The following is a 125,598-nucleotide window of genomic DNA, read 5'->3' as shown; positions in this document are numbered from 1 at the left end:
TAAACACAGCCATAAAACTATGCTCACGAGATAAAATTAACGATGAATTAGACAAAATAAAACAATACTTCATCAACATCAATAAGTTTCCTCCACAAACAGTAGAAAACATTATACGTACACATCTAGACAGAAAGCAAAATCAACCAACAAAAGTAAATATACCCCACGATTAAAAAAAATCACGAAACCATATACGGCTGCATACCATATATTCCCGACATCAGCAGAAAAATAACCAACATTTGGCAAAAACTACTAACAAAATATGACATTCCAGTTGATACCAAATTTATTCAAAAACCAGGCACAAAACTAAGATCTATACTGTGTGACAACTATACTGAGAAACACCACACCAACATTATTTATAAAATACAATGTGATAACTGTCACGATTTTAAATTGGAGAAACAAGTAGAAAAAATGGAACCAAATTCAAAGAACATAAAAAGTCACCTTCACACGTTTTCGAACACTGCAAGTCAAATAAACACAACATAACCATAGAAAACACTCAAATACTAAATAAGGAAACAAACATAAACAAACACAAAATTTACGAAGCCTTACTTATACAACAACTCAAGCCCAATATAAACCAATGCAAAGGAACACCTTTAAACCTATATTAATAAATATATCCAACATCTAAGCACGCCCTCTACATTCCTACACTCAATCACACAACCGCCTTCAAACATGTGGTTAGCTATCGGTCAGTAACCTCTTTCTTTCTTTGTGAACTTAACGATGACCGAAGACGGTCGAAACGTTGTTCGCTCCTCTACATAGTGTTTTCTCTATCCATACCAACCGTTTTTACATATAGAATTGTTCCAATATCGATACTCCATTTGCACATAGCCATTAGTGTTGTTTGAATGTCGAAACTCCATTTGCACACAACTATTAGTATTGTTCCAATGTCAAGATTCCATCTGTCCATCTGCACATAACCATTAGTGTTGTTCCAATGTCAAGACTCCTTTTGCATATCTGCACATAATCATTAAAGTTGTTCCAATATCGAGACTCTATTTGTTTATCTTCACATGAAAATTAGTGTTGTTCCAATATCGAGACTCTATTTGTTTATCTTCACATGAAAATTAGTGTTGTTCCAATGTCGAGACTCCATTTGTCCATCTTCGCATGACAATTAGTGTTGTTTCAACGTCTAGAAATATTTTGCAGCTTCGAAGTTGTATGTTCTTTAGTGGACATGTCTGTCATGTGATATAACGTAACATGTTAAAATAATGGGACAAAATGAATTAAAGTACCACGTTTGTTTATAATGTACCAATCTAAAAATAATACGAAGAATAACAGATTGTTTTAACAGGTTAAGATGACCAATAATACCAGACGAGTGCGCTGTTTATGGAAAGATATACAAATATTGGAGATTCGTTAATTTTTGTGCTATATCTATATTTTTAAAAAGGCTAACTTTACTATTTCCTATAAGTAAGAGACGAATTGCTTGTACGCTGATGAAAAGTCTGAAAATAAACACAACTTTCTGTTGTACATCAAAAGTGTTATTTTAAATAGTAATGTAGAGTTTATCATATTTTTATTTATTTTTCGGAAGAAAAGAAGAAGAAAACAAACGGGTAAGTGAAGAAAGAAAAGTTAAAAACACGATACTTACGCACTTTTCTGGATAAATGCCAAAACATTTTGACTTTTCCGTAACTGACGTATGGTGTCTTCATTTTCTTAGCTTTTACCACTATTTGAAAATTTTCAATTCATCTTAATTTCGAACTAGAATTACGAGCAACGACATTATCTTGTCATATTACGCTAATCTTATTGTCACAGTGTAGTTTTAATTTTGATTTCTCCCTCTAAAGGCAATCATAAAATACTATTATACTTAATTTGCCAAAAAAAAATGTTATTATACTTTTATCTTCTTATTAACCCTTCCTAGACAATTATAGATTTCTGTAATTTCTTGAGATGGCGTCTTAAAATAAACCACTACTCTGCAACTGTAATAAAAGTTTACCATCCGCGGTATAACTTCTCATAGAATAGCTCTGAAGTTCAAACTTTTAACTAGTAGCTCCATCTCTTGACCGACTTAAGATTTAATTACAGCCGCAGCTACTGAGGATTCCTTTTATTTTTTACTTGTACTTTCAACATTTAATTTAAAATGATCAACAGAAAACAAATGACAATTTTACTAATAACCAAATGACATCTTAAATCACTTTTTCCCATGTACAGCATACAAAAGCATTTGTTCAAAAGGTACAGCAGTTATTGAGTCGAGCATAGCCTTATGGGTAGCCCTAAGTACCGTGAATCTGTTAAGCTTTTCCTGTTTTATGCTCTACTGTCAAAAAAGCACACATTACACTTTGAGGACGTTATTGGAGTGGCAGTCAAGTCCAGATATATAATTACAGTAGCCCAAAAGTTGGCGATAGCTTCTACTACTCACGAGCTGCTTTTCCTAATCTATCAGTTCAAAATTAATGACCGTTAACACAGATAAATGCCTGGCATGGACAGGTGGTTAAGGCACTCGACTCGTAATTCGAGGGTCGCATTGTGTTAGCAGTGTAAGACTAGAGGGAAGGCAGCTTGTCACCACCATCCACCGCCAACTCTTGGACTACTCTTTTACCAATGAATAGAGGGATTGACCGTCATATTATAACACCCCCACAGCTGAAAGGGCGAGCATGTTTGTTGTGACGGGAATTTTTATTAGTCTTAAAATTAAAAAAAAACAACAACAAAATGAAAATCCAAATTAAATACTAATAGATATTTTATTAGTCTCAAAGTAAAAAACAAAATAAAAATTCAAGTTAAATGTTAATAAATATCTTAATGTCTCAAAGTAAAAAAGACCATTAAAAACCAAGTTAATTATTAATAAATATTTTATTAGTCTCAAAATGAAAAACAAAACAAAAAATGAAAATCCAAATTAAATATTAATAGGTATTTTAATAGTCTCAAAGTAAAAAAAAATATGAAAATCCAACTTTTAAATTCATAGAAAAAAGATTAACATGGCCATGTAAACAAGTCAAACTGCAGAAATATATAATGTGAAATTGTTGATTTGGTAGCAACAACTAATGGAGAAAAAAAGTACTTATGTACATATATTCAAGGTGAGAAAGAATTAATTAATTAATTACCCTACATTTCTCCAATAGAAAGTCCACCCTATGTCAGTGTTTGAAATCGAGAGGAACAAAATAATCTAGAATAAGTAAATATTGGCTGCCATCTTCTGACGTCACAGCATATACTTGACCTTCAAATTCCAGTCTAGAGTTACGCGTGCAGCTATTAATGAACACGAGATTTCAGACATCCATATCCAACGTAACTATAACCTTTTATGGCTGTGTGTGTTTATTAATTCTCTGGACTGGCATGGCATAGCGCGTTAAGGCGTGCGACTCGTAATCTGAGGGTCCATGGTTCGCATCCCCGTCGCGCCAAACATGCTTACCCTTTCAGCCGTGGGGGCGTTATAATGTGACGGTTAGTCCCACTATTCGTTGGTAAAAGAGTAGCCCAAGAGTTGGCGGTGGGTGATGACGACTAGCTGCTTTCCCTCTCGTCTTACACTGCTAAATTAGGGACGGCTAGCACACATAGCCCTCGAGTAGCTTTGTGCGAAATTCAAAAACAAACAAACAATTAATTCTCTAACAGGATTCACTATTTATCTGAATAATAATTAATTCACCTTAAATAAGATTTATAAAAACTTTGCAAGATATATTTATCAATTATAGGTTATACGCGCATATATATATATATAACAAAACATTGGAAAACCAGACGATTCTATTTTTTCACTCGCTTTGTAATTTAGTCAATCTTTATGGCCAGGTGGGTTAAGGCGTTCGATTCGTAATCTGAAAGTCGCGGATTCGAATCCCCGTAACGCAAAACATGATTGCTCTTTCAGCTGTGGGGGCGTTATGACGGTCAATCCCACTATTCGTTGGTAAAAGAGTAGCCCAAGAGTTGGCGGTGGGTGGTGATAACTAGCTGTCTTCTCTCTAGTCTTACATTGCTAAATTACAGACGGCTAGTGCAAATAGCCCTCGTGTAGCTTTGCGCGAAATTCAAAACAAACCAAACCCACCGGAGCTATATCAGCTCTTGGTATTTAAAGTATAGAATGGTTTAAATTACATGTCCTAAAAGGCAGAAGCTTAAATTATATATCCCAATTACGTTGGACAGTCAGTTACCAGGTCACTCACTGCTCTTGAAACTTAGCTTCTGTTAACTTCACGTTTCTTCTTGCTTCATTTCTTGTTGACTTTACTGAAAACATAATTTCGCTTGAAAGCTATTACTATTGGAGGGAGGAGATATTTTGCAATAAAATGTGTGAGATAAGAACTTGGATTGTCTTAATCAGATTTACAAATACTCCCTTAAGTAGCACAGCGGTATATCTATGGGTTCGCACTACTAGAAACCGGGTTTCGATACCTGTGGTTGGCAGAGTACAGATAGCCCATTGTGTAGCTTTGTGCTTAACTTCAAACAAACAATATTTAAATACCACAAGTATGCAGGTAGTAGAAATTACAATGGTTTCTCTAACTGTGCAAGAAAAAACAAACACCAAAAAAACCCTGGCAGGTGTTTTAGTTTTAAAGGAACTTGGACTTCACAACTGGGGTGTTCAGGGATATAGATATTCCCCTTCGTCCCGCTTGCAATAGAATATTGATGTACACGTTGATAAATTGGATTACATTTTTGGTCAGGCTGGTTTTTGTTTTATTTCGAATGATACTGAAGATTGAAACAGTGAAACGGTGCTGTACTTCTATAAAATTAGAACTACGAACTGCCTGAGAATTACAGTTAAATTATGTATTTATTACAGTTAAATTACGTATTTATGTATTTATTACAGTTAAATTAAGTAGTTATATATTTATTACAGTTAAATTATATATTTATGACTAATTCAAAGCACGATTTAAGTGACTGGCTGGAAGATACTTATTAGATTATTTGTCAGTCACTGAAAAATGCAAATCAAAGTTTATTTATTAATTGAGAGAAATGGTTGAAAATGTTTCACGCCTGAAAACAACAACAACAAATGTTTTTGAAGCTTTAATAAGTGAATGAAATTGTAGTTTTAAGTTTCGGTGTATAAATGAAAAAAAGAGACTGTTTAAGGCTTTTTAAGGACTGAGAAACATTAACATTCCAGTAAATGAGACAAGGATCAAAGCTTACTAGATTACTAAGACCCTCAGTTTCAAGTTTGAGTGAGTATTTGTTTGTTTGTTTTTGAATTTCGCACAAAGCTACTCGAGGGCTATCTGTGCTAGCCGTCCCTAATTTAGCAGTGTAAGACTATAGGGAAGGCAGCTTGCCATCACCACCCACCGCCAACTCTTGGGCTACTTTTTTACCAACGAATAGTGGGATTGACCGTAACATTATGACGCCCCCACGGCTGAAAGGACGAGCATGTTTGGCGCAACGGGGATGTTGAGTGAGTAAATGAACGATTTACTTTCACTTTGAGTAGTAGTAAAAGAAGTAATTTCAAATTATAATTGATGAGTGAACGACTCAGTTTCATTTTGAGTGGGTGACGAAAGATTCAAATTAGAATTGGTAAATGAACGATTTAATGTCACTTTGAGTGAGTAGTGAAATATTAAGCGAACGATTGGCTGAGAGATTCGATTAATCTTTATTACTAATATTACTACATTACTACAAAACATGTTTAACATATTAACCAAAATACCAATATTAAATTTATTAAATACAACTTACGGTCTCTCGAAAACAAAAAAATTCATATGTCCGATACCAAAAATCAAATGTTATGTAAATAAAATTGTTAGTTTTAAAGTTATATTAACATTATATTTTAATTTATTGTTAGACCAATTAAAATCTTCGTCTGCTAGTTTTCTAACGTCACATGAACAACCTCATATGGTTCATCAGGTGGGTGATTACTACGACTCCGGGAAGCTTCATAGAAAATAACTTACACATGATAACAGTTTCTCCTTAATGTATAACATTCCAAACTATTGTTTTTGGTGTTACTCTAGCACCTGCATTTACTTGAGAATAAGGAAATGGTCTCACAGCTGCTTGTAATATGCACGTGTGTCTGACCCAGACACTGTCAGACTGCTTGGCGCCACCTGAATAAAGACACCTGAACTTTCAACATTGGGAATAGTTGTAGGTTAAGTCCCAAGATGTGTCGTTACAAAACTCAGTCACTGCATCTCATAATAGTAATAATATATTTTATACTTTTAAGGAAGGAATATTAAACTCGTAATGACACAACTTTGGGCTTGTTTTTTCTATGAGAAATCACATAGTTCATTTTGTTGGTTGCATTCCAAGGTTTTATAAAACACCCTTCCAAAGATAACCTCAGTAGCAATATATGCTCGTGCTCCAAATAATAGTGCATAGTGAAAAAGTATCAATAACTTCATGATAATGCAGGTAAAAAAATATCAATAATTTACTAATAGTACGAGTGAGAAAATATCAATAATTTAATAATAGTACAGGTCAAAAAATATTAATAATGTATTAACAGTACAAAGTAGAAAAATATCGATAATTTAATAATAATACAGGTAAGAAAATATCAATAATTTAATAATAGTACAGGTCAAAAAATATTAATAATGTATTAATGGTACAAGGTAGAAAAATATTGATAATTGAATAATAATACAGGTAAGAAAATATCAATAATTTAATAATAGTACAGGTCAGAAAATATTAGTAATGTATTAATAGTACAAAGTAGAAAAACATCGATAATTTAATAATAGTACAAGGTAGATAAATATCGATAATTTAATAATAATAGAGGTAAAAAAATATCAATAATTTAATAATAGTACAGGTCAAAAAATATTAATAATGTATTAATAGTACAAGGTAGAAAAATATTGATAACTTAATAATAATACAGGTAAGAAAATATCAATAATTTAATAATAGTACAGGTCAAAAAATATTAATAATGTATTAATAATACAAGGTACAAAAATATCGATAATTGAATAATAATACAGGTAAGAAAATATCAATAATTTAATAATAGTACAGGTCAGAAAATATTAATAATGTATTAATAATACAAGGTACAAAAATATCGATAATTTAATAATAATACAGGTAAGAAAATATCAATAATTTAATAATAGTACAGGTCAGAAAATATTAATAATGTATTAATAGTACAAAGTAGAAAAACATCGATAATTTAATAATAGTACAAGGTAGATAAATATCGATAATTTAATAATAATAGAGGTAAGAAAATATCAATAATTTAATAATAGTACAGGTCAAAATATATTAATAATGTATTAATAGTACAAGGTAGAAAAATATTGATAATTTAATAATAATACAGGTAAGAAAATATCAATAATTTAATAATAGTACAGGTCAAAAAATATTAATAATGTATTAATAGTACAAGGTAGAAAAATATTGATAATTTAATAATAATACAGCTAAGAAAATATCAATAATTTAATAATAGTACAGGTCAGAAAATATTAATAATGTATTAATAGTACAAGGCAGAAAAATATCGATAATTTAATAATAATACAGGTAAGAAAATATCAATAATTTAATAATAGTACAGGTCAGAAAATATTAATAATGTATTAATAGTACAAAGTAGAAAAACATCGATAATTTAATAATAGTACAAGGTAGATAAATATCGATAATTTAATAATAATAGAGGTGAGAAAATATCAAGAAGTTAATAAAAGTAGAGATTGAAATCAGAGTATGAACTGAATTTTGTGTTTTTTTTCTTTCGTTAAAAATTTGACGATAAAAAAAATGTGCGGACTAAAATTAGCATCGTAGAAAAAAAAATTAAAAATTAATAATCGCTCAAATACGATTATCTGAAACTTGAGAATGAACTCTACTGGTTTATCTATAATAACCAAACAATATCTTCCTTCAGTCGCACATTTTAGGTTAAATTCGAGTTAATATAATCTAGAATACTATTGTATTTCTTACTAGAAACAACTTATTTCGCTGGCTGAAACTAGAATTTTAACAGAGATTGGCACATTTAAATGTTTGAAATTGCCCGTAAGAAGTTTGAATATTATAAATAAGGCATTTCTAGTAATTATAAATTTCTAAGTAACTTTTAATTTCTTCATAACTTTTATCATAACACCAGTCTGATGAGGGATAATACTACTCCTCTCTTACAGAAAATACGTTTTGTTTGGTTTTGAATTTCGCCCAAAGCTACATGAGGGCTATCAGCTATATACCTAATTGGGTAGTGTAAGACTAGAGGGAAGGCAGCTTAGTTATCACCACTCACCGCCAACTTTTGTTACCAACGAATAGTGGAATTGACGGTAACTTTATAACGCTCCTGTGGCTGAAAGGGCAAGCGTGTTTCGATTCGAGCCCGCGACAATCAGATTACACGAGTCAAGCGCCCTAACCACCTGGCTACATATCTGAGGGTCGCGGGTTCGAATCCCCGTCGCACCAAACATGCTCGCCCCTTCAGCAGTGGGGGCGTTATAATGTTACGGTCAATCCAACTATTCGTTGGTAAAAGGGTAACCCCAAGCGTTGGCGGTGGGTGGTGATGACTAGCTACCCTCTCTCTAGTTTTACACTGCTAAATTAGGGACGGCTAGTGCAGTTAGCCCTTGAGTAGCTTTGCGCGAAATCAAAACAAACCAAACCGATATGAAACAATAGTAAACGTTACCAAACATCCAATATCTTGGTGTCGTCCCAAAATATGTCCGGAAATACGCAAACAGGTCCTTTCCTTCAGGTAGAATACAGAAATAACTGATAGACATTTTAAGTGTACTGGATAGAAAATCAACGCAATGGTGGTGAATTTGTGTATTTCCTACTAATAAAAAATTCTAAAGAAATAAATTCTGTGTATCAAAGATAGACGAATGCATTTCTTAGAAACCTGAAATAAAGTAAGTCTTGAATGGCTGAGAAAAGTTTAATCTTCTAGTTTTGATACGGACAGTCAAGTTTGTTTCAAAATTTTTTTATTTTTTTTGTAAAACTATTCAGTACTTTGTTCGAATTAATAAAAGGGTACAAATATGCACACAGATCACTAAAAGACATACAAAAACAATCACGGCATTAATTTATTTCAATTAATATAAACAAATGAAATAACTGATGTCCGTTGATCAGTTGTATAGGACATACTCTACGAGTCGGTCATGGAGGTATTCACATATATCCCATATCAACTACCAACTATTCTTAACAGTTGTGGCAGAACAGTGATAAGTATACTGACAGAAGGTGCCTCAATACAAATTCTAACTTCTATAATATACAGTGATTAGCGTTAGATGTCATAAAGCAATCCAATATTATGTGTCGACTGTTTTTAAAAACCATGACAGAACCCAATTCCTTTTCGGTGGCTTCTTTTTGATGCTTCCTGAATAGTTTTAAATGTTTATTTATAACACCTTTATGTTGACCAGTGGCTAATTTTCAACGTGCTAAGAAATTCTGTGTCTAACAGCTAGTTTTAACTCTGCTGAGAAAGGTTTTATATTGGCCAGTGGCTAATTTTCAATGTCTTAAGAAGCTTTGTTTCCAATGTCTAGTTTTTACTACGTTGCGAGCATTTTTATACTGACTATTTAATAATTTCCAAATTAAGAAACCTTTGTGTCCCATGGCTAGTTTTGAAAGCATTCAGTGTACCTTCTTATTGTCTTCAAGCTATTTTACATAATGTCGTTTCAGTTACACTTGCTATCCGTCTTGTATATCACAGTCGTTACAGTTCACATTAATACATCATAGAGTAATAAATCATATATATATTTAACTTAAAGGTAACATTGAAAGTCGTTGACCATTTTTCTTAATAGTAAATTAACTGATATCAATTTCTCAAGACACGAATATATATCTGTGACATACAAATATATACCTGCAATAAGTACTTAACGAAATTTAAAGTATAACTGAAAAATTAGGTTAGATTTTCATATATGACAATTAACATAAAGCTATTAAAATTCGATATCTTTGTCGAGTGAATTGGAAGTGTTTGCAGGTGTAGTGCTATATAGTCACCATATGTGACTGAAGTAGATCGAAATTCGGCCATAAATCGTGCTTTGCGCAGGTGTGGGTGGGACACCTAATCCAGGACATTGTTCTATCCATACGACACTCCGGGAATCTTTATTGTGGCACTAATCCGTGTTGCTGGCTGGCTGATAATTCTTACACATGTTAGAGCACTGGCTCCTGACTTCTGTTTACTTCATCCCAGCACCCGCAAATCAATTGAATACCATTACACGTCCCCACAATAAGAAGGACCAGTTATACCCTGTGGAAATTTGCCATCTTCACACGTGGCTGATTCTTTCTATCAGCACGCTCCACCTGCTGCTGCTCATCATCTGACGTAGCGCATGAGCTAATGTAAGGCAGGATAAAAATGCGAGAACGTTCGAGTATCTGGTATTCCAATTCAAGGAAATATAATTTGTAGCACGACAAATTTAAGGGTTTTCTTAAAGAGCGGCAGCGTGAGGCCTAACCTATCAGAAGTCGATTGAAGAGTCATGTCGGCTGCAAGACCCATAACCATCGTCTGCTTTTTAATCTTGCTGGTGATAACCGCTGCTCACCCGACTGGTCGCAGACATTTCAGACACCACAAAAGGCCACAGGTAAAGACATATTTTAATGACTTAGATAATCAGCCCATGAGTTTTAGTGAATATCCACTTTTTGACTGACGGTTAAAAGTTTAGAGGAAATCGTAATAAGCTTTACTTGGAGAAGAAGTATAACTTGTATTTTTTTCAATGTTTCTTGTACTAAGACAGTAAACTCAGGTCTGATTTTGAATCCATTTTACAGAGTAAACTGTATTCTAAGAAAATGTTACTCACTAATATAGTTTCCTTTTTACAAGTCTTCTGCTCTCTTGCTAAAGCCTTCTTCTTGCCCTTTGACCTTTAGAGAATCCGGCGAGAAAGCAGAAGACTTGCAGATCTGGATAAAAACTACACTCGTGGAAAAATGTTATAGAGTTTCTTAATAAATGAAAATCTCAACTTGAAATAACACCATCCTTCGATATTTCAATTTAAAACTAGTTTTTACATTGAGGATTCATTATAATAAACTCAAGTCGGAACAATAATATCTTTCGATATTTGAATTTGAAACTAGTTTTTACATTGAGGGTTCATTTGATAAACTCAAGTCGGAACAAAATAATATCTTTCGAAATTTAAATTTAGAAATAGTTTTCACATTGAAGATTCGTTACAAAGTATTGCATTTCGAAACAGCAAAACCGACTAATTTCTTATTTCACGTCAACGACCACTGTGCACTTTCTGATCTATTTCTCTTTTTTTATCGACCATTGTTATAAAATCTCTCTCAAAATTCTTTGCTTTTCACTTAAAAATTTATAACAAGCTTAAAATATGTAAATCGTTTCTATTTATAACCACAAACAACGTATGGATCTAGCTGTCAGCCTTCTTTCTATTTCTAAATAAGCGCCCAATCTGAAAGTTTGTCTGTTTTATAATTTAGCGCAAAGCTACACGAGGGCTATCTATAGTAGTCGTCCCTAATTTTGCAGCGTAAGAGTCATTACCACCAACCGCCAACTCTTGGGCTACTCTTTTACCAACGAACAGTTGGATTGACGGTAACATTATAACGCCTCCACAGCTGAAAGGGCGAGCATGTTTGGTGCGACGGGGATTCGAACTTGCGACTCTCGGATTACGAGTCGAGTGCTTTAACCACCTGGCCATGCCGAGCCCAATCTGAAAGTAAGTCGAACAAATCTTTGTGGTGATCACAAAGTAGAAATGGAATAGATATGAATATAGAGGCCGCTACTTACGTCAACGAGAATAAACCAGCAGCAATGTCGATCAGTGATAAAGGTTATTAAATAACACTTAAAAAATAACTGTTTCTAGAAGACAATATCGGAATAATGTATGTGAGATTCAAAACTGAACATATAGTTGTTTGTTTGCTAAAAATAATGTTATTTTTTATGTTATAACTGAGTAATAAAACTAAGAAAGAAAATTTAACACTATTATACAAACCGGTAGTACTAAATTAACACTATTATACAAATCTGAAACCAGTAGTACTAAATTAACACAATTATACAAACCTGACACCGATAGTACTAAATTAACAGAACACGATTTACAAACATTTACAAACAAGCTGGCAAACTAACAAGTTACTTTTCTTAACCTCAAGTCATCGTTTGTTACTTAAGGTGAAATCCTCAGATTTTCTCTTACGACGTTAAAAGCAACAACAAACGTTCTCTTAATAAGAAATTATTAACTGATGCAAAGTTTTATTAATTGGAACAATTTTTAAACATATATTCTTACAAGAAATGATAGATAGAACCAAATGTTTTAAATATCAGTGTGTTTTTTTATTGTATTGCTTTAGTTGAGTTTAATGAAAGACAAAGGTTACGAAGCTGTGCAGGAAAGACCCGTTGCAACGAATTACAGTAATGTAACGTATATTTCGTCTTAAGCTAATTACTACCATTCACTGCAACGTGGCTTCTCTGTCCAGTTTCAACGTAGACTTCTCGATCACTCCTTAAAGAAGTAATTGATTTATCCAAGTTAAATCAAACTTGAAATAAATATATACTTTTTTTTATAAGATTATAATCAAACAAGAAAAAGCTTATGTACTGTGTGACGTAGACAGAAAATTAGGCCTAATTTTGCAGTCTTTCTCTATTAAATATTTTACCAAAAATAAACTGAACTTTCTGAATATTTCAGTGAAAATTACAAAACAATAAACTGTGATCTTACTTTATCCCACTGACCAGTTAAAATACATATTTCATTGTTGTGGTTTTTCATTCATATGTAATTAAAACCTTATCGGACTTGTGCTATTGACAAGTTACCATACATATTGTCTTAACATACATTCGGCACATAAAAATATGTTTTTTATGCTTTTTCCACATTGTAGACTTTTTTTTTGTCTTACTTTGTTGGTCTTTTCAAGGTACCTCAGACTGATACACACATTGTTTAGGCCCAGCATGGCCAGATGGTTAAGACACTCGACTCGTAATCCGAGGGTCGCGGGTTCAAATTCCCGTCACACCAAACATGTTCGCCCTTTCAGCCGTGGAGGCGTTATAAAGTTACGGTCAATCTCATTGTTCGTTGGTAAAATAGTAACCCATGAGTTGGCAGTGGTTGGTGATGACTAGCTGTCTTCCCTCTAGCCTTACTCTAGCACAGATAGCCCTCGTGTAGTTTTACGCAAAATTCAAAAACAAAAAAACAAACAAAGACTGGAGGCTTAAAAAGTTAAAGATCAGGTTTAGTTCAAATACTTTGTCGTAGCTCAGTGGTAAGTCTGCCGGCTTTCGACGCTAAAAATTGGATTTCGATATCCATGGTGGACATAGCACAGATAGCTCATTGTGCAGCTTTGCGCTTAACAAGAACAGCCAAACGAAAAACCGTTTAACAAACTTGACCTACAGTCGGAATGTGACAGTTACAGTTCGAAATTCCAAAGTACAGATGGCAACTTGCACAAACAATCTTAAGAGTTTGTTATTCTTGTTTTATTTCACTTTCAAAGTAAAATGTGAAACATCAATAGAGTAATACGTATATGGTGTTTATTTTTTTTTAGCTTAAGAACCTTCGTTCATCCGAAGTGGAAGATAAAATTGAAACGAAAGATGAAGTAACGAGAATGCCACCTTACGACGAGATATACAGCCAATGGTCCGGATGGTCACGTTGTTCTAGAAAATGTAAGCAGGAACGCATGCGCACGTGCATCTCTCCTCTCCACTGTGGTGCGAGGATTTTGAAAGAAGTAAAGTCTTGCAGAGGACGAAGATGCAAGAAAAATCCCATCGTAGTTCCCGAAACAGAGGAAGTTCGGCAGACCGAAGATGGGCCCTCCCAGTTCCGAGTTCTCTATCACCTTCAGAGTTACGTGTACTCGGATTGGTCGGAATGGTCACCTTGCACACGGTCTTGTAAAACTCGACGCTACCGTGCCTGTGAGCTGTCGCTAGTGTGTGGAACCAGTGTGATTCAAGAAGATGCTTTGTGCTATGTAGAAGGAACACTCTGTGAGAAGTTATATCGAAAGACAGAAAGGGGTGACAAGGAGGAACCGATAGAAGCTGAAGAGTTAGGTAAGTTTTGTTGATTTTCACGTTTTTTACTCTGTACAGCACGAGATAACGATGTTTTATTCAACTGCAACACGTGATTTTATTATTTTTTTTTGCCGGCATTCAATGCAATATAAGAAACAAAGAATTTAAATTGTACAGGAAGGGCAAATAGTATGGGCAACCCCCATCCTCAGATAAAGATAGGATGCATGAAAGAAAGAATTTAAGAATCTCATATTAGCACAGACTAACAAAAGGTTTGGCTAATAATCCAAAATAGCTATTTCTTGGCCTTCCTTTCCATGACAGCCCAGCATGGCCAAGTGGTTAAACGCTCGACTCGTAATCCAAGAGTCGCGAGTTCGAATCCCCGTCATACCAAAGATACTTGCCCTTTCAACCGTGGGGGTGTTATAATGTGTGGTCAATTCCACCATTCGTTGGTAAAAGAGTAGTCCATGAGTTGGCGGTGGTTAATGATGACTGGCTGCCTTCCCTCTGGTCTTACACTGCTAAATTATGGACAGCTAGCGCAGATAGCCCTCGTGTAGCTTCACAAGAAATTTGAAACAAACCAAACCAAAATCATTTTCCCGATATAGGATGATACGAATGCACGTGCGATGCTGCAGCCTCCTGAACATTTTTGTGGTAATCTTCGTGAAATTTTCAACAATTATTTTTATTTCAAAGACTTAGTTCTTTCGTATAGTTCCGTTGCCACAATCGTTATCATAAATAAAATTTTTGCTCCAACCTGGAATATTTATATGTTATATTTCCCCACACCTAGAACAGATCCATTCTGTTTTTGTTTGTTTGTTTTTTCATGGCTGATCGAACGTGCGCCATTTTTCTGTGGTTAGGTAATGATACGAACGTCTGTGATATATGTCTGGAGAAATTAATGGCCAAAGTATACCTAAGAAACATTTTGAATTAGACATGAAGGACGGTAAACATTTGTTTAATAAAACCTAATCCTGTTTTTACTTTTGTGTTCTCAGAATTTCAAAGCGGAGAAGAGAATTCCACATTAGACATCGGGAAATGTGGAGTGTCAGAAAGAAGAACCCCAGACTTGCGCATCATTGGAGGTCACGAGACTCAGAAAGGTCGCTGGCCATGGCAGGTAAGTTAAACTTAAAATGGCATCAATGAGATAAATAGTGTAATACTCTTAGCAATAAGGAGTTTTAAATCATGGTTTATTATAACGAAAAATAAGTTATTTTGCTTTCATGTACGCGTACAACTAAATCAAAAGACTCTTTATCGGTATTTATCGGTTTGTTCTAACAGTGAAAATGGATACAAGTTTAATACAATAGCATTGATCGTTCTGTTAAAAAAAAATCCTATAACTCTCCTCCCCTCAGACTCAGTGTTTGTAAAATATTTAATGTTCTCTTAAAAAGATCCTGTAACTCTCCTCCCCTCAGACTCAGTGTTTGCAAAATATTTAATGTTCTGTTAAAAAATCCTGTAACTCTCCTCCCCTCAGACTCAGTGTTTGCAAAATATTTAATGTTCTGTTAAATTATCCTGTAACTCTCCTCCCCTCAGACTCAGTGTTTGCAAAATATTTAATGTTCTGTTAAAAAATCCTGTAACTCTCCTCCCTCAGACTCAGTGTTTGCAAAATATTTAATGTTCTGTTAAAAAATCCTGTAACTCTCCTCCCCTCAGACTCAGTGTTTGCAAAATATTTAATGTTCTGTTAAAAAATCCTGTAACTCTCCTCCCTCAGACTCAGTGTTTGCAAAATATTTAATGTTCTGTTAAAAAATCCTGTAACTCTCCTCCCTCAGACTCAGCAGTGTTTGCAAAATATTTAATGTTCTGTTAAATTATCCTGTAACTCTCCTCCCCTCAGACTCAGTGTTTGCAAAATATTTAATGTTCTGTTAAAAAATCCTGTAACTCTCCTCCCTCAGACTCAGTGTTTGCAAAATATTTAATGTTCTGTTAAAAAAATCCTGTAACTCTCCTCCCCTCAGACTCAGTGTTTGCAAAATATTTAATGTTCTGTTAAAAAATCCTGTAACTCTCCTCCCTCAGACTCAGTGTTTGCAAAATATTTAATGTTCTGTTAAATTATCCTGTAACTCTCCTCTCCTCAGACTCAGTGTTTGCAAAATATTTAATGTTCTGTTAAAAAATCCTGTAACTCTCCTCCCTCAGACTCAGTGTTTGCAAAATATTTAATGTTCTGTTAAAAATCCTGTAACTCTCCTCCCTCAGACTCAGTGTTTGCAAAATATTTAATGTTCTGTTAAATTATCCTGTAACTCTCCTCCCCTCAGACTCAGTGTTTGCAAAATATTTAATGTTCTGTTAAAAAATCCTGTAACTCTCCTCCCTCAGACTCAGTGTTTGCAAAATATTTAATGTTCTGTTAAATTATCCTGTAACTCTCCTCCCTCAGACTCAGTGTTTGCAAAATATTTAATGTTCTGTTAAATTATCCTGTAACTCTCCTCCCCTCAGACTCAGTGTTTGCAAAATATTTAATGTTCTGTTAAAAATCCTGTAACTCTCCTCCCTCAGACTCAGTGTTTGCAAAATATTTAATGTTCTGTTAAATTATCCTGTAACTCTCCTCTCCTCAGACTCAGTGTTTGCAAAATATTTAATGTTCTGTTAAAAAAATCCTGTAACTCTCCTCCCTCAGACTCAGTGTTTGCAAAATATTTAATGTTCTGTTAAAAAATCCTGTAACTCTCCTCCCTCAGACTCAGTGTTTGCAAAATATTTAATGTTCTGTTAAAAAATCCTGTAACTCTCCTCCCCTCAGACTCAGTGTTTGCAAAATATTTAATGTTCTGTTAAAAAATCCTGTAACTCTCCTCCCTCAGACTCAGTGTTTGCAAAATATTTAATGTTCTGTTAAATTATCCTGTAACTCTCCTCTCCTCAGACTCAGTGTTTGCAAAATATTTAATGTTCTGTTAAAAAATCCTGTAACTCTCCTCCCTCAGACTCAGTGTTTGCAAAATATTTAATGTTCTGTTAAATTATCCTGTAACTTTTTTTTTCTGGAGATTTAGTGTTTACAAAATATTTCATGCCCAAGTACGATAAGTAATGTTAGTTATATTTATTTTGGACATCAGGTGGCAGTGCTGAACAAATACTTAGAACCCTTCTGTGGAGGAACATTGCTCACGCCACAATGGGTGTTAACTGCAGCACACTGTGTTAGGAGGCGTTTGTACGTTCGTGCAGGAGAACATGACTTGGTAGACGCGGAGGAATCTGAACAAGAAGTTCGGGTTGCGGACTCTTTCGTGCACCCTAACTACGACATCGAAACGGTAAACAACGACGTGGCTTTGCTGAGGCTTCGTCATCCTCTGAGGATGAACTCCTATGTCCAGCCCGCCTGTCTGCCCAGTTCTGAAAGTGAACTTCACATAGATACGATGGCTACTATTTTAGGCTGGGGCAAAAGAAGAAAGGCTGCCATGTTTGGGACAGATGTACTGCACGAGGCACAGATTCCGATAGTTGACATAGAAGATTGCCGAAAGGTATACGAGGACTACTACATCAGTGACAACATGCTCTGCGCAGGATACGAACGAGGGAGGGTGGACTCGTGCGCAGGCGACAGTGGCGGCCCCTTATTGTATGAAGTAGATGGTAAATGGGAAATATATGGAATCACTAGTTTCGGCGAGGGGTGTGGCAGGAAGGGAAAGTATGGCATTTACACCAACGTAGTGAAGTTTGTGAAATGGATAAAAAAAACAATAATTCTTAACACCTGATACTGGAAGACTCGAAACCAATTTGTTCATATAGTTTGTATATACAATAAATTATGATGGCTGTAAATTGTGTTTTAAAGAAAAAAGTACTTTCCGGTTAATGATACGAAACTACCTCAGTCAATAAGCAATAACTATTCAACTAAGAGCTCGTGTGAAAGACAGTTTCCTTGCAATACGCAAACTGGTTTCCATCTGCTCAGGAGCATCGTTTATTGATTCATGTTGAGTCTGTTATATGTCATTTTGAGTTTATTTTATTAGATGCAATGTATAAAATTATTTATGAAATAAAATGCATTGTGTACAAAACACTGTATAAGTTTACACGATCTATAAATTATTATTTCTTAATACGTATCGTAAACTATAGATCAGTTAAAGACCAGTCAGGTCAATATGTAACTTAATAATAAACAGCCATGTCAAATAGAAAACATACGAAACAAAAGAAATATGGCGTAACTTATTTGTTTTTTAGTTAAGTGTAAAGTACACAATGAAATATCTTAGCTCTGCCTCACCGTGGGTATCGAAACTCGATTTTTTGTGTTAAAAGCCTCAAAGACCTGCTGTTGAGCCAGCGAAATTGGGGCTGAGAGGGGTCTCTCGGCATGTTTAAAATGATGTTAAGATGTTTGAAACTGACGAATGTATAGCTTTTATCAAACAATTTCTATATATAATAGGTTACTTCAAAGTCTGTGAAAGATATCTACTGACTTCACTCAGTATAGCTGTCATATCCACACAAAGTTATCCATTATCCCTTAATTGAATTTTTTTATCTCGATATGAGGTCTTCTGTAAGGAACTCTCCCGGCATGAGGGAAAAGAGCTTGTCTGTCTGATAGGGAACAATATGCTTGTTTTTCAGACGTCTTCCATAATGTCTTAACAACTTTAGCTTGGCAAAATCCAGTAATCTGGATTACTCTGGTTTTATTTCGCTTATGCCCCTCTGGATCTAATTATTTGAGCTTCCTCACCACCGTTATCTAGTTGTGACTCAGTCTTAGGTCCGAGATCCTATAACGCCAAAAATCTGGTTTCGAAACTAGTAACGGGCACAACTTTGTGTAACTATGCGCTTAACAACAATCAGACTGTGTAAGTATAATTCAGTTAAATATCACAAGAGGACCCAGAAGGTCTGTCATCATAATTAGTTTTGTTTTATTAATAAATACAAAGAAGTGTAATGACGTATCTACGCTGTACCCACCACAGGGAACGATTCATGAAAATGTGGCTTTATGGGAAGTCCTCAAGTTTATTGTTGAACTACAGGGAGCGTCATAATAATTCAAAAGTTCTTTTTCCTGAAGCAACGTAAACTAAACTGAAATCATAATTAGAACAGAGAACAGTTGCGTACTGATTCCTGAAGCTGAAAGACGAGAATAACGAAATTTTACAGCATAAAAGCGTAATGTAAAGCCATGCCAGTCTGATTCTGTTTTTAAACAATACGGACATAAGGATGTTTTGGTTTTGTTTTTTACATTTGGTTCTGTGTATTTTGATATAAAGAATATATTAATACAACCACAAATAATCCATTTTTTTCTTTCAAGCCATCCCAAATTTAAAAAAAATTAAAATCAGGATGGCAATGGCGTCTTTCAAAAAATCCATTTTACAAAGATTGAAATTCGTATGGTTATATAAAATGGATTATCCCAGAAGATTAAGTTTTCCCTTTGCCAAAATGGCACATCGAATCCAATGCTGCAGTCGGGTTTAATGAGATTCCGTTTCATTGAACATTAACCATCATCAAACAGCTAGTAACCATCACAGAGTGAAAAACGGACGAGAATGAAGATACGACCCCGATGAATGGGATTCCGTTTCGTTGCACATTAACCATCAGCAAACAGCGAGTAACTATCACAGAGTGAAAAACGGATGAGAATGAAGATACGACCCCGATGAATGGGATTCCGTTTCGTTACACATTAACCATCAGCAAACAGCTAGTAACCATCACAGAGTGAAAAACGGATGAGAATAAAGATACGACCCCGATGAATGGGATTCCGTTTCGTTGCACATTAACCATCAGCAAACAGCTGGTACCCGTCACAGATTGACGTCCTCCTCAGAAAAAAAATCGCCAGGTGTGTATGAGAAAAATTATATCTAACGTGAAACAGAGTCTTCCAAACAAAATTATATCTAACGTGAAACAGAGTCTTCCAAACAAAATTATATCTAACCTGAAATAGAGTCTTCCAAACAAAATTATATCTAACGTGAAACAGAGTCTTCCAAACAAAATTATATCGATACGCAAAATAAAACTTTGATGTCGTGTTTGAGGAGATGAAACCTTGGCACAAAATAAATAGATAGACTCGTTTGTTTGTTTGTTTTTTTAATTTAGCGCAAAGTTATACGAGGACTATTTGCGTTAACCGTCCCTAATTTAGCAGTGTAAGACTAGAAAGAAGGCGGCTAGTAATCACCACCCACCGCCAACTCTTGGGCTATCTCTTACTAACAAATAGTGTAATTGACCGTTATACATTTAGAAATACAAGGTTTTGCCATGAACAAGGACACGAGTTGACCCTCTAGAAGAGCTCTGGATTTTCGAGCTGGGTTCGAATTTGTGAAATACCAAGACATTCCTCTCACTTCTTTAAATACAGGTACATTAGTTTTTTACAGTAAATGGTAGAGCGTTGCTGATTAGGAGTCATCCGCCTGGCCATAATTCAAAATTAGGAACGGCACCATTTTCTTTTTTTAATTTTAAGGACGGTTTGTTTGTTTGTTTTGAATTTCTTGTAAAGTTACAGAAAAGCTACCTGCGTTAACCATCCCTAATTTAGCAGTGTAAGACTAGAAGGAAGGCAACTTGCCATCACCACCCATCGCTAACTCTTGGGCTACTCTTTTACCAACGAATAGTAGGATTGACCGTCACATTATACCGTTCCACAGCTGAAAGATCAAGCATGTTTGATGTGACGAGGAATTCGAACCTGCGACGCTCGGATTACGAGTCGAGTGCTTTAACCACCTGGCCAACTATTTGGTAATCAACATTTTTAATTTGAACAACAACTTGTGCTGAAAGGCTGGGTTAAAAACCCAAAAGATTCAGACGTAGCAGTGTGTAATTTAGCACTGTTGACTAATCAGAGCCGGGCAACAACATTTGGTGCGTACAGTTACTAGGTGTAACAACGTCAGAACATGTTCATTGATAACACTGGGGAACACTTTTTCAGTAACTTTGAGTTGCATTGGATATTTTAACTGATTCTGAAGGAGTTTTAGGCACTGATTTCAAATTTGAAATTAGTTTTTCTCTACAAGCTCTAGTTTGTATGCAATTTGAGGTTAATGAAATTGTACAAATGTGAACTTGCGTAAACCATGTATAAGCATTTTCACGTCCATATATATAGATAGCTTCTAATATTTTGATCATTCTTCTTTTGTTTCAGATCAAACATGGCTTCCAAAAATAGATATCATTGCAGAAACAAGCCTGATGCCTTCTGCTACATATGTGGATGCTACACACTCAATCGTCAGAGACGTAACATATCCTCGTTCGTCAAGCGTGCCTACAAGGCATATTTTGAAGTTCATTTTGGTGATCAAGACAAGCAATGGGCTCCTCATGTTGTGTGCCACAATTGTGAGGAAATGCTTCGAGACTGGACCAAAGGAAAACGCAATGGTCTGCCTTTTGGTGTTCCAATGATTTGGCGCAAACCCACCAACCATGTAACTGACTGTTATTTCTGCATGGTAAACACAACGGGTGTTGGGAAGAAAAACCGACATAAGATTACGTATCCGAACATTCCCTCAGCTAATTGGCCTGCTCCACACTCTGAAGAAGTTCCTGTTCCAGTTTTCAAAGGCTTGCCTTCATTGGACGATAAAGACATTGGACATGATACAAGCGAACAAGACAGTTGTAACAGTGAATTGTCAGAAAAGTGTACACAATCGGAGAACTGTTCTTCAGACACTGAACCTTCCCCGTGCCCAAGCCTCTTCCCCAGGCTAAACTGAATGATTTAGTGCGGGATTTAGGTCTTTCAAAGAAAGCAGCAGAGCTTTTGGCATCAAGATTACAAGGCAGAAATCTTGTTGATCACTCTGTTAAAGTATCATATTTCAGAAAGCGTGACCAGCTTTTTGTGACCTTCTTTTCAGAAGACAGACAGTTTGTTTACTGCCATGACATCCAAGGGCTTCTCAAAGAACTGGGTGTACCTTACTATAGTCCTGCTGAATGGAGACTCTTTTTAGACAGTTCAAAACGCAGTCTAAAGTGTGTTCTTTTACATAATGGGAATGTTTATGGAGCAATACCTGTCGGTCACTCAGTGCATTTGCGGGAAGACTATGATGATATGAGAATAGTCATAGACTTATTAAAATATCATGAGCACAATTGGATCATTTGTGTAGACTTAAAGATGGTCAACTTTCTTCTTGGACAACAGAAAGGTTTCACCAAGTTTCCATGTTTCCTCTGTATGTGGGACAGCCGAGCACGAGACAGACATTGGGTCCAGAAGGACTGGCCTATTTGTGACACCCTTGAAGCAGGCATGCCAAATATCATACAAGACCCAACTGTAAGCAGAGATAAGATCATCTTTCCTCCTCTTCACATCAAATTAGGTTTGATGAAGCAATTTGTCAAGGCACTGGAAACCGAAGGTGAATGTTTCCAACACATCATCACAGCTTTACCAGGGTTATCATTTGAGAAGATCAAAGTAGGCGTGTTTGATGGCCCACAGATTCAAACCCTAATTCATGATGATCAGTTTGTTGCTAAGATGACCGCTTTAGAAAAGGCAGCATGGTTATCCTTTGTAGCAGTCGTTCAGAACTTCCTTGGAAACAATAAGGCGGAGAACTACAGTGAACTTGTGAACAGAATGCTCCTCGCTTTTCGTGATCTCGGGTGCAACATGAGCATCAAGCTTCATTTTTTGAACAGCCACCTTGATAAGTTCCCTGACAACCTGGGGGGCTGTGAGTGACGAACAAGGAGAACGATTCCACCAAGACCTAAAGGTCATGGAAAAACGCTACCAAGGGCGCTGGGACAAAAGTATGATGGCTGACTACTGCTGGAGCATTAAACGAGATTGTCCAGATGAAGTGTACAAACGCAAAAGTTACAAACGCAAATTCCTACCTGAATAAAATACACAAACAAATTGATAAGCTATTCCTATAATTTCCTATAATGACGAAAAATTAAAAAATAAATAAAAATGTCAAATTGCATAAAATCTGTAGCTTGCAGACAAAAACCGACTTCAGATTTGAAATCAACACACTCAAATTGACTATAGAAAGGTCTTTTTTTAAATGCAACGAAATGAGTGTTCCCCAGTGTAACTAATTACAAAATCTTTCATAAGAGAAAAATGTTTATTAACCTCAGTGGTTTAACGTTAAAGTAAGGGTTTACGAGTATCGTGTTGTTAGATGCAGGTCTTCTCAATTCGATAAAACAACAAGTGTGGTGATATGTTGTTTGTTACAAGTCTTCTCAACTGGATAAAACGTATAATGCTGTGTTGTCAGCTGCAGGTCTTCTCAACTCGATAAAACAACATGTGTGGGGCTGTGTTGTTAGCGCCCAGGCCGTGAAAGTGGGTTTTCTCGGGGTACTCCCGTTTCCCCCCACAGCAAAATTTCCGGCATCGGACCTGTAGGTCCCAGCCTCATTCAGAATAGAGCCGTTTACCCAGTTACAGGGTATCAAATCAATCATAGTAAACTTTAAAAAATCAATTCGCCAGCGGCCAGTGTACTCCGTCCTCGAGCCAAGGTCTGGCTCACTTCACTTTCGCTGCTCTGGTCCAGTTTTCCCGTCCTTCCTCTCACTCACAAATACCCCACTCCATTTTTGAAATATTAAAAAATAAAGTAAAAATTCCACGGATATTTAAAAAATTTCTCATGTAAGGGGACGAAGAGGAACTACAACGTTCCTGAACACCCCAGTTGGAGAGAGAACTCTTCTGATTTCTCTCTCTCTGAACTAAACCCCAGCCACGTTAGTTTGCGTTTGCGTTTGTTAGCTGCAAGTCTTCTCAACTCGATAAAACAACATGTGTGGTGCTGTGTTGTTGACTGCAGGTCTTCTCAACTCGATAAAACAACATGTGTGATGCTGGGTTGTTAGCTGCAGGTCTTCTCAACTCAATAAAACAAACATTTGTGATGTTAGCTGCAGGTCTTTTCAGCATCAAAACGACCTCATAGCAGGAAGAACGAACATCTTCATCGGTGAAATTCAAGCCTGCAACCCAAAAATTGCGAGTCGAGTGCGTTAACCACAATGCCATACCACACCAGGATTTTGCGAGTAACCTTTTTTTTTTCTACCTGGTTACATGGAAAGTATTATTTTGTGCACACAGATACAGTCAAACATCGATATAAGGCGCTAGTTGGGGTCCAAAAAATTCGACCGCGTTGTATCTGATTGCGCCTTATACTGATTTGATTATATATTTTTTTACCCTCGGGGTGAGCGATAATGCAAAATTTACTCGTTTTGTAGTGAAATAAAGAAAACAAACAAAACTACTTACACCAATGATATAGCATTTTTTTATTTATTAAACTCAATTTTAAGACTGAAATTAAATTTAAAAAGCAGAATTCTAAAGAAATTTATCGAATTCATTACTTTGATGGGGGCTGATATTCTAAAAGTAGTTCCGTCAGAGCAATCATGTGATCGTTTTTACGATTAGACGCTGATTAAAATTAGTTCAATTTTAAAAGTTAATACATATAGTAATTAATTTTGATAATTTATTTACTAATTATTAAATTAGTATATAAACATATACATATACAAATGTGAACAATAATTTACTGAGATAGATCAATGTAGTTTTTTTTTAGTTTCGTAGCATTATTACCCAGTTGGTATTCATCATTTTCATTAGCCGTCAACCACAAACGCCAAGACATATAAATATGCTTTACTCGGTCTCTATTCTCGTCCACAACAAGCACTGAACACAAAGAACGTGGAAATATTGCATTATACTTAGTACAACGATCATTTAAACCCTACAGCTGTTTATGAAGGCTCGAACGAGGTGAAACGCATTGTGCAAGTCGAGAAAATGCTAACATACAGAAAGATATAGAAAATCAATCAAAACGTCTATTTTAGCATCAACCACTTTTGATTAATGATCTATTGCATATCTTTTGGATGTGTGTCCTTTTTTTTTTTTAACCAAAATAAACTATGTTTAGGTTTCAAGTCGATAGTTTCTCTCCGCCTGAAGAATATTACGTTTATTTCTACTCGATGGATTTTATGTTTTAAGACCAGCCTTGTATTCACATATAATTCATGCTTTTTTGTTTCCTTTGGCTTTTGTTAAATAATAACATGTTTACATTAAACGGAATAGATCATCCTAGCACTTACATTGGCACTGAAGAAAATAGACGTTGATTAACCAATAAAATCTATTACAAGAAAAACAAAACTGAGCAAACCTAATGATTGACAGCCTACAAGCCAGTAGTATTCATTTCCTATTTCAGGTTCCTTTTGTATCGGAAACAAAGGATATACTGCCCATGTGTGTTTCTTAGAAACACTTTTAATTCTCACTTGTTTGAAAGCAAATGCAGAAAATGTGTTTCCTCACACTCACACACCCATCTGTATTTAATGATTTTTGTTCGTGGAAAGTTACACAATGTGTTATTTACATTCTACCCATCGCGAGGGATCGAATCCTGGATCTTAGCATCGTAATTCCGTAAACTTACTGCTATCCTACGGTGGGATTTTCTTATGCAACACGAGACACAATGATGGCGAAATTATATTTTTTTATTTCTTTTTTATGAATCTCTTTCATCTGAACTAAGTTTTTGGTGGTAAATGTCTTGGTTTTCAAAAGACGAAAATTCAGCAAATGTTTTAATAATTGTTTTTTGCTGGATTTTATTTCATCAATTAACAGTAATTATAATTAACTAGTAAACAGCTGTTTAGGTTGGTTTTAAAGTTTATTTGCCGTAACGTATTTAAAAATGAATGTTATACGAAAGATTTATTCTTAAATTTCCTTTTCATACCGTGATTTTGCATTAGAAGGGTTAAAACCACAAGAACAAATACAACTTTATTTCACTGATACTACATAGTTAGTTGGATGTAGTCGTTTATCAGTTGCATTTAGCTAAATAGCACGGTTTATCAAATATGTTCAGCTCAGTCGTGTAGTTGGTTCGCAATGTATTCATTTTAACAGCATAAGTCTATCATCTGTACTTTTCAATTATACTTAGTTGAACAACACATTTTGTCAGCTATACTTAAGCAAACAGCACGGTTTATCAGCTATATTGAGTTTAACAACACAGTTTATCAGCTATGTACTCAACTATATTGAACACCTTTAGAATGAGTGATGCTTTCGTTATTATTATCCGCTACTGAACCCTGTGTACATGTATTATAAACTGTATAATACAGTCCATCTTTAAACCTATCAGCAATTCGCAATCTATGGCTTGTTGCGGGTAGCCCAATACTTTTTTTTGAGGGTCCTAATAGAATCAGTGCATTTGTTTTTGTCTTCCTTCAGTCCATCTTTCATAATTCCTTTGTTTATATCGATTATTTTAAACTTCCACAAGAGCTGTTAGATAAAATTTACCATAATTTACCAAGTACTCGAAGCAAATGTTCCAAGGCATTTAATATAAATCAGTGTAAAAACGTAACAGTGCACGTCTTTATTGTTTCACATTCTATTAAAATGTATTATATTTATATTTTCAAAGTTCACAAACTGATATTTTTCTATGAAATATGCGTTTACTTTTAACCCTTTTCCTTAACTTGTTGTACGTGTTAACACATATAGTGTTAGTGTCATTCCAAATCTGAGAAGTTAATTTTGATCGAGGTTTTAAACTTCGCTAAAAATGCATTATTACTATACTTATCAAGGAGTTTCACAAAAAAAAAAAACTTTAAATAATTGATTAATATTAAGGTAAAAACTGAGCCTAATTTATAAATATATATAATTTCTAAGTTTCCTGAATAACAGTTTAAGGCCCAGCATGGCCAGGTAGGTTAAAGCGTTCGATTCGTAATTTGAGGGTCGCGGGTTCGAATCCCGGTCGCACCAAACATGCTCGCCCTTTCAGCCGTGGGGGCGTTATAAAGTTACGGTCAATCCCACTATTCGTTGGTAAAAGAGTAGCCCAATTAGTTGGCGGTGGGTGGCAGATAGCCCTCGAGTAGCTTTCCGCGAAATTCAAAACAAACAAACAAACAAACATAATAAACTGTAACTTGTCCGTATATCATGATTTACGGTAGAGAGTCGAGCGGACAAAGAAACAAGTAAGCATGCGCACACCAAGACGAGCAGCCACTACCGAAACTCTTTAACACGACATTATTGTGTACAAAATTCGCCTATCTGAAACTCGTATTTTATAACAGCTACGCTGGATATTCCAGACTGTAAAACTATCACTAAGATATCAGTGGCTATCATATAAAAAATCAAGCGAATCCTCGGAACAATTGCCGAGATATAACCCCGACAAACCTGACCACATTTGTTCGTTTTCGCAAATGAATTTGGTTTTATGGCACGTGTGTTTAATTTTCGAAACCCCAGCCACCATCTCAGTCTTTGTCAGATTGCTTTGAAATCCCCCCCCACTACCTCCTTCCTGTACACTCTACTACAATAGCGTTTAAGGCTAGACGTAAGTCTTGTGGCTTACAAGGCTGGTTTTACCCGAAACAGAATCTAGATATTAAAGTTCCTTTAGACTTTAGAGGAATAAACTGTACCATTACTTTTAGTTTCGTACCAAAATACGCGAAATTCTGACGAGCAGTTTTATTGTAAAGCAGTGCTACCATTAACGATTTTTATGTACGATTTTTTATGACATCATCTGAAGTCATAAAAATTCATATACAAAAATCGTCAGATGGCAAGTAACTCGTGATTGTATCGTCATTAGTAAAATTTAAAAAAATGTAACCAAATCATTCCAAACTGTACCTTGTCCTAATATATATACAACAGTTGCAAACTTTGTTAACCTGAAGATGGCCTAAGAAGGTCGAAACGTTGTTCTGTATTTTATTTTAATAAAAGTGTTAATACCCACACCAGCCGTCATTTTTATTTCATGTGGATTTCTCGTTATTACCAGTTAAAGGAATTAAAGTATAAAAACAGAGAATAACGTCAGAAACCGAACACATTTCACATGAAAAAAAAAACAAATCTGGCAAGGAGATGTTATGGAAGGATTGAAATTTACCTTAGCAAGAAATATAGGTAGGTAAGATAGAACCCACCCCGCGATAAAAGTTCACTTCTCTTTCAGATTTCTCAAAGAAAGAAAAATGCTCACAGTTTAATAAATTAATAACGTCCCATACCTGAAACTACCATTCAAGTGTGCAGCTATCGTGCCATACCTGAAACTACCATTCAAGTGTGCAGCTATCGTGCCTTACCTGAAACTACTATTCAAGTATGCAGCTATCGTCCCATACCTGAAACTACCATTCAAGTGTGCAGCTATCGTGCCATACCTGAAAATACTATTCAAGTGTGCATCTATCGTGCCATACCTGAAACTACTATTCAAGTGTGCAGCTATCATCCCATACCTGAAACTACCATTCAAATGTGCAGCTATTTGTGAGAATAGAATCTGTTACACAAGTAATGAAAACAACAGTAAAAAATTCAAAAAACTACAGTTAAGTCATTAGGAATGATATGTTAAACTTATCTCCTGGTGTTTCAAGCTTACGTAATATGAACAGTAAAATAATACCAGAAATGTCTCGGATAAAAATTACCAGCACTGAAGAAACAATTTAAAAAGATGTCATAAAAGCAGTATTAAGCTAGTAAACAGAGCAATTTGAATAAAATCATCCTCTGTTTACCTAAAAACTAAGACAAAAAAATTTTAAAAATTACAAGGAGACTATATTACATCAGCACACACACACACACACCGTCCTCAGTGGCACAGCAATGTGTCAAAGCGGACTTACTCTGCTGGAAACCGCGTATCGATATCTGTGTCTGGCAGAGCACAGATAGCCCATTGTGTAGCTTTGTCCAAACAAACAAATACATTAGCAGGGAATTTTACAGAACGTTTTCAACAGCAACAAGTTTTTCAAGAGATTTAACAAATAGTTTCAATATCATTCAAGTAAATCACAATACATTTAACAGAGTAGTTTACAATATCTTTCAAGAAAAATCACAATATATTTACTGGAGTAGTTTCAATATATTTAAAAAATCACAATAAATTTAACAGAAGAGTTTTCAGTATCTTTCACGTGAAATTGTTTGATTTGTTTTTTAAATTTCTCGCAAAGCTAAACGAGGGCTATCTGAACTAGCCGTTCCTTATTTCGCAGTGTAAAACTCGAGGGAAGGCGGCTAGTCATCACCACCCACCGCAAACTCTTGGACTACTCTTTTACCAACGAATAGTGGGATTGGTCGTAACATTATAACGCCGCCACGGCTGAAAGGGCGAGCATGTTTGGTGCGACGGGTCAACGAAACGCAACTCTTTCATCGAAACAATAAATATGAGTAGTTTTCTGACTGGATTAGGAACCGACGAGTTCACTTGATAATAATTGCTGGAGGAGATAATTAATACGTCTCTTATGAGTGAAGAATGGCATACGAGGTCTCGATATTAATACAAAAAACAGAAGTATTTGTGCGGGAAAAATTTATAGAAGAAACACGTCTGATCATTATCGAGCGAGTTCTATAACCGTTATTAACACAGCCCGTCTTTACGAGCGAAGAATGGCATACGAGATCTAGACATTTTTATGAAAACCGAAAATGTGAAAATAAGTTCTTCCTTTCAAATCCTATACTACCATGTCAGTGAGTTGACGATCAGCGCATGCGTTCTTTGCATGCATCTAGCATACATCACACAGCGACCAGTCAGCCCACTTTAGACATCTCTGATCGCTGAGCAGAGCTACAACTTTTCGACTCGACGTCATCTCTTGAAAATTCCGACCAGAGTCACAAAACTAATCGTTCCAATGCATCCTGCTGCAGCCCAACCTGAAACGTTGTTGCGAAGATCCGAGTCACAGCCAGACCCGCTTTACTTAACCTTGCAACGACGACAGGAAGATTCCGCCAAATCGCAAGAAAAGACCGACCACGTCGTTGAACAAGAACCATTGGAGGGCAGTGTGCTGTCCTTACGTAAGTCCGATAATATCAGCTAAACGCATCTTAATTGTTTGATTGTTTATTTCTCGAATAAATAATAATTAAATAATTAATGCTCTTGCAATTATATCTACATGTATTGAAATTTGTACGTATGCACATACTATATGTTCGGGCAATATGTGTTACAATACTCTTTTCTTTCAAGGCAGTAAAAATCACATATTTAGATTTCATAACATTTTCTTAAGACATGCCACCTCAATGTTGTAAGTCAACCGAGAATAATCTCTAAAAGGTACGTCTTTTTGATCATTCAATTAGAATGATAAGTACTCATTCGAGTAATATTATTACACACCCGGCTTTGAAAATATAGTCTGTTGTAAAAGCAACACTTTTGCTTTAAGTTGGTTGTTTTGGAAAGTTGGACAAAACTTCACTAAAGCTAAGTATATTGGCCATCTCTAGAAAATAGACCAGAGAGAAGGCAGGCAGCTACTGAAAATCTGATAGATAAATAGGGTTTAACTGTCGCTTTTATATCGCATGTAGGCCCGGCCTGGCCAGGTGGGTTAAGGCACTCGACTCGTAATCTTAGGGTCCCGGGTTCGAATCCTCGTCACACCAAACATGTTCGCCCTTTCAGCCGTTGGGGCGTTATAATATGACGGTCAATCCCACTATTCGTTGGTAAAAGAGTAGCCCACGAGTTGGCGGTGGGTGGTGATGACTATCTGCCTTCCCTCTAGTCTTACACTGCTAAATTAGGGACGGCTAGCACAGATAGCCCTCAAGTAGCTTTGTGCGAAATTCCAAAACAAACAAACAAACAATTCTCTTCAGCCCCACAATTGTTCAGAGGTTCGGCGTAACTTGAGAGATAGGAATTAATGAAATAATTGGCATTACTGGATAGAAGTAGTAACAGTAGTTGCCCCCCGCTAGTACAGCGGTATGTCTTTGGATTTACAACGCTAAAATTAGGGATTCGATTCCCCTCGGTGGGCTCAGCAGAGAGCCCGATGTAGCTTTGCTATAAGAAAACACATAATAGTCGTTATCTTGGTTGTTATTTAATGGGCCCCATGGAACATGCCGGACCTAGCTGTCAAGAAGTCTCAACGAGCCGGACAAAGTGAGGAAGATCGGGCCTTGGTTGTAACTGTAGACATGATGATACGACATGATGTATGACCCCAAAGCTCGGAGCATGTTTTTATTGCAACGACACTCGAACCAAGAATTCTCAGATTTGGAATCCACCACCACCAGATTTGGAAGAGTTATTAAGACTGGTCAGCCCGTAGTGTTAACTGTCTGATGTAAGTTACGAAAAAAAAAAATATTTTAACGAACTTCAAAGAAACATACATCACAAAATATAATTTATTTCTCGGGTAAAACAAAACAATATGCTGAAACACTATTTTCGGAAGGCAATCTAGCAAGATACTGTGCTTTTTTTAAGTCATCACTACCTGGTATTGATTAGCGTTCAGTTAAGTCCTGCAGACATAACGTATTGTTGGAAAATCATTTTTGAGAAAACAAGGCGTAAATTAAAAATAATGAACTGGAACTCAAAACGGGCCAAGTCTCAGGTGAATCACCTTTAAGCATTCTCAAAGGTCTAAAAGGTTTTAAAAACGTTGGAAGTTTTGGAAAGTCTAACGACGTTAAAAAATTTTCTTGTTAGTTTTGTTAAGAATACAACTGATTGCAAGGAAGGTTTAACTAGCGTTGTCTCTAATAAGAAAACAACTTTTATTAAATTATGTGCAAGTTGGAACAGTAGATTCATCACTTCGTTTATTTCTATTGTTACGCGTCGTTTGTTTTCTGTTTTTTTTCCAGACACAGCTGTTATAGTTCACATGTTAGACATAAACTACTTACAAAATTGTTTAGTTCCGGTGAAATATCTGTTAAGATATACAGTTCGTTCTCTGGAAACATAATTATATGTTAAGATATCGTTGTTGTTCTAGAGTCATAACAGATAGCTGTTAAGACACTGTTCGTGTTGTGGAGTCATAATGAAATGCCTGATAAAATACTGTTTACATTGTGGAGTCATAACAAATATAGCTGTTAAGATATTATTTATATTATGGAATCATAACAGATTAAAACATTATTCATGTTTTGAAGTCATAAGGTATACTTGTTAGACTATGGTTTTTATTCTGGAGTTATAACAACTAGATGATAAGTTATATTTATTACTGTCGAATCATTAACTGTTCGTGTTCCATAGGAAAAAATGTTTTAAAATGTCCTCCCTACTCAGTATGCAAAAGTCTCAAGACGCTGCTTATATTCTAGCGACAAAGTTGTTAAAATATTTTGTGTTAAAACGTAAATGTTAATTGACACACTACATTTGTTTTGGACACATGGCAAATAAACCTCTATTTCCGAAACACAGCTATTAATACTCTGATTGTGTTATAAAAAAGCTGGCGTTAATAACTTATCCAGAGTTAGGTATGACTCCTCAGATAACGCACGTGTTTTAGAAACAAACATGTGGAAAATATATATTTTATACAATAAAGCTATAACTGTTTACAACTCTGTCCGCAATCTATTGCCACAAGTGTTAATATATTATCCATATCATTCAGACATAGCTAGGCCTGGCATGGCGTGGTTAGGGCGTTCGACTGGCAGTCGAGCCTACGTCGCGTGTTCAAATCCTCGTTACCAAACATCTTCATCCTTTAGGGCTACTGTGAAGGCGCTCCCGAGTGTAACAATTTTTAAGTAATACAAATACCTGAGCGGCTGACCTCAAACTAAATGGAATTGAGGTAAAAACAAGAAGATCCTATAAAAATAGTTGTTAATGCTCTTTAATACTGTTAATACTCTTTAATACTCTTTAATACTGTTAATACTATTTTTGAGTTCTTGGGACATAACTGTTATCAAATTATCAGTTTACAGAGTTAATATCTAATGTATTACAATACTAGCTCTGGAAAAACGTCTGTTATCGCATTCTTCGTGTCATAAGAATGTAATTATTAACTTACTCTCAGAATTATAAGCGAATAAAACTACCACAGATCAATTTATTCTCCTTGCTCTGTAGCGTATTTTTATGTTCTAAAGACAAAAGTTTTAGAAAAGAAGTAGCAGTTAGTTTCAAAGTGAAAGTTCAACGTAATCCAACATTTTCAGATGAACTGTTAATTTTTTTTTGTTTTCACTATTTCCAAACATTTTATCTCCTGTATTTTGCCTTTTTAAAACGTTTATTTGTCGTATTTTATGCCGTTTTCTAATGGTTATTTTTTTAAAAAATCAGTGAAAGAAACGTTTACCTTAATCACTAAACAGAAATAAAACCAGACTTAGATTATATTTGACAGTGCCCACGAATTCTTAGTTGGTGTTTTGAAAAATCAAAATGGAAAACCATGTTTGATATTCTATGTGAACGCAAAACGTTTCCTCACTTACGGGATCGATTCCCGAATCTTTTAAGCACCTAGTGATGCTCCTGGTCGACAAACTCCCCACCTACTGAATCAACGATTATAAGTCTGTAATTATTTAATTGATTAAAAAAAAAACACGAACAACATAGGAATTAGTTGAAACCACTAGATTGCGGCTCACTAGAACAGAAAATACAATTACAACGACATATAAATAGAATTTAGTCGTACAACCGGAACAGTTCACCACCTGGTAGACGAATACTGAACCTCGTAATGCTATCCTCACGAGCAGAACTAGAAAAGAAATCCATTTAAAGATTCACGAATGTTACATGTTTTTCTCTCTAAAATAAGACTTACAATAGGTTAGGTCGGCTAATCGCTTTTCCCTGAAACTGTTTATCCCATGCAGTTCCCTGTAACATACAGTCTTGACAAACTTTCAGTCGTATCAGTAAAAATGAGATTTTATCCTAAGTTTTCAATTAGATCACCACCGAAAGTTCAAGTTTATCAGATTATAATACTTCAAGCTCACTAAATTTTTCCTTAAGGATAAAAATTTTTACTTGTGCCCTATCACTTTTTATTTTCGTTTTTTAGAGTTTAAGACTAGCTGAGATAAATTTGCCGTCTATCTTGCACCTAAGCTACGAGTTTTTTTTGGGTTTTCTTTTTCTGTAAAAACAAGAAACTCCAATTAAAAACACCATTGTTTAATTTATTCTATAAAAAGTTGCAACGCCCGTCAAACCTGCAATAGCTAAGTAATATTATAATTTGAAACTTTGTTGAATGGACGGCAACTGCCTGTTGTGAAGACATAAGTATAGAGGACAAAAGGCGAAAGACTTTCGAAACGTTGTCCTCTACACAGGTAGTTGCCTTCAATTCTACAAAGTTTCATCATGAATACTCTGTCTAAACAATCTATCAAAGATTATTATAATTTTAGCATTTCTTACCTAACAATTAAACTATCCTTCAGGTGTCAGCACTGTAATCATATATTTATCGATACAGTTGTCAATTGCAGTTCTGGAGCTTTTAAACAAGTGTATAATAAAGAGTCTTTAGGAAAATGACATTGGTTAACACCGCAAGCCTCATGTGGTAAGGGTGGTTGCTTGTAGTACCGTTTTGTTAGCTTGAATATTTTCTTTTGTGTGATAAGTTAATTACCTTTGATGTTCAACAAATTAATTAGGTTATATGACATCATGTACTTTTAGTTTCTTCTAAATTAATAGATCCCTATTTTATATCTTAATTAACATATGTATGGATACAATTTTTTTAAAAAACAGTGGCCCAGCGATATGTCTGTAGATTTCAACTACTAAAAATCGGGTTTCTAAACCCGTGATTGGCAAAGCACAGATAACGTATGGTGTAGATTCGTGCTTAACTTAAAAAAAATACAAAAAGGCAAAGAGTTCATTGTGTATTTAACAGATACAAACGTAGTGTAAGTATTTTCTAAACCAATTATGTAGCCCCCTGTGGCACAGCGTTATGTCTGCGGACTTACACGACAGAAATGGAATTTCGATACCTGTGGTGTAGCTTTGTGCATAATTCCAATCAATAAATTAATCAATCAAAAATTCAATGATGTGAAAATATTTATAAAATAATTAAAAGTATCAATTTGGTCCATAAAGTTATTATACTCAACATTTCCGTAGGTTCTCTGTGGTATTTACAGTAAAAGCAACAATATTGTAACTAAGAATAAGGAATGTTTTAATGTTATTCCCACTGATAGGCATTACAGAAATGCAGTTACCAAGCAACAGTATTGCCACTTTTGAACAAGGCATTATGACACCTGGTTTTCGCTAATATTGTTGCTAATAAATGACGCTTTTAATGTCATTCCCACTACTAGACGTTTGACGTTATTAGAGAAATGCAAAGAGCAAACATGCATTGGTTCATTGCTACTGATGAATAAGGTATTACGACATATAAGTTTTCTTCTACCTGTTTTGGCTTCCTTGAGCTGTCATATAAAGTAAATAATTCAACTGTAAGTAAAATTCCACGAGACTTCTCTTTATAAATTAACAATAATTTGTTTTCTTCTAAAACAAATATAACCTCCGGACAAACAAGCACTAATATTGCAATTATATTTGTTCATGAGATACAAGTATCAGGTTTAAAGAATGTTTAAACTATGTTACCGTTAAAACCACGTGAGAAAGCACTTTCTCAACGTGTAAAACGTACAAAGACTTAAAACCAAAAATTGGACAGGGAACACTTTGTTTTCTTACAAAGAGTTATTTATGATAAACAGACATCCAATTAAACTAGCCATCGACATAACCCCCCCCCCTTAACAGTCACGTGATTCTTGTCTGTGCGCTCTGATCGATCGAAAAACAGTGCGTGACGTTAACTTAGCTGTCGTCAGAGCTTCGTGGTAAAAATTAGATTCACGACCCTATAAATTTAATATATAAGCAACAAAACTACTTCGTGGTACACGATGTCAAAATGAACGTCAAAAAAAAAGATATATACACATATATATCTAAATCAAACCAGATAGACGTAAGACGTAATAAATATGATTCCAGGAACAAAATGCTTAAAATCAACAGAGCCACGTTTTCATATTAGAAAAGTCGAACGAGGTAAACTTTAGAAACCTTAAGATATCTTTCTAATGTTATATACCGTTTATATACGTGCTGATTTAGAAGTTATTTAATATCAGTTATTGGTTTTTCTACCACGAGGCTTCCCTTGCAGCTATTTTTGCCATTACTGTGAAGTTTCTCAAAATATTATTATATTTTTATAGCAAAGTAAGAGGTTTATTGGAGTCTTGTACATGCTCACGTAGATAAAATAAATATGTCTAAGATACAATAAGAAGTTTAGGTTTAGCTAGATCACATACTGTCTGGCCTATACTTTATGTTGTACAGTAGATTAATGGTGAACAAGCAGCTCGTTGGAGAAAAGGAACCTAATGTGATTGAACCTTTATTTTTAGCATTGTAAATTCAGAGACTTACCTCCGTCTCACTGAGAGAGTTCTACAGTATAAGACCTTCTCAGTGTAAGTTTTATAGGTATTTCGCAACCAGTTTTTGAAAAGCTGACCTCAGAAAACCCGGCATGGCCAGGTGGGTTAAGGAGTTCGACTGGTAATCCAAGAGTCGCAGGTTCGAATCCCCGCCGCACCAAACACTCTCGTCTTTTCATCCGTGAGAGCGTTATAATGTGACGGTCAATCCCACTATTCGTTGGTGAAAAGAGTAGCCCAAGAGTTGGCGGTGGGTGGTGATGATTAGCTGCCTTCCCTCTAGTCTAACACTGCTGAATTAGGCACGGCTAGCGCAGATAACCCTCTTGTAGCTTTGCGCGAAATTCAAAAACTTCTGGCTTGTATTGTTGTATGTGTTGGTGAAAACGTTTCAGACTTCAGACCTAAAGAAGGACCAGATGGAGCCCGAAACATCATCTTCAACAAACACAAGAAGAAAAAAAAACTTTCTAAAAAATAAACTAAAGTCTTTCTTATTTTTTGTTGTTGTTTTTCTCCACTAGGTGCTCTACAGCATATCACAGTGTTTCAAAGAAAACGAAACTCTTCTACTCTTATCCAAATAATACATATAAATGTTTACTAATGTCTGCATACCTTGCTCTGCGGCAACAATTATGGTTGTTTTGCAATATTCTATTGCATTCCAAAGATTTGAGAAAATTACAGTAATACGACAACCAACTTCATGATTGTTCACCATTTAACAACAACAAAAAAAAAACAGATTTTTTTTTTGAAATGTTTAAAAGCGAAGGATATGCCCAGTAAATGTTTGTAAACGAAGCACGTTGGCTCAGATTTTAATAATGTGTTTTATTATAATCTTTAAAAAAAGAACTGGAAATTTCGTTTACAAAATAAAAAAACTGGTAATATTATTCATTTCGTGTGCACACGTGCTCGTTTTAAAATAGTATTTTGATTACTTGAGAACGTTACCCACGCAAAAGGTTTCATGTTCATCCTCAAAAGCGTTTTCTGTAAAGCGCATTTATGTGCTCGCAAACATGAACATGGCTGAAGTGTTAGTACCATTCTCGATAATAGTGAAGTATTAATATTCTAAACACTTATGGAATTTACCGAATAAACCGTTACGTTCATAAACAAAAATGTTATTTTCCCACTAAACTTAACTCTTAATTTTTAAAGATTCTAAAGAACCTCAAACTATTCAAACAGAAATATAATAATAATTTTACTAGCAATTTTACAAGTAAAATGTGCGTAAACTCTTCTGAGTATGATTTAATAGGCCTGGCATGGCCTAGCGCGTAAGGCGTGCGACTCGTAATCCGAGGGTCGCGGGTTCGAATTTCCATCGTGCCAAACATGCTTGCCCTTTCAGCCGTGGAGGCGTTATAATGTGACGGTCAATCCCACTATTCGTTGGTAAAAGAGTAACCCAAAAGTAGTCGGTGTCTGTTGATGACTAGCTGCCTCCCTCTAGTCTTACACTGCAAAATTAAGGATAGCCCTCGTGTAGCTTTGCGCGAAATTCAAAAGAAACCAAACCAAACAAAGCTTGTTTCGTTCAATTTGATACAACTTACTGCGTCTGTAAAACAGTTAGTTTGGTGGCATTTTACAGTTATGCCGTGAAACATACCCTTGTATCAATAATAACTTATGCTTATTTACACTTTGATTAAACTGTTCGTTGTTAAGCATGAAGCCTCACAATGAGCTATTTGTGCCCTATTCATTATGGGTTTCGAAGCTAGGCTTTCGACTGTATAAGTTCGTTGGCATACCGCTGTGCTAATGAGGGGGGCACATTTTATAATGATTGTTTTGGTCATCACCACCCAACGTTTCTGAGGGTCGCGGGTTCGAATCCCCGTCGCACCAAACATGCTCACCCTTTCAGCCGTGGGGGCGTTATAATGTTATAATCAATTCCATTATTCGTTGGTAAAGGAGTAGCCCAAGAGTTGGCGGTGGGTGGTGATGACTAGCTGCCTTCCCTCTAGTCTTACACTGCTAAATTAGGGACGGCTAGCACAGATAGCTCTCGTGCAACTTTGTGCGAAATTTGAAAAACAAACAAAACCAACAAGCTTTGTGACCCATTTTATCTAGAAGTGCATATTTATACATGTAGTATGTAACATACGTTTCACAACAAAGATTTACTTGAGAATAGAGTTGTATATTCACGTTGTGACAGATTTGTTTTCCACATTTAACATCCGGTAACACGTGTCTTTCGACATTGGAACGTATTGTCACCCGATGACAACCTCTGCTGTCACTACATTTTGACGTATTTGTTACCCAGTAACACATGCTTTCATTACTATATTGTGACCTATTTTCTCCAGTAACATACATTTTTATTTCTTTATTATGACGTATTTATTACGTAGTAATACCCTTTTTCATTATTAAATTGTGGCCTGTTTGTTACTCAATGAGAAACATTTTAAAAAAATTAGTGTTGTGAAGTGTCTGTTATTCATTGACACATCCGTATTTTCACTTTCTAGCTCAAGGTGTAAACATTTTTTACGGATGCTTTTCAGTGATCATTACGTTGCCCTAGCATTTGCGAAATAGATTACTAGAAACGGGATTTATAAAGTCAATCAAATGCATAGCAATTATTGTATTGCCTTTGGAAATTTCATCGATCAGCCATGCGAGTATCGTAAATCCTGAGATGGAATTGATATTATGACAATGTTCGTGAGTAAGCTAGCCGAAACAGCTGGCTTAAACGCTTCTCACAAAAAAAATAATAATTTCAAAAACAATGTCTATTACGCAATTTACTTTCTGTGTTTTCCCTGAACATTTTTTCTTACACATCTTACTGTCTACAGTACAATGACAGCATCATCCGACACCACAACTACGAAGTGCATTTCTAATAAGTCAGCCCGTCATGTCCAGGTGGTTAAGGTCGCCGGTTCGAATCCCCGTTACACTAAATATGATCACCATTTCAGCTGTGGGGGCATTATAATGGTATGGTCAATACTACTATTCGTTGGTAAAAGAGTAGTCCTAAATTAGGGGTGGCTAGCGAAGATAGCCCTCGTATAGCTTTGCGCGAAATTCAAAATAAAACAAACCAAACAATCCGACAAATCGTCTCTTACTGTCTATAGTACGACGTTGGAAACTGTCCACAGAATTAGCAGACACCGAAAAATCGAAACGTTTTCCTTACATATCGTCTATTCCTGTTTTTTGTACGATATTACAAACTGATCACGACATTAGATGCAACGGCTCGGCATGGCCATGTGTGTTCAGGCGTTCGACTCATAATCCGAGTCCGAATCCCGGTCGCACCAAACATGCTCGCCCTTTCAAACGTGGGTATGTTATAATGTGACGATCAACCCCACTATTCGTTGGTAAATGAGTAGCCCAAGAGTTAGTGGTGGGTGGTGATGACTAGCTGCCTTCCCTCTAGTCTTACACTGCTAAATTAGGGACGGCTAGCGCAGATAGCCTTCGAGTAGCTTTGCGCGAAATTCAAAACACTTGACACTCAGATGCAACAAAACATCAAAACGTTTCTCTTCTCATTCATCGTTTCTTAGTACCTAGTGTAACACTACAAACTGATTGCAGAGAACAAACTTTCGACCTTCCTAGGTCATCTTCAGGTCAAAAATGTTGTTTTCTGCGTTATTAGTAGAAGTGTTGATACCCATACCAGCCGTTCATTTTTATTTCGAGTGGGTTTCTTGTCATCAAGGAAATCTGACACCATGACACCGAATCACCTTTCTTACATATCGTCTATACGAATATTACAAGCTGATTACAGTATCAGCTGACACCATAAAACCAGACTGAAAATCCTGCTACTTCTATAATGGTCAAAGTTGTACACAACACTTACACGTTCAGAAGTATGTAATATCAAATTACCAGACCTGACGCTTCAGAAAACATTCATTATTACTGATAAAAGAAAACCAACCAAAGTACGTCACGTTCTCCATCTCTCGAAGTTCCCTTCTTTCTCGGGCTTAATATGCTAGTTTTATCGATTCATTTATTTCGTGCAAGCTCAAAACTAGCCGCCTTCTGCAATACATATTTTGTTAATTACCTGAATATTGACTACTGCGTGTTCTTTTCTTTTGCGTTTTGAATGTATGTACCACGTCTTTTATTCATGATCCACTCTTATTCTCTGTGATTTTTAATGTGGAATACCCAACAAGTTTAGTCTTTACTATTTCCTATGAAATTCGTTATTTCCTTACTGTGAACATCTATTAGTCTTTGTAGGTTACTGAGTAGCAATGTGTCCCTTTATTGTAAAGTTCTATTAGTCTTGGTGGCTTTAGTTTAATTCGATATTTTCTTCCTGTAACCAATCCTTAGCCTTTCAGTTTACTGTTGAACACGTTATTCCTTTATACGACCCGTTTTTGATCCGTGTGGTTTAGTGTACAATAAATTATTGTCTTTTAGAGACTCACTTTTAGTCTCTGTAATTTAATCTAGAATAAAGTATTATTTTAAACATTGTGATATTTTAAAATAATTTCGGAAAAGTAATAAGTATTACTGTATTACTCTTAAACTCTCAGTAGATTTATATGCATGCCGCTACTGGTTTCGGTCTTAGATTGATTTGGTTTGTTTTGAATTTCGCGCAAAGCTACACGAGAGCTATCTGCGCTAGCCGTTCCTAATGTAGCAGTGTAAGACTAGAGTGAAGGTAGCTAGTCATCACCACCCACCGCTAACTCTTGGGCTACTCTTTTACCAACGAATAGTGGGATTGACCATCACATTATAACGCCTCCACGGTTGAAAGGGCGAGCATGTTTGGTGAGACGGGGATTCGAACCCGCGACCCTCAGATTACGAGTCGAGTGCCTTAACCACTTGGCCATGCCGGGCTACTTGGTTTTAGACCTACATCAGTCTGGCACAGTTAGAGCTGACTTATTTGCTCTCAGTCGTACTAGGCCTAACAGTGTTTGTCTGAAGTAGGTAGGCCTAAGGCCAAAACTCATTGCGATATGAATATGTAATATATTTTTGAATATTTAAGGGTAATAAAACCATATTTTTTAACTTATTATGTTTATTTCAGAGCAAAATATTAAGTATCTACATATGTCCCACACTCTCTGTTGTATAATGTTGAATAAACTATTTCCGTATTGTGGTTAAATTCGTAGTTTCTTTGCTCTGGTGTTTAAGGAAACTGATGCAAAATCTGAGGGTCACAGAATCGAATCCCGAGGAAGAACATGCTGTCCAATTCAATCGAGGTGCGCTATAAGGTGACAGTCAACTCTATTATTTGTTGGTAAATAATAGCCTAAGAGTTGGCGATGAGTGCTTCCGGCCAGGTTTCTTAACCCTTGTACGCGGTTTAAAACTAGGGACAGTGGAAGATAGCCTTAGTGGCTTTGTTTTAAACAAATAATTAAACAAACTATTTGGCTTACTGGAAGATATGTTTTGTCTTATTGTAACCTAACTATAACTTACGAGCGAAAAAACAATTACAACAACCCTTCAACTAGAAATGCACTCGGAATGTTATTTTAAATACTTTTTATAGATCAACAAATTTCTTTCGTTTTAGTTTCAACATATTTTCCAGGATATCCTCTTGTACTGACATTGGTGGCAGTAGGTGTCGCTTCGGTCGTTGTGATCATAATCGGTTTTGCCATATATCGACGAAGGAAACGTGAGAGAAGCTACGAAGAACTAGGGAGAGAACCTACAAGTTATTCAAGAAAATCTACGGACGCATCAGTATATGGTTGTATAACGTAAGTAACTGCTAGTCTCAAAGTAATTACGATATTTTAAAGAAACAGTATGTTTATCCGTAACAAAATATTAAATAGTGATGACGAAACATAGGTATATTGAGTATGAGAACAGAAGCCCACCTACTATTAAAATGCTTAATTAATTAGGCTAGTTTGTGTATATATTTTTCTTTTTTACAATGAAACTAAACGCTACAACGTCTATGTTTCTATAATTTCTGTGTTTTACTTCGAAAAACTAAAGTAATATTGTCATCTCTTCAAAGAAAATTGTTTTATTTTTTCAAGTTCATTTACTACCACCACTGTTGATATGTGTGTGTGTCTTTCTTATATCAAAGTCACACTGAGCTATCTGCTGAGTCCACCGAGGGAAATCGAATTCCTGATTTCAGCGTTGTAAATCCGTAGACTTACTGATGTACCAGCAGGGGACCCCTCTGTTAATATAAGCGTAAAACGTGTATCAGAACATCTCACAAAATAAAATTATATTGTTTTATGAAGTATATATACATATATATAATTATTCTGATATCATTAATATGAAATGCTTATCTTACCATCTCACCAAAAAAAGCTATATTGTTTTATGAAGTCCATATAATGATTCTGATACCATTGATATAAAATGTTTATTTGACCATCTCACCCAAGAAAATTATCTTGGTTTACGAGGTTGGTTTAATAAAGCTGGTGCTATTAGAACAGCCCGTTTATTAGGTCACATCAATAGGTCATGGCCGTTCGTGGATAAGAGACGAAAATAACAACAAGCTAATACACACCAGTTAATACATCATTCTATACTATTTCTAGATCTAATACGACACGTGACAAACACACACGATCGGGTTCTGTGTTTTTCATCCGATTCCAAAGTCTGGCAAGCTAAATGTAATAATTAATATTTATTAAAAATCGCACACTTCTACACGTAAATATTGTGATACCATGAAACTAAAAATAATATATCAAACATGTGTCACGTGAACGATTTGAACCTCGCAGAATTCAGTAAATTGGAATGTTCTATTTCTAGACCCTAAGTAGCACAGCGATAAGTCTGTGGGCTTGCAACGCTAGAAACCGAGTTTCGCTACCCGTGGTGAGCAGAATACGGATAGCCCATTGAATAGCTTTGTGCTTGATTACAAACACACTTCTCTTTCTTTTGGTTATAAGCAATCCAATAGCAAACGTTAGAGAGAATCAATGACATTGTTTGAAAAACAGAATATACCTTATAAAAAGAGCGTGGCTTGGCACGTGAAGTTTATCTTATTATTTGTATCTCAGTAAGGCAAGAAGCTTAGAGGCTGTTAATTTATATTTGTATTAAAATCCATCTATAGTACAAATTGTAATTCATAATAAATATAGAATTTCATAAAGGGGAAAAAGAAACTTTTAAATTAACAGTTTGGCACGAATAATTGTCACGTAACAGAGACAAGATTAAAACTGAGGATTTATTTAAATATCGGTTTTGAATGTCCCCTCGCTAGTACAGCGGTATGTCTATGGATTTACAACGCTAAAATCAGGGGCTCACCAGATAGTCCATCGTGGCTTTGCTATAAGAAAAACACACGCACACGCTTTTGGAAATCAAGAAATTTAAACTCTCGTACAATATCGATAGTCGACTTGTAAACAATATTTTGATACGAAGTTTACTGACGTTAATCTATGATAATATAATGATATTGTTGTATGTCCACGTAACTACTTCACAGGTTGTGAATAAATCTTTACCAAAATTGGTACCGAAGTTTATTAGGTCCGTGTGTGCGTTTTCTTATAACAAAGCCACATCGGGCTATCTGCTGAGTCCACCTAAGGGAATTGAACCCCTGATTTTAGCGTTGTAAATCTGTAGATTTAACCGCTGTACTAGCGAGGGACTATTAGGTCCATGCGAGGGTACTTACAAATTTTCAGTTTAGTATTTTGCGGTTTTATGGGCGTTTTTATTTTACCACTACCACAACTCCTGTTGATGGACTTTCACCAAATTTAGCATGAAAGTTTGTTGGGTCCATAAGGAGATACAGTCAAGTTTGCGGTTTCAGATTTTGTGGTTTGCAGATTTCATGGGCGTTTATTTTTCTTTGCATTCGTTTCACTTACATATAAGGGAAGCAACTCTTCCGATAAATCCTTCCGTTATTCACGGATCTATATAACTTCCATTCAGGAAACGGGTAATCCATCTAATTGGTGATAAAGTTGTTCATTTAAATGGTACTTGTACAGAATTTCTCCAGTAACGTATTGAGTGTTAGTTGTTTTGAATTAAGCACAAAGCTACACAATGGGCTGTCTGTGATCTGCCCTCCACGGGTATCGAAACCCGGTTTTTAGCGATGTAAGTCCGCCGACATACCGCTGAGTTACTGGGGGGCTTGAGTGTTACAGACGCATCCATTTTTAGAAGTTTAGTTGATAATTCAAGAATATTGTAATTCTTGACCATGATGTCAACTAGAATATTTTCAAAGTCATTATACCTGTACTTGTTTAAGGATCATATAAGTAAAAAATTAGAACTAAAATACTGAGTTATCAACTACACTGCTACAAATGGATGCGTCTCTAACACTCAAAGTGTTACCGGGGAAATCCTGTACAAGTACCATTTAAGCAACTCTGTAAATGGTCGTTACACGCAGGGGCGTAGATTTTTTACACCCGATGGGGAGGATGATTTTTGCAACCACTTATGTGGACTGTTCAATTTGCAAATTGGTTATCTCTGATTACGTGAACCTGAAAGCTGTAAACATGCAGTTACAGAGTAATCTTGTTGCCACGATACTTGCATGTATACTTAGGCCTACTGACCTATACTTATGAACTATCACTTAGATCGAAAAGCTTAGAAGCACGCCTATATTAAAGATGTACATTTTGGCAACTGAAAAAGCCTACATCTTGGTCTAATTATGTAATACGATTGGTAAGAACACGAGAATCACAAGAACAAACACACAATTTGTAGGCCTGTGATGCAATAAAACAATTCAACAGACCAAACTGTAGGGGGGATGATTGTATGCACCATACCCCCCACCTAAAATGAAGGGGGATGTATACCCCATCCCCCAGGATCTACGCCCCTGGTTATACGAGTACATTTACGCCACTCCTGTATTTAACACATTAAAAATTCTCTACTTCGTTCTATTAGGCGTTTACACCACTAGAATACGATATTGTTTTTATTCGTAAAAACCTGGATTCTTTGGTATAACTGGATATTATAATTAGGAAAACGAACCCATCGCTGATTACAAAAGAGAAAGCATCACAGCACAAAATTACCGAAGTCATTACATTTAAAACACTGAACTCTTAGCAAAATGATGTTGTAATAGAAGAATCAATAGGTAACCAATGTCTTATATGTTTCACAATAATGAAAAAATGCTAGAGTCACTCAGTATGACATTTTTGTGCGATGATCATGAAGCACTGCAGTCAATAAAAGTGATGTCTCATAACCTTCATGTAATTGATGTTGAATCAATATAAACGTGGATTTTTACAGCCATGTGATGCTGAATCACCATATCATTGCTGAAATCGTCTTAGTACCTTCATGTGATGACAATAAATTATTGTTTGGCGTAAGCAGTCTCACCACCCCCAACTAACACCGATAACTCTATAGTATCAAATCAAAATGGGGTACTATTAAATGGTTTGTATGCATAATACAGCTATAACGTAAGGAGTATAACAAGTTAAATCATCTATTATGAGAAAAAAAATGTGTTGTTAAAGATAACTCGTGATCTGTGGTTTTGTCTCCGAAGCCTAAACATGGACTTGTATAAATGTTTAGAAAATATCACACATCCAGAGACAATAAGATATAATTTCTCTTTTAATGATGAAAGCGTCTAATTAATGGCAGATCTGTGCCAGAAGGAACTGTTCCAATAGAAACATATCCGCCCCGAGTTATGGTACTTTCACTGAAGCTTTTCGAAAATTCTCGCCATTTGAACTGTAACAACAATAAAAAACAAATAATTCATTAATGTTAATTTTATGTGATTAAACATAATATTTTCACTTCTTTGCAACCTTTAGGCAAGAGCGGCCAATCAATTTCGTTGTTCCCTCTATGTCCCTTCCTGTCCAGCACAGCCCTGGTGAAGCATCTTTATCGTCTGGTTCTTCCCCGGACGCCATTTTGTGGTCCAGACTCTCCTTGATCGACAGTGGAACATCTGATCCTTCTGGTTAGTTGAAAGTAATAATTTTAGTTCTTTTTGACATTTCGTATCATGCGCATTACATTAATATTCTGGACAGACTACAATATTCTATCAAGAACAGGCAATTATATGAAAACACCGTGTGTCATGAATAACATTTTCGATATACAAAAATGAACTTATTACATTGAGATCTAATGTTTTGATTTATCTGTGAACGATAAAATATTTTATTATTCTGGTGAATCACAACCTTATGATAATGAGGTGATATAGAATTGTTGTAGAATGTTTTTAAAGAGCAATTCCTCCATTGTGGACCAAGTAGCTATTATTACTTAAATCTCACTAGCGTGTTACTTTATCATGCGGTTTAATAAAACTGTAGTTTGTTTGTTATTTTATGGCGGTACATAATTCTAAATAATCACAACCCTTAGAGTCCTCTCTCTTCGGTGGATTGAACCCGGAACTATACAAAGTTTGCCACAACGACACTGGAGAGGATTTTATCTTCCCAGATGACCATAGAGGGCGTCTTTGGTTCAGTTTAGAATATGATGCTGTTAAAGAAAGACTAGTTCTCCAGCTAATCAAAGCCAAGAACTTTCCTTCTAGGACGTTGGGATCCGTCAACTGCTGTGATCCCTTTGTGAGGTAACTAGAATTCAATCTACAGAATCCGGAGAAAGGACGGATAACATTGTTTTCCGAGCCACTATTTCGTTTCGTCAGTTTTTATTTTCCTAATCTGATGTTACAAATAACAATATCCCCCATCAGAGTGATAAAATAAAACCTATCTGACCGACCTGAATATGTTCGTATTGAAAATAACTTAAATATTTTTGTTTTGTGTCATGGGAAATCGGAATCCGGCATTGGCTGAATAACGCTCTACTCAGAATGAAAGAAATGAAAATTATGTGAATGGTTATAGACCACAGCTGTTTGTATACAGTGAGAGAATATATAAACTAAAAAAAACACTCTGATAAAGCTTACAATAACGAGTCGTAATAAGAGTCACAACGACAACGACTATTATAGGTTAATTGATATCAATACGTACTGTGGTGCGTACTATCAGACTTTAGAAGGATCTCGAATCATATCCCATACCCCATACATTTTTTGAATAGTCCTAACACTCTCGTGATCACGTGAAGGAAGCATTCTGGTCTTATTGTTAGATTCTCACGTGAAATAAATCAGGTTATCTTGTAATAAAAATAGTCAAGTCTTATTGTAAAGGTGGTCAACTGAAAGATATCAGCCCATCTCATTATGAAACAGACATGTGATAGACGTCAACTTCCTTTATTAAGCAGATCAATTCGCGAATGAAATTAGTTCGCCTGGTGGTGTAGTTGTACACTTAAACGTTTGTAAATAACTACAAGTCTAATTAATTAATTGTAATATTTTGGTTACAATTATGGGTTTTTTTATACATATAGCCATTTTTGATAGTAAATTGATCTAGCATACCGAATACTCACAATACACATAAACTTATAGAATGAGATTCTTATACAGCAGTATTAACTGAATGGGTAAGTTTAAATAATACCGAATACTCACAATACACAAACTTATAGAATGAGATTCTTATACAGAAGTATTAACTGAATGGGTAAGTTTAAATAATACCGAATACTCACAAAACACATAAACTTATAGAATGAGATTCTTATACAGAAGTATTAACTGAATGGGTAAGTTTAAATAATACCGAATACTCACAATACACATAAACTTATAGAATGAGATTCTTATACAGCAGTATTAACTGAATGGGTAAGTTTAAATAATACCGAATACTCACAATACACAAACTTATAGAATGAGATTCTTATACAGAAGTATTAACTGAATGGGTAAGTTTAAATAATACCGAATACTCACAAAACACATAAACTTATAGAATGAGATTCTTATACAGAAGTATTAACTGAATGGGTAAGTTTAAATAATACCGAATACTCACAATACACATAAACTTATAGAATGAGATTCTTATACAGAAGTATTAACTGAATGGGTAAGTTTAAATAATACCGAATACTCACAATACACATAAACTTATAGAATGAGATTCTTATACAGAAGTATTAACTGAATGGGTAAGTTTATATTTTGTTTGTCGTGTTACAAATGGTGGAAAGCCACCTACCGAAAAATACTGAAATAAAATAATTAAAAGTTACGTAAGAGAGTAATACATCTCACTATTCGATATGAACCACGTGAATTCAGCTCCGAACACAGCTAGCTCGTGTTGACCCGCTTTCGCGTGTAGTATTTACACTGTACACAAATCATCAATTCACCTTGTTCGCGAATAATGAGATAGCTCTGACTTTGGAGTACTTTTGTTTTTGTTTGCCGAGTTGTTTTAATACATTTTCTTCCGATGGTTGCTGTAGCAACGAGTAAACTCGCTTGACCTACTAAATAAAACACTGTAACATCAGTAGCAAATCAGTCACTATTGGTGGTAACTTCCCATAGTAAACTTGCCTAGTACTAACAGCAACAAAAAGTTCAAATTATACGTATAGTAAAGTTAATTTTTGTTTATCTTTATTTTCGTACTTCCATTTCATAAGTCTTGTTAATTACACTGAATACAAGACGTATACATTAGTCGAAACGTTCAACAGAATCTAATAGTCGAAACGTTTAACAGAATCTAATAGTCGAAACGTTCAACAGAATCTAATAGTCGAAACGTTCAACAGAATCTAATAGTCGAAACGTTCAACAGAATCTAATAGTCGAAACGTTTAACAGAATCTAATAGTCGAAACGTTTAACAGAATCTAATAGTTGCTCAAACTTCGCTTGAAATGCAACCGATGTTTTCTATTTTCTTTCCAGAATTTTCCTACTTCCTGACGACCGTCGTTACCTTCAAACAAAAGTGAAGAAGAAAACATGTAATCCAAAGTTTGAAGAACAGTTCATTTTCCAGGTAATAGCATAGAACCTCGATCGACGGGGTGCGCTTAAAAGTTACGTTCATGATAATCACAGCATGGTACAATATCCACACTTGTTTAGTTTTGTTTACTGAATTTTCGCGCGAAATTATAACCCGTTTGTAGGGACGAAGCAAAGTCCCTTTATTTGGGGTTGGAGTTATGACTGATTTCTGCCAACAAAATAGTAACACTCTGAAGGGCATTTCACCGTCTTTTTTTGGACATCTGCCGAATTTTTCTCAGTATTTTCTTTGTTTACCAAAAAAGGCAATTGTCACAACAAAAATATTATTTGTCTTTCACCCTAGATTTTCGCAGGAATAGATGGATAAATATTTTACGATACAATGTTATAGTCATTTCTACACACAGCCAACTCTTGTGAAGCTGAATAGTGGAGATATATTAGACTATAGGAAAACTAGATGGTCATTTCTACACACAGCCAAATCTTGTGAAACTGAATAGTTGAGATATTTGACTACAGGAAAATTCAATGGGTTCATTGTGTAGCTTTGTTTAACTTCAAACAAATATACTCTTTCTCTGATCTTAATATATAAACTATTTTCTTCTTTATAGATAACATACATAAGCTTTTCTCACAAATGAATTACTTTCGTCGATTGAACTCGGTGAGGGTTTATAGCATCCAAAGTGTAATTTCACGCAACTTTATTTATATATTTTACACTGTACGTATTTATATCTACATTTGTTTTTAACATCCGCCATATTTATGGTAGTAGAGTTGCTCAAACCCGCTTTTGTTCGTAATGCTACACCATAATCAGGGCTTTACATCATTAACATTTTATAGGTGGTGTCGCGTCTGTGATGGGCTCGTAAAATAAATCGACGGATGCATTCTGAATATATCAGATTGGTTGGAATCAATACAATAACGTGGGATATTCAATAGTCCACATTTATCTGAATCACTTGTAAGAAAACTTTTCGGATATTAATAATCGTCCCTTAATTAAACAGGTACCCGTCAGAGCCATAGAAGAGCGAACACTGAAGTTTTCCGTCTTCGACAGTGACAAGGGGAAGCGACACACTCTCATAGGTCACGTGATCTATCCTCTGAAAGACACTGACTTCACCACCAATGAAAACACAATTGTTTGGAGAGATCTGGAGAAGGATCCAGATGAGGTTTGATAAATTAAACTTTTTCATTTGTTTTAAATTTTAAGTGATTGAAAGTTAGTTAAGCCCGTTATTGACATATCTGTTCACACTCGTGAATAGCATATTATTGACATGCTAAAAAACGTAGGTCCGAGAAGTCTTGATAAAGCTGAAACAGACCTTTCTTCTTCAGGATCAATCTGAGAATGCTCAGTATAACTGAGCGAATATTATATAAAGATTTAGTTTAGTAACGTCACAGAGGTCATCAGTATCAGAAAAAATAACTATTTTTCACTTACTTCTTCAGGACACATCAAAGGTGAATTCTTTTTTCTTGTTTTTAAATTGATATAAGATGTCTTTTTCAATCACTCTTCAGGTGTCATCTTTAGCACTGATAATACGTATCGAAACTCGCTACGTTAAGGCACTCGACTCGTTATCCGAGGGTCGCGGATTCCAATCCCCGTCGCACCAAATAAGCTCGCTCTTTCAGCCGTGTGGGCGTTATAATTTGATGGTCAATCCCACTATTCGTTGGTAAAAGAGTAGCCCAAGAGTTGGCGGTGGATGGTAATGACTAGCTGCCTTCACTCTAGTCTTACACTGCTAAATTAGGAACGGCTAGCACAGATAGCCCTCGAGTAGCTTTGCGCGAAATTCAAAACGAAACAAAACCATACCCAGTTTCTAGTGTAAGTCTGTGCCACTGAAGGGACTAAGTTTTAGTAATAGAGCTTAACTTTAGATTGTGTTATTGGACTTTATACTCTTAATCGCCAGGTTCATAAAATCATAAAATTTGTGTTTCAGATACCTAGCATTGTCGCTAAGCCTGAAAACAAAATGTATTCATTTCATTGTTTTCAAAATTAATATAAATTAAATATTTATCAACTTGAGCGTTAAATTTAATACCTAACTTGAAAACAGTACAATAAAATGTTGTGAAGGAATGAGAAAGATTGGTTTGGTTTGTTTTGAATTTCGCGCAAAGCTACTTGAAGGTTATCTGCGCTAGCCGTCCCTAATTTAGCAGTGTAAGACTAGAGGGAAGGCAGCTAGTCACCACTACCCACCGCCGACTTTTGAGCTACTCGTTTACCAAGAAATAGTGGGATTGATCGTGACATTACAGTGCTCCCACAGCTGAAAGGGCGAGCATGTTTGATATGATGGGGATTCGAACCCATCATAGGAGTTGAGTGCATTAACCACTTTGTCATGCCGTTAGTGATTCATGGATATAAATAAACACTAAACAAGTAATATTCAAACACATTGATTTCACTAGACAGTTTATGGAAATGTAAAAGTTGGCACATCAGGAAAAATTCCAAATGAACACGGTTTCATTTTCACTTGACCATGCAGGGCCCAAAATTCTGAGGAAAGAAATTTCCATCAATAAAAGGTTAACAGAAACTGCAAAACATATTGAACTGTTAACCGAAAACCATGAGAGAACTGTTAATTCATAAAGAACTTGTTGAAAATCGTACTCCAACTGTTGTGACGAGAAAGAAAGTAGATACTGAGACAATTAACGAGGATATAAATTTGTCGGGTCCTCTTTACCAACAGACACGAGCACGTGAGCCTTCAGAACTAAACAATAAAACAACAGAGACCAAGACGCGTGTATTTGTGTGTTTTCTTTATAGCAAATCCACATAGAGCTATCTGCTATGTATACTGAGGGGAATCAAACTTCTGATTTTAACGATGCAAATAATAGACTTACGGCTGTTCCGTCAGGGGGCGACAAAGACGCCTAGGTGAAAGACCTATGTTGGATGTCGACCGCTGGAGGTAATAAATCACCAAAAACGTTAGTGACCGATGCAGTTTCGGCTAGTATTTAGTGTAAGAAATACGGTTAGAGAAGTTAAAAAAATGTCCACCGAGGGCGGTGCCATAATCCTTGATCATTTTGCTTGTATATTTCATTCTTCGGTTTTGTTTATGCGTCAAGAAACACAATATGCTGTCTTCTCTGTACCAACTGCGGATATCGAACCATCACTTTCAGCATTATAAGCCCAGAACTTTACTTGTTCATTGAAATTACTTTCCCCACCATTTTGTCACCAAATTAAACGAAAGAGACCAAGTCTGAATCTCAGATTTACATATCAATTTTTAGAATATATCATGCTACTCCCACACACACTTACAATTATGATAAAATATCTTGTCAGATCACGTGTTTAAAAAGAACTAACTCCTCGTGGCTAACTCGTAAGTAGGCTGATACTTTGGCCAAATGATGAAGAAAAGTTTAGTGTTGTTCTATATTATAAGACTAATTCATTGGTTTCCAATCTGTATAAGTCACTTCGCTTGATTAATCCAATAAAATGGATACTCTCTTGTTTTTAACAGCAACAAACGATATTTTCCGCCATCTTGTGTCTTTATCACAAACTAAAACAAAGGAAAACACATTCCTTACACAAAGGTTTAAGTAAACATATCAAGACACAAAACCTAAGAACAAAAGGGAAAAATATATCAATAAGACTTATAAGAAAATCAATTTTTTGCTCCAAGAGGATATATATGTATATATGAGTTAGCTGCATAAGTATTCTATTTATTACTAAATGTCCAGGTGAACTGTAAATACCATAATTTGAATATTTAAAATTACACTGACTTCAAGTTAATACACCTAGTGACCTCTGAATTTCACACGACCGATTCCACGACAGAGTATTCTAAATATTAGTTCTACACTGTCAGCTTCATATGTTCTCAGAGTTAACCCTTAAATTAGTTCCACCCACCTAGTTTCATATATTTTGAAAGTTAACTTTTACAGTAGTCGTACAGTTTTAGTTTCACAGATTCTCAAAGTCAATCCTTATATTAGTCTTGCACTCTTTCATATATTCTCAGAGTTAAGTTTTATATCAGATGTACATTTTTACAAATTCTCAAACGTAATACTTATCTTAATTCTACGCTCTCAGGTTCATGCATCCTCATGGTTAACCTTTCACAGGTATATCTCACAAACTGGTGTTTTTATTTATTTATTTGTACGTCCCTAATTAAATACAAAATCATAAACTTGGAAAGACAGACAAGCATTTTCACCAACTGAATTATTCAAACTGGTATTGCCTCAAAAACCTTAAATTCATTCTTGTATAAATAATTCAATTATTTAATCCATATTTCTTTGTCTCGGTATGGTCAGGTGGTTAAGGCACTCGACTCGTAATCTGAGGGTCGCGAGTTCGAATCCCCATTGTACGAAACATACTCTCCCTTTCAGGCGTGGGGGGGCATTATAATGTGACGGTCAATCCCACTATTCATTGGTAAAAGACTAGCCTAACACCAGTTGGTGGTGGGTGGTGATGACTACTTACCTTCCACTTAGCACAGATAACCCTCGTGTAGTTTTGCGAGAATTTCAAATCACACCATATTTCTGTCGCACACCGCTGGGACAACCATAAGTTGTCGAATTTTCAATGCTAAAAATCAGAGGTTCAGTTCCCGGTGGACATCGCAGATAGCCCGATGTTGCTATAAGAAAAAAAAACATATTTCCTTTTTTTTTTATTCTAGAATTGATAATTTTAAGATGTAGAAAGGTCCAGCTTGATGTGAAACATTTTTCGAAGAGATAGTCAAGAATTTATTTTGCACATGTAAACGAGATACAGGGTTAAAAGTGGTTTAAAAGCGTGACGTTTTAACTGGAAGGTCTTTGCTAAAAATCACTTCTTTAATCTCTATTTGTTGTAGAGTGTTCAGCACCTAGGTTCGAATTAAGAAGATTCATCTGTATAGGTTTTCCACTACATATATTATTCATTGTTCTTTACACAGAACTTAGTCATTTTCTACTCATTATCCCTCCTGTTCATACCGATTCCTTAAGAGGGTAATGTTATATCACGTGGCCTCTTCACGAATCATTGTGCAGCACGCAACTTCCCCGAAGGGCGTTCTGTTCATGTACGTGCACACTCAGAGCAGACACTTGTATATTGGATGGGCCTGGAAGGAACTTTTGTGTAATAACTGGTTGATTCTTGTACTTTTAGCTGAGTTTCATCATTAAGAGTGGTACACATCCGTAAAATCGATTTATTCAAAATTATTTACTGAAATAAAATTCAGCAACATTTTCACGCACGGGGTTAAGGGGGGGGATTCGACCGAAGCCTCCATTTTTGTGATGTAATATTAATCTAATATTAAAGTTAGCACCCTACGTGCAAATGCAGAATATAGTTCCGCGGAGGATTATTTAAATAAAACAGTAACCATTCCTTCCCTTGATTACGTTATTGGTAATATTTCCTCCAGATTTGATGTACACGTAAAGCGAGTAGTTTTGATTTAGAAACCTACACCGTCAAAATTCACATAAGAGTTTTCTATCACTGACATCAGACAGGCTGTGTAACATTTCTTCAGGGGAGATTGGTCAAACACTGACAATTTTGTTTTGTTTGTTTTTGAATTTCACGCAAAGCTACACGAGGGCTATCTGCGCTAGCCGTCCCTAATTTAGCAGTGTAAGGCTAGAGGGAAGGCAGCTAGTCATCATCACCTACCGCCAACTCTTGAGCTACTCTTTTACCAATGAATAGTGGGATTCACCATCCCATTATAACGTTCTCACGGCTGAAAGGGCGAGCATGATGGTGCGACGAGGATTCGAACCTGCGACCCTCGGATTACGAGTTGAACACCTTAATCCACCTGGCCATGCTGGGCCCCTGATAATTTTGATGAACTTCATTCGTGGAAGACAAGATTGCTTTCTAGGACAGGGCACAGATACTGGTTGACTTCTTAAAATCGTGTTTCAGTGAACTGGATATTCTTATTCTACTGAAATTATTTGGCACACTGCCACTAAGTTCACGTTCATGTGAACTTTCGGTGTCTGATATTCGCCGGTTGAATTATCAGCTGAGGTGTACACATAACGAAGAAAGACTGAATACTCTAATTTTAATATATAATAATTACGATACTGCTATCAACATTGAAATTGTATGCAAGTTGTTTGTGGAAAAAGTACTCCAGAAGAATGGAGTATGCTGACATGTTATTTCAGTATACGACAGTCAACGACTGAAATAACTAACATACTATTGTTGTACAGAGTTTATAAATTGGTAATATAATTTAACAATAATAACCACTCTGTATGTAGACAATACAATATTTTGCTACAATAAAACATACACATTTTTGAAAGTTTAAGTCTTGCTAGCCATACAATGTTAGAGCACAATGATAACTTGTTGATGGATTTTATGCGAACAGCCATTCATTTCCCTCGGTGGACTCAGCAAATAGCACAATGTGACTTATTACTATAAGATAAACACACACGAACGGTTATGCAGTTGTTTGAGCTATGATTGAAACTTACTTTCAGATATAATCTCATAGCTTTTTCTCATGTATTTTTTAACAAATTTTAAGGGGGGGGGTACACCACCAGCCCCCTCGTAGCATCAGAATGCTTTAGATGTTGCTTATGTTTCGCAGATATGTGTTGGCTTTTGATCTTACAAATTACAACTTCGTCCTTTCAAGTATTCTGTTAAGCGACCTGTTTGTTTCCTTCAGTGTTATTATTATCCACAAACTAACCGAAAGACTGTTACAGAACATTCAATAAATAGAATTTGAAGTCACGCGTGACTAACAGAAACTTTTAGTTGGGAATTATCGTTATTCAAACAACTCGAATAAATTATAATTTCAACCTTTTCCTTTTCGAGTTAGGTGTAACTCGAGCATGATTAAACCAAAACAAAATTAAATATTTGTCGTTTACCACTTGAAGGATTTTCCTAATTCGAAAGAAACAAATTAGTAAAAAATTTTGAAACATTCAGGCGTTTTCAGAACCCACAATTTTGGCTGCAAATAACATAGCAATAAATTATTTTATACTCCGCATATTAAACATTTTTCATAAAGATATGACGAATTTTCGTAAATATTGCCTTAATAGTCTATTCATGAAAACGCTATACAACATACAAATGCTTGCTTCTTGTAAAAAATTATTAATCTGGCTGATTAGGCTTAAAATGTGTTAAAATAACTGTACTATTTAAAACAAATATAAGTTTTTATCTGTTGTATGTAGTAGAATCCTTGTTTATGTTCTTGTTATCACCAGATGAGATACAAAAACTGGTAGCCTCAGTTCCTGTATTTTACCTGAGGATGCTAGATAAACTTATGTAAATAAACCGATGAAAAAAACTCGTGATTAGATTTAGGATTTTTGTAATCTATTAATTTTTTTATATGATGTAGGTTCTCATCCTATAATAAACAAGGTAATTTGCAATATATATATATATTTATTTATGTAAAAGTACCTACATAAATTAATTTTTGCAAAATATTTTGTATTAAAAAATAACTGATGAATTCAAGTATAATTATTAATGAATGATGAACTTAAGTATTCGTAATTGAAGGTTTCCCCGACCTTGGTGAGTTACTGGTCAGCCTGACCTATAGTCAGAATTTGGAACGTTTAACCATTACAATATTTGAGGCCCAAGGTCTTCCAATTCCAGAAGATTCCTCAGTTGTGGGTAAGAAAAACAATTTTTCTTTAAACATTGGTGTGGTTTGTGTGTGTCAATACAAAGTTAACCTATATGTGTTACTAGTCAAAATAAAATGAACTTAAATTTAAATAAAACTTATACTGGTCACCCCTATCAAACTGACTTAAGGATTTAATATTATAGAAAGAAATCTGTATAGAGCCACTTTGCAACTTTAAAAATACTTCAGAATGAAAGCCTTAAATACGAACAGATTAAGTTTAGTTTATAGGACCACTCGTACATTCCACCATTAGATTGTTTAAAACATTGGCGCAGAAAACATGCTAATTGTCTGACGTTTAATAGGTCGTTCGCAGCGCCACATATTTTCAAATCACGTGATTCGATAATTCGCGTTAACTCATTTGAGATGTTGGGATGGCAATTAATAAGGAGTACCATCTTATTATATCTTTAAAAATAGTTATTTTAACCTTAAAATTGTAGTTACCAGTGTTTAAAAGTCTGTACTTTATGAACTGATAGCATGTGTTAAGTCTAGATCTATAAACACATAATTTCAAGTTAATACTACAGTTACCCTGGAGGTGAGTGTGTTTTTTTTTCTTAGAGCAAAGCCACATTGAGGTATCTACTGAGCCCATCGAGGGGAATCGAACCCCTTATTTTAGCGTTGTAAATCTGTAGACTTAAACCCTGAAGGTAAACTACATAAATAAATATTTGTCGAACATGAAAAGTTAAACTACCGTCCTGAAACACAGCGAAACCACCTTTCACAAATGTTAATTTTATGAGAAAGACCAGTATCAATAAGTAAACATATGTGATACACATGTGTGTGTGTGTTTTCCTTATAGCAAAGCCATATCGGACTATCTGCTGAGCCAACCGAGAGGAATCGAACCCCTGATTTTAGCGTTGTAAATTCGTAGACTTACCGCTGTACTATCGGGGGGACATATATTTGTTTATATGTATATGGAAAAAAAATATATATATATATATATGTTATTCAATGTGTACATGTGTATCTTTGGTGCATCTTGTGTATTTAGAATGTAGACATGTGTAATTCTTTAAAGTGTAAACAATAAACTTTGTTATTTTTTGGTTAACCTGCATTAAACCACGTAATTTTAATTTTTGTCAACCTTTGTCAAATTATAGTGGAATATATAAGTTTCTAATATTTCCGAAACTATGGCAAAATTAGTAGCCAGCGGGGACAGTTTAATAAAACTGATATGAACTGTCAAGAAAACTTTTCAAGTGTATGTGAGTATTATGACGTGTTAAGGTGTATTATGTAATAAGACACATGTGACTATTAAGATATAATAAGATAAATGTGATTGTTAGGATGTATAATGGATGCACGTGACTATTAATATGTAATAAGACGCACGTGATTGTTAGGATATATAATGCATGCACGTGACTATTAATATATAATAAGATGCACGTGACTGTTAGGATACATAATGGAAGCACATAATTATTAAGATACAATGGCTGCCTTTGACTTTTAGAATATAATGGATATATGTGACTTGTATTATGTAATAAGATAAGTAGATGTTACTATAATATAATAGGGCATGCGAATATTGAGATACAGTTTAAAACTTGAAAACTCGCACAAATTAACTTTCAAAATTTAAGTTTGAAAATTTATGATACCGTGTAATAAGTAATGAGCTTTTTAACATTCCAGAAAACTTTTATTCCTGTATTATTTTTTCTCTATGTTTTAGAAGTATTACTTCCCCATTGGAGTTTAAGGCAAATACGTACTTATTGCCTGTATTGTATTGAACTATTTATGTTAGCAGGTTCTTACGTCAAGCTTACGCTGATGATAGACAATAAACCAATGAAAACGAAGAAATCTTCTGTGGCTCAGAAGACACCTGAACCCAAATACAATGAATCCTTTATCTTTCGTCTGGATTCCAATTGTGTCAGCACTGCAAGTTTGATCCTTCAAGTGATTCTGGCAAATGGAAACCAGAAAGGTTTGTTAATTAGTTCTCATGAACAAGCTTTTGTGCATCATAAGATTGTCAAACGTTTTAGTTTCTTGCAAACAACATTTCCGAGGTCTGAGAGAGTCCTTAAATCGAATCTTTGATGGATTTGAAAATGAAATGGCTTCTTAGAGACTCGTATAGACCACAATCTAAAAAAACTACTTTCAGCAACCGTCAAATATCTGGACCACAATAACGTTAGAACAAAACAGCGTTATAGCTGCTGCATGCTTTAATGATGTTTTTAATGGGATTAATATTCAATTTTATCCTAATTTGTGATTTAATATTAAAAATCCCATTTTTGCTCTTCTCTTTTTACCACCTGGGTAGCATTATTGTTTGTGTATACCTCCGCCAGTTATCAAAATATTTATATTTTAATAGCATTATTTTTAATTCACCTGTTTTAATATTGGCTATTAGTTTGGTTTGTTTTGAATTTCGCGTAAAGCTACACGAGGACTATCTACACTAGTCGTCGCTAATTTAGCAGTGTAAGATTAGAGGAAAGGCAGCTAATCATCACCACCTACCGCCAACTCTTGGATTATAACCATAAAATTTTAAGTCATAAACAAAACGCAATACAATTAAACAAAATACACTGCATATTTTTAGAAAGATCCTAGGGTACAAGTTACAACGTGGGATTATAAAATATAACTTAGGTTTGTTTGGGAGGTGACTGTGGAAGTAGGACCCACATTGCGGTGGCGATACACTGTCTATTAGTCTGATACGGTTATATGTATTTTAGTAAAATTAGATAATTATATTTGAATGAAGATAAATAAGTGAACAAAATCATGAGGAAGGGCTGTGCTAAAACCAGCAAATCCCAACCTCTGATTAATTATATTATAACCATAAATCTTTAAGCCAAAACAAAACACGTTAACATTAAATAAAATTCGCTGCATTTTTAAACAAAATATCCTAAGGTACAAGCTGCAACGTGGAATTATAAAATGTATCCTAGGTTTTGGAGGTGGCTGAAAAAGAAGGACGTACATTGCTGTGGGGATACACCGTCTACCACTCTTAACATCCAGTCCGCTAGTCTCACATAAGAAGATTAGAAATTGAAAGAGCGAGATCTCGTTGCTCAAGCGCACAACGTTACATATCTATATCACCCTTTGCTGCCTGCATACAGTTGTGGGAAGGTGATTGCTTTCCGAAGCTAAAATAAAAATAAATTATAAGAATGCCCACGTCATTTTGTGTAACATTTATAAAATAAATACATTATTTTTTGTTTTTATTTTGAATTACTACGGTTTCATCTCCTTTTTTGCTGATAATATTTGTGATCGGCTTTAAACATTAGCAGAAAAAATAATTAAATCATCATCCAATCGTTCAGCGTGACCTTTGAACTACGAAAACCAAGTTCAGGAAATGTCTAGATGGTTGAAATTAGAAACAAAATTTCCTTACAGAACTAGTGATTATTCATTTGAATACTGCATAGGTCTATATGACCAAGGTCGTAACCATTTGTACTCGTTACGGTTTACATTCTTTTTTTTTTCTTATATATTAAATGAATATCACGAAAATCACATTTTGTGATGAAGTATATTTAATACTTTAACAGGTAGTTCTGAAAGGGTTAAATTATTGTAACCATATTTCAAAATATAATACTTTTATGAAGCAAGCTGGTATGCTCATGCCTAGCGAACACTCAAAATGTACGAAGTTAACGTTTCAGTGCTGCTCATAATTTCTTCACTAATCTAATTGTTTTAATCAAATCTTCCATTTGTATACATGAGTTTATTCTTTTTCTGTACCCTGGGATACATTCAAGTTGCATTAAAAGAAAAGGCAACGAATTTGTAATAAACGAAAACAAAGCTACAAAGTGAAAACAAAAATCGCTTTTGAATTTTTAAACTCATAATCATCAGTTAAAAAGGACCCCAGTGATTTTGGGAGTGCGATAGAATTTTCGTTTTGCTTACTGTTATTTTATTAATATTTCAGATAAATGTCTGGGAAGAACTGTCCTTGGTTCTTATATGTTTGCCAGAGGAAAAGCCTTAGATCACTGGAATGAGATGTTAGCAGGAAATCACCGCCAGGTGCGTTATTGGCACAAATTAACATAATAGACAGTATAAAACTAGTCATTTCTGGAGTCCGTAATCTTCTGAAATGTTTCGATTGGTTGTTTTGCACTGTGTCTATGAAGTTTATGGTAGTTGAATGAAACTACTTAAGTCTAAAAATGAATAAATATATAAAATGAAACGTACAAGCATATCACAACAAAACATAAAGTATGCTATATGTATATTATATAATATGTGTACGTTACATTGTATAACGTGTTTTTTGATGTGTAAATCCGATAAACTTAAAAGATATTGGTGACAGAATAAAAAAAAACAACAAAGAACATCATAGTAACGTTAACTTCACATCTGCCACCAACAAGTTTTCTTTAATATATCAGTTATTCCGGTTGAGACATGTAGTAAGGGAAATAAGTATTTTTATTGTAAAAAAATACAGTTAGAATAATCAAGTTTGTGTTTTACGTGAGACTTATCGAGAATGTTCGATATCGAATTATCACTAAATAATTAAAATTGACTGTGAGTTCCAATTTTGCGGCAGAAGAATACGTAATTCTTCGTTAAATTGTAATAATATGATTAGTTTGCGATAGAATTATATATATATGTGAATGTGTGTACATATATATACAAAAGTTATTGCTGGACTTGTAATCAGTACTTGAATGAATTTATTAGAAATTATGATACTTAAACATAGCCATTATCAATTTTACCAAGAAAATCAGTTCCTTATATTTTTTCCTGTGAATGAAAATAATCTTTAAAACAATTTTATTCTACGTTAGTTTATAATTGTGCATTTTAGCGTTCAAAAGACAAAAACTGAAAAAACATGTATTGGTACAATAATCGATCTATATTACAAATAAATTGTTTTTATTGGTCTTGCAATCTAGTTTCATGAATATTCAGGTTGATAACTTAAAACTTAGGCTTTGCCATCATTTAAAAATTATGCTTCTCGTAATTATTCGGTTTTCGACTATGAAAGGACGATATACTTAAACGCACGTTTTTGCAACAGTACAAATCCATTTTTAACATTTGTTAACAACACAGGTGGTAATTTAACAAAAACTAAATGCCAGTCTTTGTTCTTTTCTTTAAACACCAAAACCTATAAAGGGAAAAACAAATCTAAAATCGAAATTTTAAGCAACGTTGCTTAAAATAATCTGTCATACACACAATAATAATAGAGGAAAGGTTATGCGTTAAAGGTAAAAAAACATACGTTTATTCTTTTGTTATTCTTATGACGTCCCCCGCTGGTACAGAGGTAAACCTACGGATTTACAACGCTCAAATTCACGGTTCGATTCACCTCTGTGGTTTCAGCAGATAACCCGATGTGGCTTTTCTATAAAAAACACACACACGCCCTATTGCGACAAAATTCAATGTTATTTCAGTGAACGTTAGACTGCGATTTTTATTTTTCTTAAATGCAGCTTCTAACTGTAATCCTCAATAATTCAAAATTATGCACTTCCAGCAATACTGTGTCATATTCATAAGGTATATGATGTGTTATAAAGTGGTAAATCAAATCATTGAATGGTTCAACACAAACACGTGCGTCAACTTTTACATATAACATTAAACAATTTTTAAAAATAATCTAAAATTATGTAATTTTGATCTATGTTCTATTTTCTGCTATTTCACTTCTCGGTACTTGAAATCGGAACTAAAACAGCAACTTATTAAAACTGGTCCAGTACTAAAATAAAATATGAAAATTATAATTCAAATTATACTTTTGAACACACCATTTCAAATATTCAAAGCTTTCTAAGGTGTATTTCGAAAGTCGTATAAAAATTTTAAGAATTGTTTTCTGCTATGTGAATACTGATTCTACCTCCAAGTCCAACATGTTTTTATTAGAAATTCTATGGATTTTGATGTGTTTTTTTTTTTTGTAACATTAATGTCTAACCATGCTTTCCTGGAAACTATTACTCTCCTAGTAGGAAAAAAAATTACTCTTATTGTTTTTGATCCATTAATCGATGTAAAAATGTCCTAAAATTTAAATATAAATATTTAAAGGTGATGTCATTAGTGAACCTACACATAGTGTTACGTGATTACTGTTTGTTTGTTTTGAGTTTCGCGCAAAATTACACGTAGGTTATTTACGCCTGCCGTCCCTAATTTAACAGTGTAAGACTAGACGAAAGGCAGCTGGTTATCACCATCCACCACCAACTTTAAGACTACTCTTTTACCAACGAATAGTGGGATTAACCTTCACATTATAACGTCCCAAAGACTGAAAGGGCAAGCATATTTGATGTGACGGGGGTTCGAATCCTCAGAGTACGAGTCGAGCACCCCAACGAATGCCCCTGTAAGTAGTTCTGCCTAACATATATGACAATGTTTCCTTTCTCTTAGTAATGGCCTAATATAGTGGTTGGTATTTGGGGTGCTCGACTCTCTCTTGCAGGTTCGAATATGCTCGCTCTAAAAGAGTACTTCATAATCTGATGGTGAAATCACTATTCATTGGTAAAGGATAACTCAAGAGTTGCCAGTTATCTTTCCTGTAGTTCAGTGGTTCTCAACCTTTTTTGCACCATGCACCCTTTTCGCCATATGTCAGAATAAAATGTCATTCCCCCTTTCAAAGATTGTCTGACTCAAAAGGTGCATTCCAAATAATATGTATATATTATCGATTTTTTTTGATTTTTTACTATGCTATTACATATATATTTACTTGGATTATTTTTATAATGTAGTTTCACATTAGTAGAAAATGTTGATGGATTTTAAAACTTGAATACAAGTAGTTTTTTTCATATTCATAACTAATAACTTAACAGGCTAAAGTTACTGACGCATACTTCAATGAACAAAGAGTTCAACAGAATACCAGGGTATTGTAATTCATTTTATTCTGATGAAAATCACAGTCAATGAGAAACTTGTAACTGTTTTCTCTTTGCTAATTCTTGGATGCGTGGAGGGCACAACGTAAGTCATTTTCAACATCCAGTCTACTTCGTTGCCTAGTTTTCATTTGCAACAGAGTTTACAAGTCTAACTTACAAAGATATGTTGACACAAATGGAAGCAATGCATGGATAGCTCTTTCTGCTACTTTTGGACAGGAATCGCACATCAAGGGCCAAAATTCTGTGATCGATTTCTCATTAAACATATCTCTTGCTCCCGAATCAATCTTCAGCACCAAAAATTCATCCTGACAATCATCAGAAACTTTTTCAACTGAAAATTTAAATGGATTTCGCACTAAATCCAACTCATCATTACTGAGTTCAGGAAAATATCGGCTGAATTCATTTTCCAGTGCTGTCAAATGCTGCAAAATTTCATTTTTTTTTCCAAATTCTGGAAGCACTTTCTCTTTACCACCAGTAACAAGAATTGATGAGAGTTTCTCAAACGTTGCAACATTTTTTACCTTAACTTTTCTCTTCCAATTTTTCAGCTTCGTCATGAAATATTTTAAGGAATCCATGAATTTTATGATGTTTGTATTTCTTCCTTGCATCTGAAGATTCAAAAATATCAACCAAATAGGCAAGGCGCATGATCCATTCCTCATCATCCAGCCAAGCAAAAAATTCCATCTTACCCTAAACTTCAAAAAATAATTTGAGCTCATCTCTAAGCTCAAATACTTGCTCAGTTATATTTCCTCTTGAAAGTCATCGAACATTTGTGTGGAAAAGAAGCAGATTATGGCTTGCATCCTTGTCAGTACATAACTGCTTGAAAAGTTGTAAGTTGAGAGCTTTTCCTTTGACAAAATTCACAATTTGAATTGTTTGATCCAAATCCTTCTCTTGTGGAACTGAAAGTGTTTTTGAATGCCTCTCATTTTTCGGAACTCGCTTTTTCATACACACTTGAAATCCAGATATTGTCCATAACATAGCCGATGCTCCATCTGTACAACACCCACAGACATTATCCCACAAAATGAAGAAAAATGAAACATTTTCCAAAATATCTGAGGCCTTGATAGTCGTTTCAAGAGGAGAACGAAAAAGAAACTCCTATTTAAATGAACCTGAGTGAACATATCTTGCAAATACCAGCAACTGGGAACACAATGCAACATCATCGATTCATCAAGTTGAATTGAAAATAAGCCAAATGCTGCAGACTTGAACTCCTGCACAACTTGATCCTTGATGTCAATGGCCATGTTGCTGATTCTCCTTTGAACGGTACTGTTTGATAGTGAAACTGTTGCAAGTTTTTCTCCAATCCATTTCCAAAGACAATTTCCACCATTTTGAGAGCGCAAGGTTTGATCAAAGTTTCCCCAATTGTATGTGGGTTTTTTTTTTCTGCTTTGCTATCTCCAGTGCTACTACATAAGAAACTTCAATAACCTTTTGGTTCATTTCTTGGAATTCCCCTGTTAAATCCAGCTTCGTCTTTTTGAAAACATTCCCATGACGTTCGAAAAAGCTTTTGCCCTTGTCCTTGTGTTGAGGATGAACATTCTGCAAATGCTGCTTCAACTTTGTTGGTTTCATAAAATCAGTTGACAAAGCTTTGCAATAAATGACACATCGAGGTCTTTCTTCTCCATTGATGATGATGGATATGAATCCACATTGAATATATGAACCACCGTATCCTCTTTTTTTGACACTTATAATGAATCCAAATTCTGTGATTAAAAAACAATAAAAAGTCAAAGATAACTATAAATTGAATATTTACACAGATAAAAAGTGAAATATTTGTCTTTATATTTAATTTAATCTGTGACATTCAGTAAACGTTATTAAATGTTACAGAATAAAATAAAAACAAACAACAATTCTACAGATTGTACATAATCCACAGGACATCACACTTTATTCAATAAAGTGTAGAAAAAATCAAAATTCCAACAGTTCGAGTCTGCCAATCTGTGGTCCCAATTTTCCCCCTGAAACCCTAAAATTCCCTCGAGGGAAATTTCCCCCTGGTTGAGAACCCCTGCTTTAGTTTATCACTTCAAAATTAGGGACGGCTGACGCAGATAACTCTTGGGTAATTTTGCGCAAAATTCGACATAAATAAAAGCTATTTGAGGGAGTACAAAATCGAAATAAAATGTGGAGTATTTTTGTTATTGTTTCTTCAGTTATTGTAATTAGTGGACTTATATATGTGTTTAATCACAAAATGTAGGATGGTTGACATTACCTGTTTGATGCTCAGTATTGGAAGTAAAGTTGCAAGGAAATAGGAATGAAACGTAACGCTTTTATTGGAAAATATGTGAAGAATTATTTAAAGTACTGAAAGCATCTAAAAACGATAATATGAAACGTAAATTTAAAAGTGATAATAAATGAGATAGTGCTAGTGAGTTTATAAAAGATGAGGATTGGTTGTTTGTTTTTTTAATTTTGCGCAAAGCTACACGAGGGCTATCTACGCTAGCCGACCCTAATTTAGTGCAAGACTAGAGGGAAGGCAGCTAGTCATCACCACCCACCGCCAACTCTTAGGCTACTCTTTTACCAACGAACAGTGGAATTGACCTTCACTTTATAACGCCCCCGCGGCTGAAAAGGCGAATATGTTTGGTGTGACGAGGATTCGAACCAGGGACCCTAAGATTACGAGTCGAGTTCTTTAACCAGGGCCAAAATATGAGGAATTAGTTAACTTTGAAGCAGTGAAAAAACGTTTCAGCAATAACAAACTGAATTTTGATAATAAGTCGATCGTTTCTGATGTCTTTGGTTATTCAGCATATCACCTTGAAACTTCAATGAATTCTTGTCTTTATTTCACGCCTTCACCAAATGGAAAAAAGGCTTAAATGAATTTCGTATTTTAACTGAGTTTGTCATCAATAAATCCGTCGACGTTCAAAATTCGATACCATTTATATTTTTAGTTTTTATAGTGTGATTAAGTTCCTGTACTTTGATTTAAATTCATTTTATCATTTTATAAAACTATTTTGCCGTTTTTGTTAAAATGTTTAATTAAACCTCAGTTACAGAATGCGCAGGCCTAGTGCGACGAGTTTCTTTTTTATTAGATCCAGCATAGTGGTTTCTTTTGCATAGGCTAATGTTGTCACGAATTTCATCGTTGATAAAAAGTTGTACTTTAAAAGGATTACGGTAAAACAGAGTCCAGACCAGTTACTGAAATTTGTTTGATTTTTGTTCCATCTTTTGTCGTTCAAGTTCGCAATTATTTTATCTATAAAATCTTTAGAACCAGAATTTTGTAGACACTTTTCTGGTGGATATCAGTGTAGCTAAACCCCACACAGCAAACATTAAACAAACATGAGACTATATATAGTTTTCAAAAAAAAAAACTTTAATAACTGAAAACGAGCAAGAAACATGTCTAGGAGAGGCATAAACCATTGTTTGGAAAAATTGGCTTGCAACTAAATCTAAGCCAATCATTAGTAAGAGACTTGTTATTTAGATAAAAAGTGTCTTCCACTTCGATAAACTTCAAAACGTATTAAAGAATGATAACTGCCTCAAGTATTTTAACATGTTTATTGCTGTAATGAAAACAAACGACAAAAGGTAAGAATACAGCATACCATTATCTTTAAAAAAAATCAGGAAATTGGGTTAAAATTTTAGAAGCCTCAAAAAAAAAAATTGTGGAGCCTGAAAGATAACCTGAGGTGGTCAGAAACTTTTGTTTCTCTTCATCCAACTTAGAAAAGAATTAAATATAAATTCATGTAGCTGGTAGTTGGTAAAAGCATTCACAATATTCATTAGCTTTATAAAAAATTGAAAAGTGCTACTCCAATGTATTGGACTGTACTTTGGTTACTGTCACAAAAAGACACGTGACAATGATTGTTCAATTCGTCAAAGTAGATTATGATAAATATTAGAGAACATTTTATGCGAATCATTGGAATGAAAGATTCGACGTTGATGGCGTAACAAAGTTACGACTTCAAGAACTAGAATTATAATCTTGAAGACATGATGGACAACAATGGAGCAAACATAGACAACAAGAAGAGTGGAGTTTAGAAGTGTAGAACTAAATCCACACATTGTGCTCACTCACTCAAACTTGTTATCATGACTTGTGTTTGTACTCCCCCCCCCGAGTCTATATGAAGATGGAATGTTGTTGTATGGAATAGCAACAAATGTGATATTAACAGTCTCGCTGTTCAACTTCAGCTTTATGTGTTTCTCGTAATTTGGAATGATGTGTTTTTTTTCTAAAGGGGACTTAATGAATAAATCATCAGGAAGCGCTCAGTTAGACTTACCATTTACGATTCATTTCATAAATACACAAAACACACACACACACACACATAGAGAGAGAGAGAGTGAAATAAATCTTTTTTCTTCTAAAAACTACTCACTCTAATGAGGGTTTTATATAATCACTTATCAAAGATAGGGCCCGGCTTGGCCAGGTGCGTTAAGACATTCGAATCATAATCCGAGGGTCGCGGGTTCGAATCCACGTCGCATCAAACATGGTTGCCCTTAAAGCCGTGGGGGCGTTATAATATGACGGTCAATCCCACTATTCATTAGTAAAAGAGTAGCCCAAGAGTTAGTGGTGGGTGGTGATGACTAGCTGCCTTCCCTCTAGTCTTACACTGCTAAATTAGGGGCAGCTAACGCAGATAGCTCTCGGGTAGCTTTGCACGAAATTCAAAAATCAAACCAAATCCAAACTTCTTGTCAGAACGGATTCAATATTTAATGGAAAATGAGGTTGTTGAGTACTTTCTTACAAAGTAAAATTACCAAAAATGTGACAATAAAAAGTTTAACAAAGATCTGACATTTATTAAGTAATCAGGTATGTGAAATATACCTTTCAATACACGTACGTTTTTTGTCATTAATTTCACGTTTAATCTCTGCCTTCTGTACCCAATATTAAAATAACATTATCTTTGATATATTTGCTACACTTTAGCAACATGCTAGAAAATAAGAGTCTTAGTTATTTATATCATAACTTTGGAGTCGAAACCGAGAAAGTTTTTCTCTACATGTAACAACGTTGGAGACACATACTTTATGTTCAGCCACTGATTGACTCTTGTTTAAATATTACAAAGCAGAAGAGTAAAATTCGTTAATTGGATGTCAGTCTTGTACAGTACAATAAGTGTAGTTATAAATATAACAATAAAACATTTTCAGTGATATCAGTGAAAGAGTTTGAGAATATTTAAACAAATCACCATAATCATCAAAAACAATCAGACAATAGTTTGTTTAATTAATTCATAGATGTCTGATGTTATCGTATTTTCTCTCCTACCTTGGAACTTCACAATTTTGCATTTCAATAAAATGATTGTATCTAAATTCTGTCAGCTCTTTTCATCAGCTGTAACTGTATCTTCAAATCAGTTCCACCTTCATTTTATGACACAGAGTTGCAGTTGTTCAAACAGTATATACAACAGCCAAACTTCAAGTGTATAAATGTTTTTCTCCCCAGTATGCACTTGGCTTCAATGTGTTGCTAATTTAAAGCATATACTGTACTTATTACTTTGTTTTGCTAACCACAAACTGTTTTCTTTCTCAAGTAAGCACAAACTATTTCCAAAATCAATGCTTTAAATGCACGACATCTTTATTCACACAGCCAATTTACAAGTGCACTGAAAAGTACCACTGCAAACAGTAACACTTGTAACAGAAGATTTGAAAACTAAATTTCAAAATATATCAACAGATAGAATGCAATTCACATTTGTGAAAACGTGATAGGCCATGAAATAAAACATTAAAAGATACGAGATTCTAATCATAAGAAATATGGTTTACTAACAAATTCTTTTATGGTCTTATTTCAACATCCTCATAATGAACAGAAAATTATTACTACTTTAATTTGTGGTTAGAACATACACAACTGTATAAGGTTAAAAAGAGAGTGGTGTTAAAAGTGGTGTTGACTTTCAAAATTCAGAAATGTTCATTTTTGCTTTGAAAAATACAGAAAATAAGTTAATGGTCTTAATTTTCACAAATTATATGTTTCATTCTTCTAGAATAAAGTTTTTATGGCAAGTTTATTCACTTTCTTCAACAGTGCTCTAGGTTCTGTTAGTTAAAATCCTATGTTAACATGCAGTGTGCATTACATTAAATCTGTGATAAAACTTTATTTGTTGCTGTCTTCAACTAGCTAATGCTTTTGGTAAAAACACTTCATTACAATGGAAGGAACAACAGAAGTATAATTTTGATTTAATATTCGAATGTAATATTCAGAAAAATTCAGTACAAAGCTGAGGAGAAAAAGTTATTTTATGGTATAAGTTGAAAACTGACAAATTAAACTTTTCTTACTATAGTGTAATCTTCACAAACTTCTCAGAGATACTGCTACCATTATTAATACATTTATTAAATGGATTTTAAAATCTCGAAGAGCATATATGAAGTAATAGAACATTAAAAGAGAAGTCAACTAACAAGGAAGAGACAGCATAATTAACTTGCTTTCACGGGACTTCTTAATATTAATTGATTTTTCAAGTTTCCAGTTTTTATCTTTCTTGCTTCAAGTATAGAAAGCATGTTCATTTAGCCCAATATAACACTAAAAAACTTTATACTACAGAAAAACATTTTACAACTAGTGGATTGTAACTTAGACAAAAAAAAAAAAAACCTTTTGATAAAAAGTTCCAGGACTGAAAATTCTTGAAAAAACAGCAATAGCTCCTTGAACCAAGTACAAGTTTGCATGAAATTACATTTTACGATTGCTATTTACAATGAATGGGACATAACAGAATATCAAACGTGTTACATATAGCACATAAGATATTAGGAAACTGGAATGACATAAAGAACGTTGTGAAATAAAAAACATTTTGGCAAAATTTAGCTTGTAGATGCAACACTGAGATTTAGGTGCAAAAAATACACAAGAACTGATACTTGAAAGTTATTCTGATAGTAATATAGTAATCTAAGTTGTTTTGCATTTACAATATTTATGTGTAATGGTGTAATGTTTTACAAGAGATGTGATAAGTTAATGAATCTACAAATACCATATGGAAACACATATTCTCAAACCTTGCATTCTTGTTTAAAAGTAAGTACATAAACTTATTAAAAGGTTTCTTAAAACAGATTTTTCTGTATTTAATTCCAAACTTATAACAATATAAGATTTCTAGGACCAAAAAAAATAAAAATTGTTAAACCAAATTATACCAACGTTCATTACTTTTTAAAAGACAATAATTCAGTGCTATGAATACCTTTAGTTTTTAAAACAACATCATCAAAATAACTCTAGTACTAATGCACTTCTTCATTCTTGTATTTCAAATAAGAGATATACCCTAAAGAAGAGATGAAATTATGTAATAATACTATAATATGAACAGATGATTTTTGTTTTCTTTACTACTTAACACAAATCTGGTCCCTATACATTTCTTGGACTTTCTGATGAGAGAAACCCACTTGAAATAAAAATGCATCTCAGAACGACTGGTATACCAGCTGTTCCAAAATGCATTTCCTGGTCTTTCTCCGACTGGATATGTTACTCTCTGCCACCCCTAGCCTATTAAAAACAGAAAATGTCAATAACTAATCAGCATTACTATTGTTTCGAAATATTAATATTCTGTTTGTTTTTGTTTTTTTTATAACCCCAAACTTCAAAAAGTATTACATAAACACACATAATGCTAGTTTGCCTATTCATGCATTAGGTTCAATTATTATAAGTTATAACAATAAGAAATTAACATACACACATGAATATAGTTTACCACATTTTTAATTAATAAACATAAATAACTCACATCAACACCACAATAAACTATACAACAGGTACTACAGTGTGTGCATGTGGATAGATGGATAGAAACAGTCCTTATTTCCAGAAGTTCAAAAATGGTGAATTATGTGATGTAAGAACAATACAAGAAATTCATTGCACTGTAAAACTATGAGGAAAACATATAAACAAGCATCATACTGACATACCTCATAAAGTAAATACAACTTCAATGTACTTTTAAATGTTTGGGATCTCTTCAATACATATGTGAAAGTGATAATAATCTAGGCATATGCCAAAACTCACCCTTAAAAGGAACCAAACTTTTATCCAAACCTAACAAAATGCATACAGTTTGATTCTTGTAGTTGAAAGTTTAGTTCCTTTTGTTTCTTAGAATTAAGTACAACTGTGAGCAAAAATATTTTAATCATTAGGAAAAACTGTTTGCCTTACACAAAAGAAATCCTTTGTAAATTTATATTTATACACATTTTAATTTTGTAGTATCTATTGTGAATTCATCGATCTTACAGAAGGTTCAGGGATGTTCATGGAGGCCTCCGAATCCCAACGTTGAAGTTCTTCTCGCACAAGTTTCTCCATTTGTTGCCGTTTCGCTCTTTCATCCAGTCCTTCAGTCTGATGAATTACAAGAAATGTTTGAAAAATTACTTAATGTTCAATCACTTGATTTCATTTTTATAAATGAAAAAGAAATATAGTGATACACTTGTTAATTTAACATAATCAAAATCATATACTGGTAACGTTTCTATCAAAATCATATACTGGTAACGTTTCTATCAAAATCAAAATCATATACTGGTAACGTTTCTATCAAAATCAAAATCATATACTGGTAACGTTTCTATCAAAATCAAAATCATATACTGGTAACGTTTCTATCAAAATCAAAATCATATACTGGTAATGTTTCTATCAAAATCAAAATCATATACTGGTAATGTTTCTATCAAAATCAAAATCATATACTGGTAATGTTTCTATCAAAATCAAAATCATATACTGGTAATGTTTCTATCAAAATTTAACCCTTGTATTTCTTAAACTATTTTTTTTTATTAGAAATATAGCAGATGAAATTAATAAAAACCTTTCTCCTGCTCAAGGTTCTTAAATTACCATACAAAAGAAATGAAAAAAAAATACATTCACCACGTTTATGACAAACTTTTAAAATATGTGACAATTAACTCAAGATTCTTCAAAAATAATAAAATAACAATAATTGACATTACTAAAATAAAACAATTTATGAAAAGTAAAATAGAATATAGTAATAAGTGTTTAAAACATTTTTTTAAATAACAATCTTTTCCCATCTTAAAAAGACAATTTTGGTTTCAAATGGGAAGCTTTTTAATAACAGGGATTACAAGTTAATAAAATTACATGAAGCAATATAATTTTACTAAACAAGTTATACAGAAAGAAACACAACTGAACTTTTTTTCAATTTATTAGTTACAAGTCTTTCACTGCTTTTACCTCCGATATAGTATCCAAGATTTTGTTGACGTTTTCTCGGCGTTTTGCTTTGGCTCGCTCCATAGCATTCATTTTTACCAAAACGGCATCAATTTTGGAAACAATACTCCCAATGGAGTGTTCCATTCGATCAACCCGACGTGATAATCTACATGAAATGTGAATATTACACTTAAAGTTTCTGAAAAAAAATTACCCAAGTCATACTATGAGAAATATTACACTAAACCTTACCTATAACTTCTGAAAACAAATAAATAATGCTGTTTTTTTTTAAAGAAATTCTAGTTTGGGTTTTCTTTTTTCCACATCACTTGGCACATTTAACCAATGTTCATTTTGTTTTTCTCAAATGTGTGCATTAATCATAATATATGTAAATGAATATTTATACTGCAGAGTTAGTTTGATTTTTATTTCATTTTCATACCTCTTATAAATCATTTTCCATTGTTGAAAATGAAAATATTTAGAAAGTTAAAAACAAAAATAAGCTGAGCAATCACAATACATATATAATTAATCACTCCAGTAATTTTTAATCGATATTTCTTTCTGCATATTTCTATAGAATTATGATATTAGTTCTTCGTAGTTTAAGTATTTCAGAACAGAGGATAACATACACATTGAACTCATCTAGTGCTACTCCACCTGCCACAGTTCCATTAGACGGGCGAGTTCCTCCAGAATTCTCGGCTTCCTGTTTTTCATTCTGTATCTCCTTTTCAAGCATACTTTTCTGACCTTCCAAGTCTGACAACATCTGTTTCGTCTCAGTCTCGTCTAGTACTCGATTACCATCCAAGTCGTACTTTGAGAAAATCATTTCAATTTCAACATCTGTAAAGTTTTGTCTGCAAATAAAATTAAACAGTATCACTACTTGTTTTTGTTAGCTGATACACACAGCCCAAAAAATTGTATGTTTGTGATTAAGAATTTAAGTACACACTAAGTTTTCTCAGATATCTCAAATGTATTTAGTTTCATGTTCTTGCATAGGAGTGGCATAAACAAGTGAACAATGATTTCCAAAAAAAAGATATATATATTTCTAATATTATTGTACATTTAACATATTATAATTCAAAATAAATAAACAAAAAAAATATCACTCTTGTGCATCCTGCATTTCCGTGCTTTATATACATTAATAATTATTATATTGTCTATTTGTTTTATCTAATAAACATAACTCTGAAGAAGTCAAACAAAAATATATCTCAGGACGGCTGGTAAGAGTATTAACATTTTTACTAATAAAGCAGAGAACAACATTTCAACCTGAAAATGACATACCAGCAGTCCCAAGATACATTTTTACTTCAAGTGGGTTTCTTGTCATCACAAACAGTTACATCGATAATTTTATAAAATTACTTGCTATTTACCAATTTCAAAATTATATAAAAATCAGTACAAACTTTCTCAGGAGTCAATTTCTTTTCTACCTAGAAATAATTGGAAGATTTTGACAGCCATTTAATTTCAGTGTAGAGGTTAAAAATTATTAGTAATAATAGAACCTGTTTGTTTGTTGTTTTATGTATAAACCTATAACTTATGCAAGATTAGCAAACTGGAGGTCAAAACTGATAGACTGTGCATCCCCACAGCAATGTGGGTTCTACTTCTGCAGTCACCTCCAAAACTTAGGATACATTTTATTATCCCATGTTGTAGCTTGTATCCTAGGATCTTTAAAAAAAAAAAAAAAGCATATTTTGTTTAATTTTAATGTGTTTTGTTTTGGTTTAAAAAATATGGTTATAATATATATAGTCATTGTCTATATATTATGGAAAGAAAAAAGATACAACTCAAATACAAAAATACTATAGAACCTTGATATTCCTCATTTTTAAACAAAGAAATTCTCACAAAAAAGCAAGATTTCTATAATTTTATTACTTTTATTCTTATAAAAATATCTCAAACATACTGTTTCAAAGTTTGTCGAAGTTCATCAAAAGAAAACCTTCGAATCTGGTCTCCATTTACTTGTTTCATTGCGTTCTGAATGTCAACTATTTTATCTCGCCTTCCCAGTTTACTCATCAAGTTTTTGTAGCTCTGTAAGCACAAAGGTTTGATGAGCAACAAAATTTAAATTTTGTTAAAACATATCCAAAGAAATATCTGGTGAAGAGGAAAAAAAAAGGAACTGTGTAATGTACAATGAGTACTTAATTATGAATAACATTTTATGAATAAATGAAAAAAATAAAAGTTACTGTGAAAATAAATTATTTCAAATTAAAGTTTATAATAAATGATAAAACCAAGTTTACTACTTTTTAGGTATATGAGAGAATTCAAAGTAATAATGAGAATGAATGCCAATTATTGTTTGCTGAAGATACCCAATATCCTTACCGAGTTGGCTAACATAAGAGCAACAATTGATATTTCTAATTAACTAAAATAAAAGTAATGTTAAAACACAAAACATGATCTGCATCTCTAGTAAAAATATTTTAAATTATTTATATTTTAACGTTTTTAGAAAAGCATGTACATTGAAGGATTGAAGTACAATTAGTGTGATGTTCCACAAAAAACCAAGATGTATTTTAGACCAAAAAAAGCATAGCAATATAAAAAAAATAACTGATATTTGATCAACACAAGAATCTTATTTTTTTAACGTGTTTTTCTTTAAAAACATGAACTTGCATTTATTTATTATTTCTCAAAGTTCTATTTCTATTCACAGTATTTTCACAAACAGAGTTCATGCATAGAAGCACATCTGTATTTATGATGGGCAAGCTTATAACTGGATATTACACTGAAAATGAACTATAGAATAATTGGAATTTATTTTACAAAAAAGGCAAAACCACTATTAAAAAATAATGCTAATAACACTCCTCATGTCATATTTATGCAAATCAGGTACACAATATTCTATTATGTGATGTGAAATACAAAGCTTTGCCATGCAGTCCATATTTATAAGTGAACATTTGGTAGAAGTACACTAGCTATATATTTTTATAGTTCATAGCATTTCATTCCAACAAAAAACACAATTCCCATGAACAGCAAGAGCAGCCTGACATTGTGTGTTAAAATCAGTGGAGAACCAAAGATATTCTTAACCACTCTTTTGATGCAGATATTTATCTTTAATATCTAAGATCCTTAGAAAATATTCATTCCATATTAACCCAATGAGATTGAAGCCTAATAAGTGTGTTGAACACTCACCAGTTAACACCCTCTTATTTAAGAACAAGTATTACTATCCATTAGGTTAAAATTAGGGTCAATTATAAGAGATTTAGAAACACAAAAAGTGTAATGTGGTTCTTGTTATATGTAACACTAATGGTACTCTTCTGCTAAATGTAAAAATCAGTATGCCCAGTAATCTTTATCTCCCTACACACACCATATTTCTCTCACTGGTATATAAAAAGGAAGTTGAATCTAGTTCCAAGGTTCTTCCAAATAAATACATATATTTCCATTTGAGTGCATGTTAATGCATGATTTATCTGTAGAAAAAATAGTGATTCACATTTTCTTACTCCAATGGATATATTCTTGGCATTATTAGAGGTGTCATACTCTGCTCGTTGGACATCTAGGATACAGGAGAATGTTTCTAATCATGTGTATAATGCAGTATCTATTTTTGGGTGCAAAGATGTTATTTGATTTCAGACTAGATATCTTGTGAATGTCACAAACCAAGATTAACAGACAACAGTCTATCTTGTGTTAAAGCTGTGTTCGTCTGCCTTGTCTAGGTGTTCAAATAGTTGTAATTTTAGTTGAAGAGCAATTCTACATTCTTCTGATGACACTTTTAAACACTTGTAACCAATTCACACTATTCTTCTGCAATTGGCTGGCTTCTATTCATCCTTTGGCACTCTAAATAAGTGAAACATCTAAATATCTTTTATTTTAAAACCTAACTGTAGTTCAGGAACAAAATGAAACATTTTAAACTCTGCAATATAAAGGACAACTCAGAGAAGATTGTACAAGACTACCATATACAGCACAGGTTAAATAACATAGCCTGAAGAACCAATCATCTACATTTCAGATCACATCACTGACAAAATACTTGATTCATGTAACAATTCACTAACAGGGAAGGAAATTAACAAAATTTTCTAACTCGTGATTTTGTCTTATCATAGTAATAATATTATAAATAGCTCTTCAATTGTTTAAGATAGTGTAAATAAATAGATACAAAAATAAATATGTAAAAGTTAAAATATAAACTAAAATTAATTTCACCTTTTTGAAATACTCTCCAATTTCAAATTCATTTTTTTCACTGGCCAACTCGGTTTTGACTTCAGCATAGGTATCATTGATGATGGCCAAAAACATATTCTAGAAAGATTCAAAATGATATAAAGGAAAACACCAGTTAGTACTCTCACATTTTTTATTTTCATTTACTTCAATTGGATAAACTAAACAAGCAACAACAAGTATATAAATTTTAGAAAATAAGCAAAATAAAAACCTGATAATATTCAACATAAAATGTATTATATTTTATAGTTTATTAATGGGAAACTTGAATATAATATTAAATTTTTCAGAAAGATTAACAAACTAACAAAACATACAAGTAATTTTTTTACTAAGATCTCTTGTGTAGTTTTTATTAAACGTGTTTCCGTAATTAAGTGAAAAATATTATGCAAAAATTTTAAGAAATAATAACTGTAAGTTTACCATTAAATTTTATTTTTCTCTTTATCACGAATACAAAAAAACATTACATGTGACAGAAAGATCAGAAACTACACAGTAAACTGCACTTAACATCTCACTCAAAAAGATCAGAAACTTATTACATTTATTATCTGTGATTAGAATTTTAGATTTAAACATTTATGACAGTATAAGAGTGAATAGTGAGTCATCATAATGTTTCTTAAACTTCATGTCAACAGATATGACGTTTTCACTATTTTTTTCAAAACTACTTTATACACTTACTAAGTTTGTTTTTTTCACTAAGATGTGGTCATCCTTTTCGTTTATACAAATGAATAATTGTAAAAATCTTTATTGTTCATTTTCCAGGAATAAGAAAACAATCACTTACAAGTTTAATTAATGCTTAGGAGAATCATCACAGGTTTCAATGAAAAATATTAATTACAAAAAGTAGAAGCTTAGTTGCAAATCATAGCTTTTGAAAACAGTTGTACTTCAAATATTTGTTATGCTAGGACAATACTCACCATTAAAACAAAAAAAACAAAAAATACATAGCTGAGAAAGTACATAGGACCAAGAACTCTGTTGGCTTCTTCGATTTCGTTAAAGTTAAAATCACCTAAGATGACCCGTAGTAGAGTAAATCTATAAAGTAATTAAAAGAAGTGCTAACTAAACATTTTCTTAATTTAATGTTTTTAAATCTTAGAGTAAATTAAATAATAAATATTCTAATACTATAACTAGATGATTTATGAAGTGATTTATTTTTAAACTCACACACTTGGCTATGGTTGGATAAATTTCCATGAAATATATATAAAAAAAACAAGTTAGCAAAATTTCGTCTGACTCTAATTTCAAACATTAATTAAAAAATTTATTTCCAGTAAAGAACAGTTTTCTTGACAATCAACATTAGGCATGACTATAATTTAAAATGTGGTTTAAAACAAGTTATACAAACTTGTGTAACATAAAGATGTTCATATTAATCAGAGAAAATAAATACATTACAGAATTGAAAATATGTTTAAACTTAAGAACCCATATTTCAATAATTCTAATATTATGAAGCTAGAACTCTGATTAAGCAAGCATGTGCTTGATTAAATTATAATTTATGGTTAACAATCTATAAAACTAACTGAAATGGTTGTACAATTAAGAACTTATTCAGCAACTCTAATTCCAAAGTACTTGAAACTTACCTAAGTAACTAACCTATAATAAACAATACTGTTCTAACCCTAGGGCATATGGCTTTAACTTAGTCTTTGATTAATAACATCTACCCTAAAACCTGCACAATTAGCTAGCTTATCATGTTGACTAAGGTAACAAGGTCTTGAATATTAAATATTATACTGTTTTATATTAGTACCAGTTTTAAAAGCTTTTTCAAGAAAAAAAAATATACTCCAGTTACATTTTTCTTATCTTTAGCTATTGCAACAAAGACAAATATTTTGAAACAATGAATTTAGGTCTAAAAGCTTACATAGCATTCAGGAAAGTACTGAAGTCTTGAACTTGAGAGCCAAATAATAAATAACCAAGTTGGGAATATGCAACAAAGACAATAAAGAACATGACAGCAAATCCAGTAATATCCTTGGAACACTAAGAAAGGAGGAAACCATTACAACATTAAGACAACATCATCATTAATGTAAGTTTTAAATAAAAAATATAATTTTATTCTAAAACAAGTTAAGTGTTTAGTTGATGATTCTTCTAATCTAACTGGCTAATTCTCTTTTTCAGTGAAATAATTTATTATTAATATGAAATTTTCAGTCATAGAAAATGATAAAAAACAATTAAAATTATTTCTTCTTTGATTCTTATTTCTTTCTTTTTGTTAGCTTCGTTACTACTGTTATGCCACAGAAACAATAAATCTGATACTTTTCTTAGCCATCTTGGTTAAATGTCAGGTAGTTCTTGCAAAGTAATTTTTACCATACAAAAGGTTCAAGGAGTACCCCTTACATAGAGACATAGAAATTCTTATTCAAATGTACATTTTTTTAAAAGCTTTTAAACATACAATAACCTGTTTATAACTAGAATTTTGAATAAGTAGATATTCTGTTTTGAAGACAAAACGAGTGTGTTTTTTTTTGTGTGTGTTCTTCTTAGGAACTAAAATAGCTTGAGTTTGCCATTTTTTCTCCATAAAGATGTGGTTTTAATTTTAAAATTACTTATAATTAGAGCTTGTGAGTCAGGATTGTAACATTTGTAGTTTACATTTAGCAAATAAAAGAAAGTAGAAAAGTTGATTCATGAAAAAAAAAAACAACAACTAACTCGTGACAGAGTAGAAGAGAGTTGAGTCATGGTCTTGTTGAAGCTGATGTACTTGAAAATCTTGATCCAAGCAAAAAACACAGCCAGAGCTACAGCATTGTTAAACTGTGTTTGCCAGAATCCTAGAAACTCAAAATCAGCAAACTCATCTGGTTTATTCAGCAGACCTTCCAGCATGGAGTCCACCATTAAGGTACGGTAGATGCTAAAGGCAATACACACAAGTGACAGCTGCAACAAAAACTGGAAATTAAAACACATTCAGAGCCACACACATGTATTATTCTTAAAGGATCAGATAAAAACCAATAAAATACATTTATACTGCCTATTATAATGAAGTTTCCAACAAAAGATAAATGAAAATGCAATGTACCAATTGCCATATCACATACACTCCTGGAATACTCGCACCAAAAAAGTAAAAATGATCACAGTAAGTTGAAGGTCAATATTTCTGAGCTATTAGAAGCATAGATATGAATCAACAAAATACATTCTTAGACCATTTCCTTCTCCAATGTTAGCATCGTGAGAAACATATAATAAAAAAATACTTGAGATAATGCCTTATAATTTTTAGAATAAATGGCATAACAGACAAAACACTTTATAACTACACACTTTAGAAATTCTAAAGCAATAGTTAAGTACTATGACACCCTAAAGAGAATTGAGAATTACAATTAGCTGAAATATAAGTAAAGACATTCACCCCATCACTTATATCAATGTTTTAAATGTGTGTGCTATAAAACTCAGGAAGGATAAACTTCTATATTGCCTATGAAAGGAGTTACACAGACTAGAAACCTTAACTTTTGAGTATAAATTTTGATAGAACAAACTTGATCAATGATATAATAATTAATTGATCTACTTAGGTCTGAAGTCCAAAGCGCAGAACTCTCCACAATGATCCTTATAATACAAAATATTAAAAAACGTTTTGTAGGTAAAGCTCTTGAGACACAGACACTTTTCTCAAAGTTATTTGTTTTTCCAACAACAGAAATATTTAGTGCATTCAAAAATTTAATGATATATATATAACATAATCCTTTTCAGAAATTCTACTCACCACAATCACTACAATATCCAAGATATTCCATATTGATTTGAAATAGTTGCATTTGTTCTTCTTGATCTAAATGTTGAAAACATATACAGGATTTTCATTTTATAATGTCAATAAATACTATATTAACGATTAGAATGAGACTTGGGGTCTAAGTTTTCAAATTTTAACTCTACTTTTGAAACATATGACAATTTACATTCATGGTAACTCATTTGTTTTGCTAATAAACATTTTTTTCCTAACTTTTGTAACAGAAGAAAATGTTTTTAACATACTATATGTTGTACTTTTTCTACTGCTTTATATTGGTAGCTATTAAAATTTGTAAAAAACAAATACAAGTAAACATTATCAATAGCTTTTGAAGTGTTTTTAGTTATTAGATCTGCATGTCTCCTAACTGAGATATTTCTGCATCTCTATACTACAAATTAATGTTAGTTTATTCTTTGAAAAGTTATATTTGCACCTTTTCACAACAGGCTAACATTTGACTTGTATTCTCATATAAACAGTTAGCATTTTGATAATGTTTGATGGTTACCTTTACAGTATTTTATTATAAACAATCATATGTTTATTCAAGGGTTGTCTCTACATCCCTCTATCTATATCTAACAATTTATGCATATTAACTGAGAAGTTATCACTTTACTCACAGGTTCTCACATAACATCCCAAAATAAAACATTTGTCAATAGTGCATTAAAAACTTACCACAAGCTCAAGAAACAAATTTACCTCAATAGCTTCTTCTATTATGTAGTACAAGATAAACACAGAGAACAAGATCTCACAACCCATAATGAAGTAGTCAAAAGGGTTAACGTAACGAAGCAGCTTAACAGTTCGAAAAGACCAGGAAGGTATCATCCCTCCAGTAGCTGGAAATTCAAACACGATCCTAAAATAAATGATGTTTTAGTTGAAATACTATATTCTTTGTACAAAGTCATAAAATACTCAAGAGGACTAAAAGCAGATAGCTAAGACCAAAGTTCAGTTGTTTTTTTACTTTCTATTAGTAATTGAACAAATTTATTTTAAAATTAAGAAAAAATACACTGTTCTTATATAGTTCATTATTCATACTGTAACATACAGACATTAAAAAACAAAAAAACACTTGTTCAAACTGCATAATAATGTACCATGTTTGGAAGTTAATGGTGGTTTCTATTGTTTTGGAAAAAAATTACAAAAATTGCAAGTATGGAAGCTATTGTTTCGATTACATGTTAACAGAAATTTCAAAAATATTTTGTACTTAATGTTTGATTTAACCATCACATTATTAATATCATATGGAGAGTTTTACACTCTAAGAAGTCTTAAACTTTCCAAAGAGAAATGATAATTTTGTAAATTTCAATGTGTACCTAATAAATATATGTCATTTTATGAAAACTAGTTTGAAAAAAATTGTTACAAGTACTATTAAGTCCTACAATAACTTAAGATTTACATATCAGATAAATTAATTTTTTTTAGCTTCTAGCTTTTATAATCTTCATGTTTCACAGAAACCTTACATACGTCTTACTTTGCAATACAGAAGAGATTGATGTTTGCATTGTACACAGTGAAATCCAGAAACACTGCTCTTGTTGCTCTGCTTAACCATAAGTTCTGTCGAAGTTCATCCATGATGTGTTTAGCACCGTTCTTGGACATACCCAAATCAACATACGATCCAGCACCACTGTAAGTGGCCAATCTCCCCCAGTGACTGGATCCATTAAGTTGTTTCTCAGAAAAGTATTGCCAACTAGTTAATGAAAAAAGTCCCACATTCTAAAGACCAACACTTCAGAAAGTTGCTAGAATTTGTTTAATAGCAGTGTCTGTATCTTCAAATTTTTTTCATAGACTTATTTATATTATCTAAAAATAAACATTAAAAAAGCATAGTTATTACAACACATTTAGATGCACAGATAAAAACAAAACAATAATAAAACTACACATTAGTAAAAAACACAGAAATATTGTGGCAGACGTTTTTGTGTTAAAGGTTTTACTTCAGTTAGTTATTCCTAATCTCACTTTCTTTTATATACTTTAAATCTGGTTCAACTTGATTTTCAGAAAGCATCTGATAAGATGCTTTACAAAAAGACTTGTTACACAGATGAAATACACAGGTGTGAGAGAAATATTATTCAATTGGATAGAAAACTGGCTAGAGAGCAGAAAGCAAAGAGTAGTAATAAATGGAATTAGATCCGAATGGATCACAGTTACATGTGGTGTGCCTCAGGGATCTGTGACAGATTCTCTACTGTAGGTAATTTATATTAATAATATTAAATTTAGAATGACTAACAAATTTTTGAAGTTTGTAATGACATTAAGATATTTAAGGTGGTTAACTGTATTAAAGATGGCACAGACTTACAGAGAGATTTAAATCATTTGATACATTGGGCCAGTATGTGGCAGATAATGTTTAAATATCCAGAATATAAGGTGATGCATGTAGATTTTCACAATTCAAATTATTGTTACAATTTAAATGGGAATACATTAAATATTATGGTTTCTTTGTGTTGTGATAGAAAAAAAATAAGTCATATGAACAGTATGTTGTTGTTAGCAATAGGGCTAATAGGAGTTTGAGTAGTGTCTACAAGATCTGAATACAAGACAAGGAATGTTATTGTTTCACCATATAAATCACTTGTAAGACCTCATTTAGAGTATAGTAAATGAGGTCTTACAAGAAAAGGAATGTTATTGTTTCACCATATAAATCACTTGTAAGACCTCATTTAGAGTATAGTAAATGAGGTCTTACAAGAAAAGGAATGTTATTGTTTCACCATATAAATCACTTGTAAGACCTCATTTAGAGTATAGTAAATGAGGTCTTACAAGAAAAGGAATGTTATTGTTTCACCATATAAATCACTTGTAAGACCTCATTTAGAGTATAGTGTACAGTTTTGGTTTCTTTTCCTTAAAAAAAGAACACTGAATTGTTGGAGAAGGTTCAGAGAAGAGCCACCAGGATGATATCTTGGATGTGAGATTATCCTTTGGGGAGCGACTTAAAATCTCTAAACTCGTTTCCTCTGGAGATGAAACGAGTCAGAGGGAATTTAATTGAGGTGATAAAATAGATCCACATTTTTTCGTGCTTAGCAGTGAAAACAATAGGACAAGGAGTTGTAAGTTCAAATTTTCAAATACACTTTCTTACCTGCAGATGAAACTTAAAAGCCCCATCTATAAAAGTATCTGAAATACCCCACGTTATTCTATGCATTCTGAGTAAAGAACATATCAATTTAGCTTACGCTGTTCCATTCATCAAGCCAAATGGTTTCTTGTCTTCTATGTCAGGAGCATAATTATCATAACATACAAAAATAGTTGAAGTAAATTCATCATGGACTTTACACGAATCATTTCTCACGCGTAATTGTCTTAGTCGAGGAGAACCTAAAAGTCGATTTTCGTACAAAACGTTACGATCTTGGCTACCAACAGCGTCACTGTTATACCAATTTTCCCAATATAGACTGTCCAGCATAACGTTGTCAACAAACTAGAAAAAAATAAATAAAAGTAGGAACGATTATTGAAGAATACATAACTCACAACTGCCAAAATAAGTGAGAACCATCGTAAGTTATATACAAATTAACAATATCTTCCCCTTCTATTAAATACCAATTATACAATTTACATACAACTACTTCTAATTACTTTGTCCACATACACCATATCCCAGAAGAGAATTTAAACACTATACTTTCTTCCAGAAAGGCAGAGTAGTGCATAAGCTGTCAAATTAACAGGGAGCAGTCCTTGCGAGATCTTCTGATTGAAATTTTGTTTTTGAAATGGCCATTATGAAGATCTCTCAAAACCATTCATCTTATTAGACAGGAAAACAATACGGCTTTCAGTGTTAGTGGTGTATATGTTATCTCATTCACAACAGAAATATTCAGGTATTCTAACGGTTAGAAAAAAAAGTACATTATATCCCATTAACCATTACAAAAATACTAAATCTACGTTACGACCCAAAATACAACATCTGAACATTTCTGAACAACCATCACGTTTCACGGTTACAGAAATATCGATTCATTAGTTTCACCATGACTCAAAAATACAGAACGATAAATAATACGTGATAATTAAAATCAACAATTAATTTTTTTCTAGTATTATTTTAATTGTCTATTATAAAGCTCTAAGGACTGTTACCACCTTCACTTTGAATGAACAATAAAACTAGATATGCAACAGGAACCGAATAATAAAACAAATAATATAAGAAACACAAAACACAGTTAGATGACTTAACAAAAACGCATAATGATGAAAGAGGTTAAACGATACTGAAACATTAGCTGAACGTACATGGAAAACAGGGTGATATGCAAAAATGGATGAAACTTCGTGATAAATTTGATTAAAAATACACTTGCTTACAGTACTATAACGATTAATAAGTTCTAAATCAATAAATTAAAATAAAAATGTTATTGCAAGTATGTGAATTTTGAATCGAAGGGTGATGAATTCTTCTAGCGTTTTCATTGAATGAAGATTGTCCCCTAACATTTCAAAAGTAAGAGTACCGAGTCTTACAGAACAAATTATTGCAGAGCATATGACAACAGTCTTTGATTATAAAAAATAGATAATCACAAAATAAAAGATAGATAAGAAAAACGTACAGACAAGAGAAACATACTAACCTAAAATAAAAAAGTTTATAAAAGTAGAATCGCAAGAACGTAATAATAAAACCGATTGATCACAAAAAGAGTTAGCTAAATGGTTCTTTCTTACCCTCCAAAAGTCTATAACTTGAGTCGAACCCCTGACATTATTCAATGTATCGTTGTAAGACGAGTCAAGAAAAAGTTCACTAATAACTTTTGTGTGGTAGTACATTGTGGGACTCATCATGCCGAATGTTACTGAAAGAAAAACAACAATATTAATTTGTAAATTGGACTTAATTAATGGAGAAACTGTTATCAGTAATTCGGAATGAACAATATATTTGCAGAAAGTCAGTTTGTATTTCAGAAAACATCGGTTAACGAGTATCGTATTTAACTATTATTTTATTTATAAATTACTTTCTCATACACGCATCTTTGTGACGTATATATATGAATACGGTTAATTTTTAAATCAGAAAAGGCTCACATCTAGTACATACGTATACAGCTGGACGACAAGGTATAGAATGGGCAGATTCCAAAAATTTTGTCCACATGGCGGAGTTAGATATGAAAGTACAGACCACTCATTATGGTTCTATTTTCGCATATATTCATCTGGTACAACAAACTATGCCTTGGTTTTACTCATATATATCTTTTATATCACTGTTTTATTCTATTCAAGCTCCAGATTTTAAAATTAGCATTTTTAAGATAAGGATTTGCACGTTCTACTTTTCATAATAAAATTAATATCTTTTCTTGTTTTTAGCCACGTGGTTAGGGCACTTGAACCGTAATATGAGAGTCGTAGGTTTGAATACCCGTCACACCAAACACGCTTGCCTTTTCAGCCGTGGAAGCGTTATACAGTGACGGTCAATCCCACTATTCGTTAGTAAAAAGAGTAACCCAAGACTTGACTGTGGGTAGTGATGACTAGCTGCTTTCCCTCCAGTCTTACGCTGCTAAATTAGGAACGGCTAGTTCAGATAGCCCTCGTTTAGCTTTGCGAGAAATTTAAAACAAACAACCTAAATCGTGGTAACGTTTGCCTTAGGATAACTAGAAAATATTGGATAAATAAATCTCTCACAAAATAAAAATTTTATAATTTCACCAGAATACCTCAATATCCATTAGTTTGTCTTCAACTAGTATTCAAAATGTAACTAAAACTCTATAATTTACTCCAAATATACAAATAATGGTTTGTTTGTTTTTAATTTCGTGCAAAGCTACACGAGGGCTATCTGCGCTAGCCGTTCCTAATTTTGCACTGTAAGACGAGAGGGAAGGCAGCTAGTCATCATCACCCACCGCTAATTCTTAGGCTGTTCTTTTACCAATGAATAGTGGGATTAATCGTCACATTATAACGTCCCCACGGTGAAAGGACGAGCATGTTTGGTGTGAAGAGAATTCGAATCCTTGATCCTAGGATTACAAGTCAAGAGCCTCAACCACTTGGCCATGCCGGGCCCATCTGAATGGTATACAGTAATATAGGACACTTGGAAAAATATTAATTCTGATAAACGTATTGTACTACAAACAAGATTTACTGCTCTTTTTAAGGAGAAATGCTTATGCACTATATAAATATTTTCGTGGGGGGGGGGCTGAGGTAAACTGTGGAGGGCTTCCCAAAATGCCATCAATATGAAGCATAGATGGTAAATTATAATAATGTAAATACCAAGGTGCTATGTTGAACTGCGTTTTCAATGCAGTTTTCATTGGAAACTAATACTCTGTTAATAATTCATTATTGCAAATTAGAAATAATCTGTTTATGAAAATATACGTATATGTAAAAGAGGAAGCTCACCTAAATTCCATCCAAGGTAACACATAATAATAAAGAAAATCAAGATTAGCTTAGATTGAACATTTAATATACCATTAAGAGTAAGGCTATAAATCAAAAGAAATATAACATAAAGACATAGTCTACATAGCAGAAACGAATTATCCCATGTGAAGTTAATACACTCTGAGGAAAAGTAAAGTCAGTATCAGGCTAACTATCTTTCATCTTAATGAAGACGTTGAGTTCTACAGATCTATGTCTCTTTGATGTTAATTGTTAAGCAACAACGACGATTGTGTTTTCCATATTTTATGAATATATGTAGGTAACAATATTGGGGAGGCTGGGGGTGCTTGGATCATTTGGGGAGTTCAAACCCCTAAGCCCCCCCTTGGTGCCGCCACTGTAAATTACTTGTTTTTCCATTTGTATTTTCTGTGTTTCTGGACGTCCTATATAAAAATGTTTGTCACAAATATGAGTGTTGAAAACGGAATTTTTTAACAAAATTTGGTAATCATATGAATATATGTGTTCGTTCTTGCACTGTACAATATTCAAAGATATAGATAACGTGAAGCGAATATTAACGAGTTGTACATACTTCTTTGCATTCTCCATACACACACACACACATATAATAACTTTTCTATAAATGTCTTTAGTTCGAGCAACACGGCACCTGATTACAAAAACTACGATACCGATTGCGTGTGTTCATACATTACACGCGATACTAGTTGTTGAATAAACTAACATTAATCTCACAGCTAGGCCACATTACGAAACACCAAAGTTGATAGTTTTATTTTTTTGGAAAATGAATTAAATGTATGATTTCAGCTGATTGGTCCATCTTGCACAAGTTGTTTTGTTTCGATTCGGTTTTACAAGTTAGATTTTGTTCAGAAATTGTCATTAACGTTCGAGTACAAGATTTCTCAGTGTTGCAAGAAATAACTGTCTAAACATTGAGTGATAATAACGTATTCGAAATACAAAAGTGAGAAAGTAAATTATAATTTGTAACAAACGTTTTTAAATAAATTATGTAAACACGCTTTGATTAATTATCGGGTTTAACAGTGTAAACATAATCTGAGATAACATTATTTCGGGTCACAACATGATTAATTGTCATGAAGCTTTCGACTTTCTAAAAGTACAGACGTTATAACTGACACCACACCTTCAGCGCGTGATATGTATTTCAATTCAACTCAAACTACTGATGCTTTAGTGAAAATCGTATATTTTTTTCAGTGAAAAAACACTGATGAGAGTTCGTCCTTCGGTAGATCACGAAAGATTTCGAGATACATTTTCAACACGTTTTTGTTCCTTTTAAGTTAATGAGCTTCATTTCCTAGACTACATTTAGGCTGACGTTCGTGATACGAAACTGAAATGGTATCCAATCTCAGAAAAGCACATGCGCATTTGCGTAGGCGATGACGTAAATATATCTACAGCACAATCTTTCCGCCACAAATGGAACTGACAATAATAAAAGCAACATGCCACAAATCTTTATTCTCATGGCAATGTGAGGCTAAAGCCACATAGACAAACAAACAAAAACTGATATCATAAATAAAATGGTTTTTGCTCGTATTTTCACTTGATCGTGCCACCTAAACTGTCATTATAAAACACTTTATTGTAATTGTTTAGTTTTTAAAAAATGGCTATACAAAAGTGGAATATTGTTTCTACGCTACACCGCCAGGCTACTTGCGACCCATCAAGAGTTTTACAAGCACACCCAATGTAAAAAAAACAACAACAATAAAATAAAAACTCCAGCGGTTCAATTCCATTGCCGTTGATTCGTTAAAGTTGTCTCTTTTTTCTGTGTATTTAAACATTAAATATGGATGCAAAATAGTGATTGGTATGAGAACAAAGAGATATCGCACAGACACACATAAAGAGCTTTGATGTATACTTTTTCTTAAATCAAACTTTGACAATACGAACTTATATTTGCCACATTTCGTAGGAATGTTTGTTTGTTTTGAATTTCGCGCAAAGCTACTCGAGGGCTATCTGCTCTACCCTAGAGAAAAGGCAGCTGGTCATCACCACCCACCGCCAACTCTTGGACTACTCTTTTACCAACAAATAGTGGGATTGACCATAACATTATAACCGTCCCATGGCTGAAAGGGCGAGCATGTTTGGTGCGACAGGGATTCGAACCCGCAGCCCTAGGATTACGAGTCGAACGCCTTAACCCACCTGGCCATGGCGGACATCGTAGGAATATAACAAAAGGGTATTTCCCGTTGGATGTCCGACTGTAATATTCTTAAAATGTTAATAAGAGAAAGATTACCAGAAATTAAAATTCCGGTGAATGAAACGACATGAAAGATTTAAAAGGTTTACCGAACTATTTTTACTTTGTGCAGAGAAATATTTAGATCAGAGCTTTCAAACACTGGCAGTCTTGAGACGTTATCAGAATTAGCGTTAAAGGCTTTAACATGTATAACGATATACACTGTGTTACGAAACATACAGGAATACCTATAAACATAATTCTTCCTGCGCATATATTTTTCTGCTTCCATTAAGTGTCACCATAATTTAACTGCTATCAATTAGTTTTGAGATTTTCGTAAAAAAGCAACGCAAGACAGAATACATAGCCGTCCTTAATTTTTAACTAATAAACTAAATAGAAAGTATAGCTAGTCAACAACACCCGCCTCCAACACTTGGACAACACGAAAAAAAATTAACGGTTATCCTTTTGCAAACCCATGGCCTTTGGGCCCGGCATGGCGAGGTGGTTAAGGCACTCGACTCGTAATCCGAAGATCGCACCAAGCATGCTCGCCCTTTCAGCCGTGGGGGCGTTATAAAGTTACGGTCAATCCCACTATTCGTTGGTAAAAGAGTAGCCCAAACGTTGGTGGTGGTGACTAGCTGCTTTTCCTGTAGTCTTACACTGCTAAATTAGAGATGGATAACCCTCGTGTATATTTGCGCGAAATTAAAAAAACAACAAAACAACTAAACCATGGCCTCTGAGTGTGCAGCACGTTTTCGCAACGACGATACGCGATCCAGAAACTTTTGGTTTCACAATATGAATACACCGACTGTTAGGTCAATATCCAGCTTTAAATGGCTTTGAGTACTGCTAATGAAATTAAATAAGAGTACATTTGTCCAATACTAGTATTAACATACCCGAATATAGCATTTCAAAAAAAAAAATAATCATTGCCTAACCAACACTAGCTGATTGTTAATCAATGTAACTAGATTATTTCGATCAAATGTTGGTATGAAACCACGCTTGCTTTAACCCTTAACTTAGCACATTTGAAACACCCCGCGTTCACTAATGGCGTCGCATAGATACGTGGTGTATAGACGCTCTAATAAGGATAAATTACAAGCTATGGAAAAATGCTTCACTGCATTCAAGTTCTGTCCCAAAATTAGACAGTTTTCAGTGCCAGGAACATTCTGTAGTTAAAATCAACAACAAAGATTGAGAGGTCATTAATGACGTAATGCTATAAGATACGAAACAATATTGACCTAAACAAAACAACTCATGCACACTTTGTCTTCTTGTCCGTTTATTAGTTATTTTTCCTGAACGCTGACACCTATTAAACATCTGCTTGTTGTCAGATAATTAGAACAGAAATGTAAGCTCGCTATATTTGCCTAAAAACTTTCGTTAGCACAGCGACGTCAGAGCCTGTAAAACGTATCTACTGTGCGAAATGAAACATTAAGTAACATATGAGCGTCCCTTTATAGCAAAATCCATTACTGCTATACCAGACGCACCATACGAAATCGATTACACGATGAACAAGTGCATAACTAGTCAAAGAACACTATCCGTGATTAGGTGTGTTGGAAGTAACCATTTCCGTTTAATGTATCGAAATCAAGGAAGAAAACCAAACTTTTATTTTACGGTGTGCTTCAGTTTCGTAAGAAAAGGGGTCGCTTTTGTAGTCTTGAAACGAATTTTAATTTTTCGTTTACATTTTATATCAGACACACACACGCACATGTATATTTTTAAACTCATGCAGTGGAGGCAAAATGTCAGCCTATATGAATAAATTATGGTATTTGAAACAGTTGTTCAGTTGGCTAATTTAATAATAAAGAAATGACCCTGAAGTGGCATGCGTCATATTCTACGTAATATGCCAGAACATTTTTTTAGATTCTTTTTAATAATATACGCTTTAAAATTCAACTATTATGTAACTGGCATAGTTTTCGGTAAAATGTTTTTTTTTTCACATAAATAAAATATGCTACGACGATAGACAGATAATATTAGGGCCCGGCATGGTCAAGCGTGTTAAGGCGTTCGACTCGTAATCCGCGGGTCGCGGGTTCGAATCCCAGTTGCACTAAAAATGCTCGCCCTCTCAGCCGTGGGGGCGTTATAATGTTACGCTCAGTTCCACTATTCATTGGTAAAAGAGTAGCCCAAGAATTGGCGCTGGGTGGTGATGACTAGCTGCCTTCCCTTTAGTTTTACACTCCCGAAATTAGGGACGGCTAGCGCAGATAGCCCTCGAGTAGCTTCTCGAGGGCTATCTGCGCTACCCTAGAGGAAAGGCAGCTAGTCATCACCACCCACCGCTAATATATATTATTGATTTGCTATAGTTGATATACTGTGAACCTCGGAAGTTACAACTGTGATTAATGCTTACTAATCAGAAACTTGAGATACATTTGCCAGGAACGTTTATAGATTTCTAACATTACAAAGTATTTAACATCAGTGGATTAACATCGGACATCAGTATTTTTACGAAAACATTATATAACCTCATTGGTAGAAAATTCGACGTTTAGATAGCTAGCACCCCGTTAAGCGAATTGTACTTAATATCAACTCGCAATGAATTCGCCCATCGTGAACTCAATAAGATATGGAATTCCATACCAGATAGAAGACACAATATCGTTTTTGAATCTGCAAAACTTTTGTATATAAATCAATATTTGTAGTATCCGTTATTATAATTGTATTATTATTTGTATATTAAAACACATTTGTATTAAGAAAGAAAACTGTGTATATCAATCTTGTTGGCAAATATGATAAATTTGATATATGTTTACTTTTGATTAATTTCTAAATTACGGTGGCTGTTCAAAAAATACGCGGACTGACGTCATAAAACAAAATGTACTTTATTTAGAAGTTACAGGTCTGGGACCCCTTCAAGGTACTCTCCTCCCCAACGCACACACTTATCCCAACGGTGTTTCCACTTGTTGAAACAGTCCTGGTACGCTTCTTTTGTAATGTCCTCCAGCTTCTTCGTCGCATTTGCCTTAATCTCGGGAATCGTCTCAAATCTTTTTCCTTTCAAGGGTCTTTTGAGTTTGGGGAACAAGAAAACATCACAAGGAGCAAGGTCAGGTGAGTAGGGGGGGGGAAGAACAGTGATCGAGTGTTTGGCCAAAAACGCACGAGTTCTGAGGCACAAATTTCGCAGCAACGCGGTGCATCTTCAATTTTTCGGTCAAAATCTCGTAACAAGATCCAACTGATATCCCAAACTCTTTAGCAAGCTCCCTAACAGTCAGACGTCGATTTGCCCGCACCAGGGTGTTGATTTTGTCGACGTGTGGGTCGTCAGTTGACGTGGAAGGACGTCCAGGACGCTCATCATCTTCAATGGACTGTCGACCATCCTTAAAACGTTCATGCCACTTGAAACATGCCGTACGATTCATAGCAACATCACCGTAAGCCGTGTTAAGCATAGCAAAAGTTTCAGTCGCAGATTTTCCAAGTTTAACACAAAATTTCACAGCAAGTCGTTGCTCCTTCAGGTCATTCATTCTGAAATCCGCCAAACGAAAAAATCGCACTTCACTTAAAACCGCGTAGCTAATACACAAATGAAGATATCTGCAATCGGGAAATGGCGTCGTAATCAGCTGATCTGTGCGAACCTAGCGACACCAAGCGGATTCCACCGGAATCAACTGGAGCCGCGCAATTCAAACAGTCCGCGTATTTTTTGAACAGACCTCGTATTAGTTAACTCAGTTTCAGACTATTTCCTATTGTAATACGTAACAATCGCGTGTTCGTGTTTATGAAAACAAAACGAGTGTAGCTTATTTTCACTGCCAATTGAAAACATGTACTACATAAACCTCAAAACAGATTAACAAAAATGTTTTTGAAAGAACGCGTAGTGTTCAAAACTCATCCCGTGTACACAGTTATTTGCATGTACTTAAATAATGTATTAATACTCATTTAGAACTATAAAAAAACAGATATTTTAAGAACAAAGTTTACGTGATGTTTACACGGAATACTAGTATTAATTGCACATATAGAATTATAAAAATAAGTCTGTACAATTATCAACCATATTAATATAAATTACATATGTAGAATTCTAAAGCACACTGTTGCTGAGAAATATGCGATTGGTGTCAATATCATTTATTTACATACAACATAAAATAATTATTGTATTATATATAATTAACATCATTATAAGTTATATTAAATCTATTTATTCTTCAACACTGTTAACACAACATTTTAAAGCCGATCGATCCTGCATTACTAAGTAGTTAACACTAATACCATAATATATAATGCATAATATTTAATATAAATCTCATGCATAATTACAATTATTGATATCAGAAACTAATATATAGAATTCTAGAATTAATTACTGCTGAATACCTACCATTAATATTTCTTACGTATTTAAAGATATTTTAAAAAATATATTTCCTCGCATGAATTAGTCTATTATCATTTATCTTGTTCAAGTTACATTGTTCAATCAAAACAGTATTCTTACACTCGATCACTTCGTCAATACCGTCTATTTTTCAACGCCTGTGATACATAAAAAACCTGTTTCTACAGAGGTTGTCTTTTATCTTCAGTTCATATTAAGTCATTTGGGAGACGCACGAGATTTAAATATAAACAAACTATTCCTCAATATTTAGAGCAGGGGTTCTTAACCAGGGGTGCGAAGATGATTCCCAAGGGGTGCGAGGATGCCCATGAATAATTAAAGCAAATCTATATTTTTACATAAGAGTATGCTTTATATTTCTCCTAAGAAGAAACATTTTTGCTTCAGCAGTGTTCCGAGATAAAGTTAAACCTAAACCTGATTTCCTAATGAAGTGGTAAAGTTGCATCAGATTCCAATACAGGGTAAACAAACGGGTATGTCATTTGGATAGACGAGTTCAGATGCTTGCCTATTTGGCTGATGTGTTTTTAGCTCTCAAAATGCAGAAATCGGCTGAATTCTGAACATGACATGCGAGTGGCACTCAGTACAAAGACGCCATCATAGATAAAAAACAGCATCAACGAAGTCACTAAGTTTACTGTGCATTACAGGCTAAATAAAAACATCATTAACAAAATTGAAATTAATTTTTCATTATGTACCCTGAATTTTTGTCTTGAAAAAAGGTATGCTGTATGTATGAAGATTAAAAAAATTTTGATTACATCAACTTTGTATTTTTAGCTTTTTTTATATTTAAGTTTCCAGGGGGTGCGAGAAATGATTACTGATTTGAAAGGGGTGCAAACACTGAAAAAGGTTAAGAACCACTGATTTAGAGCTTCAAATAAATTAATGGTGCTGTTATAACTGCTAAGTTTCAGAATGAATTTAAACCAGTGAAACATTAAATGGAAAACAATAAAAGTTACAGATTTCTTTCTAAAATATACTTTACCTGTAATATGCACACACATACACACAAAGAATGGAGAATATGTTTGTACCTTTAAGACTATGCATGACCATAGATTAGTCTATTACATTATACATCACTTTTTTAAAATTAGTAACGTAATATCACAGAGATGTAGAGAGAATTTATATTTTTTATATATCGTATAATTTGGAGCATTTCATTTGTTAAAATAAATCGCTTTTTTTTTTCATTATAGGCATGACGACTCTAAACTTATCATTGAAAATGTGAATATTTATATTACAATTTGGGTCCAAATAAATCAGAATATTTCTAATACCACTAAATGCGACTGAGAAAAAACACATTAACTTAATAAATACATGTTAATTTACAATGAACCACATACTTTAATGTTTGTTTGTTTTGGAATTTCGCACAAAGCTACTCGAGAGCTATCTGTGCTAGCCATCCCTAATTTAGCAGTGTAAGACTAGAGAGAAGGCAGCTAGTCATCACCACCCACCGCCAACTCTTGGGCTACTCTTTTACCAACGAATAGTGGGATTGACCGTCACATTATACACCCCCACGGCTGGGAGGGCGAGCATGTTTAGCGCGACGCGGGCGCGACCCTCAGATTACGAGTACATACTTTAATGAAAACTACATCACACATGTGTTACATTGAAATTTAAAACCACATTAAAGCTAATTACATTAAGAAGTCTCAAGGCTGAAACAGGCCATACTCACAGATACAAAGAACCACTACGAAAAATATGTAAATAACCAATTCCCGTAGAGTTGTCCTCACGTGCCATTCCTTGTCTTCGTTAGTGGCCATTTCCCTTGTTCTCCAACATCCTACAAGTATGAAGTGAGATAAAAAGTTTCAGATGTAACCAGATCAAAATTCAAAATTTATGGTTTCCTTTAACATATTCGACGAATCTACGAATTTTTGTATCAAACTGTAAACACCTTTGCTATATTACGACTTGCGGCTAACAGTGAAAAAATGATTGAGTGTGTGTGTAGGTTATTTAAAGTTATATAGTCACGTACAACAGATCTCTTCTAAGTATTTTCCTGAAGTAAATTAGAGTCACCTAAATACAGCATGGCATTTCGTACAATAATCTATATATCTTATATAAAACAACCAAACCTAAAGGCTCCATTCTTCGTGCTTCCTCAAAACAACCAAACCTAAAGGCTCCATTCTTCGCGTTTACTCATTTCTTCTTTCTCATTACAACCGCCAACAGTGTAATTCCTTTGTTAACACTTAGCATCATTATAATTACAAAAAGATAAGTATAGTTTGATATCATAAGCTGTTCTGTAAGGATTCGCGAAAAAAATGGCATCATTGCCGATGCAAAAAGTGGAAGGGTTGGGGGTGAATGGCAAAGTTTCTTTCCGAGGAAAAAACAAAACAACAATAGCGACACACACAATATGACTTTTATATGTTAAGTGTTTACGTACAATATATTACTATTACAGTATAATTTTTAATGCGACGTTGATCCATTCCTTACATCATTACTGGTGGCATTTGTATTGGTCCTTCTATCACAGGACGACTTTACGAGTTTGTTTTTATGTTTTTTGAATTTCGCGCAAAGCTACTCGAGGGCTATCTGCGCTAGCCGTCCCTAATTTAGCAGTGTAAGACTAGAGGGAAGGAATCTAGTCATCACCATCCACAGCCAACTCTTGGGCTACTCTTTTACCAACGAATAGTGTGATTGACCGTCACTTTATAACCCCTCCAAGGGTGAAAGGGCGAACATGTTTGGTGCGACCGGGATTCGAACCCGCGACCCCCGGATTACTAGTCGAACGCCTTGACACGCTTCGCCATGCCGGGCCCTTATATATTATAATATTATAAATCTCAGACAGACTTTACGAGATGCCTACAAGAAAGACTTGAAATATTATTTAAATGTTTAAAAAATGAAGATTTTTATATGAAAAGAATTACAATTTAATAAGAATAAAAAACTTTAAGTGTTGTTTTAAGTTTCCTACATTACAAGGAAAGCGTTTCGAACTAAAACGAACAACCTTTGACGTTTGGTAACGCTCAGTAAATTTGCCACGAAAGACTTGGTTTAGACTGATTATGTAATTATCTATCCCTGAAATAGAACGAATTAACAATTTTCCATTTAAAGGAGAAATTTACAGATGCCATTCTTACTGATAAAATTGGCTTCCGTGGCATGCCATTTTACACACTTTTTATTGTTATTATACTGGCTTCCGTGGCATGCCATTTTACACACTTTTTATTGTTATTATTATATTGGCTTCCGTGGCATGCCATTTTACACACTTTTTATTGTTATTATTATACTGGCTTCCGTGGCATGCCATTTTACACACTTTTATTGTTATTATATACTGGCTTCCGTGGTTTGCCATTTTACACACTTTTTTATTGTTATTATTATACTGGCTTCCGTGGTTTGCCATTTTACACACTTTTATTGTTATTATTATACTGGCTTCCGTGGTTTGCCATTTTACACACTTTTATTGTTATTATTATACTGGCTTCCGTGGTTTGCCATTTTACACACTTTTATTGTTATTATTATACTGGCTTCCGTGGTTTGCCATTTTACACACTTTTATTGTTATTATTATACTGGCTTCCGTGGTATGCCATTTTACACACTTTTATTGTTATTATTATACTGGCTTCCGTGGTATGCCATTTTACACACTTTTATTGTTATTATTATACTGGCTTCCGTGGTATGCCATTTTACACACTTTTTTATTGTTATTATTATACTGACTTCCGTGGCATGCCATTTTACACACTTTTTATTGTTATTATTATACTGGCTTCCGTGGCATGCCATTTTACACACTTTTTATTGTTATTATTATACTGGCTTCCGTGGCATGCCATTTTACACACTTTTTATTGTTATTATTATACTGGCTTCCGTGGCATGCCATTTTACACACTTTTTATTGTTATTATTATATCTTTCCGTGGTATGCCATTTTACACACTTTTATTGTTATTATTATATCATTTCCGTGGTATGCCATTTTACACACTTTTATTGTTATTATTATACTGGCTTCCGTGGTATGCCACTTTACACACTTTTTTATTGTTATTATTATACTGACTCCGTGGTATGCCATTTTACACACTTTTATTGTTATTGTAATTGGCTTCCGTGGTATGCCATTTTACACACTTTTTATTGTTATTATTATACTGGCTTCCGTGGCTTGCCATTTTCCACACTTTTTATTGTTATTGTACTGGCTTCCGTGGCTTGCCATTTTACACACTTTTTATTGTTATTATTGTACTGGCTTCCGTGGCATGCCATTTTACACACTTTTTATTGTTATTGTACTGGCTTCCGTGGCATGCCATTTTACACACTTTTTATTGTTATTATTATACTGGCTTCCGTGGCTTGCCATTTTACACACTTTTTTATTGTTATTGTAATGGCTTCCGTGGCTTGCCATTTTACACACTTTTTATTGTTATTATTGTACTGGCTTCCGTGGCATGCCATTTTACACACTTTTTATTGTTATTATACTGGCTTCCGTGGCTTGCCATTTTACACACTTTTTATTGTTATTATTATACTGGCTTCCGTGGCATGCCACTTTACACACTTTTTATTGTTATTATTATACTGGCTTCCGTGGTATGCCATTTTACACACTTTTATTGTTATTATTATACTGGCTTCCCGTGGTATGCCATTTTACACACTTTTTTATTGTTATTATTATACTGGCTTCCGTGGTACTGCCATTTTACACACTTTTTTTTTATTGTTATTATTATATTGGCTTCCGTGGTACGCCATTTTACACACACATTTTATTGTTATTATTATACTGGCTTCCGTGGCATGCCATTTTACACACTTTTTATTGTTATTATTATACTGGCCTCCGTGGCTTGCCATTTTACACACTTTTTATTGTTATTATTATACTGACTTCCGTGGCATGCCATTTTACACACTTTTTGTTATTGTTATATTACTGGCTTCCGTGGTATGCCATTTTACACACACTTTTATTGTTATTATTATACTGGCTTCCGTGGTATGCCATTTTACACACTTTTTTATTGTTATTATTATACTGGCTTCCGTGGTATGCCATTTTACACACTTTTTTATTGTTATTGTATTGGCTTCCCGTGGCATGCCATTTTACACACTTTTTATTGTTATTATTTTACTGGCTTTCGTGGCATGCCATTTTACACACTTTTTATTGTTATTATTATACTGGCTTCCATGGTATGCCATTTTACACACTATTTTATTGTTATTATTATACTGGCTTCCGTGGTATGCCATTTTACACACTTTTTTATTGTTATTATTATACTGGCTTCCATGGTATGCCATTTTACACACTTTTTTGTTATTATTATACTGGCCTCCGTGGCATGCCATTTTACACACTTTTTTTGTTGTTATTATATTGGCTTCCGTGGTATGCCATTTTACACACTTTTATTGTTATTGTAATTGGCTTCCGTGGTATGCCATTTTATACACTTTTTTTATTGTTATTATTATACTGGCTTCCGTGGCATGCCATTTTACACACTTTTTTATTGTTATTATTATACTGGCTTCCGTGGTATGCCATTTTACACACTTTTATTGTTATTATTACTGGCCTCCGTGGTATGCCATTTTACACACTTTTATTGTTATTATTATACTGGCATTCCGTGGTATGCCACTTTACACACTTTTATTGTTATTATTATACTGGCTTCCGTGGTATGCCATTTTACACACTTTTATTGTTATTATATTTGCTTCCGTGGTATGCCATTTTACACACTTTTTGTTATTGTACTGGCTTCCGTGGTATGCCATTTTACACACTTTTTTATTGTTATTATTATACTGGCTTCCGTGGTTTGCCATTTTACACACTTTTATTGTTATTATTATACTGGCTTCCGTGGCATGCCATTTTACACTTTTTATTGTTATTATTATATTGGCTTCCATGGTATGCCATTTTACACACTTTTATTGTTATTATACTGGTATCCGTGGCATGCCACTTTTACACACTTTTTATTGTTATTATTATACTGGCCTCCGTGGCATGCCACTTTACACACTTTTTATTGTTATTGTACTTGCTTCCGTGGCATGCCACTTTACACACTTTTTTATTGTTATTATTGTACTGGCTTCCGTGGTATGCCATTTTACACACTTTTTTATTGTTATTATTATACTGGCTTCCGTGGTTTGCCATTTTACACACTTTTATTGTTATTATTATACTGGCTTTCCGTGGTATGCCAGTTTACACACTTTTATTGTTATTATATGGCTTCCATGGCATGCCACTTTACACACTTTTTATTGTTATTATTATACTGGCTTCCGTGGCATGCCATTTTACACACTTTTTATTGTTATTATTATACTGGCTTCCGTGGCTTGCCATTTTACACACTTTTTATTGTTATTATTATACTGGCTTCCGTGGCTTGCCATTTTACACACTTTTTATTGTTATTATTATACTGGCTTCCGTGGCATGCCATTTTACACACTTTTTATTGTTATTATTATACTGGCTTCCGTGGCATGCCATTTTACACACTTTTTATTGTTATTGTACTTGCTTCCGTGGCATGCCACTTTACACACTTTTTATTGTTATTGTACTGGCTTCCGTGGCATGCCATTTTACACACTTTTTATTGTTATTATTATACTGGCTTCCGTGGCATGCCATTTTACACACTTTTTATTGTTATTATTATACTGGCTTCCATGGCATGCCATTTTACACACTTTTTATTGTTATTATACTGGCCTCCGTGGCATGCCATTTTACACACTTTTTATTGTTATTATTATACTGGCTTCCGTGGCATGCCATTTTACACACTTTTTATTGTTATTATTATACTGGCTTCCGTGGTATGCCATTTTACACACTTTTATTGTTATTATTATACTTGTACTGCTTCCGTGGTATGCCATTTTACACACTTTTTTTATTGTTATTGTACTTGGCTTCCGTGGTATGCCATTTTACACACTTTTATTGTTATTATTATACTGGCTTCCGTGGTTTGCCATTTTACACACTTTTATTGTTATTATTATACTGGCTTCCGTGGTATGCCAGTTTACACACTTTTATTGTTATTATATACTGGCTCCGTGGTATGCCATTTTACACACTTTTATTGTTATTATTATACTGGCCTCCGTGGTATGCCACTTTTACACACTTTTATTGTTATTATTATACTGGCCTCCGTGGTATGCCACTTTTACACACTTTTATTGTTATTATATTTTGCTTCCGTGGTATGCCACTTTTACACACTTTTATTGTTATTGTACTGGCTTCCGTGGTATGCCATTTTACACACTTTTATTGTTATTATTATACTGGCTTCCGTGGTTTGCCATTTTACACACTTTTTTTTATTGTTATTATTATACTGGTTTCCGTGGTATGCCAGTTTACACACTTTTTTATTGTTATTATATTTGGCTTCCATGGTATGCCACTTTTACACACTTTTTATTGTTATTATTATACTGGCTTCCGTGGTATGCCATTTTACACACTTTTTTGTTGTTATTATTATACTGGTTTCCGTGGCTTGCCATTTTACACACTTTTTATTGTTATTATTATACTGGCTTCCGTGGCTTGCCATTTTACACACTTTTTATTGTTATTATTATACTGGCTTCCGTGGCTTGCCATTTTACACACTTTTTATTGTTATTATTATACTGGCTTCCGTGGCATGCCATTTTACACACTTTTTATTGTTATTATTATACTGGCTTCCGTGGCATGCCATTTTACACACTTTTTATTGTTATTATTATACTGGCTTCCGTGGTATGCCATTTTACACACTTTTTATTGTTATTATTATACTGGCTTCCGTGGCATGCCATTTTACACACTTTTTATTGTTATTATACTGGCCTCCGTGGCATGCCATTTTACACACTTTTTATTGTTATTATTATACTGGCCTCCGTGGCATGCCACTTTACACACTTTTTATTGTTATTATTATACTGGCTTCCGTGGTATGCCATTTTACACACTTTTATTGTTATTATTATACTGGCTTCCGTGGTATGCCACTTTACACACTTTTATTGTTATTATTATACTGGCTTCCGTGGCGTGCCATTTTACACACTTTTATTGTTATTATTATACTGGCTTCCGTGGTATGCCACTTTACACACTTTTTTATTGTTATTATTATACTGGCCTCCGTGGTATGCCATTTTACACACTTTTATTGTTATTATTATACTGGCTTCCGTGGTATGCCATTTTACACACTTTTTTTGTTATGATTATACTGGCTTCCGTGGTATGCCACTTTACACACTTTTTATTGTTATTATACTGGCTTCCGTGGCATGCCATTTTACACACTTTTTATTGTTATTATTATACTGGCCTCCGTGGCATGCCACTTTACACACTTTTTATTGTTATTATTATACTGGCCTCCGTGGCATGCCACTTTACACACTTTTTATTGTTATTATTATACTGACTTCCGTGGCATGCCACTTTTACACACTTTTATTGTTATTATTATACTGGCCTCCGTGGTATGCCACTTTACACACTTTTATTGTTATTATTATACTGACTTCCGTGGCATGCCATTTTACACACTTTTATTGTTATTATTATATGACATTCCGTGGTATGCCACTTTTACACACTTTTTTATTGTTATTATTATACTGGCTCCGTGGTATGCCACTTTACACTTCTTTTATTGTTATTATTATATTGACTTCCGTGGTATGCCATTTTACACACTTTTTATTGTTATTATTATATTGGCCTCCGTGGTATGCCACTTTACACACTTTATTGTTATTATTATACTGGCTTCCGTGGCATGCCATTTTACACACTTTTTATTGTTATTGTACTGGCCTCCGTGGCATGCCATTTTACACACTTTTTATTGTTATTATACTGGCCTCCGTGGCATGCCACTTTACACACTTTTTATTGTTATTATTATACTGACTTCCGTGGTATGCCATTTTACACACTTTTATTGTTATTATTATACTGGCCTCCGTGGTATGCCATTTTACACACTTTTTATTGTTATTATTATACTGGCCTCCGTGGCATGCCACTTTACACACTTTTTATTGTTATTATTATACTGACTTCCGTGGCATGCCACTTTACACACTTTTTATTGTTATTATTATACTGGCCTCCGTGGCATGCCACTTTACACACTTTTTATTGTTATTATTATACTGGCTTCCGTGGCATGCCATTTTACACACTTTTTATTGTTATTGTACTGGCCTCCGTGGCATGCCATTTTACACACTTTTTATTGTTATTATACTAGCCTCCGTGGTATGCCACTTTACACACTTTTATTGTTATTATTATACTGGCCTCCGTGGTATGCCACTTTACACTTTTTTATTGTTATTATTATACTGGCTTCCGTGGCATGCCACTTTTACACACTTTTTATTGTTATTATTATACTGGCCTCCGTGGCATGCCATTTTACACACTTTTTATTGTTATTATTATACTGGCTTCCGTGGCATGCCACTTTACACACTTTTTATTGTTATTATACTGGCCTCCGTGGTATGCCACTTTACACACTTTTTATTGTTATTATTATACTGGCTTCCGTGGCTTGCCATTTTACACACTTTTTATTGTTATTATTATACTGGCTTCCGTGGTATGCCATTTTACACACTTTTATTGTTATTATTATACTGGCCTCCGTGGCTTGCCATTTTACACACTTTTTATTGTTATTATATTGGCTTCCGTGGTATGCCATTTACACACTTTTATTGTTATTATTATACTGGCTTCCGTGGTATGCCATTTTACACACTTTTTATTGTTATTATTATACTGGCTTCCGTGGCATGCCATTTTACACACTTTTTATTGTTATTATTATACTGGCTTCCGTGGCATGCCACTTTACACACTTTTTATTGTTATTATTATACTGGCTTCCGTGGTTTGCCATTTTACACACACTTTTATTGTTATTATTATACTGGCTTCCGTGGCATGCCATTTTACACACTTTTTATTGTTATTATTATACTGGCTTCCGTGGCATGCCACTTTACACACTTTTTATTGTTATTATTATACTGGCTTCCGTGGCTTGCCATTTTACACACTTTTTATTGTTATTATTATACTGGCTTCCGTGGCTTGCCATTTTACACACTTTTTATTGTTATTATTATACTGGCTTCCGTGGCATGCCATTTTACACACTTTTTTGTTATTATTATACTGGCTTCCGTGGTATGCCATTTTACACACTTTTTTATTGTTATTATATCTGGCTCCGTGGTATGCCACTTTACACACTTTTTATTGTTATTGTATACTGGCCTCCGTGGCATGCCATTTTACACACTTTTTATTGTTATTATACTGGCCTCCGTGGCATGCCATTTTACACACTTTTTATTGTTATTGTACTGGCCTCCGTGGCATGCCATTTTACACACTTTTTATTGTTATTATACTGGCCTCCGTGACATGCCATTTTACACACTTTTATTGTTATTGTAATTGGCTTCCGTGGTATGCCATTTTACACACTTTTTATTGTTATTATACTGGCCTCCGTGGTATGCCATTTTACACACTTTTATTGTTATTATAATTGGCCCCGTGGTATGCCATTTTACACACTTTTTATTGTTATTGTACTGGCCTCCGTGGCATGCCATTTTACACACTTTTTATTGTTATTATACTGGCCTCCGTGGCATGCCACTTTACACACTTTTTATTGTTATTATACTGGCTTCCGTGGCATGCCATTTTACACACTTTTTATTGTTATTATACTGGCCTCCGTGGCATGCCATTTTACACACTTTTTATTGTTATTATACTGGCCTCCGTGGCATGCCATTTTACACACTTTTTATTGTTATTGTACTGGCTTCCGTGGCATGCCATTTTACACACTTTTATTGTTATTATATTATTCTTCCGTGGCATGCCATTTTACACACTTTTTATGTTATTATACTCCGTGGTATGCCATTTTACACACTTTTTTATTGTTATTATACTGGCTTCCGTGGTACGCCATTTTACACACTTTTTTATTGTTATTATACTGGCTTCCGTGGCATGCCACTTTACACACTTTTTATTGTTATTATACTGGCCTCCGTGGCATGCCACTTTACACACTTTTTATTGTTATTATACTGGCCTCCGTGGCATGCCACTTTACACACTTTTTATTGTTATTATACTGGCCTCCGTGGCATGCCACTTTATAGTAACTCAAATTGTGCGCTTATTACTTCATGAACTTCTCACACAGACGGGGGATCGAGTGGGGGACCTTATCTAAATTGTATAGCTCCTAATAAGGGAGAAAAAAACGCTTCCAAAAAGTCATCCAGGCATGATGATGTTATGCGAACAAGTTTTCAGAGCTGCTTAACCCGAATCTATCATTAATTTCGTATCACTTGCCCCCCTCTCTGTTTAAAACTGTGATCACATACTTACTCACTTACAAGCTAGCGAATAGTTGTCTTAAAGCGATTTGTTTTCGGTTATGGAACCTTCTTGGTATATAAGTAATTGCAGATAATTAAGAAACTAAATTAGCTCATTGACTCAAGAGGTGACCTCTGAACCCAGCAGCGAAGAGTAGATGCTTTGAGATGGTATATGATCAAATTGAAGATTACACGCGTTACTGCAATATCATTCACGCGCTTTAATCTACAACGTGATGCACGTGATTTTAAAATAATTACTTCGGGATCTGTCAGAATTTGTGCACAACTTTCTTAAAATCCTGCACTGAGCTTTCGTTTAGATTAACAATCTAGAGTTTGGGTGCTTGTTCTTGAATTTCGCGCAAAGATACACACGGGGTATCTGCGCTAACGATCCCTAATTTAGCAGTGCAAGACTAGAGGGAAAACAACTTATCATCACCCACCGCCAACTCTTGATCTACTCTTTTACCAATAAATACTGGGGTTGGCCGTCACATTATAACTCCCCCCCCCCTCAGCTGGAAGGGAGAGTATGTTTGTTATAACAGGGATTCGAACCCGGGACCTTAGATTAGGAGTCGAGCCTCCTAACCACTTGACCATGCTGCTTTTATTAGTTTGTCGAGTGGTTCTACCCACTTAAAAGAAATACGAAACTTGTTTTACGTCTGTCTACACCCCTAATCAACACTACTACATGGAGACAATGCATATTACGTGCTCTACTATAATCACTAATAAATTCAAGAAATGGTTCCCCCGTACTTTTAAAGATTTTCTTGAATCGTTTAGAAACCCTAACTATTCACAAAGTTTGGGAACGATTTGTCAACTTTAAAAGTACGGCACAATAGTTTTACATAAAAAAAACAGAAATTAAAAAAACGGGTGGATCGTAATAATGTTGAACATGTGAGATCGATACACAATAAACATTTGTGTTGCTATGGTAATAACAGTTTCCCCGTTTTATAAAAGGTGAAGAGGTCTTTGTGTGTCAGCTCAATACAGTTCTCACACAGAGTCTTTTTTTTTTTTCTTAATTTGTTTGTTTCCTGTTCTTTTAAGCTCTTAATTAGGTGAATTATTAATTATTGGCTTTAATTGAACTTCTGTGAGAACTCAGTGTTTAAAACACCCCTTACGTTACTCGGATAACTGATTAATATTTGATCAGTTGTAACTATACAAGTATACATAAAACATGTTCACACACATATTGAAATGCCCAATACAAAATTCTTTTCATACAATTCATCAGAAAAATAAAATCAGTTTAAAATGTCAGTAGCTAACAGTACTTGGCCCGGCATGGCCAGGTGGTTAAAGAGCTCAATTCGTAACCTGAGAGTCGTGGGTTCGAACCCCCGTCACACCAAACATGCTCACCCTTTCAGCCGTGGGGGCTTTATAATGTGACGGTCAATCCCACTATTTGTTGGTAAAAGTGTAGCCCAAGAGTTAGTGGTGGGTGGTGATAACTAGCTGCCTTCCCTCTAGTCTTACACTGCTAAAATAGTGTAGCTTTGTGCGATATTCAAAAACAAACAAACAAACAATATTCTATAAGCTGCTATGTCGAGGTTAAAAGTGTAGTGTAAAACAAACTGAAATTATCAAAAATAACAATTATCGATACTATTGCTTGTCCTCCCAGGAAAGGGGTCTGTAATTTTCTTCAGTTCGTCATTTATTTTTCCAAGTATTTGTTAGGGTATCCGCTGAGTACGCCACAGGAATCAAGCCCCAGATTCTAGGGTTGCAAATCCTAAATTTACCGTTGTCCCACCGGAAACATTTTTCTATGAAAATACATACTTAAAACCCGAGAAGACAAAAGGACACAACAACCATTAAGCTATTCCGAGATTCGTGACTTGAGTTTGAACCTGTCCTACGGTACCTTTAAAGACGACCAAGAAGTTAACGATAACTATCTAGATTATTATTTAAAGAATAAGACATATCTTACAGATATTGAATTTGATGCAAGCTCTTCTAGAAAGATTCAATAATCACTGAAGTTACGAAGCCACGGAACTTATGCAGTGCATTTCACACCCGAAGCCAAGTTAGTGAGTGAGTGAGTGAGTGTGTGTGTGTGTGTGTGTGTGTTCTTATAGCAAAGCCACATATCAGGCTATCTGCTGAGTCCACCGAGGGGAATCGAGCCACTGATTTTAGCGTTGAAAGTAAGTTAGTAGCATTATATAACAACCATGCAAGTCAAACTGCTATGAATGGTCATATACCTTTGACATATTTTAAGTATATGTTTCGGATGTTCATGGAGAATGTCTTAAAGATGACAGGAGAAATTATGACATTTTTTTGAATTTGTCGTTTAATCAAGGAACACTGAACTTACCGGAAATTCTAAAATCATTCATTCCAAAAATATATATCAAATAGACTTTTTATTTCTTCATCATCTGAAAATTATTTATCACGTAAAAGTTGCAAGTACACAAAGTCTGTAATTCGAAGCATAGTTTGTTAAATGAGATATTTAAGTCATTAATAGATTCGTTTATTATATTTAAATGATGCAAGTTGGGGTTGAAAACTGTAGACTCAGAAATGGAAAACTTTAATGTTTATGGTTTTTAAACTTTAGCCATAAGTTTTTATTCATCGCAAGATAAATTAGTATATAGAAAAAACTGCGATTTTCTCGGATATTCGCAAACAGTTATAATTATTAACAAGGAGATGTAAAGATTTCAGTTTAAATGTTGTTTTTTTTAATTTCGTGCAAAGCTACACGAGGGCTATTTGCGCTAGCCATCCCTAATTTAGCAGTGTAAGACTAGAGAGAAGGTAGCTAGTCACTACCACCCACCGCCAACTCTTAGGCTACACTTTTACCAACGAATAGTGGGATTGACCGTAACATTATAACATATTTTGTGAGACGAGGATTTGAACCCGCGACCCTCGGATTACGAATGTAAAGCTTTAACCCACCTGGCCGCAGTTGAAATGGGCATTATAACTTTACGTTTCATTTTTCTTTATTAATGAATTATCTTCAAGTGCATTATTCCGAGATCATAAAAATATTACATTTTTTTAAAATAACAATAACCTATTTAATAAACATTCAAGTGTGCTGCCGTAATTATCATCATAACACAATTACATGTATGTAAAAAAATAAACACGATTATTTCTGAAGTCCAGAAACATTAAATAGAGTAGCAATTATTATCTAGGTTAAGGTAAGTACTGTGAATAGAATGAAACTAATCAAGTAATCGGACGTTATGGATTCCGTGTTGCTCCCTACACAACTTCCTCTGTTGTACCCAATTAGGTGCACGACATCACTATTCCCATAGCAACGCGCTTACGCAGAGAACAGCAAAGTCAGTCTTTGACCTAACCTCACTGAAGTCTACAAATCCTCTACTGTACGTAAACATCGGTTTCTTAGACCTTCTGAAATTTTTTTTTTCGAGTATTCGAAACGCTGAGGTTGTCTTCACTAGCCGTCTCTAATTTCGAACTGATATTTTAGAGGGAAACCAGTCTGCAGCATCAACTGACAACTTCTGTGCTACTTTAATCGAATAGTGAGATTTGATTGTTACTCTTATAAAGAATCCCCGACCACAAACAAAGCGTTATTGGGAAGGGGTCACGAACCATGGGCCCTTGGATTTACAGTTAGGGAACGTTGAATACCAGGCCATTCTCAGCTATTGGGTTTAGTATGTTGAGATTAAGACTGATTTAGTGATGACTTCATATGATTTACGAAAAAATCACGTTTGTTGTTATTATTACGAGATTTGTTTTTACTGTCATTTTAAATCATATCTGGATATTAACCATTAAGGTCTCACAGCTTAAACATTGAAGAGTTTTTTTAAAAATCCCTGGTTCAGTTTTCTTAGTCTCATAATAATTTTTTTAATTGTAGTTTTTGTAAATCCACTTTCCTCATCCTTCACCGGGCCCGCCATGGCCAAGTGGTTAAGGCACTCCACTCGTAATCCAAGAGTGACAGGTTCGAATTCGCATCGCACCAAACATGCTCGCCCTTTCAGCCGTGGGGGCGTTATAATGTGACGGTCACTCCCATTATTCGTTGGTAAAAGAGTAGCTCAACAATTGACGGTGGGTGGTGATGACTAGCTACCTTCCCTCTATTCTTACACTGCTAAATTAGGGACAGCTAGCGCAGATAGCCCTCGTGTAGTTTTGGGCGAAATTAAAAATAAACGAAGCAAACCTTCGTTTCCAAATTGTTTTATGTAGAATAAAAGAAATTACAGAACATTAATTATTACTATTGAGTTGAGGAATAATTCGTGAGCGTTTTTTCAAGTTAACAAAATATATTCATAAATGAAACGCTTTTGCAAAATATTTCATGTCATTTGGTAGATAATTTTTTGCTCTAATAGATGGTGTGTTTGATTTTCATATGTCTTTAATTGTTGCTTTCATTTTCAGCTCATTAAATGGAATGTCAAGTGGACAAAATCGAGCATTTTCGACACCATCTGCTTTTCGCATTTAATTTCTTGCAATTTCGTTTAAAACAATGCATACTATATACCTAGGTATTACATGAAATAAAGTATCATAATAAATGTTTTGGGTGTAATGTGTTCATGCATTGAAGTATTGTATAGTCTTGCATGTAATGCTTGAATGAAATTATTTAAAAACGCTCACGAATTATTCCTCAACCTAATAGATTGACGAACTCGGGTCCTAAAACCAAAAACTCCATTGGCTTCATGTGTTGAAACTATATCAAAGGCATTGCTAACCTCCTTGAGTTAATAAAACGAGAATGAAGTTAAGACAAATAATTATTTGATTGAAACCGAAATGCAAGTTTTCTTATAGCAAAGCCACATCGGGCTATCTGCTGAGTACACCAAGGAATATCGAGCCCCTGATTTTAGAGTTGTAAATCCGTAGACCTACAGCTCTAACAGCGGGAGAAGGAGACGCTAAGATGAAATCATAAAATGCCTGTCGTAATGAAACTAGACTATGGAAAGAAATAATGTTCAGAAGTCAGCGAATTTTCGTAATGAAATAAAAACTATCAAAAAAAAAATATCCTAAAATGGACAGTTTGATCTGAAACAACAGTATAACGCTTGTGTTGAAAAAGTTAAGCAACTTTTGTGATGCAGCCAGAAAAACACACCGATTTTTTGGAACTAGATTGTTTGTTTGTTTTGGAATTTCGCACAAAGCTACTCGAGGGCTATCTGTGCTAGCCGTCCCTAATTTAGCAGTGTAAGACTAGAGGGAAGGCAGCTAGTCATCACCACCCACCGCCAACTCTTGGGCTACTCTTTTGCCAACGAATAGTGGGATTGACAGTAACATTATACACCCCCACGGCTGGGAGGGCGAGCATGTTTAGCGCGACGCGGGCGCGAACCCGCGACCCTCGGATTACGAATCGCACGCCTTACGCGCTCGGCAATGCCAGGCCTATTTTGGAACTAGAACAAGGATGTTTTTGTGGTGGCACGATATCAGCAAGTCGTTTCGAAACCGAATCAGTTTTCATTTTACCTTGAGCCAGACGCCAAATGCTAGAGTTGTTTCAGATATTCGCGCAATTTTCTATGCTAACTATCAACACTAGAGGAAAGGCAGTTAGTTAACAACATCCACCGCCATCTTTTATGCTACATTAATTATATAATGGGATTTGGCTGTCTCTCTTATACTGCAGTCATGGCCCCAGAGTGGGAATATGAATTTTGTAGCAAAGGTACGAGATCCAGGATTCGATCCGCGAATCTACATTTCTACATTCTGATCGAATGGAAACCAATAGAAAAGTGGAGTCTTTATCCTGTTAAAAGTAGTCGAAATTTGATAAAATATTTCAACAATTCCCATTTGTGTGCGAGATTCACTCAACAAAAGAATGGAATTATAAAAAAATCTAGGTTTTATTAAAGTCGCTTTTTTATTGTTTTAAAGATAAATCTATGTAGCATAAAATTACGATTGTTGGAACTAAATTACAGGACTCAAATATGTTTATGAATTCAACGTACATAAAATTTAACAAGCATTAATAAACTCTAAATATAACCTTGAAGCACGAAACCAGTTGAAATTACTCTTATAAAACAAACAAGTTTCTAATAAAATTTACATATATATAAAGCACAAAAGTATGTTTGTCTGTCTGTTTGTCTGTTACCTAACTACTCATATACTGCTCGACCAATTTCAACCAAATTTTGTAGAGTGGTAGTTTTGACCAAAGGGCATATTATTGGTGGGACACACCACTTCTTTCTCCATTATTAAGCATTTATTATATTTGACGTAAGTTAACATTAATTGTGTACACAGATGGCACGACGTCCTTCCATAAAAAACAAAATTATTAAATTTTCTATAACACAATATACACACAGTGTGAGGGAAAGGCACACAAAGTCTTATACATCTCAGAGAGTACATTAGCGCTCTTTATAGAGAATGCAATGAGAAAAAAGGTCTCTACTATTGCGATAATGCATAAACTCAATTGAAGTTTCTACTCAACTAGCTACCATAAAGCAGATAGGAAGAGCAAGTTTTTGAGTTAACTGCTTTCTATTTTGACCAGTGACCTATCAACTTCGGTTCTGCGACCAGTGACCGTCAATTAATTAATGGCGTGAAATTCTGTGAACAGATATTAAGAACTAGGGGTTGAAAACAGGTAACAGAAAACATACCTATCGCCACTACCTTTTCCTACACATTCATCCTGCCAATTGTACAGTGTATACCATGCTTTAAGTACCTCAGCTTGCTACTTGATACAATATACAAGTTTTAAACTTTGTAGTCGGTTGGTTCATTTTTTGTTTGTTTTTACACATTACTATTGCCACAATTTAATCAGAACATTTTGGTCTAAAATAAACTTGGCAGCAGTTTGACAAAATGATGGACAGTTCAGACTTAAAGACCCCTTGAAGGGTCATGGAAGGAATTGACTCCTTTAAATCGTGAAATTCTGTTTCGAAATAAACCTTTAGAGTATAATAAGAAGCTTCAAACCTTCCAATTCACGTTGTGTCTTTATTTATTCTCGAACTCACCCACAATTTTAAACAGAGCAAGATAAACTTGGTAGGAAGACTCGGGAGGAGGGTGGATGGGTGTCATTATATACATGGCGTAGCACAGCTCACCTATCAAGGAAGCCTAAAATGCGCTCGGAAGGTCATCCAGGTATGATGGAGGTCTAGGCATATGTTTTTTTTAGGCTTGCTGAACTCGGTTTATGTACTCCTGCCACATCCTTTATCCCTGGGCCGCCATATTGGAAATTATGCTTCTACTCCCTCCCCACACAAGTACACACAAAAAGGATCAAACCAACAAAAATACTCAGACGCCGCGGCCGCGTGCCCTAAAAGGGATTGGTTTGGGGCAGTAGTAGAAGTAACTGGGAGAAATGATGGAGCGGTACGTTGCAGTCTCTGCGATTCATGAGGATGTAGGTTGAACCATGCAGAGGATCGTGAGTAGTTGGGGCTGGTTAAGCACAAAGTTACACAATAGGCTATATGTGCTCTAACCACTAATAGTATCCAAACCTGGTTTTCTGCAGTATAAGTCCGCAGACATACAGCTGTGCTATTGTGGATCTAGTTGTTAGAAATAGCATAACTGAAAATATATTAAGTAGTTTTCACGTTATTTTAATTAAGAAATTGGCATTGTTGCCTTTAGGGTGTTGAGCTTGGCCAGGGCTATATTCCGTTTCCTTTCTGTTCAGGCCATTAATGGTCTTGGTCCTCTGAATGAAGGCACTAATGGCAAGCAGAGAAACACAACAAAACAGGCATAAGTAGTTATTCTATATTAGTGTAATAGCCATTAATACAGTAAGGCAGGTCTTCTACAAACATTCCGCCCAAAGCTGCATACATAAGTTTATATGATTTAGATTTATTAAAGTTTGTTCCTTCTGCAAACTGGAACAAAAAAAAATTATTCCACTCTCTTCAAATTCCCAATTTAACCACTGGTTATCTGTAGCATCACACCAAACATTGAAATATTTGGCAAGCTTCTGTGGTACGTATCCCCATCACACCAAACATTGAAATATTTGGCAAGCTTCTGCGGTATTTATCTCACATCAACATTGAAATATTTGGCACCAAACATTGAAATATTTGGCAAGCTTCTGCGGTACGTATCTCCATCACACCAAACATTGAAATATTTGGCAAGCTTCTGCGGTACGTATCCCCATCACACCAAACATTGAAATATTTGGCAAGCCCCATCACACCAAACATTGAAATATTTGGCAAGCTTCTGCGGTACGTATCCCCATCACACCAAACATTGAAATATTTGGCAAGCTTCTGTGGTACGTATCCCCATCACACCAAACATTGAAATATTTGGCAAGCTTCTGTGGTACGTATCCCCATCACACCAAACATTGAAATATTTGGAAATATTTGGCAAGCTTCTGTGGTACGTATCCCCATCACACCAAACACTGAAATATTTGGCAAGCTTCTGCGGTACGTATCCCCATCACACCAAACACTGAAATATTTGGCAAGCTTCTGCGGTACGTATCCCCATCACACCAAACATGCTCGTTCTTTCAGTCGTGAGGGCATTATAATGTTACAGTTAATCCAACTATTCGTTGGTAAAAGAGTAGCCCAAGAATTTGCGGTGGGTGGTGATGCCTAGCTTTTTCCTCTTGTCTCACACTGCTAAATTAGGGACGGCTAGCCTTGCGCGAAATTCAAACCAAACCATTTTGCGGTATGTAAAGAGGGACGAAAGTAAGACGCTATTACTGATAAAAGTAACTCAGTATCAGAAGGAAACTAAAGTGTGTAAGGATTATATTCTTTCGATTTATGTGAACGACTGGAATAACCATTGTGTGTTGATTCCTGTGGAAGAACATTAAGAGCTAGGTGTTGAAAGCAACTAAGAGAAAGCACAACTTCCAACACTTCCTCTTCCTACAAAATCACCCTGCCCATTTCACAGCGGAATATTATTTATGTGGGAGACTAAAATAATCATTGCGTCTAGAACATGTGTAATTAAAACTAGTTAATTATTTATCTTCTTTTTTGTTTTATTTACCAAAGATTTTGTCTGTCATTTCGAAACACATGAGAGTTTTGATTTTGTTTTTTCCTTTTTCGTTTGTTTTTTAAGAAATGACGAAATGGTGAAAATAAACTAATTATCTCAGAAAAAAAATACATTTCAAGCTACTCTGACGAGTGTGTATGTTACAGTGGGAAAAAAAAACTAAAATGTTCCCGTGTGAGTGGAGGAGATTCCAGCCAAGTTTGTGATAATGAAATATTATATATCAATAACATATTTTACTAAAGTTAATTCACATGATAATACTGTGTTTATCTTACGCAGGACATCGATACACAGACGGACAGAGAGATTTCCTGACCGGAAGTACCTATAATTTGGGTGGTAGAGTTCTGACTTTGGGAGCTGCGAGGTGGATTTGAACTCGTGTGATTCAGCGAAATATTTATTATTTCTTTGGTAGTAAGCGCAAAGCTACTTAGTCACGGATTATCCATTCTGTGACATTATAAGAAGTGCTGTCAATTTTGTTAGCGTAGATGGTGGGTGAGGGAATACTGCCCATGGGCTAACGTCCCTTTGGACAGCGGTTCAGAATCGGAAATGGCTACATCACTAATTACATATAACTTCAGTAAATTTACTGTAAACAAATCTCACCACTACATTTCCTTTTATAAAGCAGGCGCCCTTGTTAACAGATATTAAATTACGAAGAGTACTGAAAAATATAACAGAAGTTACCAGATGTAAACATTTCTAGTTACTGACCTCCAATTCCATTCATAAAGCCATGCCAGCAACTTGACCGATGTCCCTCAGAAACAGTGTCCACTTCGTTAACGCCTTCGTACTGAAACTCGACTGCACCGTTAGCTTCAAGGTCATGAGAGTCAGTCTCTTCAACACTGGTCCACACTTTTGGAGATCGCCTGTCGGCAAGACTGCTGGCAGGGTTACTCATCGGGTCGTAGACTCGGAACTTTGTTAGCTGAAAGCGTCCCGTGCAAAGAAGTCTTGAGAAAGGCAAGTTAACTACAAAACCCGTACACACAAATACACAGATTTGATTTTCGAAGTTAATTTAGGTGTTGTTTTTTTAAAGAATATTCGAATATCCACTCTTGGGTCTTCACAGCTCGACCTTTTCCGTTTTCACTCTGCTATACTACTGAATAGAATTAACTGTTTTTACCACCATTCATTCTCTTGACGTTTCGCGAAACCAGCCTCTCATTGGTGATATTAGCAGCACGTGGGCCTGACTCTCCGCGATTGAGTCGTAGTTATATCGCCTGATACATAAACTTACTGGAAGTTCATGCCGTATGTATTTTTACGTCGTTATTTCGATTATTGTTTAACGTTTCGAATTTAAGAAAATTATAAGTTAATTTGCAGCTCAGTGACAAACAGAAAGGCCTTGAATACAATAAACGTTACGTTCGTGCGTGGCGCGTTTCACAAGTTTTTCTAGAGATGACTTTCTATCCCCAATTTTTACACCCAGCACGCCTCACGTGATGTAACTTGATATCGCCTGTGCGAGCTTCGTGGAAACAATAATGGTTTATTCATAATATGTAACCCTTTACAGGCGTGTAAGATATATGAACCAAATATTGAAATCGTAACAACACTATTTTAAGGTTAATCGTAGATCTTAAGGGACCACACTGTAATTGCTAAAGTCTGTGGTTTACGATTTGTTTTTGAATCTTGCAGTGCAAACTTTATTAAATCTATCTAATGAATGCAGTAATATTTTTTGACAAGGGGTGGAGAATGCACACACTAGCACACATCCACTTCTAATTGAGAAATTAAAGCAAAAGGTCAGTTGTAACAACATAATTATAAATAGAAACATAAAGTATTTCATTGGTATATCACTCGTGTTACTCTCAAGAATGATTTATTTAATATTTAAAAAAATACTTGAAATATATATGTGTATTCATATAAAAGGTACTACACTCAGTATTACCAAATACAACCCCTTCCCGTGTACGTGATCTATATAGTATCGTGAAAGTATATATATGTGGGGGGGAGGGGGGTGTTTAATTTGTTTGTTTAGAATTAAGCACAAAGCTACACAATTGGCAATTTGTGCTCTGCCCATCATGGGTTTCGAAACCCGGTTTTTAGTGGTGTGAATCCGCAGACGTACCTCTGTGCCACTAGGGGGCATGTGCGTTTAGAATGCTCTAATTTCGTAGTATAAAAAGCCATTATTGTATCCCAAAATTCAAATTTCATGCCTACTGTTGTTCAGGGCTTTCAAAGTACATAATATACGAAAGCAAACAGCGAAAAACATTATCTCGTACACTCCACCAAGTAAATAAAAACTGTTATTCCAACTTAAAGTGTTTTTTTTTTTCTGCTTACAACTGCTTAGCGTTAGAATTTGTTTTTTATGCTACTGTCAACTCAGCTCTGAAACAGAGCAAGCACTGGCGGCATCCATTACCCCTGTAGAACATTTTCCCTATGCCCAAGAAGCATAATGGAACCCTAACCCCAGGGTTAAATATTAGTTATTTTTTTAATTCACAATCCTAAAAAATTACTCAGTTTAAAAAACTGATCAAAATCTAGGTGAAATCACTCGGTTTCCATATTAAGTACAGGGGAGACCCCCACCCCAGTAATTGAGTGGTTTAATTAAAATTGTTATGACATTTTTCTTTACATTTTGTTGTGGCTGTGTATCTCATGATAGCAGCAGCGCTCCAGCCGTGTTGGAACGCCGTTCAGGACAACTTTGACAATAAATGAAGTCTTTTTAGAGCAATCTGTGTTCGAATTTGGCCTTACACGTGTTAAAATGTATCGTAAAAAAAACAAAAAAAGGTGCCAACGGCGTCGTTTCGTTCCGTAATGTTTTCAAAACAAACTTACACTGCTTGAATATTAAAAAAAGAAACAGAATATTAGTGGGTTTTTGTCGATTTATTGTGCGTGTGAGTGTGAACAATATTTTCCATAGACGTGCCTCAAATAGTGTTTTTTTTTATTATTTATTGTATGTGTCAGCGACATTTCCCATAAATGTGATTCAAATAATTTTGTCTATTCGTTGCATGTGTGAACAACATTTCTCATAAATGTGGATAAAAGTTTTTCGAGTTATCGTGTGTGTGATCAATATTTCCCATGTGACACAAACAGCTTTTGTCGATTTATTGTGTGTGTGTGTGAGAGAGGCCCCCCGCTAGTACGGCGGTATGTCTCCGGATTTACAACGCTAAAATCAGGGGTTCGATTCCCCTCGGTGGGCTCAGCAGATAGCCCAATGTGGCTTTGCTATAAGAAAACACACACACAAACACGTGTGTGTGAGAGAGAGAGAGAGCAACATTTCCCATACATGTGACTTAGAGTTATTTTTGTCGATATATTGTGCATGGCCAAGCGTGTTAAGGCGTGCGACTCGTAATCTGAGGGTCGCGGGTTCGCATCCCGGTCGCGCCAAACATGCTCGCCCTTTCAACCGTGGGGGCGTTATAATGTGACGGTCAATCCCACTATTCGTTGCTAAAAGAGTAGCCCAAAAGTTGGCGGTGGGTGGTGATGACTAGTTGCCTTCCTCTGGTCTTACACTGCTAAATTAGGGACGGCTAGCACAGATAGTCCTCGAGTAGCTTTGTGCGAAATTCAAAAACAAACAAATATTGTGTATATGTGAGCAACATTTTCCAAGGATGTGGCTCAAATGGTGATTTTGTCGATTTATCATGTGTTTGAGCAACATTTCCCATAGATGTAACTGAAATCGTTTTTGTCAATTTATTGTGTGGGTGAACATTTTCCATAGATGTGGTTCAAACAGTTTTTTCGTCGATTTAGTGTGTGTGTATGTGTGAACAAATTTTCCCATAGTTGTGACTCAATTTATATTTTGATTTAGGCTTAATAGACACTGGATAGCAAATCAATAAATATAGAATATACAATCGCTCATCTACAAATCTGCAGATCGGGGGTTCCAATCCCCCTCAAAGTAAACATGCGCACTATTCTTCATAATTTCTGTGTTAACTAAAATACCCTTTCTCACAAAACACCTATTGAACTATTAAGTTGTTTTAAAGAAGTAAGAAGCTCCATGATTTTATTGTTATTCTTGTTATTGGGTATAATCATCATAATAAGTAGATCAAAACTCTGTCTATAGTTTTAATTAATCTGCTTTCCGTAAGTTGGAATACAACGTGTTTATAAACTGTAAGTCTAATCCAGTGATTCAAGCAAAGTTCTGTATTTTACGAAATAACCGACTATTTGTAACGAAACTAAGAAAACAGTTTCAGAATTGAAAATGTATAATTTATTATACTAATTAATAAAACATATATGACCCTCGTGGTAACTACAAATTATATCACTGTTAACGTTTCTTCCCACTAGGGGCATACGTACTGTATTAAAATAGGCCTAAGGTTAAATTACACTTTCCTGCCCTGCAAGACGTCATACAATTTTGCAGAGCATATTTTGCATCTCGCGAACAACTACATATCCGTTTGCCGACCCTTCACGATATAACACCATCGATCCAATTAACAAATAGCCTTAAGCCATGTAATCCAGACGACCAATCACGAATCCACCACAAATTGTTCACGAAGGCCAAATTTAGATTTCAGTTTACCACTCCATCAGATTTTACGCAGATTATAACATTTAGTTCTGGAAAACCGTACCTTATACGTATTTTATTTATTCTTTTATCTTTAAAATTTGTCACATGAGCACGAATAGCTAAATATTGTTCATACAAGGTGGTATGCAAGTAACGTATTAAAATGATTAGTTGCCTTGAGTTATTACCTTAATGGCCGTGGTAACTCGGAAACCATAAACAAAAGTACGTTGACGGTATAATTTTGGAAAATATATTACTCACTAATAGAATGATTATAAAAGCACTATTAGGCCTATTTGTTATGTATAATATTACGGAATATTAGTCTATAAAAATCGCAAACGAAATTATCTAAACTTTATTTTGAACTTGAATTTTAAATATACATACCTTTAATATTAATTTGTGTCACTTAAATATTACAATCCGATAAAAATAAAACCGATATGGTAAACTAGGGTCTTACTGGCAAATAAAACCAACTTGTCATTTATTTACTTGCAAATTATGTATTTTATTCAAACACAAAGTCAAAATTTGTAATGGTGAACTAAATTATGAACTCTTTAATTCACTCATTGTCTGAATGATTCAATAACTAACTCACTCACTCTGGCGCTTTTATAAAATATTTTGCCTAAAGTTTTCTGAAAAATCGAGACATCATGTTAAATGTCTAGGCGTTACTCATCCTCAATACGTCATGACAAATCCAACTAGCAAAGAATATAAAATATCTAAATTAAAAACAAAGCTTAAAACACTTTCACTCCCTTGAAAAATCCTAATCCACAAATAAAACATTAAAATGTTATATTATATTAAGTATGCTTAATTAGTAATAAAATTACTATTTACGATTAAGAAAATTACTTTTCATAAATATGCATTAAACCACTAAATTACTAATTAAATCTGTCGAACAAAGTACAGTCACATTTGTGATTAAACAAAATAATAATTCTCATTGTACTACTTACGTCTCAACCTGGTCACCCATCAAATCCTCTTGATGGTTTTCTCTGTTGTGGCTTGTGGTACGAAAATAGAGCGACTTATCTTTTATCGTCATTCGTTGTCTTGTTATCGTAAGAGTTCTCTCCAGGTAGGTTATCATGAAAATTCACTGGTAAATTCATTCTTTTTGATACTCTTAAAGTTGTCTAGACAGGAACGTCGGACTCTCGACTAAAGTTAGCATACCTTTGACGAAGTCTGCCAATGTTGAACAATTAGTTGTTCTCCTGTCAATATCCTTCCATGAAAAATCAGAACAGATAACTTTCGGTTTGGAACACCTTTCGGATGTTGCTCTGTTAAACTCCAAAACAGCTAACTCCATTACTTTCTGTGGCCATCTTTGGTGTTACTTGAAGATTAAATAACCTCTGTTGTGGTAATTGTCGTATAGTGTATGGGGAGTTACTGGTTGTAAGTTCTGAAAGTAGTTTAATTTGATCTAACATCACATCCATGTTTCTGGGTAAAGTAAATTTCCAATATGTGTTCTTCTTTGCTGTTAATTACCCATACTTCATATTGTGCAGAGAAATCTCCCATGATAAGGGCAACTCCTACCTTTAAAGTTGCCTGAGTATTAAATCACTAGTTGTTTGCATCAGTCCATCTTCTTTCTTCATATCTGGATGAAATATCACACTTTTTATTACTATATTGAGTCGAATAATGATCGTTGTAGAAATACTGTCAATCAACACGCACGAAGGGTTCCTATCAATAAACCAATTGACTTGTGAGCTGATTGTTTTACATAGAACACTCATAAAATACCTATTTTGTGATTTACGTCCTCCATTCTGAGTTAAGAGCTCTGATTAACGGCTTTATATGTAGCTTCTGCCAATATTCCCTTTAAGTTGCAATTGAAGCGCCTTCTTTCATGTGATTCACTTCTCCCATTCTCAGTTACTACAGTGTTCCCATGTCACGAGTTTTTAGACTTTTTTCTTAGTGTTGGTTTATATTCTACTAGCTTATTTTCATTCTTTGTTTGTGCGTTTTCATTTTAATATTCATTAACTAAAAAACACGTGTGGAAATACATTGTTTTTAGTTAATTGTAAACTTTTGTTGACAATATATATTGTGTTCTGGAACTTTATTGAACACTGGATCATTTGAATTCCACTAGGCCTTTACCAGTATGGGAGTTCATATTTCTAAAGCATTTGATTTGATAATTTCATAATTCTTTGATAGTGAATAAATGTTCATCTTTAGCTTTGGAAAACTTCCTTTAAAAATGTACATCTACTTTGCTTTAGCCTAATTATCCTCATCTGCCATGGTATCTACGAATCTACTAGGTGTAAAAAATCTATCGTTCATGGGAAGCTTTTGGATATGGTACCTAAGTAAGCCTTTCAACATCTTCTGCAAGTTCAACTGTTGCATGCCAAAAAATTAGTCATTTCACATATGATATGATAAGTGGATAAGCCCTTCAAGACATTGTGCAAATTCAGATAATGTCTATTCCTTATTCTGGTCCAAAACTTAGTTTTGAAAACCGCTAGTGCTACGTTCCAAATATTTTAATAAATTAGCTATCAGTGTCTGTTAGATGTTAAGACTCTTAATTTTGTAAAAGCTGGTATCATAAATTGATATCAAGATGAGCCTGTTTTTCACTACTTCATCCATTCACCTTATACGTTATTCCTAAATGAGTCTGATATTACTACAAGGGCATTTTACCTTCACAATTTGTTGGTTTTTCAGCTAAGCAATGTTGTTGAATTGATAGGTAAATTCTGAAACTTTATTAAGTAGTGGCATATCTTAGCAGTATAGAAAGGTCCTGCAATCATAGATGGTACAGAAGGTGTCGACCAAACAGATTATTTTGTTGAATATTTCTTAATAAACTGCCTTTTAAGTTGAAATTCTTGGATAGGCACAGAGTTAGGTGTGATATATTGGGTAATTTCATTTAAAAATTTATTTTTCAGATGTTTTATTTTGTAATTGATGTTATTTTCTAGTCCGTTTATTTTGCTGTTAAAATATTTCTGTACTTAATAGGTTTCCCTTTGAGCTTCTTAAGTTTTATCATTACAGTTTTTATACACTTCAAAGTTGTGTGTTTGTGCTACTTCAGTTCTGTTGTTTTAATTCTGTTGCATATCTCCAATAGCTTACTCAATCTTGTATTCAGTCAACTATATTTTATTTTTCAATTCTTTTTTCAAAAATCTTACGTCTCTTTTTCACTTTTCTCTTAAATTCCTGCTTCTTACCTCGTGATCATTTTTTCATTTTTCTATCTTTCATATTTGGATACTTTTTTCTGGAAAATTTCTTAGTGATATCTTTTTTCTTTTTCAGTCTCATTCTTCCAGATCTTCCTTTAATGCTGTGTCCTTCTTTTCACTACTTCGTCAATTCCAGCAGATTTCTAAATTCAAGTTGGTCTTGATTATATTTTGTTTTCAACAAAATAATCCCACTCCTGATATCTGTTTTTATTGGTTTGGTTTGTTTTGAATTTCGCGCAAAGCTACACGAGGGATATCTGCGCTAGTCATCCATAATTTTGCAGTGTAAGACTAGAGGGAAGGCAGCTAGTCATCACCACCCACCGTCAGCTCTTGGGCTACTCTTTTACCAACGAATAGTGGGATTGACTGTCACATTATAACGCCCCCACGGCTGAAAGGGGGAGCATGTTTGGTGTGACGGGGTTCGAACCCACAGTCCTCAGATTACGAGTGGAGTGCCTTAACCACCTGGCCATGCCGGGCCATCTATTTTTATTAGTGCGGGAATTATTTTTAATTGTTTGTTTAAAATAATTCAAAGCCCAGTTCATTGTTTCTTTTCTATGTTGTTAGGCACATAGCTATATACTAGGCTGTATCTGTACCGCTCGTTTGGGGTATCAAAACCGGATTTTTAACTTAGTGTTGCACCACTGGAGGGCTATTTAACAGTAATTAAAGAGACTTATTTTTTTCTACTGTAAGTTACATTTTGTGCAAGACACAGCCTAATCACAAATAACATTAAACAGTCTTTAACTTTCAGAAGGCACAGATAGCCTAGTTGCTTTGCGCCATAAAAACGCCAAACCAAGCAACTTGCAGAATTTTTACTTTACTAAGACACAAATTAACAAGTTACAGCGTTGGGCTGAATTAATTAACTAACAGACTCACTAATTATTCAATGGCTGACACTAACTGACTAACTTATTAATCTAGTCTGGTGTTATTATGCAAAAAAAAAAAAAAAAGATTAGAAAACACCTCTAAATGGTTAAATCTAGACACAGAATATTTCTGTCCTAGCACGACTATGGTTAAGTTACTTGATTTGAAATCTGCGGATCGTAAGTTCGAATCCTTCCATCGAACGTGCTCGTTCTTTCAGTTGTAAAGACGTCGTAATGTAATGGTTAATCTCAGTATTCGTTGGAAAGAAAGTAACTCGCTTCCCATAGGTTCAATGGTAAGTCTGAAGGCTTATAACGCGAAAAATCGGGTTCAGATACGGCCATAGCACAAATAGCCTGGCGTTTAGCTTTGCTTTTAACAACAAACAAAACAAAAATAGTCCAAGAGTTGGCGGTGTGTGGTGTTGACTAGCTGCCTTACCTGTCCATCACTCCAAATTTAAATAACAGATAGCATAGATAACCCTTGAGTAGCTTTGCACGAAATTCAACAAACAAATAGGGAAATTCCTTAGAGTTACACACCGTCGCTAAACCATGCCAAGACTCCCTTTAGCAAAATAGTACGTCTAAATTAAGATATTAAGAAAAAAACAATCTAAAAAATATATTTTATTACATGAGGAAACTATCCCAAATTTTTTTTTTTTGTATCTAAAGTGAATTTAGCTGTAACTCTTTGAAATGTAGGGTAAAAACAAATAACAGATAGATATCAGCCACTGATTTTGAAAAGTCAAAAATGAAGC

At 34.4% G+C, this 125,598-nt stretch overlaps 5 protein-coding genes across 6 annotated transcripts; 2 read left to right on the top strand and 3 right to left on the bottom strand.

Annotated features, from left to right (window-relative positions):
- Positions 1-13,790: 13,790 nt before the first annotated feature.
- LOC143254361 (serine protease 1-like) lies at positions 13,791-18,300 on the top strand. The gene is made up of 3 exons (XM_076509428.1): positions 13,791-14,299; positions 15,289-15,413; positions 17,398-18,300. The coding sequence occupies exons 1-3, from the start codon at positions 13,846-13,848 to the stop codon at positions 18,052-18,054; spliced, it is 1,236 nt and encodes a 411-aa protein (XP_076365543.1). The 5' UTR covers positions 13,791-13,845; the 3' UTR covers positions 18,055-18,300.
- Positions 18,301-30,086: 11,786 nt separating this feature from the next.
- Positions 30,087-62,378, top strand: LOC143254368 (synaptotagmin-15-like). The gene is made up of 10 exons (XM_076509438.1): positions 30,087-30,353; positions 42,412-42,604; positions 46,709-46,860; positions 47,277-47,493; positions 49,720-49,813; positions 50,814-50,984; positions 57,106-57,112; positions 57,443-57,562; positions 59,374-59,559; positions 61,570-62,378. The coding sequence occupies exons 1-10, from the start codon at positions 30,185-30,187 to the stop codon at positions 61,692-61,694; spliced, it is 1,434 nt and encodes a 477-aa protein (XP_076365553.1). The 5' UTR covers positions 30,087-30,184; the 3' UTR covers positions 61,695-62,378.
- Positions 62,379-64,710: 2,332 nt separating this feature from the next.
- LOC143251804 (zinc finger BED domain-containing protein 5-like) lies at positions 64,711-65,247 on the bottom strand. The gene has a single exon (XM_076503047.1). It carries the CDS (start codon positions 65,245-65,247, stop codon positions 64,711-64,713), a length of 537 nt encoding a protein of 178 aa, XP_076359162.1.
- Positions 65,248-65,350: 103 nt separating this feature from the next.
- On the bottom strand, positions 65,351-71,033 carry LOC143251803 (protein FAM200C-like). The gene is made up of 3 exons (XM_076503046.1): positions 71,012-71,033; positions 66,044-66,327; positions 65,351-65,701 (listed from the first exon to the last, which is right to left on the bottom strand). The coding sequence occupies exons 1-3, from the start codon at positions 71,031-71,033 to the stop codon at positions 65,351-65,353; spliced, it is 657 nt and encodes a 218-aa protein (XP_076359161.1).
- Positions 70,244-117,527, bottom strand: LOC143254356 (polycystin-2-like). 2 transcript variants are annotated; one of them, XM_076509410.1, is made up of 16 exons: positions 116,772-117,526; positions 97,042-97,152; positions 86,878-87,008; positions 85,365-85,615; positions 83,609-83,833; positions 82,807-82,969; positions 82,066-82,131; positions 80,985-81,215; positions 80,170-80,291; positions 79,193-79,313; positions 78,228-78,326; positions 75,907-76,037; positions 74,588-74,818; positions 73,962-74,109; positions 72,984-73,091; positions 70,244-72,227 (listed from the first exon to the last, which is right to left on the bottom strand). In XM_076509410.1, the coding sequence occupies exons 1-16, from the start codon at positions 116,962-116,964 to the stop codon at positions 72,207-72,209; spliced, it is 2,352 nt and encodes a 783-aa protein (XP_076365525.1). In that variant the 5' UTR covers positions 116,965-117,526; the 3' UTR covers positions 70,244-72,206. The 2 variants fall into 2 exon arrangements, with proteins under 2 accessions (XP_076365525.1, XP_076365526.1); XM_076509411.1 differs by lacking the exon at positions 97,042-97,152 and having other exon boundaries at positions 116,772-117,527.
- Positions 117,528-125,598: the final 8,071 nt, after the last annotated feature.

This window comes from Tachypleus tridentatus, chromosome 6 (assembly GCF_004210375.1).
Source record: "Tachypleus tridentatus isolate NWPU-2018 chromosome 6, ASM421037v1, whole genome shotgun sequence".
Classification (NCBI taxonomy): Eukaryota; Metazoa; Arthropoda; class Merostomata; order Xiphosura; family Limulidae; genus Tachypleus; species Tachypleus tridentatus.
The sequence above is the reverse complement of the archived record's forward strand: the minus strand, read 5'-3'. Positions and strand labels throughout refer to the sequence as shown.

Bases quoted from the DNA above. Each gene is read 5' to 3' on its own strand.
- LOC143251804 (XM_076503047.1), bottom strand. From the start codon at position 65,247: ATGAGGAATGGATCATGCGCCTTGCCTATTTGGTTGATATTTTTGAAT.
- LOC143254368 (XM_076509438.1), top strand. From the start codon at position 30,185: ATGCATCCTGCTGCAGCCCAACCTGAAACGTTGTTGCGAAGATCCGAG. The intron at 49,814-50,813 runs GTAATAGCATAG...TTAATTAAACAG, and splicing joins AAGAACAGTTCATTTTCCAG to GTACCCGTCAGAGCCATAGA. The intron at 57,563-59,373 runs GTAAGAAAAACA...TATTTATGTTAG, and splicing joins AGAAGATTCCTCAGTTGTGG to CAGGTTCTTACGTCAAGCTT.
- LOC143254361 (XM_076509428.1), top strand. From the start codon at position 13,846: ATGCCACCTTACGACGAGATATACAGCCAATGGTCCGGATGGTCACGT. The intron at 14,300-15,288 runs GTAAGTTTTGTT...TTGTGTTCTCAG, and splicing joins GATAGAAGCTGAAGAGTTAG to AATTTCAAAGCGGAGAAGAG. The intron at 15,414-17,397 runs GTAAGTTAAACT...TTTGGACATCAG, and splicing joins AAGGTCGCTGGCCATGGCAG to GTGGCAGTGCTGAACAAATA.
- LOC143254356 (XM_076509410.1), bottom strand. From the start codon at position 116,964: ATGAGTAACCCTGCCAGCAGTCTTGCCGACAGGCGATCTCCAAAAGTG. The intron at 76,038-78,227 runs GTGAAATTAATT...TTGTGCTTACAG, and splicing joins TTGGAGAGTATTTCAAAAAG to AGCTACAAAAACTTGATGAG. The intron at 74,819-75,906 runs GTATGTTTGAGA...TTTTATTTGCAG, and splicing joins CTTCGACAAACTTTGAAACA to ACAAAACTTTACAGATGTTG.
- LOC143251803 (XM_076503046.1), bottom strand. From the start codon at position 71,033: ATGGTAGCAGTATCTCTGAGAA. The intron at 66,328-71,011 runs GTTTGTGAAGAT...TTTTAATCACAG, and splicing joins GGTAGCAGTATCTCTGAGAA to AATTTGGATTCATTATAAGT. The intron at 65,702-66,043 runs GTTATTGAAGTT...TCATTTAAATAG, and splicing joins TCCAAGAAATGAACCAAAAG to GAGTTTCTTTTTCGTTCTCC.